Source organism: Pantherophis guttatus, chromosome 8, assembly GCF_059756535.1.
Source record: "Pantherophis guttatus breed Tessera chromosome 8, ASM5975653v1, whole genome shotgun sequence".
Lineage (NCBI taxonomy): Eukaryota > Metazoa > Chordata > Lepidosauria > Squamata > Colubridae > Pantherophis > Pantherophis guttatus.
In genome coordinates, this window is record NC_142070.1 from 61,978,390 (window position 1) to 62,122,568 (window position 144,179).

A 144,179-nucleotide genomic window follows, 5' to 3' on the forward strand; every position below is an offset into this window, starting at 1 on the left:
CTCCACCATTTCTGCTTTTGCAAGTTCTTCTAGCTTTTTTTAACCCTCTCTGCCTCCTTTATGCAAGCTGTATTTTGGTGATGTATTATTACAACTTTTTTCTTGTTTGCTGATTTTGCATTTAAGATCTTCAGTTATAACTGCACTTGTGATATATATCAAATGATTTGTTTTTTGCAATGAGCTAGTGCTTATATTTGATTACAGTATTGGCAACTTTTAATACAGGTAGTCTTTGACTTACAACAGTTCATTTAGTGATCATTCAAAGTTAAAATGGCATTGAAAAAGTGACCTATGTCTGTTTTTCAAACTTACGACCATTGCAGCAACCCTGTGGTCAAGTGATCAAAATTCAGGCACTTGGCAACTGACTTGTATTTATGTCAGTTACAGTGACCTGAGGTCATGTGATCACCTTTTGCGACATATCAAGCGAAGTCAATGGGAAAGCCAGATTCAGTTAACAACTGTCTTACTAACTTAATAACTGCAATGATTCATTTAACTGTGGCAAGAAAGATTGTAAAGTAAGGCAAAATTCACAACTGTCTCATTAACAGAAATTTTGGGCTCAATTACAGTCATAAATTGAGGGTTACCTGCTTTATTGTAACAAGCTTAAATACAGGCAACTTTGTTTGTGCTTTTCTACATACTCAGTTATTCTTTCAATTCATCTTGTTTTTTCAGCTAAAAGGACTTTGTCCTTTCTAGGAGGAAGGTAAAGGACAGGGTGCCTGATTTGGCAATGAGAATGGTTCCATAGAGATGCTTACCCCTGGTTTGTCTCTAATCTCTCAGCTATTTCTTGCAAGACTTTGATTTCTTTGCAGTTTTTCTAATTCTATTTTTGTCAACACTTTTGTTTCATATTAGAAATCAATGTACTTTACTTTATTGATTAGCTCTTGGGCCATATCAAAGTGCAGAGTTCCAGACACAAATTATTACTAAAACCTGATAAAAACAATTTAAAATGGAATTGGATAAAATACAATTTAAAATGAAATTGGAATAAAATACAATTTAAAATGATAGCTTTGATTAGCCTATAGACCATATCAAAGCACAAGGTGCAAACAATATCGCCAATAAAATCTTATACAAACAATTTAAAATAAGAGTAGGGTAAAATACAATAGTTATAGGATAAGATACAATATAATTTAATACATAAATATATAAAACAATAAAATTACATAAAATTACATTTCGGTGTCGCCCTTACAATCTACCCCAATCAGTCCACATATGCAGATCTCAACCGAACCATTTTGTTTAAGTACTATGCTGTGTTAAATGTTATTTTGAGGTTCTGGCTGCATATAAAGTAAGTAGTTTGGATATGGGGATCCCAATGGGTCATTTGTTTGGTATATGGACCAAGGTACCTGTCTCTCACAAGCAACAGTCAAATAGGATGTGAGCCAGGTTGTCTACCTCTGCTGCTCCGCAAATTGTAGGGTATAGAATGGAATTTCCCATATCTGACCATTGTGTCAAGCTACTCAAATCTCGTTGGCGTAATTATCTCCCTAAGATGTTTTGGCCAGAATGGGACTTTTCGCCTCCTACCCTTGGCTGCGCCTGCTTCTCCGCCAGGCTTCTGCCTCAGGGGATGCTCCTCTAGCTTTTCTCCTCAGCTGACACCCCCCACCCATTTGCCACTGTCCCTCCGTCCCACATGCCCATTGGCACGACCCATTCGCTGCCACACTGTTAGTCCCGGGCTTTTCGCCTCTGGGACAGTTAATTGCCAGCCAATCAGCTAGTTGCCAATGCTGGCAGCCAGAAGCCAGCTTCATCCAAAGGAGTTTTTGTTTCGGGTGGGTATCCTAGCCTTAGAAAGAAAGAGGGAAGGAGGAAGAAAAGAGAGAAAAGAGAGACAAGAAGAAAAAGAAAAAAGGAAGGAACAAAGGAAGGGTGGGAAGGGAGGGAGAGAAAAAAGAGAGGAAGAAATGACCTCAAACCCTGGCACTAGACATAGCTTCAGTGGATGCTTTGAAACAGCATAGCAATCCAGGGCCTGAAGGGACCTTGGAGGTCATCCAGTCCAACCCTCTGCTCCAGCAGGAGGCCTTATATCATCTTGATATAATTAGATGTGCGGAGGAGAAATTCCCAGGAAAGGAAACGAGTTTACTAGGCAAGGCTGCCATGCAGAGGAAGGCAGAGATAGTCCTCGACTTTATGACAACAATTAAGCCCAAAATTTTGGTTGCTAAGCAAGAGCATTTTTAAAGTGAGTTTCGACGCATCTTACTCAATCCATCCTTGATTTACAACCGTCATGGCCAGTAGCAAGACAGGTCATAAAGTGGGAGAAAGCTCACTGAACAGCTGTCTCCCTTAGCAACATAGATTAAGGGAAGCCAGATTCACTTAGCAACTGTGTGACTGACTTAGTGACCGTTCAAGTTAAAACGGCACTGGAAAAAGGTGCTTATGACTGTTTTTCACACTTAATGAACATTGCAGCATCCCCATGGCCAGGTAATCCAAATTCAGACGCTCGGCAACTGACACTTATGGCGGTCTCAGTGTCCCAGAGTCACGCAATCCCCTTTTGCGACCTGACCAACGAAGTCCACGGGGAAACGATTCGCTTAGCGATTGTGTGACAAGTTGCAACCTCTCACTTAACAACAGTGGCAAGATGGGCCGTAAAGTGGGAGAAAGCTCACTGAACAGATATCTCCCTTAGCAACAGAGATTTGAAGCTCAATAGTGGCTCAATACAGTAAGTCGAGGGGTACCTTTACCCTTCCCTTACCAGTAATCCGGCAGGCCTTTGCTTTAAAATTCTGAATCTGGCCCACAGTGATTGACATCCACTATGGGAGGATGGATTGAATGAGATGCGTTGAAACTCACTTTAATAATGCTCTTGCTTAGCAACCAAAATTTTGGGCCCAATTGTTGTCGTAAGTCGAGGACTATCTCTGCCTTCCTCTGCATGGCAGCCTTGCCTAGTAAACCCCTTCCCTTTTCTGGGAATTTCTCCTCTGTATTAGAGGCACATCTAATTATATGAAGATGATATAAGGCCGCCTGCTGGAGCAGGGGGTTGGACTGAATGACCTCGGAGGTCCCTTCCAACACTGGAGTGCTGTGCTATTTCAAAGCATCCACTGAAAGCTGCGTCTAATGCCAGGGTTTTCGGTCCTTCCTTCCTCTCCTTTTTCTCCCTCCCTTCCCACCTTCTTCCTTCCTTCCTTTTCTTCCTTTTCTTCTTGTCTCCCTCCTCTCTCCCCCCCCCACTCTCTCTCTCCCCCCCCCCCCGTTCGCTTCCTCCTTCCCTCTCTTTCTAAGGCTAGGATACCCACCCAAAAACAAAAACTCCTTTGGATGAAGCTGGCTTCTGGCTGCCAGCATTGGCAACTAGCTGATTGGCTGATGGCTAACTGTCCCAGGAGGCGAAAAGCCTTGAACTAACAGTGTAGTGGCGAATGGGCCGTGTCGAAGCGTGTGGGACGGAGGAACTGTGGCCAATTGACTGTGGCAAATGGGTGGGGGCATGTCAGCCGAGGAGAAAAGCTAGAGGAGAATCCCCCAAGGCAGAAGCCTAGCGGAGAAGCAGGCGCGGCCAAGGGTAGGAGGCAAAAAGTCCTAAACCCATTTTGGCAATTATAACTTCAAATAGCTGTCTACTTGAAAAGTACGTTTGTATTTGCTCAGCCATTTCAAGTTATCCACCTTACTAAGGATAGCTATATCATTTTGTGCTTCTATATCCTTAATTCTTTGGGCAGCTCTTTTTTTGAATTGTTCTCCTGTTATGCAAGAGCCAGGAAGGCCACAGCTTCTTACAAAATTTGTTAGTTTGGTGATCCTGGGTTAGGAACCCTAGGTAACTATGGTTCTTTAGTTTAAGCAGTAAAGTCAAATGGGTGTTTGCTCTGAGGGTACTCCATTGCTGATGGGAAGCCCAAGATTCAGTCTTGGAAAAGGTTACGCCTAAATATACAAAGATGTTAACCTGTTCAATTGGTTCACCATCTAATTGACACCTATGTCTCTGATGCTGTTTTCCAAATGCCATTATTTTCTATTTAGATTTGCTAATGATTAGGGAGTTATCCTGGCCATAAGAGCTGAATCTTCTTAATAGCCTACGTAATCCTACTAGTGAATATGATAATAAATTCATATCATCAGCATAAAGCAAGCTGTTACAGCAAGTATTTAGGATCATTGGCATGTGTACCATGGGATTATTCATTAACCCTGGCAAGTCAATGATATATAAAATAAATAATAATGGGGCCAGGATACACCCTTGTCTTACCCCTTTATTTGTGTGAATCCTGTTAGTCAGAGCCCCATTAACCCCATACAGCACCCTCAAATAGGTACTTGTCTAGGTTCTATTTTAAGAGATGTTAGTTTACTCCATAGTACTTCTCTGTTTACCATATCAAATGCTGCTGTAAGGTCTATAAAAGCAGCAAACGGGTCTCCTCTTATAGGCATATTTGGCAATTAGATGGTTCAAGACAAAGTAGTTATCAATAATGGATTGGCTTTGTCTAAAACCTGCTTGTTCTTCTGAGGATATTGTTTTCCTCTACCCAGATAGAAATTATTGGAAATCAATGTTTACCTGCTGTTCTATTCTGTTATTTCTAAATCTAAATGTTCTTTTCAGAACAGGAGCATTTTTCAGACATCTTATTGGACTTAATTTATAAAAGGAAATCATTTTTCTATTTTTCAGTCTTTGTATATTTACGAGAATCAAGTTTTCTTCCAGTAGTCCTGCAGCTGCTGGCTCTGGTTGCTTGGTCAACAGTCTTAAGTCTGTAGCCCACAAGTTACCAGATGTCCAGGACCTCCCAATACTAGCATGGCATTATTATGGTTAGTCACAGTCAGTGTGAGGGAACTCACGAAGATCGATGGTTCGTTGAGGGCACTTCCAAGAAAAGTCAGCACGCAAGGATGCAATCAAATTAAGTCTTTATTTAGAAGTAAAAGTAGAGTAAAATGAGTTCCCTGATTGAGCCCATGGTTCAGTCCTGTAGGAAGTTAGAACAAGAGCAGGCAGAGCGGCCCCTGTGCAGGGGTTCTTATAGGGGCCCCTGGCTCCTCCCTTACCAATGTGTGAGGGGGCCGGAGGGCCATTAACTCTCCCCAATGGGGTTGCACGGGCAGGAGCCCCTTGACCCGCCAGTGGGATCAAAGGTGCCTCTTTGCTCCCATCTGGTGGCCTTTGAAGAAACTGCCATGGCTGGCACAAAAAACACCTAACAATTCCCCTTCTTGCCAGCCAATGACAGGTACCAGAGAATATGAGTGAGAGGGCGAGCAGGTGTCTTAGACATACAGATGCATCGTTTACAGGACCAAACACAAACGCTTACACAGAAGGTTGTGTCGGTCAATGGGCACAGGTTTTGTGAACAGGTCAGCTAACTGGTCAGTTGTGTTACAATGTTTGATATGTACAAACCCCATTCTGGCAAGCTGCCTGACATTCTTGTAGTGGATGTCTATGTGACGGGACCTAGAGCCCACCACGTATGCCTCCGAGATTCCAATTGCGGCCGTGTTATCTTCTTGAATTTGGATGGGCAGAGTAGGAGGTGCCCAGATGTTTGTTACCAGAGCATTGAACGAAATCAAGTCATTTGCAGGGTCTGATAGGCTGGCATATTCTGCCTCGGCCGTGGAGCAAGAAACAAATTTCTGCTGCCTAACATGCCAATGGATAGGACAGCCATTTAGCAGTATGAGGAAACCAGAGGTGCTCCATCTACTCTTGGTGTCACCAGCCCAGTCTGCGTCCGAGTAAGCGGAGAGCTGGGCCGGCTTCCCCTTCTCTGGCTCCAACATAAGGAGGGCATCGGCCATGCCCCTGAGGTACCTAAGTACTCTCTTGACAGTGGAATTCCTTTGGGTTTTCCACGTGCCTGGACAATAGATTTACAGCTAAAGATATGTCAGCCCTGCTCCAATTGCTAATGTATAGCAAGGAGCCAATCACAGATCTATATAATTTGTTGTCTGTGAACTCAGGGCTGTCCTTGTGATCATGACCATAGTAATCACTTTGTATGGAGCTACGCGTTGGGTTAGATTCTGCCATTTTGCATTTGGCCAACAACTCCTCAATTTTTTCTTTCTGGGATAATGTAAATCCCTTTTTAGTGGCCAAGATATGCACACCCAGATACCTGTCAACCCGCCCCAAGGACTTCAGGGTAAACTTTTCCCCCAGTGCCTTGGCAAATTCATCACACCTATTCTTGCTAGGCCCTACATATAGGAGGTCGTCCACATAAACTAAAACCCGTTCTGTATCACCTTTGGTGTCACGTGTAAAAACGCACTCATCTGCATGAGATGCCCTGAAGCCAATTCGCTCTAAACCCTTTTTGAGGCAGTCGTATCAGAGTTTCCCCAACTGCTTGAGGCCGTATAATCCTTTTTGGAGCAACCATGTGTTTCCCCGCTCCTGCTGGTAACCAGGAGGGTCCCTCACGTAGATCTGCCAGTCCAAGTTGGCGTGGAGGTAGGCCGTCTGGATGTCGAATTGGTAGACTTCCTTTCCCAAAGCGGCTGCAGTTACGAGGGTGGACTTGACGCTTTCGGCCCGGACAGTTGGAGAGGTCTCTATGTAGTCCTCCATGTAGCGTTGGGCGAACCCCTGTGCTACCAAGCGGGCCTTGCACAGGTAGTGACCATTGGCAAGTGGTTTGGCCTTGAAAACCCACCTTGTGCCAATGACCTCCTTCTCCTTTGGTGGTTGCCCAGGGGTGAAGACCTTGAGCTTTCTCAGGCTCTCCATTTCCTGTTCCATCGCGAGCTGCCACTTTTCCTGTTCTTCAATGGGCAGCTCCTGGATGTCAGAGAAAGTCTTTGGGGTGACCATGATGCTGTTGACGGACGTGACGTGCCCAATGTCAATTCTCTTTGGTGGGACACCCTTGTTGGACCGCTTTGACCTTCTAACCTCCTGCCACTCATCACCCTTTTTCTCTGCGGGTTCCTCGCCGACTGGCTGTTCACGACCGGGATGTGGAGGCCCTCGGTCCCAAGCTTTGGGCATCATGGGCCTCTGAAGCGTCACTGGAGGTGAAGAGTCAGGTGAAGATGGCGTGTCTTCCCCCTCAGGACTGGATGGCTCATCCTCCCCATCTGGATCAGGTAGGCTGACCTCTTCGTCCTGTTCCTTGCTCTCGTTGGTGGCAGGGTCTGTGGTTGTCTCAGGCGGTGTCATGGTTGGTGCAGCTTTGCTGGGCCGGTTAATATATGGGCCCAGATCATTTGAGTGGATCTGGGTCCAATTGGAGTCCTCTTCAAAGGAGGCAGATTGGGAAGTCACAGTCCTGCCCCCTTCTCCCAGGAACTGGTAGGCCTTGGAGCTAGGGGCATAGCCCAAGAACCTCAGTCTCTGGGAGACGGATCTCCCCTTCTTCCGCAGCTGCTTGGGGATGTGCACCCAAGCGTAGGAGCCGAATACACACAAGTGTCCCAAACTTGGCTTCCTACCATGGACCAGAAAATATGGGGTCTGGTTCACAACGCTGCTCCAGGTGCAGTTCAGGGTGTAGTTGGCGTAGTGTACCACCTCCGCCCAGTACGATTCCGCAACCCCAGCATCCGCAATCAGGCTGCGCACCATAGTCTGCAGAATGCTGTTACGTTTTTCTGCCACGCCATTCTGCGCAGGAGTGAAAGGCGCTGTGCGAAAATGGTGTACGCCCTTGTGCCTTATCCAGTCCTGGAATTTTCGGGACATGAACTCAGCCCCACGGTCGCTCTGCAGCTGCGCGATCCTGGCCTTGCGCTGGGTTTCAACATAGTTATACAGTGATTTTATGGCATCAAAGGCCTCAGACTTTTCTGCGAGGGTATACACATGGCCATACCGTGAGAAATCATCAACGGCAGTGAGGAAATACTGCCTCTTTCCTAGGGACGGTGTAAATGGCCCAACCAAATCAATATGTATTAATTGATATGGGTATTGGGTTTTACGCAGTGACACCTTAGGTATTGGGGCGGCCTTCCTCTTTGCCCTCTTACAGATGGCACAGTCCAGAAACACTTCACAATCCTGGAGGTGAATCCCCTCAGCGAATTCCCCCATCTTTTTAACCACTGGGAAGCTCGAATGGCCTAACCTCCGATGTAAGAGGTGGGCACATTTAGTATGGAGCGGCTTTCCCACTGACACCCCCTTGGCTCTGGTTGCCTTGGGCGGTGCTGGCACCTTAGGCCCTTTTTTGGGCTTATCTGCCTTAGGTGCCTGCTGAGGCTCGGGTTTCTTGCCCGCATTGGCCTTGGAAGGCCATGGTGCTGGTTGAGGTGGTGTGGGCGCAACTGCCTCAGTCTTGTGCATCTTTGACAGCCTGGGAGATGGCTGTGGAGTCTTTCTCTCGCTCTGCACGCAGGCCCCTTCTGAGGTGGCACCCTGTAAACTGTCTCCTGTGGCTGGGTACTCGGAAGAGAAATATGGCAAACCATTTTTAATGGTAACACGCCCAATGACCCTTTTGTCTCGAGTGACATGACCTCCCCCTTTGCGAAATAATATCTCCACCCTGCCATCATCACATAGCTTGGTTATGCTTAATAGGTTATTGGCTATAGAGGGAGCATGTAATACACCTTCGACATTGCCCAGCCCTGGTACAGAGACAGTGCCGTCCCCAACAACCAAAGCATTGTTAGCATTTGCAACCTTAACGGAGGAGTTAATTCTCCTTAACCTCTTAAAGCCTTGCCTCAAGTTAGCAATGTGAGATGAAGCCCCAGAGTCCAGTAACCAGAGGCCAGTAGGGCCATCAGCCTTTGTGGCGGGGGTGAGGTAACTAGTATACACAAAATTGCCCTTAGCACCACCTTTGCCTCCGCCAGGCCCCCTTCTCTGCCCCCTGCCCCTTCCTTGATTGGAACCACGCTTAGGTCCTTGCTGGTAATGGGGCTAGTTCTTCTTCAGATGCTCCTCAGAGCCACAGATGAAACACTTGGGTAGAGCATTAACCTGTTCTGAACTCTGGTGCCTTCTGTTGATGCGATGAGTTGTGGCCCTGGTGTACTCTCCCGCATCTCTATGCCTCCTGTCTTCCTCATTGGGCCTCCCTGTGAGGTAGGACAGAGTCATGGCTTCCCTTCTCCCTCTAGTGAGACAATAAAATTGCCCCAACTTTTGTCCAGGGATTCCAGAATGACAGCGATCATGTTGGCCTCAGTCATGGGGTAGTCCCTGAGCACCAGCTCTGCCCTGAGTGCCTTCAACTTTCCCAGGTGCTCAGCCATGCTAGCCCCAAATTTTAGCTTGGTGTTATAGAACTCCGTTGTGAGTCTTGTGGTGGAGCCCAAGCTATCACTATTAAATAAGATATATAACAACCCCCAAATTTCACCAGATGTGAGCCCATCTGGAATGCTAGGGTACAATTTAGCATCCAGTGAGCTCAGTAGAGTGGTATAGGCTCTCCTCTGGTACCACTCTTCTTGAGGTCCCCAAGGGAAAGGTGGAGGGTCTAGAACCATTTCTAGGGTCCCCTCTTTTAAGAGACATACCTGTATCTCTTTACTCCAGATGTTGAAGTTTTCACCCCCCAGATGTAATTTTTCAAAGTTATTCGGGAGTACTGAAGAAAGGGAATAAGCAGGAGCAGAAAATACCTGTCCATTCTGCTGTCCTTGGTACCTTTGGGAGGATTCCATTGAAGTAAATGGGAGAGGGATCCCTCTGCTGGTGAGTGTAGGTATTTTTCTCTGATTATTTTTCTCCTTTTTAGATGGGGCCAACTGAGCATGTTCAGAACTCATTCCAGCCCAGGAGCCGACGGGAGCGGACCTCTCTCTCTGTGCTTCAGGGCCAGGCCTGGGCCCAGGCCTGTGGAGCTCTGAAGAGTTTTCTGGAAGCCCCCCCCCCCCCGCCGGTACTGGAACACTTACCAGGGGGCGAAGGCTGCAGGATGGGGCCGGAAAAGCCCGAAAATGCTGAGGATCGCCTGGAGGGGCCCACCGCTGGTCCTGAAGACTCTGGAGGAGGCAGCCATCTTGGGAAGTGGGAGGCTCGGCTGGAGGCCCCCTGAAGTCATTGAGGTGAGTCCTCCATTGCCTCGGTGGGGGTGTTGGGAAGGCTGGAGCCCCCAGGGGTTCTTCTGGGACTCTCTGGAGGTGTGGGTCCTGGCTGGGGGGCTCCGGACTGGATGCCCCCCCCTGATTGGTCTCGTGGGGGTAGTGAGGGAGACTGGCTGCCCCCGAGGTTGAGGCCGCGGTCATCGTGGCCTCCAGGGCCACAACCAGGACTTGGATTGCGGCCCTGATGCCCACTGCAGCAGGTGCAGCTGGGCAGACTTCGAGGCTTTCCTGTGTGGGGGGGCGAGCAGTTTGCATGCTACTTCGGCTGGCTGCCATCGGTTGCTGGGCCTCGTGGCCTAGCTGGGGCCCACCAAGCCTCACTGGAGTAGGTAGACTGGGGGCTGCCATGTTGCTTCTGGTTGGCCCCGGAAGCTGCAGGTCGTGATTTGGTGGGAATTTTCCCGCCAAAAGCTCCGGGTCCCCGGGGTCCCCCAGGGTGGCCGGCACCATGTTGGGGAGCCTCCTGGGCACTGGGGAAGGACTTACCCGGTGTCCAGAGGCCCCCTGCACTGGTGTCCCACGTGGCTGGGCTCATGGCGTCCCTCGTGTTGCTAGGAGCGTTCATAGCAGCTCTCTGCATTCTTCGCCAGTGAGCTGGTCTACGCTGGGGGTGGCCTGGTCCCTGGCCTCCTCCCTGGTGTCCTGGCAGTCCTGGGTAGACTGCTGGCCTTCCATGCCTTCCTCTGTGGCTTGCAGCTGCAGGGAAGCATGCGAAGGGGTCCCTTGCATTCCACTGGGTCCTCTGGGGGCAAAGAGATCATCTGTACCCTCCTCTGGATCGAAGCTCGCATCAGGGACTGGATGCAGGGTTGCCATCCTTGATTGAAGACTTCTGGTCACAATCGGGGATCTCCTGCCATCCATCTCTTCGGGGTTCTTGCTGGAACCTCCAGGCACCTTGCTTCTGCTGGCTTGGAAGCATTGCCTCAAACCATCCTCGGCTACCACTTTGTGAGGGATCTCACGAAGATCGATGGTTCGTTGAGAGCACTTCCAAGAAAAGTCAGCATGCAAGGATGCAATCAAATTAAGTCTTTATTTAGAAGTAAAAGTAGAGTAAAATGAGTTCCCTGATTGAGCCCATGGTTCAGTCCTGTAGGAAGTTAGAACAAGAGCAGGCAGAGCGGCCCCTGTGCAGGGGTTCTTATAGGGGCCTCTGGCTCCTCCCTTACCAATGTGTGAGGGGGCCAGAGGGCCATTAACTCTCCCCAATGGGGTTGCACGGGCAGGAGCCCCTTGACCCGCCAGTGGGATCAAAGGTGCCTCTTTGCTCCCATCTGGTGGCCTTTGAAGAAACTGCCATGGCTGGCACAAAAAACACCTAACAGTCAGCACAATGTTTAGACTGGATTTGGCATTTTTATCCACATGTTACTTGCAGGACTCCCTCTCTTATTGATATCTGCCTGGTTCACCATGTTGAATAGAGTGGGCTTGCTCCAGGTGAATGCTGCCAACTACTGGGATCTAAGAAGTGGAGGAAAATATTTTCAGAAAAAGAGACATAATTCATCACTGAATTCTTAAAGTTATACATTATATATCCTATGTATAATCAAAAAATTATCATGGGGCAAGTGCTTCTACTGAGTAGGAATGTTATTACAATTTAGATTCAACATGGGCAAATGTGAGTCATTAACCATGCATCGCCTTCAAAAAATCCTTTCTGGCAGGATTTTTTAAAAATTATTAATAAATAATACCCCTTTCAAGACTGCTGAGTTTGCATAGTTGAATATTCCAAATAATATATTGAATCAAATCCTCATATTCAACCAACTCTCCAGGTTTGATGTAACAGCATTGACCCAGGCATGTTTGTCCGGGTACATCGCTCCATGGCGCTCCATGTAGTTCCAGACTTGGGTCAGGAAGTAAGCCAAGTTGTCAGTTCATCCATCAAACCAGACTTCTAGGGGAGGTGGCAGTTGGTCCTCTTGCTCTAGGACGTATCCAGGAGGCAACCCCATTGCAGCCAGGGGTGCCTGAATGGGAATACCGGCTGCTGCTAGGAATGTGTACCAGTGCTTACCCCCCAATGGGGTGGCAGCTGGGTTGGGAGCTGCTGTCCCTGATGGAAGGGCTCCCACGGTCTCAGGTGGGTTGGCACCATTGGCTGCAGGAGGGGAGGACATGGGGTAGGCAACAGTTTCATGGCCCATGTCCCAACTCCATGACCTCTGCCCTTAGGTGGCTCCCCGGACCTCAAGCCCCTTGAACTTCTCCCTCAGCTGCTCGATCGACAGACTGCGAGCTGCAGCTGGGAATTTCCACTCAGTTGGGTCATCCCATTCAGCTGCTCGCCTAGCCTTCCACTGACTCCGGGGGGGATCAGTTTGTTTGTTTATTTATTTATTTATTTATTTATTTATTTATTTATTTATTTATTTATTTATTTTCAATTTATATACCGCCCTTCTCCCTGAGGACTCAGGGCGGTGCACAGCCAGAATTAAAAACATGAAATACAAATATTAAAAACAATTAAAATCTATATAAATTTGGCCCAAAAATTTAAAAAACCACAAACCAATTAAACATTTAAAAAATTTAAAAAATTTCTTCCTAAGCCAGCCCGGCTTGCTGGAAAAAGTGGGTTTTAAGGGCACGGCGGAAGGCACTGAGGTCTTGGATTCTCCTTAAATCTGGGGGCAACTGATTCCAGAGGGTAGGTGCCCCCACAGAGAAGGCTCTCCCCCTGGGGGTCACCAGCCTACATTGTTTGGCTGATGGCACCCTGAGGAGGCCCTCTCTGTGGGAGCGCACGGATCGCTGGGAGGTCGTCGGTAGCAGCAGGCGGTCTCGAAGATAGCTAGGCCCTATGCCATGGAGCACTTTAAAGGTGATAACCAACACCTTGAAGCGCACCCGGAAGACCACCGGGAGCCAGTGCAGCTCGCGCAGGAGCAGTGTTACATGGGAGCGCCATGCTGCTCCCATCACTACCCACGCTGCTGCTGATCAGAGGAACAGTTGATCCTCTGTTTTTTGCTGTCTTCCCCATGTGACTCACCAATTGGCCCTTGGGGCTCAAATAGGGTCCTTCTGTCACCCTTTTAGCATGGGTTGTTGCTCCAGCTTCTTGGCCCTCTGTTTGGGCCATGCGCCAGCTGCTTGTATCCTAACATCGACCTGGGTCATTGCCAGGGTGTCTTGAGAGGAGCCTTCCTCTGGCTTTGCCCTCCTTCTGTTCCTTTGTCGGTTCCTGACATCTCAAAAATGCCAACCTCCTGGTGGGGTCCAGGTAGGCTGCTTCTAGCAGAACTGGTTTAATGTCATCTGTCCAGTTTGATGAATCCAGAAAAAGTAACTCCTGGGACTTTATTTTACCAAAAGTATAAACTTTACTGAATAAATCCACATTAGCACAGGAGAAGCGAAACCAGCTCTGGGCTTCCCGCACAAACGCATATACAGTTCATCCCCCTTTTCCCCACAGGCCATCCACAGTCTTGACAATTATTATCTACAATTGGTCTGATTCCTTATTGTGCACTGAATCATTTTAGTTTGTTCTCATTAAAAGATGGAGATTTTCTGGTAGAGGACTGTTGAGACTCTGGGACCATCAATTGTACATTTCTGATTATATGAATTTCATATATTATGTCTAATGGGAGAAATGTGCAGAAGCCCCAACTGCTGATCTGAAGTCTTTGGGTTGTAGCATTTTCCCCTGTCTTCTATTTATATAATAGTAGATAGACACATATATCAAAATCTGATAGAACCTATACTGAAAGTCTTTTCCAGCTTGTGGGAGTTGTGGGAAATAAATTTTATGTTCCTCGATGTACAATCTAAGGTTCCAGAGAGACAGTCCTCTCAATCAGAAAATCTACATCTTTTAATGTGAGAGCAAACAAAAATTATATCCTCACTGTGAGATATACTTATAATCCATACTCGTTACTTTTAGGTTAAACTAACTTAACCCGTTTGGAAAAAAAAAACCTCTTAACTTTAGTGTGAATGATAAGTCCCTGCAATGTATAATTGCATGCAATTTGTTCTCTTTGAAACTTTTACCTTTATTTGAGTGACATTTCAGTTGCTCTACAAGTGCTCCATTTGATTTCTTCTCTTCAAAGGGTTCAAGAATTAACAGTTGAAGTGGAGCTATGTGAGCTAAACTCTATTTTCATGAGTGGATCAGTTATTGGCTCTTGAACATGATAAAAACAAAAAGTTCACTGTTCAGTAATCAGCAATAAATTTCATTTCTCAGCCTGACATGATCAGGATGTCCTTGAATATTTAACAAGGAAGGAAGCAGAATCCTAAGAATGAAGGCATTCAAGCCAATATCTTTTCTGGCTATAATTAAGTAAGAAATGGAAACTTGACATCAATTTTTGGACAGTTGAGTTGTACATTTGTTTTGAGGCTAATCTTTTTTCCCCTTTTTTGTACTTTTGTATTATGAGAAGACTCTTGACAGGGCTGCATGCTTTGCATACTAATCCTAGATCCTTACAGATAATATGAAAGAAATGTATTATTATTATTTTTACATATATTTTACATACATAAATATTTTACATATTATTATTACAGTATACACAGTAAACAAGATGACCATGCTGGATTTTGTATCCCAAATCACTAGTGGAACACTTCCCAAGCGTTTAGGACTGCATGATGTATCGGCGGATTATGCAAGCAGATCCCAGTAAGGTGGCCTTCTGCAGCTGACCAATGGTGATCTTGTCAGCGCCAATTGTTTTTAAGTGCTTGCCTAGGTCTTTAGGCACAGCACCCAGGGTGCCGAGTACCACTGGGACCACTTGCACTGGTTTATGCCAGAGTCTCTGCAGTTCGATTCTCAAGTCCTGATATCTGGTGACTTTTTCAAGTTGTTTCTCATCGATTCTGCTGTCACCAGGTATGGCAATGTCGACGATCCACACTTTTTTCTTCTCCACAATCGTGATATCCGGGGTATTGTGCTCCAAAACTTTGTCAGTCTGTATTTGGAAGTCCCACAGTAGTTTTGCATGCTCATTTACGACCACTTTTTCAGGCTTATGATCCCAGCAGTTCTTTGCTACAGGCAGATGGTAGTTGTGACACAAGTTCCAGTGGACCATCTGAGCGACTGTGTTATGACGTTGTTTGTAGTCAGTCTGAGCTATTGTCTTGCAACTGCTCAGTATATGATCAATGGTTTCATCCGCTTCTTTGCAAAGTCTGCATTTGGGGTCATCAGCAGATTTTTCTATTCTGGCTTTGATTATATTTGTTCTGATGGCTTGTTCCTGGGCTGCAAGAATCAAGCTTCTGTCTCTTTCTTCAGTGTTCCATTGGTCAGCCATAACTAGGTCTTTTCCTTATCTACTTTTCCTTGGATCTTCTCAAGGAACTGTCCATGCAGTGCTTTGTTACACCAGCTGTCAGCCCGAGTTTGCATCGCTGTTTTCCTATATTGAGTCTTGGTTTGCTGCACTTTGAGCAGCTTCTTCTTGTTGATCTCCAGCAAAGCTGGTTCAACACTGTCTTTCACATAATCTGCCAGAGCATGCTTCTCTTCTTCAACTGTCTGCTTCACTTGCAGAAGTCCTCTGCCGCCAGCTTTTCTGGGCAAATATAGCCTGTCGACGTCATTACGCGGGTGCAGCACATTGTGTATGATCATCAGTTTTCTTGTTTTCCTATCCAAGCTGTCCAGCTCTGCCTGTGTCCAGTTTATGATCCTAGCAGTATATTTGATGACGGATATGGCCCAGGTATTTATAGCCTTGATAGTGTTACTACCATTCAGTTTGCTTTTTAGGAGTTTCCTGACCCTTTGCACGTATTCTTTGCTGACCACATTTTTCACTTGCCCGTGCTTGATATTGGGCAGTATGCCCAGGTATTTGTAGGCTTCGGGTTGGTGGCACTTGACGGTTTGTCCATTGGGCATTTCAATTCCATCACTTTCTATGATCTTCTCTTTCTTCAGTGCCACTGTGGCGCATTTGTCCAGGCTGAACTCCATGCTTATGTCAGTGCTGAAAATTCGAACTGTATCGGTCAGTGACTGGATTTCAATTTCTGATTTTCCGTATAACTTCAGGTCATCCATATACAGCAGGTGAGAGATTTTCTGTGAATTTTTAGCACTTTGATAGCCCAGGTTAGTTTTCTGTAAAATTGTTGACAGAGGGGTCATAGCGATGATGAACAGCAGAGGTGACAAAGAATCACCCTGGAAAATCCCTCTTTTGATGTTGACCAGTCCGTAGCTTTCACTTCCAATAAACAGTTCCGTTTTCCATCACCACCATCATCATCATCATCAGCATTATTATTTTATTCATTAAACATAAAACTTGGTCAACTGAACATTCAAAAATGCATCACAAATACCATTGACTGGTGCTAATGGTTGATACGGGTTGCTGCCAGCATCCTAGATATCAACCAAGTACCTTCTTAAGATGTAGGATGTTCCAAGTAGCGCAGTTTTTTTGCACTTCCACTGGTGTTATTGCAGGAAGCTGCAATTTGTTGATGTGTCTTATAAAATTCTTGGACATAGTACCAAGTGCCCCAATGGGTATCACTTACATGTTTCAACCATAATCGCGTCGTTTCGATGGCCAGGTCACGATATTTCGTGATTTTTTCCAGTTCCTTTTCTTCAACTCTGGCATCTCCTGGTACTGCAACGTCAATAAATTGTACGTTTCGATTTTCGACAACTGTGATATCTGGTATGTTGTGTTCCAAATGACGATCCACCTGTATTCGAAAGTCCCACAAGATCTTCACCTTCTCATTTTCTATTGCTTTTTCCACTTTATGTTCCCATGATTTTTTGGATACAGGTAAGTCGTATTTTTTACATAATGACCAGTGGATTAATTTAGCAACTTGGTCATGTCTAGCTTTGTAATCAGTTTGTGCAATTTTGCTGCATTCACATATTAAATGTAAAACAGTTTCGACTTCGTTGTTGCAAAGTTGGCAGTTTGGATTGTCAGTGGATTTTTGTATCTTCGCTTTCACGGCATTAGTTTGTAGTGCTTGTTCTTGAGCAGTGAGTATTAAACCTTCCCTTTCTTTCTTGATGGTTCCCATCTTAAACCATGCCCCTGTAAAGTTGTCATCACATTTTCCTTCAATGTTTTTCAAGTGCTGTCCATGCAAAGCTTTGGTTTTCCATCTATTTAATCTGTCATCCAGCTGTTTTTCCTTATATTCTGCCTTTGTTTATGTTATTTTTATAATGTTCTCCATTTTCACAGCCTGCAGCAATTTTTCTGTACTTTGATTCACATAATCATTCAAACTTTGTTTTTCTTCTTCTACAGTTTGATGGATTTGCAATATCCCTCTGCCCCCAATTTTTCTTGGCAGATACAACCTATCAATGTCACTTCGTGGATGTATAGCATGGTACATATTCAAAAGTTTACACGTTTTTCAGTCCACGTTTTCCAGTTCAGCCAAAGTCCACCAATATTTTTTTGCCATAGGACAAGTCCAATAAATATGATAATAAGAACCTGGTATCTGCATTTCCAACATTGGAAAAAATCCACGTAGTGCGGGAGGCCGAGTAGGCGTGGGGGGCCATGTGCACATGCATGGGGGGGCACATTGCATTATGGGTGCCTGCATATATGTGTGTTGTTGTGCATATGCACGCTTTTGGCACACAAAGAGAAAAAGGTTAGCCATCACTGCTATAGTATATCCAAAATTTTTAGACCATACTATCATTGTTGTTCTTCTTCCATTTTAAAATTCAATAAATAGCTATATATATATATATTTATTAGTTTCTCATCGGTCCCTAAACTATCTGGTCTAATTCTGAAAGTTCTTTAGAAAATCTGTACATTTCTGCATCTTTCTTGTATCTTGATTGTATTTTCATAAGTGGCCACCAAGCCAAATCAATTCCTTGATATTTCAGTTCTTGTTTTGATTTTAATTGCCCCTTGTTCATTTAGGATATCTTTATATCTTGTAATTTTTTCCAGTTCAAGAACATTTGGATGTATTAGTGCTTTCATCGTGGATAGCCAGACCGATGTTTCTCTTTAATTATTTCCCATACTAAAAGCAGAGCATTTCTAATATAGTGTCTTTGAAAATATCTATGTATTTTATTTTTCTCATATCATATTTTCTCAAGGAGCCTGAGTGGCGTAGGAGGCTAATGCCTCCTACTAAGGCAGCATTTAACATCCAGCTGCCTGCAATTACTGCGAGTTCAATTCTCACCAAGCTCAAGGTCGACTCAGTCTTCCATCCTTTCTAAGGTGGGTAAAATGAGGACCCGGTTTGTGGGGGCAATAAGCTGACTTTGTATAAAATATACAAAAGTATGAAGGCTATTGCTTAACACATTGTAAGCCACCCCGAGTCTCTGGAGAAGGGCGGCATATAAAAATAAATAATAATAAAATAATAAAATAAAATAAATATCACATAAATGCATGCCACCCAGGGATGAAATGCTCCCAGTTAGGACCGGATCGGGTGATCCGTTAGCAATGGCGGTGGGTAGTTCGGAGAACCGGTAGTAAAAATCCCTGACGCCCCTGCCCATGCCTACCCAATCGTCCAGTCCCCATTTGCCTTCTTGGCAGCTTGCTGCTTCTTTTGGGCTCGCTCGCTTTTCCTGCCTTGCTTCGGCTGCTGCAATCCATTGGGAGAGGGGTGGGGCTGCTGCCGGAGCGTGTTTGCAGCAGCTCCTCTTGGTTTTATTTTATTTTATCAATTTTTAGTACACCCATTGGAGCCTTTTTATTTAAATAATATTTTTCAGAGATGATAACAGAGTAGACCACAACACAGATAAAAGTTTTAGCTGATGAGGACTGCAATCCATTGCATCTGCTAGCAACTTAATCTGCCTGCCTGCTTTGTGCCTTCAATTTGGTAAGTAACTGGGAGCTTTAAAAAAAATAGTTAATTGGGGGTATTTTTAGGAGTTTTTTTTTTTTTAGACATAGCAATTTAAAGTTAAGGAAATTTTTATATCTAAAAATATAAATATAAATAAAATAATAAAATAAAATATTGGAGCGGCTTTGTGAGATTTGGTGTCTTTCTGTAGTGTTTCAATCTAACTACACAAACACAAAATCTCACAAAGCTGCGGCATTTTGTGTGAAAAAAGTGTGAAAGTTGGTTTTTGAGCTTTTTGTGGCTGTGTGAGGTTACTGCTTGTTGCAGAGGCCATTTTGGGTGAAGTGCAGCTACTTTTACATTGTGTGTGAGTCAGTTGTGTTGTGTTGTGTTGTGTATATGTGTAAAGTGTGAAAGCTGGTTTTTGAGCTTTTTGTGGCTGTGGGAAGTTCCTGCTTGTTGCAGGGGCCATTTTGGGTGAAGTGCAGCTGCTTTTACATTGTGTGTGAGTCAGTTGTGTTGTGTTATGTTGTGTTGTGTGTGCGTCTGTATAAAGTGAAAGTTGGTTTTTGAGCAGTGGTGAAATCAAAATTTTTTAACTACCAGTTCTATAAGCATGGCTTGGTGGGCATGGCAGGGGAAGGATATTGCAAAATCTCCATTCCCATCCCACTCCAGGGGAAGGATATTGCAAAATCTCCATTCCCACCCCACTCTGGGGCCAGCCAGAGGTGGTATTTGCCGGTTCTCCGAACTACTCAAAATTTCCGTTACCAATCAAAACTGTCCATGGCAGTTGTCAATAAGTGAGTTACAGGGTTGGAGAAAGACCTGACAACCTACTTTGCAAAAAATTCACCAAGAAAATTCTATGGAAAGGGTCTCAAACATGTCAGATAGGGTGCCCAGGGATAGTACAATAGGAATTCCAGCTGCTGAGACAGCCAGTGGCGGAAACATATGTGTGCACTGCACAGAGATACACTGGATAGCCGCATGGAATGTCAGAGGAATGAGTCATGGTAAATTAGATATTGATCATGAGATGATCAGATTGGAAATTGATCTCCTTGGTGTCAGTGAGCTACCCTTGTTGGATAATGGCCTTTTCCAGGCTGACTCACTGTCTATTATTCAGGATATGATACCAGGAAAACATACTGGCAACAATAATGTTACCATTTAATGTTTTCAATCTGGAAGTGCCTTGGTGCCTCTGGCAGGAAAGCAGCAGCAACAAATGGAGTGCTAAGCAAAAAACTTGCTAGAGCAGTGGAAAATTTCTCAACTGTCAGTGACAGAATTATGACCATCAGAATTTGTTCCAAGCCCCTCAACATCACACTTGTTCAAATCTATGTCCCAATGATTGCTGCAACAGAGCTTGAAATATAGGACTTTTATGCCATGGTCCAAGCAATTATGAAACAAATGCCCCAAAAAGACTTCGTTTATATTCTGGGTGGCTTTAATGCAAAATTTGGCAAACAAGCTGTGACTGGCATCAGTAGTCATTAGTGGTCATTTTGGACTAGGTAAGAGGAACGATGCAAGTGATTGTTTGGTACAATTTTGCCAAGAAAACAGATTTAGGATCATGAATACATGGTTCAAACAGCACAAGCACTTCTTCTTGGACCTCACCAAATGAACTTCACTGTAATCAGATTGACTAATCAGATTTGACTATGTTCTATGCAATCACTGATGGATCAGCTCAGACCTTGCTGTTAAGACTTATCTAAGTGCTGATTGTAGTTAAGATCATGAATTGTTGATGGCAGCGTTTAAAGTCAAATTATGCACAAATTATCAAAAAGGCATTGCCTCCAAAGAAGTTTGATGTCACCAAAATCCCTATTACATATACAATAGAGGTAAGAAATAGTTTTGAACTACTGGACACTACTGAGAAGAAGCTTGATGAACTGTGAAAATTCAATCAACCATTATTGGAATTGCAGAAGAATACATACCACACAAGAAGCCAGAGAAAAAGTATAAGTGGGTCTCAGATGAAACCATCAAAATAGTTGAGCAAAGAAAAGCAGCCAAGACAACAGGCAAATGGAAGAAGTAAGAAGGCTGAATACAGTTTTCTAGAGGGCCACAAGGAAGGATAATGAAGTTTACTGGGATGAGTCATGTAAACTGCTGGAAGCAGACTATATGGTCATACCAGGAATGCATTTATGCAAGTTAAAAAGATCAAAGCACCATTTATTGCTCATAAAGGTATCATTAAAAACAAGCAAGGGAAAGAACTGTTTGATCAACAAGACATCAAGAACAGATGGCGAGAATATACAGAAGAGCTGTATACAGTTTAGCAAAGGGGCCCAGCCTCAGGATGATAAGGAAAGAGAAGTAGAAATAGAAATGGCCATCCTTAAGGAAGAGATAATATGGGCGATGAACCAAGTGCAAACAACGAAGTTTAGTTTAGTTTAGTTTAGTTTAGTTTAGTTTAGTTTAGTTTAGTTTAGTTTAGTTTAGTTTAGTTTAGTTTAGTTTGTCAAGTATATATAAGATAACAGGTAAAAGTATAAACATAATTTGAATACATGAAAAGAGTAAGAGTAAAGAGGAATATTAGGACAGGGACGGTAGGCATGCTGGTGCACTTATGCACGCCCCTTACAGACCTCTTAGGAATGGGGTGAGGTCAACAATACACAGTTTAAGGTTAAAGTTTTGGGGGTTTGGGGAAGAAACTACAGAGTCAGATAGTGCATTCCAGGCATTGACCACTCTGTTACTAAAGTCATATTTCCTGCAATCGAGTTTGGAACGGTTTACCTTGAGTTTGTATCTATTATTTGCTCGTGTATTGTTGTGGTTGAAGCTGAAGTAGTCATTGACAGGAAGTACATTGTGACCTGTATGCCGAAATGATCATGAGGGAGCTAGATATTGAAGAATTAAAAATTGGGGTAAAAATTGGTGGAAGAAACATCAACAATCTTTAACATGCTGATGATACAACTCTCCTCTCAAAAACCAAAGAAAGACTGGAATATCTGATAAAAAAAATCAAAGAAGAAAATGAGAATTTTTGTTTCTTTCTGAACATCAAAAAGCTCATAATCAGTGTAAGGAAGGGAAACATCAAAATAGAAATTGATAAACAAATACCATGTTTTCCTGAAAATAAGCCCTTCCCTGAAAATATTGCCTACCCCAAAAATAAGCCCTAGTTAAGGTCGTCATCAGCCGGAGGCAGCAAGGGCTGACAGTGTCTGGCAGCAGCCGCAGTCTGCACGGTGCAGGTGAACTTATTACCTGTCCAAGCAGCAGGCAGAGGCGGAGGGAGGCACGTGATCCAGACGAGCAGGCTGCAGGAAAGCTGAGACGGTGGGCCAGAGCGGGCAGGAGGCTTGTCTTCATGCATCAGCACCGATAGCAGACAGAGGCACAGGATGGGGGGAGGCAGGCGATCCTGACATGCTGCACAGACAACCTGAGAGACGTGAAGATGAGCGTCCTACGGCTGATCGCCCATTCCCACTATCTCTCGACTTGCTTGCAGCTCACGTGGCAAATCCATATTGCATGCCTACTTCTGCACCTCTGCTGCTGTCTGCTGTTTGGACAAGTAATCAACTCACCCGCGCCGCGCAGGCTGTGCAGCCCCAGTGTTTCAGCAACAATATTATCATCAACAATGATTAAGACTTTCATTCTTCGTAATCTTCTACCTTTTTACTGTTAAGAATGACAACTGCTGTGACCTTCTTGATGTTTTCTTTTTAAGAGCTCTTCACCTCTCTTTACTAGATGCACTTATGAAACAGACATAATCACTATTCTGACAAATATTGAGTTCTGCAATCACATACATTCCTCAGTTAGCAAAAAAGTTAATGAGAAAAAGCATGGAGCTATATAATTCAAATCCAATATATTTGCGTCTTTTATTGATTGATTCATTTTCCTTTCAAACATAAATAGTGTAAATACCCATCTGGGTTTGTTTGTTTGTTTGTTTGACTACTGAAACAGCTTACACTGTCTTACTACCAATTTTTGGTATTACAGAATTTTTAAACAGCCAGCAAGGCCAATTATGGAGAATTACTATTTTGTATATTAGTCACAGGAATAGAACTAGAAGTGAATCTAATTCTAATCTAATCTAATCTAATTAAGTGCTGTTAAGTGCTGTTAAGTAACACCAGCTGCCTGCAATTACTGCAAGTTCGAATCTCACCAGGCTCAAGGTTGACTCAGCCTTCCATCCTTTCGAGGTAGGTAAAATGAGAACCTGGATTGTGAGGGCAATAAGCTGACTTTGTATAAAAAAAAGAACACCGCTTAGGGGGGCCAAAAGCCCTACTTAGCAGGTATATACAAAAGTATGAAGGCTATTGCTTAACGCATTGTAAGCCGTCCTGAGTCTCCGGAGAAGGGTGGCATATAAATTGAACCAATAAATAAATAAATAATTCTATTCTTGTTACTAATATACAAAATAATTCTCCATAATTGGCCTTGTTTGCTGTTTAAAAATTTTGGAACTTGTAGCCCAACACAAGACACTGAAAGACACTAGGTTGGGGTAAGTCATCTAACATTTGTCTTTTTTTTTAAATATATGTTTTATTTGTACATTTTTTCTTTAAAAACATAAAAAATTCCATGTCTATCTGAACTGTGTTGTTTGGACATAATTAATTTTGAGTAAAAGTACAACAATAATAATCATATTAGTAATCTTAATAAACATATCAATATTAATCATTAAATAATAAAACAATTAGTTTGTCCATCTTACAATATTTTCAATACAATTTTTTATTATCTCTTTAAATTCTACATCTGTTTTTGTTACTTAACCATTGGTAAAATATATCCCATGTTAAAAAGTATTCTGTTTCTTCCTTTTCTTTTATCTTAATTCTCAATCTATCCATCTCAGTACATTCTAATTTTTTATTATTACACTTTCGTCTGTCAGGACCTCTTCATTTTTGCATTGTTGTGCAAACACTATTCTTGCTGCTGTTACTACATGCAAAATTAAACATGTATTACCTTTATTATATTGTTCTGGTAGTATCCCCAGCAGAAATATTTCTGGTTTCAAATCTATGTGTTGTTTTATCATTTTTTCTAACCAAGTTATGTATTTTAGTCCAATATTTTTTTGCCTTTGGGCATGTCCACCACATATGATAATATGAACCTGGTATCTGATTACACTTCCAACATTTAGCTGATAGGTTTTCAAACATCTTTGCTAGCCTCACTGGTGGTAAATCCCATGTGTAAAACATTTGGTATAGATTTTCCTTATAGGCCATTGACATTGTTAATTTACAGTTTCTATCCCACAATTTCTGCTATTTGTCTAGTTCTATTTGGTAACTAAAGTTTTTAGCCCATCTTATGATTGTTTCTTTCACTTGCTCTCTTTCCATTTTAATACTCAGTAAGTAGCTATAAATTTTTTACATTAATTTTTCATCTGTCCGTAGTAATATCTGGTCTAGTTCTGTTGGTTCTTTATAGAAACCATGCATTCTTGCATCTTTCTCATATTTTGATTGTATTTGCATATATGGCCACCATGCTAGATCGATCCCTTGATTAACCAGTTCTTGTTTGGATTTAAGTTCCCCTTTATCATTCAAAATGCCCTTATACCTTACAATTTTTCCCATATTAATCACATTCAGATGAATCAGTGCCTCCATCATGGAGAGCCAGACTGGTATTTTTATATAGTGTCTTTCTTTAATTTCCCTCCATATTAACAGTAGTGCATTTCTAACAAGGTGCCTTTGAAAATATCCATGTATTTTATTTTTCCCATACCATAAAAAGGCATGCCACCCCAGTTGGAGATCATGTCCCTCTAACATTAATAGTTTTTTATGCCTCAAGTTTACCCATTCTTTCACCCAAACAAGTGCAGAGGCCTGGTAATATAGCTCACAGTCTGGCAAGCAAAGGCCCCCTTTCAGTTTAGTATCTTGTAGCAGTTTCAGTCTTATACTTGCTTTTTTCCTTTGCCAAATATATTTTAGTATCATTTTGTTTAGTTCTTAAAAAAAAAAATAATTCTAATTTTATCGGAATTGTTTGAAATAAGAATAACAGTCTCAGCAAAATGTTCATTTTTATTGTAGCTATTCTTCCTATCAACAATAGCTGCAGGTTTTTCCATTTCTCCAAACCTAATTTAATTTGTTGTAATAGTTTCATATAATTATCTTCTTTTATAGTTGCGCATCTTGCTGTTAGCTGAATTCCTAAGTATTTAATTTGCTTAACTATTTGAATATCTATCTTTTCCACTAATTCTTATTTTTCTTTCTCTGTGTCATTTTTAACTAGTATTTTAGTTTTTTCTTTATTCACTTTTAGTCCTGCAACTTCACTGTACTCTGCTATTAATTTTATTAACTTGGGTCCAGATTCTTGTGGTTCTTCTAAGATAAATACCAGGTCATCTGCAAATGCCTGTAGCTTATATTCTTCTGTTTTTATTTCCATTCCTTTTATTTCTGGGTCTTGTCTAATGTTTCTATTAAGTACTTCAAATGTTAATATAAATAATAGAAGGGACAACGGACATCCTTGTCTCGTGCCTTTTCTTATGTTAAAGTTCTTGATCAAATTCCCATTAACCATTATTTTTGCAGTTTGCTTGGAATATATTGCCTCACTCATGTTAACAAATTTCTCCCCAAAGTCCATATATTTTAATTGTAATAACATAAATTGCCAATTTACATTATTAAATGCTTTCTGTGCATCTAAGAATATCAATGCCATTTGTTTTTCTGGGTGCGTTTCAAAATATTCCAACGTGTTCAAAATGATTCTCATATTATTCCTAATTTACCTTTTAGGTAAAAATCCATTGTGGCCTGAGTGTATAAATTCATTCAGGAATCTTTTAAATCTTTCTGCAATTATTGAGGCATATATTTTGTAGTCTGCATTTAATAGTAGTATTGGCCTGTAGTTTTTTATCTGCATTAAACCTGATTCTTCTTTTGGTATCAGGGTTATATTTGCTTCCGTGTTCGGAATTTTAGCCTTTAACAGTACTTCATAATAAACTTCCAACATTGGCATACCCAAAGTATCTTGTAAACATTTATAAAACTCTGCCGGTAGTCTATCTGGTCCTGGTGTTTTATTATTTTTTTGCCTCTTGATCGCTTCTGTTAGTTCCATCATTGTTATCTTTTCATTTAACATAACCTTCACTGTTTCAGATAATTTGGGTAATTCAGTTTTCTCCAAATATTGTCTTATTTTTTCTTCTGACACATTCTCTTGATTATATAGTTTTTTCTAATAATTCCGGATTATTTTCTTTTTAGTTTCATTTTGACAGTGAGGGATTCTTTTTGAATCTAGCAAGCTGTGTATCAATTTCTTCTCTTTCTCCTTTTTCAAGTTATATGCTAACCATCTTCCTGGTTTGTTGACATTTTCAAAGTAATTTTGTTTTATTCTTTTAATCTTTTGTGCTAGTTCTTCTGTTTCCATTAAATTGAGTGTATGTTTCATCAGTCCCATTTGTTTTTTAAATTTCTTTTCTGCGGTTCTTTCTGTAACTCTGTTTCCATTCTTTTGCGTTCTTCTGCTAATCTCTTTTGCTAGTTCTCTTTATCCTTTGCATTCTCCTTCCTCTCCGCTTCCTTGTTCTTCAGAAAAGAAATGTATGCTTTCCACGTGAGTGCTGATTTTCATCTCCACAGGTTCTGTTACAAATCTAGTGGGAACCCCTTCCACCAAGGAGCCATCTAAATGTGTGAATGCCATCAGCACTTTTGGTGTATGGAGTTGCATTCCAATCCCCTCTGCCATGGCAGGGTTTAAGAGACATCGGGCATATACAGAGTCTGGGTAGAGTCTTGGCACATACCAAGGCCACTAATTCTGCCTTCCACCCAGTGGTGAAATCTGAACCAGTTTTCTACCGGTTCGCTGGCCACGCATGCACCAAATGTGCACTGCGCAAACACACGCATGCACAATGCACACCAACCATGAGCTATGCACAGTGCACATGAAAAGGACACTTGGGAAGGTAAGTAGAACAGCACACGGGGGGATGATCAGCTGTGGTGCGTGTGGGAACCTTTAAAAAAAACTTTTTAAAAACATTTTTTACTACCAGCTTGGGCAAATAGGTAGTAAAAAATGGTTTTAAAAAGTAAAAAAAGGGCTCTGATGATCACAGCTGTGCCGCGCAATCGTCGGAACATTTTTTTTTTTTTTTACTTTTTAAAGTAAAAAGTTTCTCTCTGGCACTCCAGTCATCTTTCTATACTTGTCGTGGCCCTGTCGGAGCCTGAGTCTGAGGAAGAGGATGAGACAGAGCTAGAGCCAATGGAGAAACGACCGGAGGAGCAGGATGAGGCAGTCCCAGGTCCCTTGGGCCTGGGAAGGGTCGCCAGTGAGCGAGAGGGGGCACGGGAGAACCAGAGAAAGGGGGAGGACAGGGCAGGCAGTGGAGCAGAGGAACGATGGAGCTTCAGCGATTAGCAATTACCTGCCCACCCCTGATCCCCAAGCATGAAGAATGTAAAGGAGGTGGGATCAGTGCAGGGCAACCCAATGACTCGGGAGGAGGGTGCTCCTCCCCTCTTTACAAGGCTCACCTGGGGAATGAGATTTAAAGATGCTGTTGGGAAGCGTGTTTGTCGGGAACAAGTGTTGAATCTGTGGAGCCTCATGTGCAGTTGCTGATGTCTGGAGTTTGCTGTGCTTTGTCTTTTTTTTATTATTATTATTATTATTTTTAACATTTTATATTTTAAATTACTAACATTACAAACAACATATACAATATTTCACCCTGTGCTATACATAAGAAAGGAAGATTTGGTTCTTCGGATATATCTTCATGGTCGCCAAAATCCACGTTCTCGGGGTACAGGTACCGAAGCATCCAATTTTCCCAGTGCATAGTCCACAAATGGTTTCCAAATTTTCCAGAAAATATCTTCTTTATAGTCACCATTTCTAATTTTAATATCGCATGTCATTTTATCATTTAAAGCTAATTTCCACATTTCACAATACCATTCTTCTATTCTAAAATTCACATCTAATTTCCAATATCTGGCTATTATAATTCTACCCATTATAATCATAATTCTAATCAATTCTTTCTCATATTTTGTTGGTTCTATTTCCTTAATTATCAACAGTAATATAGTTTCTGGTCTCAATATTATTGCTTTCCCCATCATTTCAAATATCATTTCCTCCAATTGTTGCCAAAACTTTTTAACTTTATCGCATTTGTACCACATATGTTCATAAGTCCCTAATTCCATATCACATCTCCAACATTGTTTACTAATTTTTTTATCCATCAATGACAATCTTAATGGAGTCAAATACCATTTCCAAACAACCTTATAATTATGCTCTTTAATCCTTACAGATAAAGTCTTAGTAATTCTACTCTTCCAATTCACGTTCCAATCTAAATCTGATATTTTAATATTAAGTTCTTTTTCCCAATTCATCTTCATCACCCTTTGTGGTTTTCCATCAAAATTTATAATCTTATATATCTTACTAACGAGTCCCTTTAGCCCAATTTCATCTTTCATAATTTGGAATACTAAATATTCAAATTCAGTTTTACTTCTACTTATCGAACAATTGTCCCTTACCTTCTTAGTCCATTTTTCTATCTGTATTTTTTCAAACCAGCCTAAACCCAATTTTTCAATGATTTCTTTTTTCCTCCTTTCATTTTCTGAAGTTTTTAACCAATCTATTATAGTTTGTATATTTTCATCTTCCATTACCCTATCACGACTTATATTAGTTTTAATCGGCCAATTTTCAATTGTCTTCCCTAAGAAAATTATATCTGGAATTAAAATTTTAACAAATTTGTTCCAAATTTTACTCAGTCCCTTTAACCAATAGCTATTAATTACACATTTTGATTTTGCTTTATCTAAAAACCATGTTGAGCCAAATCTCTTGATGTCCTTTAATTCTAAATCTCTCCAATGACTATCTTCACCTTTAAATATTTTTACCACAGTCCGAATAGCATAAGCCCAATAATAATTGAGTAGTTTGGGGATTCCTAATCCACCTTCCTTTTGATTTTGATACCACATTTTCTTCACTAATCTAGGTCTTTTCCCACCATTACAAAATTTATCCAATTTCTTCTGATATCCTTCAATATCTTTCTCTGTCAAGTTTAACGGTAACATCTCAAATAAAAAATTAAACTTTGGCAACAACATCATCTTACACATTGCAATTCTACCAAACCAAGACAACTTTATCATTTTATATTTATCTATCTTTTTCTCAATTTCATTCATCACCACATCATAATTTAATTTTTTCATTTCTTTAACTTTGAGTGAAAGTGTTATGCCCAAATATTTCAATGTTTTTTTAATCCTTATCCCAAGTTGTTCTTGCATATTCTCCCACTCCTTACCATTATTATTCATTAATAATTCAGATTTTGACCAATTTATTTTCAAACCTGTCATTTCCTCAAATTCTTCCAAATGCTTATGTATCCTTTTCAAATCTTTCTCTAGATCTTTCAAAATAATCAAAGTATCATCCGCATACAGATTTATCTTATATCCCTTATACCCTTCCAATTCTTCATCTTTTTCTATCATTTTAGTCAAAATTTCCATAACTAATAAAAATAATGTTGGAGACAGGGGACATCCTTGTCTTGTACCTGCTTCCAATCTTATCTCTTCTGTCAGCCTTCCATTCACCTTCACTCTTGCACTACTTTTTTGATACAGTTTTGAAATAACATGTATAAACTTATTACCAAAATCTAGTACCTCAACAATTGTTTTAATAGTTTCCCATTGTACAGAGTCAAAAGCTTTAAAAATATCTAATGATATTATACCTATTTTATCAGCATTATATTCAGCAACATCTATAATATTTAATACTCTTCTGACAATATCACTCATGTATCTACCCTTCACAAAACCTACTTGGTTATAACTTATATATCTATCTATAAATCTACTTAATCTATTACTTATAATGGCAGTAAATATCTTTGCATCTTTTTTTTTTATTGAAAAAGTTTTTCAAATACAGATTTTTCCCCCTTTCCCCCCTCCTCCCTAACCCCCCCTCACCCTCCCCTTCCCGTGACTTCTTCATAATAAAACTCAAATTCATAACAGATTATATCATACTTTACCATCCACTTACTCCATCTCCATATGCTGACTCTTTCTTTCTAATAAAATTATCATATCCCCCTTATACTATACTATACTATACTATACATTTCAAAGTGACATTCTATTATAACATTATCTAATAACTCCTAATTTAACATAATAATATTATCTCCCAATTTAGCGATTTCCGCTCATAATCTACCCTTTTACTACCCCCCATACATATATCTCTTAAGTCAAATCTTTTGTATATATTAATATAGTATAACTTTTCAAAACAACCTTCCACTATAAGACTATATAGTAAATCCTAATTTAACATTCATTCAGTTCAGCTACCCATTTCCTTCCCCCCCCATCATTATATCTCTTAGCTCAAATCTTTTACATATATTCACATCTAGACATAATATCCCTTTTCTTTAAATATATATAAAGTATGTATATATATAATATAATAAATATATATAAAATATATATAATATCTTCTGTAGTGTCTTTCAGCTGGATGATAAACTCCATCGCCCATGTTAGGGTAACATCGCATCCTAATTCCAACAGTATTTTCAGTATCTTCAATCTTCAATTACCATCTGCCCCCATCCATATCTTTGCATCTTGATTAATTAAAGAGATGGGCCGATAGGACTCAATCCTTTCTAAGTCTTTATCTGGTTTAGGGATTATAGATATCACCGTTCTGTTCCATGACAACGGAACTTCTCCACCATGTAAAATTCCGTTAAATAGTTTTTGCAATTTTGGTATTATTATTTCCTTAAATTCTTTATAAAACTCAGCAGGTAATCCATCTTCACCTGGAGCTTTCCCTAATTTTATTTTTTGTATTACTCCATTAATCTCGTCTTGTGTTATATCTTCTTCCATTAAATCTTTATATGTTTGGTCAATTTTCACAACATGTTTTTCTAAATAGCTTCTCAGTTTTCCCTGATCAATTAATTTTTTCGAATATAAATTTTTAAAAAAGTTCCTGACCACTTCACATTTTTCTAATTTTTTATAGCGTCTTATACCCTTATCATCTATCAAGGCTCCAATTTCTCTCTTCTCTCTTTTATTTTTTGCCATCCTTGCCAATAACTTAGAGTTTTTATTGCTAAATTCAAAAAAAAATCCTATTTAAATATCTCATATTCTTTTTTACCAATTCTATATCTTCTTCTATCAATTTATTTTTTTAGCAAATTTAATTCCTCCCCAAAAAAATTTTCTTTAGTAAGCAAAAATTGATTTTCCAATTCTTTAATCTGGCTTTTATATTTTTCAATTTTATTTTTATAATTTTTATATTTTCTGCTTGATAACTTGATACTTTCCCCTCTAAACACTGCTTTCATCGCATCCCAAACAATTTCAAATTTAACCTCTCCATTATCATTCAATCTCCAACATTCTTCCCATTTTTTAAATATCCATTTTTTATCCTCCTCATTTTTATACAGTTTTCATCATATCTCCAACAACTTCCTTTTTTCTCAAAATTAAAATCTATTTCCATCGTAACTTCTGCATGATCAGAATCCTTAAAAATTCCCACATCTATCTTATCCACATTATTCAACAAATCTTTAGAAACTAAGATATAGTCAATTCTTGAATATGTATTATGTATCTTAGAGTAAAAAGTGTACACTCTTTCAGTTCCTTTCACTTCTCTCCAGACATCCACCACGCCGTTTTGAAACATCCATTTATTTAAGGTCCCCATTTTATTTGCTCCTCCACAACGAGTGGGGTTAGTACTATCTATTTTATCTCTAATGAAATTAAAATCCCCAGCCACAATTACTTTCCCTACACTTTCGATTTCCAAAATTTTAGTTATTTTTTCAAGAAATTCTTTTTGCTTCTCATTTGGTAAATATAAATTAACCAGTGTCACTTTTTCCTCGTTAATATTTCCCACAATTATTACATATCTTCCTTCTTCATCCACAATTACTTGTTCTTTTTCAAATATACCCTATCTGATATCAATGTAGCAACTCCTCTAGCTTTTAAAGTTCCAAAAGATTTTTCATAAATTTGCATACCCTTTGTATACATTTTATTTGAGTCTTCAGATTTCTGATGGGTTTCTTGCAAAAATAATATATCTGGTAAATCTCTTTTAATTTTAAGTTCCAATCGTCTTCTCTTGATCTGATTCCCTGTACCCTTCACATTCCATGTCATTATTTTTATTAAACCCATTTAAACTGTAACTTTTTTAATCCTTTCCCCTCCTCTTCCTTTCTGTGCCCAGATCCCAGCACCAATCTCCCACATTTCAAACAACATTCAACATAGAAGAAAAAAAAAATAAAAAATAACAAAAAAGGACAAAAAACACATCAAACATTGAATAACAAACAATTTTCGTCCCCCACATCCTCAATTGGTTTCTGCCTCTATAAAGAGAGTGGGGGAGAGGGGACGTGCCAATGGTCGGGTCACTTCTTTCGGGTAGTCTATTTAAATTCATCTCTCAGAGAAAAGGGTGGTAACTTCTCCCCGCACTCAGCTTCCTGCAATTCTTTTTCAAGATCCTTGAATTTCTTATCCGCTCCATCTCCCATTATATCATCACGACTTTTCTTTTCTTCAACCATCGCAGGTGAGATTTCCTTCCGCTTTAGTCCTTTAGGATCTTGTCCTCCAGCAGCCCCTTTTTCTTCTGGTGTTGATGTTTTTGCATATGTTCCACCCATCTTGAGCATTTGATCTTTTATCTCTGTTACGTCCTCATACTTTACAATCAATCCAAGTTCATGTAAGTATAACACTGCATCTGTTTCCAAAGTAATTATTTGCATTCTTCCTTTATAAAAAAAATTTAGTTGCTGTGGCGGTCTCCAGTTATATTTAATTCCATTGTCTCTCAGAACCTTTGTGATTGGTTTCAAAAAAAATCTCCACGCCCTTTCTTCTCTTGATATATCCGGAAAGACTTGAATAATTTTCTCCTCAAATTTCAAAGCTTCACCCATCTCTCTCACTTTCACCATCACTTCCAATTTGTCACTAAGATTTGCAAATCTGACAAGTACATTTCTATTTAAGCCGTTTTGTCTTTTAAACCCAATTCTAAAAACACTTGCCAGATTTGTTGCTGTAAATGTGATTTGTGTATCCAAGTCATTGAGCCATTTTAAAACTCGTTGTTTCAAATTGTCCACTTTTTCTTCTTGAATTCCACGAATAACCAGATTATATTTCCTCGCTTCTTCTTCCAAAAGACAAATTTTTTTATCTTGTTCATTTTTAAAAAAGATTTCTCCAATTTGCCGATCTATCTTTGCATCATGTGTATGAATCTGCTCAATTTCATCTTTAATTATTGTCATTTCTGCTGTTTGCTTTGCAAAATTTTCATTCATTTCTTGCTTCATTCTTTTAATTTCCAATGTCATATTATCCATACTATCTGACAGTCCTGATATCTTTTCACTAATTTTGGTTAAGGCCACAGCAACTTGTTGCATTTCTAAAGATTGTTGGGTCGCCATTTTTTAATAAGTTTTAATTATCCACTTTTGCCAAGAGGGTCTGTAATGAAGATTAAGGGACAGCAATCCAATATTGAAGCTGAGACAGCTTATTATTGCACTCAAAAGGACCAGCAATAAAAGTTTATAGTTCTCAATTCAGCTTACGTAATTTCCCTAAAAAAAAAAAAACTAACATCCGTTGGAAGGCACTGGCCAGAAATGCGTTTTGCCGCTTCAACTCAGGCACTTTCACAAACAAAAGATCAACTTAAAGTTCACATATTCTTCCAAGAGAGAAAAAAAAAACCCTTCCACCAGTCTTTTGATGTTCTGTGCCTTTATCCCACAGCAAAAACAAATACAGATCGCGATAATAATGAGAACAAAGGCAGCTATTTACTCCAAATATGCAATCGCGACTGCCTATCTGGTCACCCCTCGCTCCTTCCACTTTCCCACGCTATGAAAAGCTTCAAAATTTGAGTCGTTCAGGGTGACCTACCGATTCCAAAGTCAGTCTGCTGGGCCAGTAGCTCTTCCGATACAATTTATAAAATTTTGGTCCTTATCGGTGCATTTCAAACACTTTAATCCACATTTATCTTCCGTAAAATGCCCTGCGAAGTGGAGAAAACGTCCTCACACCACCACGGCCATAACCACGCCCTGCTGTGCTTTGTCTTGTGTGCCTTGAACGGTTTGTCTGCCTCACTTGTCTTCCTGCCTTGGTTGCTCCCTTGCTAACTTTGCTTACTGGATTACTCGCAGCCAGAAGCTGTCGGAGGTGCGTGTGAGAGCTTTGCTCCAGGACTTGCAGTAAACGTGGGGATGTTTGGGGAAAAGTTAGAGTTAGAACTATTCTCTGACTGTGTTGCTTCCGTGCCTTGCCCTGGGTCATCACAATACTCTCCCCAATAATGACAAAGTCAATCTCCACCTTGCTGGCCAGGACGTACTATTCCTGCAGGGTTTTGGGTGATCCCCAGGACAGGCATGTAACAGGGTTGAGGCTCTGTTCAAATATTCCGGGACCGTGTCCTGTAGCCAGTCCAGAAGCCTGCTAGCCAACCCCCCAAATTCTTGATTATAGGCTGTTATTGACTGACTGCCTTGCTAGATAGCCTTGATCCTCCTTTTCACCTTCTAATCTTCCAGAGGGTTCTCAAACCTCTGTATCAGGTCAACCATGAAGTAATCAAAATCATGCAACTCTTCAGCATCAGCATCACAGAACAAAACCACCCAAGTGGCTGCTTCCCCTCCAGAGCTATGACAATGCAGCTCATCTTGATTTTGTTATCTGAGAAGTTCAGCCCTGGTGCACCATGAAGTTCCACTCTTGGGTAAGTGAGTTCCTCAACTGCTCTGCCTCTCTGTTGAATTTCACCTTTAGCTCTGGGATCCAATGATCGTCTTGCCCCATGGGCCCTGCAGGGATCAGGGTGCTTGGCTGGTGGGTGGGGCTGCTGGTGCCAGCACTGGTCCAGGTGCAGGAGCAGGTGGCTCCAGGGAAAAATGGGCCAAGTGTTCCTGACACCAAGAGACCAGCAAGGCTGATCCCTCGCCATTGAAGACCCCCTCCATCTCCCAGGGAACAGCAGTGCCAGCCTCCAAGCAATTGCTTTAGGGGAGGCTCTGGGTTCAGCTGCAGTTCTCTGAGTTTCCCCCTGGGTCTATAGGATCTCTGGCTCCTCTTCCAGGGCTTTTGCAACTGGTCTCCAGCCCTTTGTCAAATTCTTCTCTGCTTTCCAGCTCTGTTTAATCTCTATTGGAGGCAGCCATGGTTCTAAATGGTTGCAAAATCCCCATAACAGGTTAATCCTCTGGGTGGATTAAAGAATGCAGTTCTGACTAACTGTTAGGCTGCTCACAAGTTAAAAATTTAAATAGAAATGATCCTTGGGTGCATTGGTTGAGAATGTTATAATTTTATTAGAGATCAAGTGATTTGCAGTAATGCATAGCTGGAACTGAGAATTGCACGCCAAAATCCCTCAGTTCTACTTTTTCCCTTCTTAACTGTCTTTCACTACCTACCCCACTGTAACCAATCATGTCCATGCAAGATGTTTTCAGGTGCAGCTTGGTATGTGGCTCCCTCCTTCCAGCTGAATGACCTTGGGCAGCATCTCAAGGAGGTGCAATCTCTACTTTGATTCCCCAAGCATCCCCCTCTTCATCTCCCCTCCCCGCTGTTCATGGCAGTCGTCACCGCATAACAATGAAGCACATCAAGCATAAGGCGACAGCAGGCAGGTAGATAAAAATGCCAAATCCAGTCTAAACAGCTTGCTGACTGTGCAATTAACACAAAAATGTATTAGATTTCTAATTTTACATTAGTTTCAGAGTGTAGCCATTGTGATTAAATGGTTAAAGTGTTAAGAGAAGAAGCAGGAATACTAGTTGCAATCCATGTTCAGGCACACAACCTCACTGGAGACCAGTCCCTCTCTCTCAGCCCAACCCACCTCATAGAATGTTTGTGGCAGGGTGGATTTGATTTAAATCAAATCTATTTAAATCATGATTTAAATCACTAGTAAAAAGGCTTGATTTAAATCAAGTCTATTTAAATCATAATTTTTAAAGAGTAACCGACATCTCTGTCCCGCAGTGGCTCCTCCTCTGATCCGCTGTTGACTCACCAACAGTCCCATTCACTTTAATGGGACAGCTGGTGATGTTGCAGTGATACAACAAGGTGAGGGACGTGGCAGGCAGCAGGTGAGTGGATGCCCGCTAACAGGGGCTGCCATGATGGATCTGAAATGACAGGTGCTCTTTAATATATTTATAAGCTGCTTAGAAGGTTTCACTTTTATTTTTACTGCTTGCCCTTCCTCCTCACACTTAGAACCTGGTGGTACAGATGTATTTCTCTTCAAACAATCATACAGTTTGTAGTGTACATAGATTTGGGAAAAAATAGAATAAAGGAATATTCCTGAACTTTGTTTTATGATTTATCTCATGGTTACTGTAAAATTGTGTGAATGCATCAATGCAGTGCATGTTATCTCAGTTTGCAGAGCTTGGATTCATTGAATGAGTTTACCAAAAGTGTAAATATTGCAGAATGTACAGCCTCATGCTATGTAACTAAGCTCCATTTCATGCTGAATAAACTAAATTATTAATGTATCCTAAATAGAAAACTATCTTTAGATAGGTTTTTACTCCAAAAGCATTTTATTAAAATAAATTTGATAAAAATAAAAAAGTACAATTTATATTTAAAAAATCCGATTTTGCGTTGGGAAAAATATAGGTCTTGCACTACATTTGAATTTTTTTTAAAAAAAGGTTTATTTTTTTTAAACAAACAAACATACAAACAAACAATACAACCTTAATCATTCAGTGTTTCATCTGAGTACATATTTTGTATCTTCTACTCCCTCCTCCATCATTTTCATATTATATTTCTATCATATCTTTATATTTTCATTTAGACTGTTACATAATTCTTCCCAAATTTCTTTTTTTATTATTAAAGAGTTTTATAAAATTTTTTACAAAGATTTCCCCATCCCCCCCCCATGGCCCCATACTTTAAAGTACTCCGATTCTTCTTTTTCTTTAATTACCAATGTAATTGGTAATTACATTGGTAATTACATGTAATTACCATGATTATATGTAATTACCATGATTACATGTAATTACCATGATATAATGGCCCCATACTTTAAAGTACTCCGATTCTTCTTTTTCTTTAATTATCAATGTTAATCTATTCATTTCTGCACATTCCAATATTTTTTTAATTACTTCTCCCTCTAAAGGGATTTTCTCTGTTTTCCAAGTTTGCACAAATACAATTCTCACTACAGTTACAGTATGTATAATCAAATAAGTATTCTCTTTACTATATTTCTCTGGTAAAATACCCAATAGGAACAGTTCAGGTTTTAAATCAATATGTTGTTGTATCATTTCCTCTAGACATGTTCTAATTTAATCCAATAATTTCTCATGTCCACCACATATGATAATAAGATCCTGGTATCTGATTACTTTTCCAACACTTGGCTGATTTATCTTTGAACATTTTTGCAAATTTTTCAGGTGGCATATGCCATCTATAGAACATTTTGTATTGATTTTCTTATTCCCTTATTTGCTGCCATTTGTCTAACTCAATTGTATATCCAAAATTCTTAGCCCATGCTATAATTGTTTCTTTTACCTGTTCTTCTTCTAACTTAATACTCAATAAGTAATTGTATAGTTTTTTAATAATTTTTTTCATCTGTTACTGTATCTCATCCAGCTCTGTCATTTTCAAGTAGAAACCATATAGTTTAGCATTAGGGTTGCCAGATCTGCTTCCAAAAAATAGCGGACAAGCGGGGGGGGGGGGGGGGTTTAAGTAGTAAAAAAAAAAAAATTACAATTAAATTATATATTTTCTTACAAACATTTTAACACGTATTAAAATAATCACTTCAAAACTTTACTTAAAATTCAAAACTTCAAATATATTATAATAATATGTAAAATATTAAATTACATTTTACTTTGCTGTCGTATGTATTTTTTATTTGACTGCACAGCTTTAATCAATTCTTTGTGTTTAAGGAATAATTCTTTAATTTCAGTACAACGTTGAGAAATATTAAAAAATATACAAAGTTCACTTCGAACTGATGGTACAAGCAGTCGGTTACATTCGTCAGTCCACAAATTTCCCATGACGCTGAAAATTTGTTCAACATTTGCATTTGAGGAGCTGAGGGAGATGAAATGCTGGAAAAGACGCCTGGAGAGCAGTTGGAGGGCCAGCCGTTCTGAATCTGACCGAACACTGGTAAGGTCTCATATTAAGACCTACCTGGTGGCAATAAAAGCGGCAAAGTGTAACTATTTTTCCGCTCTTATTGCGTCATCAGATAATCACCCGGCCGCCCTGTTTAGGGTGACCCGCTCCCTGCTCCACCAGGAAGCGCGGGAGGACCCCTTGGAGGGTAGAGCCGAGGACTTTGTACAATATCTGTATGACAAAATCGCTCAGATTCGGGAAAATTTGGACTCTGACTGGGTAGGTTCGGGAGGGAGGATGGAGGCAAGTCTTGAGAATATTACCTGGGAAGAGTTTGATTCTGTGACTCCGGAAAACGTGGACAAGATACTGGGCAGACTGAGCGCGGCCACATGTTTATTGGACCCGTGTCCCTCCTGGCTGGTGCTGGCCTCTCGGGAGGTTACACGAGGCTGGCTCCAGGGGATTATAAATGCTTCCTTGAGAGAGGGTGTCTTCCCTGCCGCCTTGAAGGAGGCGGTGGTGAGACCTCTCCTCAAGAAGCCTTCCCTGGACCCAGCAGTGTTGGCTAATTACCGTCCAGTCTCCAACCTTCGCTTCGTTGCGAAGGTTGTTGAGAGTGTGGTAGCGCGACAGCTTCCTCAGTACTTGGATGAATCAGCTTATCTAGATCCGTTCCAGTCGGGCTTCAGGCCTGGATACAGCACGGAAACAGCATTGGTCGCATTGGTAGATGATCTCTGCAGGGCCCGGGACAGGGGTTGCTCCTCTATCCTGGTCCTATTAGACCTCTCAGCAGCTTTTGATACCATCGACCATGGTATCATGCTGCACCAGTTGGAAGAGTTAGGGGTAGGGGGCACCGTGTTGCGGTGGTTCTCCTCCTTTCTCTCTGATCGGTCGCAGTCTGTGTTGACAGGGGGGCAGAGGTCGACCCCGAGGCCCCTTGTATGTGGGGTGCCACAGGGGTCGGTTCTCTCACCCCTTCTGTTCAACATTTATGTGAAGCCGCTGGGTGAGATCATCCGTGGTTTTGGGGTGAAGTATCATCAGTATGCTGATGATACTCAGCTATACATCTCCACCTCGGACCACCCCAATGATGCCCTTAAAGTGATGTCCCAGTGCCTGGAGGCTGTACGGATCTGGATGGGGAGGAACAGACTCAGGCTCAACCCATCCAAGACCGAGTGGCTGTGGTTTCCGACGTCCCGATATAGTCAATTGGTGCCATCACTGACTATTGGGGATGAGTCATTGCCCCCCACGGAGAGGGTTCGCAACTTAGGCGTCCTCTTGGACTCACGGCTGTCTTTAGAAGAACACTTGACGGCTGTGGCCAGGAGGTCTTTTTATCAGGTTCGCCTGATTCGCCAGTTGCGTCCCTTTCTGGATCGGGACTCGTTAAATACGGTCACTCATGCCCTCGTCACTTCACGCCTGGACTACTGTAATGCTCTCTACATGGGGCTCCCCTTGAGAAGCACCCGGAGGCTCCAGCTGGTCCAGAATGCGGCCGCGCGGGTAATTATGGGAGCAGCATGGCACTCCCATGTGGCTCCCCTCCTGCGCGAGCTGCACTGGCTCCCTGTGGTCTTCCGGGTGCGCTTCAAGGTCTTAGCTACCACCTTTAGAGCGCTCCATGGCTTAGGACCGGGTACTTACGAGACCGCCTTCTGCCACCAATAGCCTCTCACCGCCCAGTACACTCCCATAGAGAGGGGCTTCTCAGGGTGCCGTCAGCCAAACAATGTCGACTGGCGGCCCCCAGGGGGAGAGCCTTTTCTGTGAGGGCACCCACCATCTGGAACGAGCTCCCCCCAGAGATACAGAAGATTCCGGATCTGCGCACTTTCCGCCGTGCCCTCAAAACATTCCTGTTTCAGCAGGCCGGCCTGGCCTAACTTTCCCTTTATATTGCTTTTTGATTTTATTTTAAACTGGGATGTCTTGAATTATCAGGGACCAGAGTGTTTAGTATATTTTAATTGGTTTTTTATTAACGTTTGTATTAAATGTATTTTTATCGTTTGCTGTTCACCGCCCTGAGTCCCTTAGGAATAGGGCGGTATATAAATTTAATAAATAAATAAATAGATAGATAGATAGATAGATAGATAGATAGATAGATAGATACCGGAATTGATGCGCAATACTGGAACAGTTTCAGTAAACTCGGAGCTGGCTCTTTCTTGAAAAAGTACGTCCACTTATCAAGGGATGAATCGCCCTGCAGATGAACATAAACTTCTTCTAAGGCAGAAATTTCATCGAAGAGAGTGTTGGGTGGAAGTTCTTCTCGCCATAGTGATAATAACCAGATGTTCATCATTTCTTCTAAAGTTGGAGGATTATTGCGATCAATTAGATTGAAACAATTTAGCATCTCATATATAGAATCGGTGAAATTATACCACTTTTCTAGTTACGCATTGGCTCTTTGATACACGTTGATGGGTTCTTTCTTGAACTTTTGCACGGCATTCTCAGGCAAATGTTTTTTACGTAAGGCAAATAAAACTTTCATTCCAAAAAACTGCTCATCGTATTTTTTTTGCAAAGAATCACGCAGCTTACACATGATAATGTGAAGATTACATGCAAGAATTTTCTTGCTTTCCAGCTTCAGTAGGGTGTCTTGCATTATTGACATGAAGAAGTGCATGAAATATAAATACAATTCTGAAATTGTTGGTTCATCGTCCTTTGCGAGTTCATTTTCCTGATCCGAAATAAGGTTCCAGATAACTTTATGGCACTCATCAGATCCAAGAGAAATAAAATATGATTTTAGAGATATCCAGTTTAAAAGAAGTCTTTTGACCGCTTTAAACAAACTTAACCAACATGTTGGAACATGGCGCAAAACTTCATGGAATTCTGACTTGCAAAACTCAAAAAATGATTTCAACTCTTCTCGTTTCTTCGCAGAATTCGAAAATTTGGCAAAAACCTTCAGCACTACATTTTCGATATCAAAAGATAACTGCTTTAATGATTTTTTGCACTGTTGTGTAAAATGTGATTATTGCAATGAACAGCTACAATATTGTCATTTTCCAGCAATAATTTTTGGTAAACAGATTTGTTCACTCCATAATTGACCGATGCATTATCTGCTGAGTAAGCTGAAACATTATTTATTTCCAATTCGTTATCACTAAGAACTCGACACAGCTGATTTTTTATTGATGTAGAATCTTCGAAAGAATCCTCATAAAAGTCTAAAATTTTCACACACAGTCCTTCACAAGTAAAATATTGTGCAACAACAGGATACATTTTGCGATTTCCCTTGTTTGATGCATCAGTGGAGAGAGAAAATGGAATTCCAGTTTTAAGATCATTGAGAACCAACTCAATAGAAAAAGGATACAAAACCTCATTGACAATAGCTGATGATTTGGTTCTTCCACAAGACATCTTTTTTACAATTTCTGAATCATCAAAAATTTGCTTCATTAACTTAATACCACAATCTTGAGCCAAGAAAGAAATATGGTGTTTGATCCCATGGTAAGTTTCAGCCATTTCAGCTACAGTCACTTTCTCACTGAAAGAGGAGTCTTTAACAATGAAAAATGAATTGATTCGCTTGTTGCTGGATTTTCTCCTTATCTAAATGATTTTTTGTGCTTGCATGCTGTGTGACAGTTTTTATACCATTATATTCAATTGTGAACGATTTCTGACACAATTTACAGTAGGCCGTCGTATTTGTTCTGTCTGTTTCGTTGTTGGTAATCCATGCAAAAGTAGCTTCCCAGTCTTTGGTGTATTTGCACACTCCTCTCTTTCGTTTTAAAGAATTCGAAATCTCACCGCTGTCACTCTCATCACTCGACGCCATTTTAGGTCAGTCGACACAAGCTACAATACATTTTAAAAATGTGAACTGTACATAATTTTATAATATATTTTTATTTTAATCTCATCATTAATTTTTTCGGAGAATCGAGTTCAATGGATATTCGATCTTTGTCTCATTCTAAATTATGAAAAAAAAAGACAAAACGTGATTCTCCTATCCTTATTCTCTTAGACTGTACAGCTTTAGATTACGTACCATTTCATCATAAAGCTTTTGAATAAAAAAAAATGTCCACTATTTTGTGAAAAAAAATAGTGAACATAATGTGAAAAAAGCGGACTGTCCGCTCAAATAGTGGACACCTGGCAAGGGTATTTAGCATCTTTTTCATATCTTGTTTGTGTTTGTATTTGTAATTGCATATACCAATCCATTTCAATCCCTTGTTCTTCTATTTCTTGTTTCTTTATCAATTCCCCCTTATCTGTTAGTATATCTTTATATCTAAGAATAGTCCACTACATTTGAAATTAACATACAAACTCTGCCATGTACATCCAGATCTTTATCAACCTTGGCACATACATAAAAGTGATTTTTCTGTTTGGATTTCTCTACTAAGTATGTCTTAGTTTTAAACCCAGTTGGATGGAAGAACAGGTTTCAAAATGTCAGATTTGTCAGAATTTTAAAATTGCAGTTAAAATGATTCCAAAGATCACTACTAGTATTTTCTGTAGATGGACTTTATAATTATGTATTTTTATTCTTTGTTGTGAACATGATTCATGAGATATATAATCAGATGTTGCAACCAGTAGCTCTTAAATTTCATTATTTTAGGCTATCTTGTAGCCAGTGAGCTTGACTTTCTTTATTATGAAGATGGTATGGAAAGACAGTTCTTAAGTTTATCCTACAGGATTACTATATAATGTTAACAAGAGAAATTCATGAGAAGTAACATGGTAGTTAAATCCTGTTAAAATGTTTAGATACAGTCTATAAACACAAATGTATTTTGCAGAGAAGGTGGGGTTTTTTTATAGCCAGGATGCCCCATTACTATTCAAGTCATTACAGTTCAGTTCTATCTCTGTATAAAACTGAGAACAGAAGTGGTATTGGTTTGAAAGAAAAAAAATCATTTCACTTAAGTGTCAGCCCTGTCGCAGCTTGACTTGACTCCATTTGTAGAGAAAAAGTATACTTTTACTAAAACCAAGTGATATTCCTGCGTAAAATAAGTGATTTTCCTTTCTCCCAGGTCCTCCCCTCCCCACCCCCAGTCATTTGGTCACTGTCCAATAGTATTTGAATTAGGGTTTTGGTAACAATCCTAGTTTGGAGCCTCTTTGATGGGTGTTTGCATACCGTTCTCATGCTTCTGTCATTGGATCTGTCAACTGTTGGTACTTTGGGTTCCTGTCATCCCACTTTTAGCATTCCCACCTACTCCCTCCTCCCCCCTTTTATGGCAGGATGCCATCAATGCAAAGCAAACCTGAAGCAGTGTGATGGCAGATTTGACAGTAAGTTTATTTTTGTTGGAAAAAAGGAAGCAAACCTTTTACTTGGAAATTGAATGTAGTTCTCTTCTCTGTTTCTTTCCTACCATAAACTTAATTTGAAGCAACTATAACTAAATCAAAGATTCTGCTAGTCACAGCTACTCTGCAAAGCAGAATTCATCTGAAGTAATCACAGCAAAAATGGAAAAAGCAGACCTGATATTATTAAACAAAAAAAATGGGCTACGGAGGGATTATAAACTATAAATCCAAATGTTAGTTAAAATAGTTGAGCCAAGATACACTTATTTATTTATTTATTTATTTATTTACTTACTTACTTACTTACTTACTTACTTACTTACTTACTTACTTATTTATTTAATATAACTTAAGGGGACAGATAAAGTTAACGGGGGCTTCTGGAGCAGTACTTTTCTGTGGCATTGTCACCATTTGAGTAGGATATATAACCTGAATAGTCTTTGTCCCCCAATGTACGTAGTAATAAAACTATACTGTGATTCTTTTTATTCCAAGTTTTTTTTAATTATTTTTTTACAAACATATCAATGCGTGAACAGTGTGGCACCTGGGTGTCATACATTTTAGTACAAAAAAAATAATATTCATCATATTTACTACATTTGACAAGCTTATATAGTTCTAGTAATAGTACACATTTTTGTGTTGTTATAATCTTTCATTATTTAGTTATTCAATACTTCAATGTTATTTTTATGCCAATCACCATATTCTGAGTGTCATTCCTTTTAATAAAAATAAAATATTAATAATATTTCTTACATTTAGCAAGCTTATATGGTTCTAATAATAATACACATATTTATGTTAAGTTATAATCTTCCATTAGTTATTCAATATTTCAATGTTATTTTTAAGCCAATCACATTATTCAAGCATACTTAATAATACCATCATTCAAGTTCTGATTTCCCCTCTTTTTATTACTTATTATATAAAAATCTGTATTCCATTAATCCCCCTCTCTCTAGTTTCCATCCCTATTCTAACTTTTAATTATGCCACTATTATATTTAAAAATATTCCCTTTCTATCCATCATCTCTTGCCCACTGTAAAGCTTTAATTGTTCATTTCTTGCCTCCCATATTCCTCTCTTGGATCTCTATCTCTATCTGCTTCCACATCTTGACCAATCATTTTAAACATTTCTCCCTTCTCTGCCCTTTTCCACTATCTAATTTTCAAAATATCTACTTTTGCCCCTATCTCTCTTCCAAGAAAGTCTTCCTGCAACTTCAGTTCCTTTTTTAATTCCCTTAAAATACTCTCCCCTCAGCTTATTTCATCAGTCATTATTGTTTTTGTTTTTATCTCCTTCTTGACATTTTGTTTTATTTGTTGGTTTGTCTGTTCTGTTTTTTCATTTACCCTTTCAATTGGCTCCTCCTCTTCTTGGGCATCTTGGTCACTTCTTGTCCTTTGTATCATGTTTTCCAGCTCTCCATCTATGCTCTGCATTTTATTCATAATCTCCTTGTATCTTCTTGTCAAAGTATCCTTAATACTTTGAATTTCCAACACTGTTTCTTCCCAAATTCCGCTCATTTCTTGCTGATGGAGCATATCGTTTAGTTTTATTTTGCCCCTCTTTTATCCAATAATCCAAAAACCATATATTCAAACCTAAAGTCACTTCTCAAAAAGTTCAATATTCATAAATCTTTATATCCAGGGGTGGGATTCAGCTTATTCAGACCAGTTCAGGTGAACCGGTAGCTCCGGCGATCAGCTGAGAGCGAATCGGTTTGCTCTGACGATCAGGTGGGCCCATCTGCCCACCCTGCACTATACTGACCTATATTTTCTTTGTTTGAAGCCCAGAAGATCAGCGCAGCAGAGTGGATTGCCATGCCTCAGCTGTTTTACTCAGTTTAAAGCTGTTTTCAAACGCACTGTGCACGCGAAGCAAACCGGTTGTTACACCAGTTGAATTCCACCACTGTTTATATCTCAAAGCTGACTGACCTGTTCCTCTGGATAGTCCCAAAAATTTTTCCGAACCTTCATAAGTGCCTCTATAAATTCAGTCTTGTCTTATAGCCATCAGGGGTCACTTTAATAATAATTTCTTTCTTATTCTCACATTTAAATCTCCAATAGCCAAGTATTTCCAGGATTTGGGGAATGTGTGTTTTGTCTTCCTTTTGTCAGCAGGTGGCATGCGTAAGTCAAATTTCAATATTAACCAGTTTTATCCATTTTAATGGTAACAATACAAAATATAAAGCTGATGTTAGTTTTTTAAGTAAATAGTTCGAGCATTGTGAAATGCCTATCCAAAACAATTTAGAAATCCAATTTTCTGTATTTTTAAAGGTTTTTGCCTTTCTCCCTTTGATTCTTTTTCCTTCAATTTTGAAGTTCTTCTCAAAATGTTAAATCGCTGCTTTTAAAAATAGCGGTGAGCCTCTCTTTTCCTGGATATTCTTTTGGGGTTGAGTTTTAAATAAAAAGGATTCTTCTCACCCAGTTCCAGACACTGTTCACCAACCCCACTCCAATACAGTTCTTAGGTGTTTCGTGGCTGTCCCAGCTTTGTGGCAGTCATCTTTAGGCTGCCTCTTCTCCTTGCCGTGGCGTAGAGGAAAAAAAGCCAGGGGTTCAGCAGGAGAGTTGCAATTTCTCCCACGACCTCTCAGGGCATCCCTCCTTAGCTTCGCCGCCCCTACAAGGCACCTTTGGCTCCTATTGGAGCCCACAAACAGCCCAGGGAACACAGAAACCCGTTCCTTGCATCTGAGATCGGCGTGACGTCAGCTGGGAGTCCAAAATTATACAGTGATTCTTGTTCAGAAAAACATCCACAATATTTAATAAGAATTCTACATTCATACTTGAGAATATGTATCTCACCTCCCTGACAGTAAATATATGTGTATGCAAAAATATGAACACAGAGTGTGTGTATATTTGTATGTGGTCGTTATATACTGCTCAAAAAAATAAAGGGAACACAAGCAGAAGACATCCGAGATCTGAATGAATGAAATAGCCTTATTAAATACTTTGTTCTTTACATACAGTAGTTTATACACTGCTCAAACAATTAAAGGGAACACAAAACTACTGTATGTAATGAACAAAGTATTTAATAAGGCTATCTCAGATCTCGGATGTCTTCTGCTTGTGTTCCCTTTATTTTTTTGAGCAGTGTATATTACAGAAACTTTTATACAGAACTTTGGGTAGTTATCTTCTAAAATCAAACCCAGATCATGAGAACTCAATTAGCAGATAGATAATTTCTCCTGGAGGGGGGACTAAGGCTCCTTTCGAGGTTTGGATAGACCACAAAAATCTAGAGGACCTAAAAAAAAGTCTGAAACCTGTCTCCCAAACAAGTCTGATAGGCACAATACTTTAATCACTTAAATTTCACTCTGAACTACTTCCCAGGAGAGAAAAACTTTTACACCTCCCCAATCACCCCACATTCCAATCTCTCCGCCTCCCACCATTGCTGATGTCAAGCTGGCAAAAGATGCAATGTGATGCAAGAAGAAGAATGACAGCTATGACAGTTTTTGTTTAACATCTATATCAGTTATCCAGTTATCTGGATTCTTTCCTAGAAAAGAAACCCTAAGAAAAATAATATAATTCAACAGTGCTTTCTTTTTTTAGTTGCATCTTTCAGCAATTCTGATGACAGAGCAGTAAGATTAATATCTTCAAGTAAACCTATGAAACAGAGGTTCATGCCTCTTATCTATATATATATATATATAAGCAAAAACCACTCACGCATTAATCATGAAATCTCCAGAACCGTAAAACCTACAAACTTGAAATTTGCCACATATGTTCCTATTGGCTTCTAGGTACTGACTAAGAAAGGATTTTTCGAAATGACAATCAGAGCATTAGTATTTCCTATATTATTATAACATGCTCTGATGCTAATTAGTTAGACATTCTACTCCCTCTCCCAACTTGAAAATAACTCTGGAGAGAATGGGATAGCATAGGACAGGCTTCTGTGAGGCAAATCACATGGAGAGAAGGGGCTAGAAAGCCTGAGGGAGAGAAGGGGGTAGGAAAGGAGATGTTTCTGTGGGGCCAGCCTGAGGGAGAGAAGGGAAGAGGAGAGGCTTCTGTGGGGCCAGCCTGAGGGAAAGAAGGGGAGAGACTTCTATGGGGAAGCCTGAGGGAGAGAAGGGGAGAGGAAAGGATCTATGGAGCCAGCCTGAGGGAGAGAAGGGGGATAGGAGAGGATCTATGGGGCCAGCCTGAGGGAGAGAAGGGGAGAGGAGAGGATCTATGGGGCCAGCCTGAGGGAGAGAATAGAATAGAAGAGGATCTATGGGGCCAAGCCTGAGGGAGAGAAGGGGAGAGGAGAAGATCTATGGGGCCAGCCTGAGGGAGAGAAGGGGGAGAGGAGAGGATCTATGGGGCCAGCCTGAGGGAGAGAAGGGGAGAGGAGAGGATCTATGGGGCCAGCCTGAGGGACAGAAGGGGGTAGGTAAGAGAGGCTTCTGTGGAGCCAGCCCCAGGGAGAGGAGAGGAGAGGCTTTTTTGTTAGAATGTTGGAAAGAAGTCATGAAAAAAGACTTGAAATTCTGTTTATCCATCCGTCTCTTAACTATTTAAAAAGGATGAAACAAAATCAATTTTGGTGTAATGGAAGATGCAGGCAAAGGAAAGGTATATTTAGTATAGAAAGATTTCAGCCCGGCACTGAAAAGAAACATGTTCCCAAAAAATCCCCCAAATGTATCTTATGGAAAAGACAAGTGGGCACCAGGTTGGAATGCTGCCAACTGCCCCATTCTAAGTCTCCCTTTTTGATGTGATCATGTGATTCAAAGCAGTGTGGTTCAGCTTAAATGTGCTTCCCAGTGCATGGATACGTGTGCACACACACACACAATCATATGCACACAATGTTAAGAGAAAGCAAAAACACACAGAGAGAACATTCATTTTGATTAGTTCCCAAAAGAAATGCACCTATTAATATCTTACTCTTATAAGGAAGATGTATCATTTTTTGAAGGAGTAGTTCAACTGCTACTGGATTGATGACTCTAGTGATCGGAAAAGGTCCAATGAACTTTGGTCCTAGTTTCTTTGATGGTTGTAATGATTTCAGGAATTTTGTAGATAAGTATACACTTAAATATTGTTCTAGCACCGAGTTCAAAATTTCAGAATTTCCATTAGTAGATGGGTGAGCTCAACCCCTGGCCTGTCACTACTCTAAAAGGGGTAAAACCAGTGCTTGAGTGTACAGCATTATTAAACGCAACTTCAGCAAAAGGCAGAAGTTCAGTCCAGTTATCCTGTTGAAAACTAATAAAACATCTTAAATATTGTTCTAGCACCGAGTTCAAAATTTCAGAATTTCCATTAGTAGATGGGTGGTGAGAGGAGCTCAACCCCTGGCCAGTACCAAGTAAGTCCAAAAATACCCTCCAAAATTTGGAGGTAAATTCAACCCCTCTGTCGGAGATGATTCTTTGTGGAGCTCCATGAAGTCGATAAATGTGTATTAGGAATAATTTGGCTAAACTTTTAGCAGTAGTGATCTTTTGGCAAGGTATAAAATGTGCCTGTTTTGAAAACAGGTCTGTCACGACCCAAATAACAGTATTTCCCTCGCTGTTTGGCAATTCTACAATGAAATCCATAGCAATCTCTCTCCATGGCGCTGAAGGCTCAGTTACTTTCTGCAATAGACCTGGGGTTTTCCCTTGACGTCTTTTTGCTGCTGCACAAATGGGGCAGCCAGCTACATAGCTTTTTATGTCCTTTTTTAGTGATGGCCACCAAAATTGTCTTTTAATTAGGTGTAAAGTTTTCACAAACCCAAAATGTCCAGCTAATTTGGAGTCGTGGCACCTTACCATTAAGCATAGTCTTTGGCTGTTTGAAACATACAACTTCCCTCCCACCCCAGCTAAGTCTTCTTTCATCAGACAGCTGGATTTGTTGTTCAAAAACCATTCATCGGTAGCCAATGCTTGTTTGAAAGTTTGGGTGGTGTCATTGTCCATCAATGTTTCTTGTTTTGCCTGGGATCTGGTGATTACTTTAGCGCAGAGGTCCTCAAACTTTTTGAACAGGGGGGCACTTCATGGTCCCTCAGACTGTTGGAGGGCCGGACAGGGTAGATGGATGTGGCTATGTGGTCATGTGACTGGGTGGGCGTGGACAATTTATCTGTCCATTTTGCCAATTTAGCAGTCCATTAAATAATACACACAAATTAAACTTTGTTTTCCTCCTGGGGGTGTTTTATTTGCTTTTGTTTGACTTTTCTTTTTACTAGATCATTTTTTGTTTATGAGTCTAGTGGTCCATTTCAGAAAACTTAGTTTTGCATAATTCTTCTCAGCCCCAAGGAGGTTACAATCAACAAGTCTCTGTCATCTCTCTCTCTCTCAAGAAAAGTGTGCTAGAAGAGCAAAGGGGTTGGGGGAGAGAAACCTTGCTGAATTCCATTCCATCCTATTCCCATTCCCATTCCATCCTATTGCTTTTCTATTCCATCCCATCCCATCCCATCCCATCCCATCCCTATTCCCATTCCATCCCTATTCCCATTCCATTCCATTCTCCTTCTCTCAAGAAAGAAAAGTGTGCTAGAAGAGCAAAGGGGGTGGGGAAGAGAAATCTTGCTAAATTCCATTCCATTCCATCCTATTTCCATTCCCATTCCATCCTATTGCTTTTCCATTCCATTCCATCCCTATTTCCATTCCATTCTCTCCTATTTCCATTCCATTCCATTCTCCCTCTCTCAAGAAAGAAAAGCGTGCTAGAAGAGCAAAGGGGATGGGAAAGAGAAACCTTGCTGAATTCCATTCCATTCCATTCCACCCTATTCCCATTCCCATTCCCATTCCATCCTATTGCTTTTCCATCCCATCCCATCCCATCCCATCCCTATTCTCATTCCATTCTCTCCTATTTCCTTTCCATTCCATTCCATTCCATTCGCATTGTGGCAGTCTCAATCCGCTTTTGGGGATATCACTGGCCGCCCTGGAGCTTCTTCCGCATGTACTAAACACATGCAACAGGTTCAGGCAAGGGCTTCCCACGTCTGGCAGGCAGGTCCGGGCCAGGCAGGCATCACTCGGGGCAGATTTGGCGAGGAAGCCCCAAGGTGAGGGCTCAGCGGCTCTGATCTGCCGGCCAGCCAGCCCTTCCTGCCTCCCTCTCCAGGGGTGGAGACAGTCATCCTCCTTTGGGGGGGAGGCAGCCTCGCCAGCCACAGCCCTGTAACTACCAAGTGCCAAGTGGGGGAAGGGCAGGTAGTCAAGCACCAGTGGCGGCAGGGGAAGGAGGAGGTGGGGGTGGCTGTTGCCGCTCTCTCTCTCAGTTGCATCTCACCAGCCCTGCTTCGCCAACAGGTGCCTGTTGGCTTGCAGGAGCCTCTTTCGGGCCAGCTGCTTGCCCGCTTGGAGCACGCTGGTTGATCTCCGCCCCGAGTCTGGGGATGGAGAAAGCCTGAAGTAAGAAGCAGAGGCAGAGGGACACCACAGCTGCCCAACGCAGGAGTCCCCACAGCTGCCATTGGACCCAGCCAAGGGTGGGGCCGGGAGGCGCCTCTCCTGGAAGACTGAACCGTGCTCGGCTCCCAGTGTTGTATCACTCGCTCAGCCCTCCCACTGTGCGGCTGTCAGAGGGAAGGGAAGGGAAGGAAGGAAGAAAAGAAAGAAGGAGGCTCGTTCAGAGCAACTGACACCATTGTGCCCTGGAGTGAAAGGTGGCTGACTTGTAGGGCAAGAGAGCTACCAGCTGAGGAAAGAGTTCAAAAATTTGCCACCATCGCTCCACCAAGGGGGAAAAAGCTGAAGGGTCCCAATGGAGAGGTTGTACCTGCCGCGTAATTATGTATCTATTCCAAGAATTGAGCTTAGTGCTATGGTGGCGCTCTCCTGAGGGCTGCCTGCTCACCATCCCCTCTGCCTCGGACCCCGCATCCATCCCAGGACTGGGGGATGCGCCACTTCCATGCAAGTGCGGCCGCCAGGGGAGAGCCTCGCTCTTGGGTTCTATGTGCTTTCAGGCCTCCCGCCCCTTTCTGCTTCTACTCTGTTTCACCCAGGATGAATGGAAAGTGCGCAGGTACCTGGCATTAAGCGCAACTCATGGAAGCAATGCATAATTACATGGCAGGCACAGTTTCTTCCATTGGGACCCTTCGGCTCCCCCCCCCCAGCGGAGTGATGGTGGACTGATGTCCCTGGTAAATCTTCGAGCTCTTTCCTTGGCAAATGGTGCGTCTCTTTATTGGTCTCGGAGGACTCCTGGGCCCGTTTTTCCCTCCCCTGTCCCCACAAGCACTCTGCCGGCCATAAACAAGGTGCCTGAAGGCCTCCCAGGAGCCCCATGCGGCCCGTTTTTCCCTCCCTCGTCCCCACAAGCACTCTGCTGGCCATAAACGAGGTGCACGAAGGTCTCCCGGGAGCCCCGTGCAGCCCGTTTTTCTTTTCCTTGTCCCCACAAGCACTCTGCCTGCTAAGGTAAGTCCTGTGCTTGGCTGAAGGGTGAGCAGGGTGAAGTGGGCGGGGATAAATAGTCTTAAGGGGAGGGTAAGCGGTTTAATCGGTTTGCTTACCAGTGGTTCATCATCTGAATCGCTTCCAAATGAGTGTGATTCCTCCTGTTCAGATGCCAAGGTTTCCTCCCCAAAGAGAAGGGGGGATGGAAATTCTACGGTCTTCCTGCTCCTCAGGACAGTCTGCTTCCCACGTCAGCCCGGTTTTGCAGGGTTCTCCCCTGGTGGTTCCGGGTGGGTGTTTACGAACGACACTCTGCAGCTTGATGCCCCTCTTTTCCACACTTGAAACAGGTTGAGGATTTCGGAGAGAATGCAGTTTGTGGTTTGAGGGGCTCTTGCTTCCATTGGGGTGGGGATTTCTTTCATGCTTGCCCTGCTCGATACTGGTTTCTGGCCATATCGATCTCAGCTTCTTCGGCGGTGATGTACCATTCATGTAGGTGATTCGGTGCACCTCGAGCCATGCAGGCATTGTATAGATCATCACTCAGCCCGTCCTTGAAACAACTCACCAAAATGTCTTCCGGCCAGTTCACATGACATGCAAGATCCCGGAATTCTTCAGTATACTTTGCTACTGGCCGTCGCCCCGCCTCACCACTTTAATGCAGTCGCGTGCCTTGCAATCTGCTACTGGGTCCTCAAACCGTCATCGCAGGACCATCATGAAACGGTTGAAATCCCACAGTTCTGGTGCGTTGGCATTATGCAGGGTCACCATCCATCTGGCAGCAGCACCCTCTAGGGCTAGGGTCACAACTCGAACTCGGGATCCTTGGGTTGTAAATCACGCCTGTAGGTGAGCACATGTGCCACAAAGAATCCTAATTTCTACGGACTCCCATCAAGCTTCACCCCAAGGGAAGGAGTTTCTTTTTCCAGTTGTGGGATTCGGGGCTGGTTGGGGATGGGCGCCGGTGCACGTACTGCCTGGGGGGAGGGTTTGCTGGGTCTTCTCCTGCTGCTGCTGAGCCATCTGCTCGATAGGCAGGCTCCAGAAGGGAGGTGCTTCCCATGGCATCGTCCGCGACTCCTGCCCTTTCCGCGCCCTTTGGTTGTTGCCCTGGCTCCCCTCAGATGTTGAGGTTTTCCAAATTTTCCATCACCAATTGGATTATGTGCCTCTTCAGACAATCCTCCCTCAGTGGTGCTTCGATTAGTCCCCCCCTGGTCAGCAAGGGATTCTAGTTCCAGTTTCCACCCCGGTTTTCGGTTGCCATGGCTGAGGGTGACTCCTCTGGTTTTCTTATCCCAGCTATCTTTCTTCCCGATGCCAATTGACCAGCAGGGCTTTTCAGGATTCTCCAGGGTTACCTCATCCTCTCCGATGAGGTGTACGAAACAGGCATCTGACTGGGTGGCGGTTGATGTCTCCCCCCAGCAATCAGCTTCTCCCAGTTCTCTGCTTCGTTCAGACATGGTTTGCAAGGTCCCCTCAGTAGAATAAAGATTACTTCTCTGGGTTGACTGTTTTGCAGATCTTGCTTTCTGTAAGGATTGCCTCTCCTTCCAACTTAAGAACGTAAAAACTCTTGAAACGTAATAGTTCAAAAGGATCCTTTTATTAAGCAGAAGTGATAGCAACCCAGTTTAAAGCAAGATCTGAATACCCCTTAGGCACAACAAGTAGGATTAAAGCAGTAGAGACCCCTCCCTTTAAATCAGAATGCAGATTTTAGCCAATACACAAGTGTGAAGATGTTTTCTTTACTAGTTTCCTTGAGAACCCGAGCAACCATGCATTCACATCGTTATCCTTTAAAGTGAAACAACCCAAATGGCTATCATAAACATTCCTCTACGTTAAAAGGATCTCAGGGCTCTTTGGCACCAGGATATAGGTTGTAAAATATCTGCTGACACAGGCAATGCTATTAAATCGAATCCAAGTCTCCCCCTTCTTCCAATTGAATGGCAGTATCACTTTTAGGGATCTGACACTACTCATATGAATTTGGACTAGCCAGAACTCAACTTGTCGGTTTTAAATACAAGAGCTCAATCTGCCCACTTCATATCAGTCAAACTATTTTTATAATAGGGTTACAGTAACAGAATCTTGCAAATCTGAGTCCTGCTTCCCACATTTATTTACAAAAAATGTAAGAAGGATCAAGTCTGAGGCATTTGTCACATTTCTACTTTGGATTCAGATTTCTCGGTTCTTACCATTGTCTTAGCTTTTTCTTCTGTTCCTCGAGGTTATTCTCACAAGCCATTATGGTACAGTTGCCTATGAGCAACTCAAAGGTATACCACAAAGCAGTTAATTCTGCCTCTGAAGATGCCAGCCACAAATGCTTGTAAAACATGAGGAAAAAAAACCTAGATCAAGGGTGTCAAACTCGTGGTCCATGGTCCAGATGCGTCACACACTGGTCATGCCCACGCCCGGTTTAGCAAAGGGGGGAAAAGTTCTAATATGTCATGTGACGCCGTGAGTTTGACATCCCTGCCCTAGATCATGGTCATTCATACTGAAAGTTAAACACACTACATTGATGCCAGCTGTGGAAGCTATAATACTATATTTCAAATATGTATCAATTTTTTATAATCAAAAATAAAAGTCAATCCTCTTAAATTTCTTTCATCATGATTTGATGGTCACATTCAGAGGCCCTAAATATATTATTTATTATAATTATTCTGAAATAAATTAGAAAATATCTCTTATTTATCTACAACAAACACTAAAAGTGGTGGGAAGGATGTGCAGTCTGGGGCTTCCCTGTCTCCCCACCTGATCGGGCTGTCCGTGGGAAGGGATTGAAGCCCCAGCCCGCTGCTTCTGGTGCTGGCACCCCCTCGCCCCCGGCAACAGCAGTTCTTGTGGTGCCTCTTCCCAAGCAGCACAAGGAATAGGACTTCCTGCAGGTTTTTTCCCCCCTTCGCACCGCAACTCATGGAGAAGGGGGAGTAGGAGAGACCCACTTAGCCCTTTTCTGGAGGAGGTGGAAAGGGAGGGGTGGCAGTGGCATTGTCGCAGGGGTGGGTTCTATTTACCTTTACTACTGGTTCGCAACGGGGCCGCGCATGCTCACTTCGCTCGCGCATGTGCAGAAGCATTTTGGTGATGTTAGGGTCGGTGGGCGGGGCCTCCTACTGATTTTACTACCAGTTCTATAGAACCAGTGCAACCCACCACTGGGTTGTCGTTATTCCGAGGCAGGGCTGTTTGGCCCAGCCCACTGGTGGGTTTCAAATTTTTTAACTATCAGTTCTATGGGCGTGGCATGGCTTGGTGGGCGTGGCAGGGGAAGCATACTGTAAAATCTCCATTCCCACCCCACTCCAGGGGAAGGATACTGCAAAATCCCCATTTCCTCCCGATCAGCTGGGACTTGGAAGGCAGAGAATAGGTGGGGACTGGCTATCAGAATTTTTACTACCGGTTCTCCGAACTACTAAAAATTTCTGCTACTTGTTCTCCAGAACTGTTCAGAACCTGCTGAAACCCACTTCTGGCCTAGCCGATTCTTGCTGTGCCTGTATGCGGTGGGCTTTCTGGTGAGCTGGCGAGACTATGCAGTTACCACAGCGGCTTGTAAAGCTCGGGCTGAGCCTGCGGGCCGCCAGGTCCAGAGCCGGCAGCAGCTTTTTCCTGTCACTCCGTTTTGCCTTGGGGTGACTTTTTCCTCATTCAGCCCTGAAGGATAGCTCAGAGGCAGTTTGCAGTCCTCTGGATCCAAGTCTTGGCATTGAAAGAAAAGCAAATTTTTGAAAGGATCAGATTGATCGGGGGTGAGGGGTCACCAGCGGCAAGGATGGGCAGGCCGGGGCTTCGCTTTCTTCCCACCCGAGCGGGCTTCTGGCATAGCCCCAGGCCTCCAGGGGGAGGGAGGGAAGTCAGCCATGCTGGAAGCTGCCCGGAGCGCAAGGTGGGGAAGCAGCAGCACAAGAACCGCTGTTGCTGGGGGTGGGGGGTGGCAGCGGCAGGAGCAGCAGGGGGCTTCCCTCCCATCCCCCGGAGGCCTGGGGCTACCCCAGAAGCCCGCTTGGGCAGGGAGACAGGGAAGTCCCAGACTGTACCGCCCTTCGCACCAGCAGCAATTCTTGCGCTCCCCTTTCCTGGTGGTGCCAGAAACAGCAGGCTGGGGCTTCAATCCCTTCTCCTGGACAGCCCACTCAGGTGGGGAGACAGGGAAGCCCCACATTGCACATCCTTCCCACTGCCCTTCGCACCCGGTGATGGCGGTTCTTGTGCTGCCCTTTCCCAGAGGTGACAGGAGCAGGTGGCGGAGAGAGGGTGGCGGCAGGCTATAGCACCAGGCTGGTCATGCCGGCTAAGAGGCTCTTCCTCCTGCCACCCTTACACTCCGGGTAGTGTCCAGGCAGCCATACCTGGCCTCCCCCTGCAGCAGCCCACGTGGATTCCAGGCAGTGCAGTTTCAGGGCCTTTCCTTGCAGTGGCCGTGGCAGTGATAAGGCAAGCAGCAGCCAGGCGTAAGGGAATGACTGGTGGCAGTGTTCCTGGCTCGCAAGGGGTAGATATCCCGGGGCTGTATGCGGGCAACGATGGCATGGCTGGTGCACATTTGCTCTAAAGACGAGCTGATTGTCGCGAACACATGCGCACCAGTAACCAGCAGACTAGCTGGCTGGTGCACATGCGTGCCCTGGAAACCCGGAAGAGGAATGGCTGAGGCCGTGCATGCCAGCTGACATGGTTCTGCGTGCCACTTCCGGCACGTGTGCCATAGGTTCACCAACATGGGTATAGACTCTTGAAACGTGGTATTTCAAAAGGAACCTTTTATTGAGAAGAAGTGATAGGACAGGTGAAGGAGACACTTAAATTCCCTACCAAACTATACAGTTAGAAATAGGGCTTTAGAATCCCTCCCTCCAGTCCGAATGTGGATTCAGCCAATCCACAGGTGTGAAGATGTTTATTGTAATGGCTGTCTTGAGAAACAGATAAGGAGCCGTTCCTAAGATCTTCTTCCACTTTCAGCAAACTGAAACAATCCTCATGGTCCTTCCTCCTTATTACATTCCAAAGAAGATGAGAATACTGCAAAGTGCTTAGACGCCAGGAAAAAGGTTATAAAAATACAGCTTATCCCCATGCTCCCCCCTCCCTCCATTTGAATGGCAATATCATTTTAGGGATCTGACAAGAAGCAAGCTTTTAAAACCATTAAAATGTAGAAAATTCATTTCTTGGTCCTCAAATAGCAAAGAAGAAATTTAATTTGCCAATGAAATTCTCAAAAGAATAAAGACTGCAGTGGGCAAAGCCATGTCATATTTGTAGGCATATCTACATTTTTGTTATTTTTTCCTAGATTTATGAGGCTTCTTTGATTTTGATATTTTAGACATACACTAGGGCTATGTGGCACTTTGGAGCCTGCAGCAATGCAAAAATAGCACCTGGCCACTCTTTAAAGCAGATTTTTCCCAGAATCACCATGAAATAAAATCTCAGCATTATGCAGCCTCGATTGCACTACTGTTTTTATAAATTTTCCCTCTGAAAAAGGTAGGAAGCAATCACACCAATTTTGTCAATTGTGGTTGGAAAAAGCCCACCTTAAAAGTGGGTCTCACGTGCCCATCATTAATTTCCATCAAAGTATTCATATGTTGGCTATCTCAAAAATATTTATTTTAATATTCAATTGTTTATGTAGAAATAAATTAATTTTAAATGAGTCCAACCATGTTAGCTAGCCACTTAATAAAGTAGAGAGCATTGTTGGAAGCTGAGAGCCTATTCACACAAATAGTTTTGTCAATTAATCTTATGTGTAGAGAAGCACTCATTTATAATGTGGTGTATGTATACTGACAATCCCAAATCACCATTCACGTAGAAAAAAAATGCAAGAGCCAATTCAATTCATGTTAAAACCAGTTGTTATGCAATAATGATTAAGTGATGGCAAAAAGTTCAACTTCCCTCATGGCATTGGGCATCTCAATAGCTTCTTGAGGACACAGCCTTGCCAGGTGGACTCCATGGAGGTGGAGTTTCATCCTCAAGAATAACCTGAAGTTTTTTTTGTTTTTTGTGCATGCTTTTGTCCATCTCTTTCTTTTCCTGTTGAAAGTGAAGTAATTATGATAATTATTAGCACAATGCATGGATAAATGCTAATTCATTTGACATTTATTTCGTACATTACCTTAGCTTCCTTTACAAAATTACAAAGATATTGTCATGCCTATTTCTGTGCACTTATCTCTTAACTTTATCTGGTGAGAATTCTATTGTGTTTTAGTAAACTGGGACAAAGTGCAGTTGAAATAAATTCAACATTTTCATGTAATTCTAACAATGTCGTAAGGCCCTACTGATTTTGTTATAGCTTCAAATGATCTATGCAGAGACTATTTTTGTTCTTATTCATTAATCTTTTCTAACACTTTCTTCCATCAAAACAAATATCTAGTACAAGAAAAATATCTATTTAGTGCTAATTATAAATATATAGTTTGATTTTTATTATTTTTATTTGCAATTGCTATTAATATTTTTTACAAAGACATATCCTTAGAGAATTAGATTTATCACAAATGTTCCATGAGTAGTTAAAGAAACAATCATGGTAATCTATTATCCTGACTTTAATAGAAGAGCATATATATTAGTCTGACCAGCGACCTAATCATTTAATAGTCTGGCTAGCTCACCCATGACCTTTCAGAGAAGAGGTAGTTTGGAGTTTGACCTCAGAATGTCCAAATAAAGTGAGATAAAAATATCTATGTATATATATATGTATGTATTTGTATGTATATGTATATATGTGCATGTGTACCTATACATATGTATGTATAAATATGTATTCCTTAAAACAATTCCTTGACTGAATACATTGAAAAGCTATATGCTAAGAAGGGATCAGGCATCTTGAGTATTTTCATTCTTTTAATAGAGATAGTCTTTGATTTACAACAGTTCCTTTAGTGACCATTTAAAGTTACAATGGCACTGAAAAAAGTGACTTCGTTCCTCACACTTACGACTTCACAAAATTTGGTCATGTGATGAAAATTTGAGTGCTTGGCAACTGGTATTTACAATGGTTGCAGCATATAATTATAGATAATTATATCTAGCAATATGTCAGATTTTTTAAAAATATAAATTTGCCATCCAGTTAATTCTCCACAGTTACAGAGAAGGAGAAATATATGTGTCAAAGTGTAATCTTCAAAAAAGTATTAGTGCACTCTTTTTAAAAATCAAAAAAAGGATAAGAAAATAAGAAATATTATGATACTTCATCAGTTTAAATTAAACATTTAAATTTAAACTATTTATTAATACAGCACTTCCCCAAATATTCTAAAAGTGTGGTTATTGGGCCTTTAAAACCCTGATGGTACCAAAGAACTGCAAATCAGGCTACATTAACATCTGCACTTATTGCTAGCCAAGAGCATCTCTTCCTTCTATAGCTAATTAGATATAATTCTCCATAACTTATTGAGTCCACTCTACATTTTACTTTTCTGTTGCCCATAAATGCTCTGTTCTATCTTTTCCTTTGTAACTCAGCATAACAGATTTTATATCATATATATATATGTGTGTGTGTGTGTGTGTGTGTGTCTGTGTCTGTGTCTGTGTGTATATATATATGTATTTCTCTTTAGCGAGGTTCTACCTATGTAAACCAAGATATTATGCAGCCCTAGTTCAGTGAAATCACAATTCACTAGTTTCTGGGCTTTTTTCCTCTTCTGGCAGCCAGCAGACCCTTTGCTGCCCATTGCTTGCTGCCAGAAGAGTCTGCCCATTGCTTGCTGCCAGTCTGCTGGCTGCCAGAAGAGAAAAAAAGCCCAGAAACTAGTGAATTGTGATTTCACTGAACTAGGGCTGCATAATATCTTGGTTTACGTAGGTAGAACCTGGCTAAAGAGAAATACACATAAAACCTACGAAAAAGAAAGAAAAACAAATATATATATATATTCTCATCTTACACCAAAAGAAATCAAAAGAGACACCAAAAAAAATTTGTCCAATGCATAATAAGAAATTTTCAAATGGCTTGTGACCAGACCGAAACATGTTTGTGTATATAGGTAGATATTTTTCAAGGTAATGGGGGACAACAAGAAAAATGCATGGACATTGTTGGTACTGCATAGGAGTGGCAGCTAGGAGGAAGTTAGGTAAAGGAAGGTGTTGGGAAGATCATTCAAGGGATAGCATGCCATTTGGATATACAGTGCTTGGAACCAAGGACATCAAGATGAGGGCTTATGAACAAGCCACACAGAAGAGAGGAAAGATGGGCAAAGTGCACCTGCCTTTCCTACTTATTTGTAAAATCCCTCTGGATTTTGCTGGAATAGTTAACACATTCTGGATCCAATTCTCCTGAACTTTCCTGGTAGCAATCTGTAAATTTTATGAAATGTAAATCAGCATTTCTGTTGACAGACAAAATGATTGAAGTCTGTAAAATAGCCCCCTTTTCCCAGTCAACAGGAATGCTGATTTACAACCAGCTTGTCAGCTACTTAGGAGCCAAGGACTTGGCAGCACAAGGAAACAACAGCCAACAACTTAGTAGCCAGCCATTAACACCCCAATAGCCGGCCATCAATACCCTTATTAACAACTAAATAGCCACACACAACCAGGCACCACATAAATACTAGAATAGCCCAAAGCACACATTCTGGTACAGAGAAGTGATTGGCCCAGATTGGATCCTGCAAACTGAAGCTTATTTTTTGTATGCCAACATTGTAGATTTTGTCATTATCAACTGTAAAACTAAGAAAGTAAAGCAACTTCAAGTAGGCAATCAGACTCTTGTAGCTTCCACACGCTAGTATCCAAATATCAACCTACCTCTACTTGAGATTTTCAATTAAAAAACCACCCTGTATTTTATAAAACTGTTTCTTTATATTTACTATATTCACTCACTTGTGCAGCTGCTGCTATGCTATGTTGGTTCTGGGCAGTTGTGACATGGTGTTGTAGGAGTGGTTGTTCCTAATAATGAACAGAAGAGAAAACTCTACTGACTCTATTAGCAGGACAGGAAACCACTAATATGGCAAATTGTTATCGTTATGTAAACGATATTTAATTTTGATAGGCAGAAATCCATCACTGAAATGTCAGGCATCTAGATGTTTTCTAGATGCATTGTAAAAACTTAGCAAAAAAAGATTATACTACCACCATCTGGTCTTTTCAGAATGAAAGTTTAAGCACATTTCAATGTGTGTGCATACCTGAAATTATATCTCATATTATCACAAATACAGAGACTTACTAGCCATTTTGTATATTCATCCAGAGCTCTTTTATCTTGTTCTTCTTTCTCAACCTGTTGTTCTACTTCTTTTTTCCTTTCTTGAATTTTTTCTTTTTCCTTTTGCATCATGAATTCTTCTTTTTTCTCATTCCTAAAAGTTAAAAGGAAAATTTTATAATGTAAGAAGCCCCCCTCATATTAAAATATTCTTTATTCTTAATATTAAAAGGCAGGATAGGAGAAATGGAGAAACATGTTCTTAAAGGCAGAAAGCAGCCCCTGTCTTCCTGCCATAGTAAAAGAGCCTCAAGCAGAAGAGACTGGTCTTTTGGAATGGAGATTTTATATTCATTCAGGAAGACTGGACCAATCTATTCATAAACAAAAGGCAAAGAAGGTTGGAGCTGATGGGATTAAAATCCATATTCCCCCACCCAAATTCTAAGGACAGGACATGACCTTTAGGACATAATAGGAACATAATTCTACTCTTCCAATTCACGTTCCAATCTAAATCTGATATTTTAATATTAAGTTCTTTTTCCCAATTCATCTTCATCACCCTTTGTGGTTTTCCATCAAAATTTATAATCTTATATATCTTACTAACGAGTCCCTTTAGCCCAATTTCATCTTTCATAATTTGGAATACTAAATATTCAAATTCAGTTTTACTTCTACTTATCGAACAATTGTCCCTTACCTTCTTAGTCCATTTTTCTATCTGTATTTTTTCAAACCAGCCTAAACCCAATTTTTCAATGATTTCTTTTTTCCTCCTTTCATTTTCTGAAGTTTTTAACCAATCTATTATAGTTTGTATATTTTCATCTTCCATTACCCTATCACGACTTATATTAGTTTTAATCGGCCAATTTTCAATTGTCTTCCCTAAGAAAATTATATCTGGAATTAAAATTTTAACAAATTTGTTCCAAATTTTACTCAGTCCCTTTAACCAATAGCTATTAATTACACATTTTGATTTTGCTTTATCTAAAAACCATGTTGAGCCAAATCTCTTGATGTCCTTTAATTCTAAATCTCTCCAATGACTATCTTCACCTTTAAATATTTTTACCACAGTCCGAATAGCATAAGCCCAATAATAATTGAGTAGTTTGGGGATTCCTAATCCACCTTCCTTTTGATTTTGATACCACATTTTCTTCACTAATCTAGGTCTTTTCCCACCATTACAAAATTTATCCAATTTCTTCTGATATCCTTCAATATCTTTCTCTGTCAAGTTTAACGGTAACATCTCAAATAAAAAATTAAACTTTGGCAACAACATCATCTTACACATTGCAATTCTACCAAACCAAGACAACTTTATCATTTTATATTTATCTATCTTTTTCTCAATTTCATTCATCACCACATCATAATTTAATTTTTTCATTTCTTTAACTTTGAGTGAAAGTGTTATGCCCAAATATTTCAATGTTTTTTTAATCCTTATCCCAAGTTGTTCTTGCATATTCTCCCACTCCTTACCATTATTATTCATTAATAATTCAGATTTTGACCAATTTATTTTCAAACCTGTCATTTCCTCAAATTCTTCCAAATGCTTATGTATCTTTTTCAAATCTTTCTCTAGATCTTTCAAAATAATCAAAGTATCATCCGCATACAGATTTATCTTATATCCCTTATACCCTTCCAATTCTTCATCTTTTTCTATCATTTTAGTCAAAATTTCCATAACTAATAAAAATAATGTTGGAGACAGGGGACATCCTTGTCTTGTACCCGCTTCCAATCTTATCTCTTCTGTCAGCCTTCCATTCACCTTCACTCTTGCACTACTTTTTTGATACAGTTTTGAAATAACATGTATAAACTTATTACCAAAACCGAGTACCTCAACAATTGTTTTAATAGTTTCCCATTGTACAGAGTCAAAAGCTTTGAAAATATCTAATGATATTATACCTATTTTATCAGCATTATATTCAGCAACATCTATAATATTTAATACTCTTCTGACAATATCACTCATGTATCTACCCTTCACAAAACCTACTTGGTTATAACTTATATATCTATCTATAAATCTACTTAATCTATTATTTATAATGGCAGTAAATATCTTTGCATCTTGATTAATTAAAGAGATGGGCCGATAGGACTCAATCCTTTCTAAGTCTTTATCTGGTTTAGGGATTATAGATATCACTGTTCTGTTCCATGACAATGGAACTTCTCCACCATGTAAAATTCCGTTAAATAGTTTTTGCAATTTTGGTATTATTATTTCCTTAAATTCTTTATAAAACTCAGCAGGTAATCCATCTTTATCTGTAAGGATTATCTGTAAGGATTAAAGAGCATAATTATAAGGTTGTTTGGAAATGGTATTTGACTCCATTAAGATTGTCATTGATGGATAAAAAAATTAGTAAACAATGTTGGAGATGTGATATGGAATTAGGGACTTATGAACATATGTGGTACAAATGTGATAAAGTTAAAAAGTTTTGGCAACAATTGGAGGAAATGATATTTGAAATGATGGGGAAAGCAATAATATTGAGACCAGAAACTATATTACTGTTGATAATTAAGGAAATAGAACCAACAAAATATGAGAAGGAATTGATTAGAATTATGATTATAATGGGTAGAATTATAATAGCCAGATATTGGAAATTAGATGTGAATTTTAGAATAGAAGAATGGTATTGTGAAATGTGGAAATTAGCTTTAAATGATAAAATGACATGTGATATTAAAATTAGAAATGGTGACTATAAAGAAGATATTTTCTGGAAAATTTGGAAACCATTTGTGGACTATGTGCTGGGAAAATTGGATGCTTCGGTACCTGTACCCCGAGAACGTGGATTTTGGCGATCATGAGGATATATCCGAAGAACCAAATCTTCCTTTCTTATGTATAGCACAGGGTGAAATATTGTATATGTTGTTTGTAATGTTAGTAATTTAAAATATAAAATGTTAAAAATAATAATAATAAAAAAAAGGACATAATAGGAACAATCCACCACCATTGAAATAGTAAAAGTCACAAGACTCACTATATTGCACAACCCCCTGGAGCATCTCAATCACAAAACCCCAGAACCCTATAAAGATCCATCCATTCACCCAGCCAAGGAGTCAGCCACCCCAGAAACATTGCTGCTGTCACTGAAGTTTCTGGAAACCAAATAAATCTTTCTTTGCAGTCAGCCTCCATTTTATTTCCAGTGCCTTTATCCTGGCTTGGCACCGGACCAGGTTTTTCTTCCCACATTTTGGCATGCCAGATGAGACTCCAAGCTAACCTGAACAATGGACCTGGCCCGGGTAAACCTCCACCTTGACAGCAACAGACCCCATGCATTTGTGGGTGAGTTCCCTGGACCTTGACCATTTGGAGCAAGGGTAGTAAATGGAGTTTTGAGTCTTGAGCTCAACAGGCTGCTTGGAAAAAATGTGAGTACCTTCTAAATAAAGAGGGAGTAGGATCCAGCTGTGATTGGGAGAATGGTCCTCTCACTCACACACACACAGGCATACACATATTTCCCTCATTCACCTGATAAGGGAAATATGTGTATGCCTGTGTGTGTGAGTGAGAGGACCATTCTCCCAATCACAGCTGGATCCTACTCCCTCTGTGTCTTTCCTAGCTGCTCAGAACTGTTCAACTGACTGACCCTGAAAGGCAAGGGGATTTGGCCGGAGCGCAGGATCTTTTGTAGAGAGAAGGGTAAAAGTGGAATGGAAAAGTGAGTGAGAGAGTTGAACATGGGCAACCAGCTAGGAAGTCACTGAGTGAAGTCCATTCAGTAGGTGCCCATATCACTGCTAAGGACAGCAGGGGTCCTTCCAGATTATCCCAGTCCTAAAAACTGAGGCAAGGAAGTCTGTGGAAGGAGGTGCCCGTATTCCCTGCCAAAGGGAGTATAGGTCCTCCTGGACCCCATTTTGGTCTGAAAACTGTTAGGTGGGGTGGAAACTCATTAGGAGTCTTAGTCACCATAGGGACCCAGCGGGGTCAATTGAATTTCTACATTGGAAATAGAGAGACATGGGAAGCTCTAGTTCGAGGGTCATGCCAGGATCCCTTCTAGGAGACTTGCTTGATGCCTGGACAAGAGGCTGCTGCCCGTCCTGGCTGGTATGAGGAAGATACGAGCAAGGAAATTGTGCAAGAGATGGACTTTGCTCAGGGACGATGGAAATTTGAAAATGAAATGAAAGTACTTAAAAGAAAAATATAGTAACACTGATTTTTTCCCCTTCTCTATGCAATTAATGTGTTTGCTAAGATTTTTTTTCCTTTCTAATTTAAGTTAACAGTGATTTACAGTGAGAATGAACAGGGAGTGTAAACCTGAGAGTTTTGTTTTCCCTTTCTTTCCTCTTTTTCTTGTCTTTATGTGTGTATGTGTGTAATAATAAATTTATTTACGGTCACAGACCAAAATGCAAGCTACAGAAAAACATAGAAAAAAGAATATCACGAACAGCCGGCCACCGGAAGCCCCGGCTGAGGGACCACAGCGCTCTCCTCTAATGGTTACAGCTCTTAGAAAAAATTTTGAGACCTGAGAGGTAGTGTATGAGGAGCCATCCCCTAAACAATACAAGGCCAAATCACTATCATTGGGCCCACAGAAATCTGTCTCTAAGAGAGACATCAAATTAGTCCTGGCTACGTTGTAAATGGGGCAGTGTAAAAGGACATGCTCCACAGTCTCAACCTCCGCTCTACCACAGGGACATAGCCGCTCGCCCCTCGGAAGCCTCTTGAATCGACCGTCCAGCAATGCTGAAGGCAAGATGTTAAAATGAGCAAGGGAGAAGACTCTTCTATACTTAGGGATGATTAGAGTATAGAAATATGAGGCCATCCTCAGTCCAAAATTATTAAGTTGGCTGAAGACCAGAGGGGAGCAGGTTTTATTGGCTCTAGCTCTCAGATATTGTAAGTCTATGTCCACAAGCCGTTGGACTACCCTACATTGGACGTCTTTAAGGCCATAGTCTCCCATGGCATCCCCCGAAAAACCTAACAGGTGGAGTTTCTTCATCAGATCCCTCTCCCATCGAGACGTATAGGGGTCAGCTAACACCAGGGAGAGGTAGCTGCCAGGGGCTGCCAAAAAGAGTGCCCGAAACCACCATTTAAAGGTGTTGATCCACGCCATGCATTCGACTGATCAAATGCCCAGTTCCAGATACATCGGAGCAAAGCCAACACAGGGAGGGAGACCCAAAAGTTTCCTTAAAAAAGCAGCCTGGGTTCTTTCAATACACTCCTTGAAGCCCTGTATCCATATAGGAATTCCATAAAGAGTTTGGGCCAAGGTTTTGGCTTTGTAAATACGCAGAGCAGAAGGAATAAATTGGCCACCTTGGGTATAGAAAAATCTTAAAATCTGCTGATGGCTACAAAAAGCTGAATTCAGCACCTGGGTTCGGTGTCTAGTCCAAGCACCGTTCTGAAAATGTATACCTAAATACTTAAAATGGGAAACCTGCTTAACAGCATTACCCTTAATAGCCCAGTTGTGTAACTTCCGGGCACTAGAGAACACCAAGACTTTTGATTTATCGTAGTTAATGGACAAGTGATTCTCAGAACAGTAGGACCCAAATGCAGAGAGAAGCCTTTTCAGGCCAAGCCTCGTCAGTGATAGGAGGACCGCGTCATCAGCATAAAGGAGAAGCGGGATCTTCGTTGTTGACAGCTTTGGGGCGTGAGACTCAATACATCCAATATAAGAGGCCAAATCAGATAAAAATAGGTTAAACAAAAGAGGAGCCAGGAGACAGCCCTGCCTTACTCCACTCTTTATCGGGATAGGGTTAGAGAGTTCTCCCTGCAAACTACACCTGACCTGACTAGAAGTCTGATTATATAGGGATCTAATTAGGAACAACAGACGTCTGTCGATGGAGCTTTTGAGCAATTTTGTCCACAACAATTCCCTTGGGATTGAATCAAATGCTGCCTTTAAATCGATAAAAGCAGTAAAAAGTTTACCACCTGGTATGGTGGCATATTTGTCAACCAGGTGCGCTAGGACAAAGCAGTGGTCCAATGTGGCACAGCCTGCTTTAAACCCAATCTGTTCAGCACCAATAATGTTGGACTCCTCGACCCAGCTGAGGAGTCTGCGTTGGAGATATTTAGCGTACAATTTCCCAATGATGGAGAGCAGACTTATAGGACGATAATCGGCTGGGTTGTTCCTATTTCCTCGTTTAAAAATAGGGACAATAATTGCTTGGTTCCAGGAGGTAGGAATCCTGCCAGAGGTATTGATATGGGTAAAGAGTGTTGCTAAAAGAGGAGACCACCACTTGGGATTAGATTTTAACAGATCAGGGGGTATAGCATCAGGGCCAGGAGCTTTGCCTGACTTAAGTTCAGAGATAAGCTCGTTGATCTCAGCATGAGTCACAGGGTGCCAGTCCGGAATTGCAGGGGGCAGTTGTTGTCCGAGTCCGGTCGTGACTATTGAAGCCTGGAAGATTGATCCAAAATGGCTTTCCCAATCTCTGTTGGAAATACAACACAGAGGGAGTTCTTGATGACCAGGCAGCGAACAGGCGACCATTTGCCAAAATAGTCGGGTGTTCTTCTGCTGAATAGAGAGGAGAAGTAGGTCCCACTTCTCTTTTTCTTTAGCCCTCTTTTTCTTAACAATTAGTCCTTTATACTTCCGCTTCAGGCGGTAATAGTCCTCGGGTAGGCGTTTATCCCCTCGATTACGATAGAGCAGGTAAACCTGTCTGATCTTGTTCCTGAGCAGCACACATTCTTCATCGAACCAGGGATTGCTTCTTGGACGATATGGGCCACTTGGCCTACGATCAGCTCCTAGTTCCCTTTGAATACTGTTAATTAATGATTCGAAGGTCGAGATTGCCACTGAGTCACTGCATGTTAAGGCCTGATTGTATAGGCTAAGACACTCCGGCGATGATAAAAGAGAGTGGAACTTTCTTTCAGTCTTGGGAGACCATTTGATCCTCCTTGCATAAGAGGTCACATAAGGATCCAGTATTTGGGGGCCCTTAGGCAGATGTATATTTGTAAAGAGCCCAATAATTGTGACCAGGGGGTAGTGGTCGCTCTCCGTGAGGCAGTCCACAAAAAAAACCTGGACTGCCTGTCTTAGTGGCTGGGAAACCATCACAAAATCAATAACACTACTCCCCCGTGAAGAGCTGAAAGTAAATTCACCCGCTAGATCGCCTGGGGTACTCCCGTTAAGGATTGTCATATTGTGTTGGGATGCTAAGAGGGCTAATTGAATGCCGGCAAAATTTGTTAGCTCATCCTTAGAATGCCTGGCTGAGATCTGGTGTCCTATGGCCTGGCAGATTTCTTGGGAGTAGAGTGCCTCAATTGGTGGGGGAATTTGGCCTCCCAATCGGGCATTAAAGTCGCCCCCTATAAAGATATACGGCGCTGGAAATTTAGTTTCTGTATGGGTAATATAGCTCTCCAGTTCGCCCCATTGAGCCTTAGTGTCGGCTTGCCTCACCGTCGGGGGAAGGTAAACGTTGAACACTAGCATTTTACTGTGTCCTCTCTTAATTAGGAGTGCCATAGCTAAGGACCCACTGGGGGGCAGCTCCACTGTCTCCACTTTCAGGGAGGTAGAGACCAAACAAGCTAAACCACCCTTAGGTCTTCCCGACTTGAATTGTTTGGTAGCAGCCAAAGAAATGGCCGTAAACCCTGTAAGGGATATCTTATCGCATGCCCAGGTCTCCTGAAGCAGGACCACATCAAATGACTGAATATAGTTAATAAAATCGGTGGTGCCGCACCTTCTCCCCCAACCTGCTATATTCCATGAAAGGCATCTAAGTGTGCAAGGGGGGGATGCTGGGTTTGCTAGTCATTCTGTATAATTAATTTTTTCCAGAGAGCCCTTCAAATCCGAAAAAATACAGCCGTTATTCGATGGAAGTGTCACCCTTTTGGGAGATAAAGGCAAAGAAAAGTGGAAGGGAGGTGAGCCTTGTTCATGAGGCTGTAGGGCTCTACACGCAGTCCAGTTTATGCTTCTATCGTTCGTTGGTTGCTTACCTGGCAAGCATTCGGTGACATCAACAGACGGGGTTTGGAGTAGCCCTGGATCTTCAAGTTTACAAGTTGGACATTCTGCAGGGATGGCCGAGGGAACTGCCTCTGATAAATTGATGTGGACTCCCTGGGGTCCAGGGGGATCCTTATCAGGTAGTGAAAGACTCCAAAGCTTGGATTTAACTGCAGACAGGCGCTTTATAATTTGGGCCCTTTCTGGTTGTGGAAGTGCGCGAAAGGAGTCGAAAAGCTGTATCTCTTCCAGATTCCAAAAATTGTCTTGAGATGGGTTGGTTTCATAGATGGGTGGAATCCCAGAGGCACTAGCCTGAGGCTTATTCACTAAGGAACTTTGGAGGCCCTGGGCTGGTGTCGCTTCCTTTGGGGCCATTTCTTCCCAGCAGATCAGATCGTGACAAACTTCCTGATGAGATGGGCCTCGCTGAGGGGAGAAGATTTGACCAGTTGTAGGAGGAACAGACAAGGTACTGTCTGAGAAGATGTCATCGGGAAGTCTTGCAGGAATGTATCTGTGTTTGATAGATGGTCTAATATCAGGGATGGCATTCAAAATTGGCACATTAGTATGTGCTGCTAAGGGTCTTTTTGGGGCTGTAAGTCTCCTGCTGGTCACAGATTGTCGGTTTCTTAAGAGTGGCTTAATCGACATATCTTTGAAGACTCTGCTTGGCACTGTTGGAAGAAACATCCTTCTAGGTTCTGCTCCAAGTGGGGAAAACAGACACTGGAAACATGGAGACTGCTTGGAAAGATGGTTTAATGGTGGACAGGATCACATGGCTTGAGTTCCTGAACAGAAAAAGGGGCAGATACAGTAAATCCTCGGGTTTTTATGCTCTCTCTGGCTCTGCATTTCTTGGGGCCCCGAAAGAGTATCCTGATTGGTTGTCAGACTCCCAGGGGGTGGGGGTCTTGCTGGCTGATGCAATCTTCCCAGGTGCCATGTGGTGAGCCTCGTCTAGATGGGTCCCATTGTGTTAGTTTCTGTTGCTATTGTGTTGCAAATGTCCTTTGACAAAGGATTGGGTTTCTGCCTCTGTCCCATTAACAAAGGGTGGGGGGCAGGAAGGTGGGAGCTGCTTCAAAACATGCTTATCCCAGGGAAATATAATATTCTGCCTTTTTCATATTTCCTAAAATATTTCACTCTTCCAGGAGAGGGGTGGGTGCTAACTTCCTACAATCCCTACTCTTTTTTTTTTCAAAACGTGAGTTTTGAAACAAGTTCTTGGCAAAAGATTAAAATTGATCAGATCAGGGAGGCTTAATGGGTGCTTTTAATTTTCTAATGCAAAGGGGAGGCATTGATAGAGGCAACAGAAAAGGAGTCCTTCAGTGGCTTCCAAAAGCTTTCAACCATGAAGGTCTAGCAGCCAGGAAAAAAATTCTGGTAAGAATTTTACAGTATCCAATTTTCCATGCCAATTAATTTCAGACTTCAGATATTACTTTCTGTGAGCTTCCAGTCAGGTTTCAAGCAAACACATGTCCCAAAATTTTTCACAGCCATGATTTTCCTTTAAATTGCAGGCTGCCCATTTCCAAGGGTTGGTTACTGAACCTGCCCTAGCTCTTTATTGCATCCAGGATTTGCGAGTCCAAATTGAGGTTAGCCAGTGTACAATATCCATTCTTTTTTTTTTTTGGGTGTTACACATAATGAGCCCTGGGATTTCTACTCATGAGACCACCAGTGCAATATATCTTCCTTTACTGGGCAACTGGGCAGCATCATTTGTAAGTCACAGTCAGGGCTTGGGTTTTGGAGATCACTTTTCTGCTATCTCTTCAAGTGAGGGAATTGCCTGAGGGGGGATTGCCCCCTCCCCCATCGAATTAGCAGGGAGATATGACTCCTTGGGCTTTTAGTGCCACAGAGCAAAAATCAACCTAGGAGAAGCTTTGTGTGGAGGTAAGTGAAGGAAATAGTTTCAGTCTAATTCTGAATAGTGTGTGTCTCTCTGTGTGTGCATGTGTATGCAGCTACTTTTACAATACAGACAATACAAACATTTTGGACATATTTCTCCTCTCCACCAGACAGAAATCTAGAGTGTACATAACTTGCTGTGGCAATCACTCTCAAATACAATTCTTACAATAAACTGATTGCAATATAAATGAGACAAGAAAGAAAACCTTACAATGAATTTCCACCTTCCCCCCATAGTCTTTCCAGCTGTCTTCTGGGAATTGAAAAGAGTCTTTTGGTCTTTACTTGTACATCTCAGGGTCTTTTCTTTCATGTCTGCTGGGTAGCATGCTTGGTGGTAAGGCTGGTCAGTCAGGCTTGGGAAGGTCTGCTCCACTCTGGTTGCTGTGCTGACTTTCAGTGGAGACTGGATTCAAACCCAATTTCTGGTTCAAACTGATGGAAGGTCTCCTCTGGAGGCAGCATCTGGATCCATGTGCTCTGCTTCCACAGGTTGCAGAGTCCTTTGTGCAGGGCTGAAAGACATTAGAACAGGGTCCCCTCCCCCTTTTTGTGGGTAATCTTCCCAGGAAAGGCATTGTAACAGGATTAGAGATATGGGGGGGGGGGTGTAGATAGCTTGCAGGCAGAGTTTGAAAAGAAAGAACACAACAGTATTGCAGTTACTAAACAGATGATACAGTTCCAACAAAATGGAGACACAACAGATAAGAAAAAAACTGGATTCACATGCTTCAGGAAAGATGAACAGGTAAACCCATTTAAACACATACAGTAAATGCAAGACTGATTTTTTTTCTTGTAAATGAACTTAAAACGTTTCCTCATAAACTTGAGTTGTTACTTTAAGATACAGAGAGAGAAGGAGAAAAAAAAACCAGAAATAAAATGTCTCCTTACTCTGTCTTTGTTGGCCAGACAAACACAGGGCAAAGGCTCTTTCTTTCTTTTTTCTCTCTCTCCCATTTTTCATTGTTTCAACCTTTTTTTTTTTCTAAAAATTTAAAATTCTTGTCTCTAGAGATCAGATACATTTTACAGTTACAATTACCTCGAGGGTGCACAAAGACTTAGACACACACACATAAAACAAGGAAGACAAAGAGAAGACAACAGAACTCTGAGATTTCACACACACTGATCATTCCCACATAAATCTCAGTTAAATTAGGGAAGGCACAAATCTTAAACATACCACGTGGTTGCATAGAAGACAGAGACAAACAAACAAACAAAACAAACAAACAAACAAAAACCCAACATTCCTATTTATATATTTCCCTTTTCTTTTAAGTACCTTTATTTAGCCAAATTTGTCTCCCGGTGTTATCTCTTAGCAAAGCCCATTTTTGACACAATTTTCCTAATTTCCTTTTATCCATGCCCCTCAATATGGGCACCCGCCTGGCGTCCCAGGTCGCGAGCACTTCATCTACTGGGGTCCCCGCCACCCGTGAACTATCGCTACCCATGACCCTTTCCTTTTCTCCAGAAGGATCACTTCGACTTAGCCGGGTGGCACGCTCTCAGTTTTCAGAGGAAAAAGCTCTGGGAAGGACTTCGATTCCCTTGCGAAGTATGGGCCCCTTCCTCTAGGGAATCACCACAACTTTTCGGATCCAAAAAGGGGATCCGCGAGGACCTGCTGACCCCTGCAGCCAGGTGTGGGCACCTCCTCTTACACACACACACGCTCGCCCCGTGTCTGGGCTGGACAAAACCGGGTTTCCCTTTCACAATTTTATTACCCCCCCACTTCACACGCTTGGCTTTCACTCGGCTTCCATTCCTTTTAAACACAAAGTTCCACATTTGGTGACCCCCCCTTGCTTTCTCTATCCTACTGGTCATGGCTCGGTGGAGCTAGCAGTAGGCAGAGGTGCGGCTAGAGGTCACTCAAAGAGGTGAAATCAGACTGTTTTCCAGGTGGAATCCCACACACACACTTCCTCCTTCCCTAACAGAAGGTCCTGTGCTCTGGCAAAACCCCCATGCTCTCCAGACTGTTAGTCTTTCTGCGGCTAGGAAATGCACAGAGGAAGCAAGATCCAGCTGTACTTGGGAGAAGAGCCTTCACTCACACACATGCAGGCATACACAAATTTCCCATGCTTTTCCATACTTTAAAATTAAAATTTAGAGGTACTCACCTTCTTTCCAAGCAGCCTTTGAGCTCAAACTCAAAACCCCTTTAAAACCTAGTTCCAAATGGCCAAGGTCCAGGAAAACATACCCACAGACTCAATGGGTCTGCTGCTAGCAAGGGAGGCTTACCTGGGCCTGGTCCATTGGTTAGGTTAGCTTGGAGTCCCACTGGCTCGCCAATTGTTGGAAGAAACATCCTTCTGGGTTCTGCTCCAAGTGGGGAAAACAGACACTGGAAACATGGAGACTGCTTGGAAAGATGGTTTAATGGTGGACAGGATCACATGGCTTGAGTTCCTGAACAGAAAAAGGGGCAGATACAGTAAATCCTCGGGTTTTTATGCTCTCTCTGGCTCTGCATTTCTTGGGGCCCCGAAAGAGTATCCTGATTGGTTGTCAGACTCCCAGGGGGTGGGGGTCTTGCTGGCTGATGCAATCTTCCCAGGTGCCATGTGGTGAGCCTCGTCTAGATGGGTCCCATTGTGTTAGTTTCTGTTGCTATTGTGTTGCAAATGTCCTTTGACAAAGGATTGGGTTTCTGCCTCTGTCCCATTAACAAAGGGTGGGGGGCAGGAAGGTGGGAGCTGCTTCAAAACATGCTTATCCCAGGGAAATATAATATTCTGCCTTTTTCATATTTCCTAAAATATTTCACTCTTCCAGGAGAGGGGTGGGTGCTAACTTCCTACAGCACGATGCCGAAAGATCTTAGCAGAGAACTTCTCCTGAAGAATAATTTCGGGGTGCTGGGGTTATCAAAATTAAGTAACACTCTGGAGCAGTATGCAGGGGAGGGTAAAAGTTCAATTTTCTTCAGATCATCAGCAGTCAACCCCAGTAGCTGTAGTATATGACCCCTTGCCAGCTGAATTGAGCCCCAGTAAGGCAAATTGCCGTTAATGGGATTAATATTAAGGGCCACCTGTCTTGGCTGTAAAACCAGGTGGCTTCTCGCACCCGGAGGTGTAGAGTTCAACCCACTGGCAGGGTCACCCCAACTGGTACTTTTGCTGGGGCCCGACAGGGAGGGCCCTGTCACTGCACCAGGCTGCCGAGCAGTCCGTCCAGGGCAGCCGGCGGTAATCGAGGAAACTAGACAATCTAAAGTACTTATTATTTTATCAAGCTGTGACTGTATACTCGCAGTTGTTTCTGCAACCAGAAAACATTGCTGGGCCAAGAGTTCTATAAGAGTAGGTTCAATTGAAGGTTGAGTGGGGGCCATAGTTTTTGAAGAGCCTTTGTTCTCAACTCGGGGGACGACATCCTCGACCAACGGAAGATCACAACGACCAGCAGCAGTCAGATGAAAAGGAGCTAGAGTTTCCAGGCAGGGAGGTCGAATTAAAGCAAAGTCCTCAATCTTAGATTGCTTCAAAGAAGGTTGGGGAGCCAAGTCAGTAAGGGATCTGGTCCTTTTCCTTGACTTCATTATATAATATGGCAAAAAATCTAGTTTCTGGGACGAGTCCAGGTCCAGAGGCAGAGGGATCAAGAGGAAACAAGCCCTGATGCAAATAACAACAAAACTCCTCACGAGTAAGGCAAGGATCCTACCCTCCCGGCAGAGCAAGGAGCAGGGAGTAGATAAAAATAATAAGATAAATGGAGTAACAAAATGATAGTTAAAAATAATTGTCAGATAGAAAAAGAAGTCAGACCAAAGCTTGGCAGTACTCGGCTTCCAAGCTAAAGCAATAAATCGTAGATAGCAGCAACAAAAGCGGCAGCAAAAACACTCCCAAAACTGAGGCCAGCTCAGGTAGTTAAAAGTTGTTAAAAATACAGCTACTATAGCCGGGGTATAGCTAAAGGTAAATTAAGAAATATAAAAATATAAAATATAGAAATATTTAAAATTTAAAACTTAAAAAATTTAAAAATTAAAACAGAAACCTTAAAAACAGTTAGAAGATAAAATAAGTCAGTTTAAGCTTGGATAGGAGCCATTGTAGTTGCCTGCAGCTCTGCTGAGAGACATAGCAAAGAAGTAAATTCATGGGGAAAGATTTTTTTTTTTGCAAAATTAAATTTCTACATTGGAAATAGAGAGACATGGGAAGCTCTAGTTCGAGGGTCATGCCAGGATCCCTTCTAGGAGACTTGCTTGATGCCTGGACAAGAGGCTGCTGCCCGTCCTGGCTGGTATGAGGAAGATACGAGCAAGGAAATTGTGCAAGAGATGGACTTTGCTCAGGGACGATGGAAATTTGAAAATGAAATGAAAGTACTTAAAAGAAAAATATAGTAACACTGATTTTTTCCCCTTCTCTATGCAATTAATGTGTTTGCTAAGATTTTTTTTCCTTTCTAATTTAAGTTAACAGTGATTTACAGTGAGAACGAACAGGGAGTGTAAACCTGAGAGTTTTGTTTTCCCTTTCTTTCCTCTTTTTCTTGTCTTTATGTGTGTATGTGTGTAAATGTAACTGTTTGTAGGTAAATGTAACTAGAGTAGAATAACAGAGTTGGAAGGGACCTTGGAGGTCTTCTAGTCCAACCCCCTGCCCAGGCAGGAAATCCTACACCACTTCAGACAAATGGTTATTCAACATCTTCTTAAAAATTTCCAGTGTTGGAGCATTCACAACTTCTGCAGGTAAGTTGTTCCACTTATTAATTGTTCTGTCAGCTTGCTTTTATAGGGAAATCACCTTTTTCTTAACTTACTTTTCTTATCCTATCAGTAGTCAGTAAAACTCTATGGAGCTAATCCTTGAACATATAGGCATTTTTCAAAAATAACGTGGTATTTTCATCTAAACTGTGTATTGATAACTGGGTCAAATGCTATCAGGATGTTTAGATATTGTAAAACAAATATTAAAGATAGTCTCTCCATGCCCCTCACAAATTGTACACACTAAAATTTACTAGGGGTATAAAATTATTTGGAACTTTCAGCATTCTCAAGCTGGCCAGCATTCTCAAGCTGCCAGTCCTAAAGTCCTCTTTAATATGTGCTTTTATGCAAATTTATGTTGCATTTGTTCATTTTCAGAACAAATCATTTTCATTTTCACTTTGTCTTTTCTTGCTCTCTTTCATCACCAGACACCTTTTGCCTTATTACCAGAATCCAGCTTTTCTTCTTTCTCATTTCTAGTGTCCCCATTTTGTTGTGACTGGTTTATCTGTTTCTTTGACAACTGCAGAATTAATGTCTTTTCAAACCCTCCCTGCAGGCTATCCACCCCACTCCACCTCTCCATCTCTTATCCTCTGTTCTCCATTCCTCATGTCAGACCAACAATGCCTCTTCTGGGAGGGTCACCCACAAAGGGGAAAGTGGTCTTGTTCTCATATCTTTCTGCCCTGCACAAACAATTCCGCAACCTGTGAAAACAAAGCACACTGACTCAGACGCTGCCTCCAGAGGAGACCCTATTCTTTTGGGAGCCACTGCAGGGATCCTTTTCTGCTGCTTCTGTCAATGCCTTCCCCTTTGCATCAACAATTGAGAACTTGCTTCCCTGCATCCTGACCCCCCACCCCCCACCCCCCAAAAAGCATTCATCAAGTCTCCGTGATAAGATCAATTCTTAATCTTGTGCCAATAAAAGTGTGTCATGCACACTTATATGGCACAAAGGGGAAATTGTAGGAAACCCCCCACACCCCAATTAAAATATTCTTTATTCTTAATATTAAAAGAGGCAGGATAGAATATTTCCCAAAGGAGAAATGGAGAAACATGTTCTTAAAGGCAGAAAGCAGCCCCAGTCTTCCTGCCATAGTAAAAGAGCCTCAAGCAGAAGAGACTGGTCTTTTGGAATGGAGATTTTGTATCCATTCAGGAAGACTGGGCCAATCTATTCATAAACAAAATACACAGAAGGTTGGAGCTGATAGGATTAAAATCTACATTCCCCCACCCAAATTCTAAGGACAGGACATGACCTTTAGTTTAGAACATAATAGGAACAATCCACCACCATTGAAATAGTAAAAATCACAAGACTCACTACATTGCACAACCCCCTTGAGCATCTCAATCATAAAACCCCAGAACCCTATAAAGATCCATCTATTCACCCAGCCAAGGGGTCAGCCAACATTGCTGCTGTCACTGAAGTTTCTGGAAACCAAATAAACCTTTCTTTGCAGTTAGCCTCCATTTTATTTCCAGCGCCTTTATCCTGGCTTGGAACCAGACTGGATTTTTCTTCCCACAATAACATAGACGAAATATGCATTTTCATAAAATATAGTAAGATGTGTAACAAAGTTCTACCTATGCAGAACAAACTTAATTAGAAGTAGCTGACATAATCAAATTTATATGATTCAAAATTAACTATACCATTTTTCAACTGCAGATCTGCTGTCTTTTCTCTTCTCTGCAACAAGCTCCTGTTCCTCCTTCTTTTTTAATCTTTCAACTCTTTTCTCTTTATGCATTTGCTGTTTTAAATATGCAGCTTTCTTTTTTTTCCATTTCTCAAAAGCCTAAAAAATGAATAACAAATCTATTAGATTTGATCCAGAAATTCTTATCTTTTTCCACTTTAATTAGTAAAGAAAAAGGAAGTTTACAATTGCCATGAAATCTAAAATTAATTAAAGATATTTCTCAAATTAACACCATAATGGTGCCTGCCATAAGTTATGGTGATCATTAAACCCATTATGTGGGTGTCTTACCCACATGGTTGCCTTGCTTAACGATCCCCATCCCTGCCCTCCCTAATGCAGTTGTTAAGTAGGTCATTAAGTAGAACATGGGGTGCTTCAGGGAAGGGGGGAGGCTCTGGGACATCTAGCATAAACCCAGGCCACCTGCCAAGGCCTCCCCCACCCCAAGGCACCTCATGGTCCATTCCCTGCCCCTGGTCTTTCCTGCCATGCTGGCCTTGGGCCTGCTTCTTACCCCACTGGGTCCAACTCCCATCACTAATTCCTCATTTATTTTCTGTAGATCTTTGAAGCTGTGTTAGGAAGGAAATCAGGCTACTTCACCCCTCAGCATCCCTGCAGGCCACATGGCATAGTGACAGAAGCAAGTACCATTTTCATTGCAACTGCTCTGAAAATGGTGCTTGGTTCCTGGACAGATCCATGCAGCCTAGGAATGCCAAGGAATGGAGTGGTCTCTCCTTCTCTAACACTAGCTTCAGAGAGCTACAGAAAGTAAACGAGTAATTAGTGACAGGTGGAACCCAGTGAGGTAAGAAGCAGGGCCAAGGTCAGCATGGTGGGAAAGCAAGGCCTAAGGCCTGTGGGAACCTGGCAGAGCAGGTTAGAGAAGAGATGAGAAGCCTGCCGCAGTGTCCCTGCAATTAGCTGTAAAGGTGAATTTGCCTGAATTTTGCTCACATGACCAAGGGGCAGCAGCAGTAACTTTGAAACCAGGTGGCTTTTCAGGCATCCATAATAACTTTAAATAGTTCCAAAGAGGGTGGTGATAAATCGAGGACTACTTGGAGAGCACTGACAATACAGTTCAATGTATTATGATTTTTCACCAAATTTAACATTTGTAAGATAAAAACTACTGCCTTTTGTGACTCTTCCTTTTTCTTCTCATTTAGTTCAGCTTCTTTCTTTTTCTTTGCTGCTTCCAATTTTTTTTTCTCAGCCAATTTTTTTGCTTGTTTTTCTTTCATAGCCTTCCAAGCTTCAAAGGATGCAAATGCTTCTTCTCTTTTAGCAACTTCTTTCTATATGGAAAGTAGCATTGTAAATGTTGCATTATTTTTTTTATGGTCATATAAAGTAATAATCTTGCAGGCATGTTAAATTGCTGGTTTCATAAGATTATTTTTTACTTCAAAACACATAACATTCAACTCTCTCTACATTCAGCACAGTAGAGCACAGATGCTGCTAATTTTGACCTATTTATCTGAACTGGTAGATATTAGTATAAAAGTATCTAATAAGACAGACAATTGTTACTTTCTTCTTTCTTTCTTGAAGAATTCCTGCTATTTTGGAAAACTGGTCTTAGTCACCACACTCACTTCTAAGCTATTTTGTTCATCTCATATTTTATGCAGGGATACAAGAACATAAAGCCATACAAGCATAAATATAAATTTGTACATTAGAAAAGTAAGGAGTCCTTGGTGCTCTTTTTGAGCTTGATTGTTTTCTTGCAGACATTTCATTACTCAGACTAGGTAACATCAGATGTACCTCATTTTGGCTCTGAACTACAAATATTGTCCTTAATTAGAAAAGCTTCAGGATCCAGGGAAAATATTCTATTAAATCCTTTCTTTTTTTCCCATCACCTTTAGTAAACCTACCTTTAAAAATGCAATAGTGATTTTTCTGTTCAGAACACACTTGTTCTAGCCAGCATTGCCTATATTGAAGGCTGATTGGGAGACCATCCATGTTTCAGCCCAATACATTAGGAGGGCAGGGAAGGTTGCTGTAGAGCTTGTCTAGAGCAATCAACTGAATGGATAGAGATTTAGGTTTTGATTTAGGAAATAAGACTTCAATTACTTCTTTAACATGAACACATTGGATGGATGCAACATTATTTCATGTGGATGAATGCAACGTTATTTCATGACGCAAAATGTGCTTTAAGACCAATGGAGGTACAAATTAGCACTTATCTGCAACTCCTTAACCAAATACCTATTTTGCCAGGATTGTGTATTAGTCACTAAAGGTGTCAATGTGATTCCAGGATAAGGTACAGCTGCTTTAAGGAAAGCAGATAGGCACCACATGAGCACTCTTGCATATGCTGAATCGCTTTTTTGTTTCTGAATCCAAAATATTGCACAATTGTGCTAGTTACTTCAGATTCCATTTATAATAATTAACTATTTCACATGTCTACCAAACCACCATCTCCTGTCAGTTATTCTAATGCACTTCACAAATTAAAAGTACTTTATTATATATTAAGATTATGAGAACAAAATAATGTAGAACTCTCAACCTGTGACATTAAAGATCATGTGTAAAAATAGTTATGGCAATTTATAAAGCATATGAGCATTATGAAGTCCTGTAGACATTAATCATGTGTGAGATCAGCTGAAAACACTTAATTATCATATGGAATCTAATGGGCACATAGTTGCATTTACAATTTCTGTCAAAGCCCAGCTAACATTGCTAAAATACTTTTTTAAAAAAATTGCCAGCTTCCCTGTTGACCATTTTTTAAAATATTTTTCTCATTACTGAGAGATAGCAATTGTGCCATCACATATTGTGTAAGTATATTACAGTGTTAATCCATCTAGTTTAAATCCTGAGCTAGTTAAAAGATTGGTGATTAGTTCCTGTATGTGATGATAGTAATTGTTGTTAAGAAAGCATTTTTGCAGTACTTGTTCAATCTTACTAGCATCATCACATAAAGCATTCAACAAGTTTTACAAACCATGCTCTGATTATTCCTTGAAAGTATATACTCTAAGCTACTCTTGAAGCAGCATTTTACTCTTTGATAGTAAGTAGCTAGAGGACACTGAATACTGTGTCCTATACTGCCTTTTATTGTGCGATTAAGAGAAAAACATAGGGCAGATTACTAAGGTCTTTATGGAACCTAAAGCTGAATGTGAAAATGTTTGACTGGCATATCCCTTCTCTTATACTGATCATCAAGTGGTCATTTTTATATTTTGGGTTTTTTTTTTAAAGGAAGAGCGGATGGGGGGGAAAAGAGAAGGAGAAGTAAGAAGATCTATATGGTTTCCCATTTCCTCTAAGCAAATATAGGCAGTTACAACAGATTTTTAAAAATCCAATAAAAAAGTTAAAAACCAATATATAAACATATAAAATCAATAATTATTTTAAAACAAAAAACATGATCAACATCCTGTGTGTTTATATGTTTAGAGCTGACACTCATGTTTGTTATTCTGTGTATAATAATATAAACTTATATACAATCCTCTGTGTTTGCTTCTTGATTTATCATAATTATATTTAACATTGAATTTTTACTATTACAGTTATGCTGAATACATGCCAGTCTATAAGGCCAACATCATTTGCAAGAAGTCAGAAGAAACAGGACATAACTGGACCACATATGTAACGTCTTAATAAAACTTATGGTTAAGGTTTTAAAACCAACCTTCTCATTTTTCTCTCGCAAGTTCTCAGCTTTGTTTCTTTTTATTCTTTGTAATTCCAAAAGGAAGATTCTCTTCTTTTCCAACCAGTCCTATAAAGAGAGAGAAATAGATAGCAGTAACATAGGAATTATAATAAATCAATGAACAGTCTTGTGTCACCTTTCTGCACATGAAGTGGCATCAGCAGATAAATGTAGAGAAGTCTCCCTGGAGGATCAAAATAGGTGATTCATTCTCTGTATACCTATAGTTAAAATGGGAATGTGTAATGGGAGCTGAGATTAGGCTTGGTGATTCTGTACTAAATCCATGTCCTCCTCAGGAGCCTTGGTAGTACAGTGGTTTAAAGCACCGTTATTAACACAGCTGCCTGCAATTACTGCAGGTTCGAATCTTACCAGGCTCAAGGTTGACTCAGCCTTCCATCCTTTCTAAGGTAGGTTATGAGGACCCAGTTTGTGGGGGCAATAAGCTGACTTTGTATAAATATCTAAAAGTATGAAGGCTATTGCTTAACGCATTGTAAGCCGCCCTGAGTCTCTGGAGAAGGGCGGCATATAAATCAAATTTTTTTAAAAAAGGGGGGGGGGAATAACTGAAATGTGGAGTCGTCATTAGGTTCAGTGTGTATAGGATTTTCTTCAGTCTAACCTAACAAAGCTCCTGAATTGTATTTGGGATTTTATGTGGTTTAATAGGATCAGAAAAATCCAATGACTTAACATTAAATGAAGAAATTTAAGACACTTTGCTACTTTTTTGTTAAAAAAATGAAATATAAGGAAGGCCAAATACCAGTTTTCTTCATCCATCCATCCATTCATTCATTCATCCATTCTATACAGTCACCAATCTGAAAATCATCTCGCAGATATGAGAAACCCAGAAACTGGTATCCTAACTAAATCTAGAAACTGCTAATGTGACAGATTTTCTCATAATTATCTTCGCAGATTATCTTCTGCGCATGCCCAAGATGGCGCTCCGACGCTGAGTCTCGGCTTCTTGGGGGCGATGCCTCGGCTTGGGGGGGCTCAGGGGGGTCATTTCGAACATCTATGACCCCCCGCCCAGGCGAAGCAACATCTGAGGAGCCCGTTGGGAGTTTTGTCAGCTCCCCGGACCATCCCAGCGCTGAGGGGGATGACGTCAGGACGGCGGTGGGTGATGGCGGTCTGCGGCCTGCAGGGGAGCGGCACCGGCGGCGGCGGTCGCGGGCGGTCATGGCGGCGGCGGCGGCAGCTCCTGGACAACATCGGCGTTGTGAGGCCCCTACGGAGGTTCCCCATGCCCCTGGATGCCTCAAGGTGGATCTTTGGAGGCAGGGGGCGGCTGGGGACGTCCGTGGGGGGGGCCGATGGCAACGATGGCGGTGGGGACTGCGGAGGCCGCGGCGATGGTCGTGACGGGGGCGCCTAAGGTTGGGGCGGCTCCCAAGGGCCTACAGACTTTCAAACAGACGGCCCAGGACTTTTCAGCAGTGGTTTTAGATCTGATTTTGGGGTGACTGGAGAGTATACGACCCTTGAGGGAAGGGTTACCTCCAGGGAGACCCAGAGACACCCCCCCCAGGGTGAGCTGGATGGGGGGGGACAAAATAGGGGAGCTTCACCCACCAGAATGGAAGGCTGAGGGTTATTGGGGCCGGAAAATGACTACAAACTTATGCGGTTTGAATCCCCCCCTCCTCCTTCCTTCGGACTGAGTTTTGGCCTATTGGCCTATTACGATCATAGCTTCCCATCCATCTTGGCCTGCTGAACTACTCCTAATTTTTCCCCACTTCCATCTGGCCTGTTTGGATTCCCTATCATGTAGAACTTCTTTGATGAACATTTACGAACTTAAACCTCCTTTGAGCTGGATATTGGATTTCCTGATGCTGCTAATCCCAGGAGGGATACTGGTTCTATGGACATGAGGCCTGAGGAGGCGGAATATGGCTATCCTCACCCTTGAGCTTTCTATCAAAGTCTCCATGGATTGGCCTGGTGAGAGACGGCCGCCCTGGAAACTTTCGGGGTCGAATGATATGCACCTCCTTAGCCACTGTCGTGAGAGGACAGTGGAGCTTGGCAGCCTGACCATGGACTGGAATTTTCCCTACGCTTATAACATCAGCGGTCCCCCACCCTTGGACTGTTTGCCCTGATGGCTATATGTATTCAGTGTCGGAACTCCTTGTCCTGCGAGATTCTCCCCTCTCGCAGGTTTGGCCCCCCACATTATCGAGGGCCTATCTCGATGACGGACTTTGGAGTCCGGAGAGATGGCATGGAGCAAGGAAGAATTTATGGGGCTTTTTAGGGAAATTTTTAAAGATTTTAAGGGGTTCTGGGGGAGGATTGTAATTATTCTTTTAAAGATACTGGGAAGACGACTATGGTGGATGGGGGGGAAATCCACCAGGGTCAGAGCCGTGCCCGGCACAGGGTAACGATCTGGGGGGCACTGGACGAGGGACTGGGAAAGGGATGGGGGACGATATCTATGAGGGCTGTACCATCGGCACGGTGAATGGGAGGGGCAGATATGGCGGGAGCAGGGGACCACAACAGGTGCTGGGGGCTCGCACTTGCTGTCTGAGAGCAATTGCTTGCCCCGGTCCCCAAGGCTCTGCTCGGATACTAGGTGGCTTAGATACTCAGGAGCTGGGCCTTCGGCTGATGCTGTGCAATGCCAGGTCCGTGGTCAATAAGGCCCCCCTCATTCACGATCTTATACAAGAGGGAGGAGCGGACCTGGCGGGTATTACGGAGACCTGGTTGGGCCCGGAGGGTGGCGTCCCTCTGGTTGAAATGTGCCCACCAGGCTTCAGAGCATTCCATCAGCCGATGGCCCAGGGGAGGGGAGGGGGGTGGCGGTTATTATTAACGAGGATCTGGGTCCGAGGGAGACCACTGTGCCTCAGATAGCTGGATGTGAGTCCCTCCTTGTGAGGTGGGGCCGTGGGGTTCAGATGGGCTTGTTGCTTACGTACCTGGCTCCCTGCCGCGTGGCAACAGCCCTACCTGAGCTACTCGACGTGATAGCCACGGTGGCAGTGGATACACCCAGGCTTTTAGTCATGGGTGATTTCAACTTGCCATCCGTTGGTGAAACGTCCGAGGTGGCTCGGGAGTTCATGGCTTCCATGACGGCCATGGACCTGACCCAGTTAGTTCATGGCCCTACTCACAGGGGAGCTCACACTCTGGATTTGATTTTTGTCTCTGGCCAGTGGTTGAGTGATCTTGTTATAGGGGATATAGACATGGAACCCTTGTCATGGACTGACCACTCACTCCTTCACCTAGATCTTCAAACCGCGACCCCTCGCCGCAGGGAGGCGGACCCAATTAGATGGATCCGCCCCAGGCGCCTGATGGATCCTGATAGGTTCCAGACGGAGCTTGGGCCATTTCCTGAGGATCTAGCACATGACTCGGCCGAGGACCTGGTAGCCGCCTGGGATCGGGCGGCTGGTGGGGCCTTGGACCGAGTTGTGCCTTTGCGGCCTCTGACCCGATGCTGATCCCGTGTGGCTCCTTGGTTCACTGAGGAGCTGAGGGAATGAAGCGCCAGAAAAGACGCCTGGAGAGCGGTTGGAGGGCCAGTCTCGCTGAATCTGATCGAACACTGGTAAGGTCGCATATTACGGCCTACCTAGTGGCGATAAAGACGGCAAAGTCTAACTACTTTTCCGCCTCTATTGCATCATCAGGGAATCGTCCGGCCGCCCTGTTTAGGGTAACCCGCGCCCTGCTCCATCTGGGAGTGCGGGAGGATCCCTTAGAAGGCAGGGCGGAGGATTTCGGACAATATCTGTATGAGAAAATCGCTCAGATCCGGGGGGATCTGGACTCTGACTGGGTAGATCAGGGCCGGGTGACGAGGAACAGTCTTGAGAATGTTATCTGGGAAGAGTTTGATGCTGTGACTCCCGATGATGTGGACAGGATTTTGGGGAGACTTAGTGCGGCCACATGTTTATTTTTTATTTTTTTTTTATAAATTTTTATTAATAATAAAAAGAAAAAACAAAACCAACATAAATACATAAAATGACATACAAAACTAACAAACATCGATTCAGTCCAATGATTGACTCTTAGAAGTTACTATAACGGTGGGGTATTTTCCATTTTTCTATTTATGTCAATGTCTATAATCATCTGTTTACATGGTTATATATATATATATATAATTGATTCCTTATTTACTACTATACATTTCTATTGATTAGTCATAAATTATCTTTGTATTCCTATTTTTGCCTCCATCTTTGCCATACTAAATAGTAATCAGTATCATCTTTCTCTTGTATTTCTTTTGTAAGCTTATCCAATTCTGCGCATTCTGTAATTTTAGCTATTATTTTGTCTTCTGTAGGTAACTGTTCAGATTTCCAATGTTGGGCAAAGAGTATACGTGCTGCTGTGAGGATATGAATGATTAGATATTTTATTTCTTTGGTATAATTTGCTGTGATGATTCCCAATAAAAAGGTTTCCGGTCTCATTTCAAGTTTTTGTTTCGTAATTTCTTCAATCATTGTTTTGATTTGTTGCCAGTATTGTTTTGCCCTTCGGCATAGCCACCAGAGATGGTAATATGTCCCTTTCTGTGATTTACATTTCCAGCACATCGGAGATGTATTTGGGAACAACTTGGCTAGACGCGCCGGTGGGAGGTGCCATCGGTAGAACATTTTGTAAAGGTTTTCTTTGTAGGGTATGGACAATGTCATCTTATAATTTATCTTCCACAAATTCTCCCATTTATCCAATTCAATAGTATATCCTATGTTTTTGGCCCATGTTATCATGCTTTCTTTGACAACCTCCTCTTCCAATTTGTATTGTAATAGGTACTTATACATTTTGGTAATCATTTTCTCATCTGCACTTTGTAATATTTTATCCAATTCATTTGGTTCATTTTGGAATCCGAATTGTGCCCGATCAGTTTTGTATCTTGATTCTATTTGCATGTATGGCCACCAATCAATGTCTATACCCTGATTTTGTAATTCTTGTCTTGTTTGTAATTCTCCTTCACTGTTCAGTAGTTCTTTATAAGTCCTCATTTTCGCTATGTCCATAGCATTGGGATATATTTGTGCTTCCACTGTCGATAGCCATCGTGGGATCTTGGTGTAATGTTTCCTAACCTCTTGCCATGATTTGTACAATGCTTCTCTAATGATATGTTGCTGAAAATACCCATGGTGCTTATCCTTTCCCTCCCAGAGAAAGGCATGCCATCCGCGATGTAGATCAAAGCCTTCTAGTGATAACATTCTTTTATTCCTAAGATCTATCCAGTCCCTTATCCAGTTTAGCGACGCTGCTTTATAATATAGCTCCCAATCCGGTAGGCCTAGGCCTCCTTTTTCCCAGGTATCTTGCATACATTTTATTTTAATTCTGGCCCTTTTCCCATTCCAAATAAATTTTGTTGTTATTTTAGTAAGGTCCTTAAAGAAATTCTTTCCTGGCCAGATTGGGGCTACTTGAAAAAGGTAAAGTAATCTAGGGAGTATATTCATTTTTATGGATGCAATTTTCCCTAGGAATGACAGTTGTAATTTATTCCACGTTTCCAGGTCTTTTCTAATTTGTTTCATTAATTTATTGTAATTGTCTTCTCTGATTGTTATTGCTTTGGCAGTAAGCCAGATTCCTAAATACTTTATTCTCTTTACAATTTGTATTCCTAATTTGTCTTCTAGTTGTATCTCTTGTACTTTTGTCAAGTTCTTTATTAACACTTTAGTTTTTTGTTTGTTAATTTTTAGCCCTGCGACTCTTCCATATTCCTCTATCCTCGCTAAAAGTTTGGCTCCTGTTGTTTCCGGTTGCTCCATTATAAACACCACGTCATCAGCAAAGGCTTGCAATTTGTACTCCTCTTTCCGTGTTCTCAAACCTTTTATTTCGGGGTCTTTCCTGACTTCATTTAATAATATTTCCAAAGAGATTATGAACAATAGTGGGGATAAGGGGCAGCCTTGTCTCACTCCTTTTTGTATATGTAAGTTTTCAGTCATATCTCCATTGATCATAATTTTGGCCGTTTGGAGGGAATATACTCTTCTAATCATTTGTAAAAATTTAGCACCAAAGTCCATAATTTCTAATTGCGATATGAGGAAGTTCCAGTTTAAATTATCAAAGGCCTTTTGTGCGTCTAAGAAGAGTAAGGCTGCTTGTTTATCGTTTCTTTTCTCGTAATATTCCAGGACATTAATAATTGTTCTTATGTTATTTTTGATCTGTCTTCTTGGAACAAAACCGTTCTGATCCGTATGTATGTATTTATGAATAATTGTTTTCAGTCTTTGCGTTATGACCAACATGAAGAGTTTATAATCTACATTAAGCAGTGAAATCGGCCTATAATTTTTAATTTGTGTGGGGTCTGTGTCTTCTTTAGGGATAAGTGTAATGATGGTTTCAGTCCAGGATTTGGGAATTTCTGCCTCTAATAATGCATCGTTGAGAACCAGGAGTAACAGTTCATCCATTGCATTTTGACAGTTCTTATAAAACTCCATTGGTATACCGTCCGGGCCTGGAACTTTGTTGTTTTTTTGCTTTTTCCTTGCTTCCACCAGCTCGGACATCGTAATTGGTCTATTTAATGCTTCTCTGTGGGACTTCTCTAATTTTGTGATGTTTGTTTTACATAGGTATTCCTTAATGTCTTCCTCCCGAATCTCTTCTCCCTTGTAGAGACTTTGAAAGAAATCTTTAACTATACGTTCTTTGTCTAGGTTGGTATGATATATTTGTCCTGTTTCGTCTTGCAATTGAAATATTGTTCTCCTTTCTTTTTCTTTTTTCAATTTATACGCTAACCAGCGCCCCGTTTTGTTTGCATGCTCAAAGTGTTTCTGCTTTGCTAATTTAATTTTCTGTGCGATTTCTGTCTGGGTAGTCAGATTGATTCTGTGTTTAGTAAGGTTTAATTTTGCTTTTATTGTTTTGTTTTGGGGGTCCTTCTGCAATTCTAATTCATATGTTCTGAGTTCTTCTAACAACTTATTCCTTGACTGTTGTTTCTCTTTATTTTTTTTTTGCCATATACGCGATTGTAAGACCTCTTATATATGCTTTAATTGTGTCCCAAAGATTTTGAAGTGATGTCTGTTCTTTAGTGTTTATTTGTAGGAACATTTTAACCTCTTTCTCGATCATCTGTATATATTCCTTATCCTTTATTATTCCCGTGTCCATCATCCACCTCCTTTGCTTTCGATGTCCCTTCCATATTATTCTAATGGGGTTATGATCTGCCCAGGTGTTCACTGCTATTTCGATATCTTTTACCTCCTCTCTGAGGTCTGAAGTCATCCAGGCCATGTCGATCCTGGACCATGACTGATGTGGGTTTGAATAATATGTATATTGTTTCGTTTGCATGTTTGCCTCTCTCCATACGTCATGTAGGTGTAGTTCATTGATCATATCCTTGAAGGGTTCCGGTAGAGTTTTCTTTCTGGTTTTACTTTGTTTGGTACTCCGGTAATCTTTTTCTATGTCCGTGATTGCGTTGAAGTCTCCTACCATACAGATAGCTTCGTACTCCAGGTGTTTAATTATATTGTGTAGCTTTTTGAAAAAATCATTTTGATTTGCGTTGGGTGCATATATAGATATTAATAGTATTGTTTTGGATTCTGTTTGTATTTCTATTATTAAGAAACGTCCTTCTGTGTCTGCATATATTTGTTTTGTTTTTAGGTATTTCTTCACATATATTACGACTCCTCTCTTTTTTTGGTCTCCAAGCGCTGCATATAGTCTTCCTAATCTTTGATTATCCAATAATTTTAATACTGTCTTTTAATATGTACCTCTTGGAGTGTTATAATATCCATTTCTAGTTTTTGAAGTTTTGTAAATGTGTGTTTTCTTTTTGCTGGTGAATTAAGTCCGTTTATGTTGATTGAAATGAGTTTTAGCTCTTTTTCCATCTCTCTTTATTTATTTATCCGTTGATTGCAGTCTTTTGTTGTTTCTGAGTATCATTTGCGTCTTTTCCCTCGCTCCCTCTCTCTCCATTCTTTCTCTTTCCAATCTTCTCCCCTCTTCTTGGTCTCTTCCTTCTTTCTCTATCCGCCGTTCCTCTTGCCTCTTAGGACCCTCTTCTTTTCTACTCTCTTGCTCCTCCTCCAGCCCGAAGTGTTGATCAAAGAAGTCCTGTGCTTTTCCTACGTTATCAATTCTGTATTTTTTGTCTTCCCAGGAAATTAGTAGACCCTCCGGTATTAGCCAGCGGAACTTTATTTTAAATTCATTTAATTGTGCCGTTAAGAAGTTGTAGTTCCTTCTTTGGTCCCTCGTCCTTTTTGGTATCTGTTTGAGGGTTAAAATTTCTCTTCCCTTATACATAGCTGTATCCTCTCTCATCTTCCTATAGATCTCTTCTTTTAAGGATTTTTTTGTAAATCTGATATGTATTTCCTTTGACATTTCCTTTGTATTTCCTTTATTTCTCCGGGCGTAGTTCGTGTGGACTCTATAGATTTCGTCTATTCCACTTCGAATCTCTTCCTTGTTCCTCTGGGTCACTTCCTTGTTCCTCTGGGTCACTTCAGAGAGTATCTCAGTCATGATTTCTCCTAAGTCCTCCTCCTTTTGCTCTTCTACATTCTGGAACCTTAAGTAGAAGGATGCCTTCTCCATCTCAAGATATGATACTGTGTCCTCTAGATCCTTATTTGTAGCTGCTTGGTCATATTCCATCCTCTCCATTTTCTTATTTGTATATTCTATTCTCTCCTCCATCTTACAAATCCTCTGTTCATTTTCCTCCATTTTATGTTGTATCTTTCCTATCTTCTCGTCCATGTTCTTAATATTATCCTTTATCTCTCCCACATCCATCCTTAGTTCCTCGTGGTTTTTCCTTGTCTCCTCATGGTTGTAGGCCATGGTCTCTTGCATTTTATTCATTCCTTCCTGGATCGTCGTTAATATGGAATGAATGTTTTGCATACTAAGGGTGGGAACTGCTTTATCCTTTTCCGTGGTTTCAGCTGTTTTTTGTTGTACTGGGGAGGCCGTGAGTATCATCTGGCTTGATGGTATTTTCTTACTTAACTTAGAGATTGTTGTTGAGCTTGTAGTTGCCATTTGTATTTCTTTTAATATCTTCTCCCAGAATCTCATATACTGATTTCTATTTAGGTTATTCTATTTCTTTTGGGATTTTTGTATGGTTAGTGGCTTTCAATAGTCCCGGTAATCCCAAGAAAATAAGCAACTAGGATAAGTTCCCTTGTCACACTATCACTATCTATATGTAAATTTATCTATAAGTTCTATTTTCCCTTTTTCGATATTTTACAGAGATCTTCAATTCATAATAACTATCTGGTCTGTATTACTCTCTAAACATAGGGGTAGAATACAAGGGGGGGGGAAGCGAGGGAAAAGTCTAAAACTTCAGCAATTCATCAGTTAACTATCCTTATATTTAGTTATTTACTATCTTATTTAAATTAATTATTAAGTACTATTAATTAGTATTTGTCAAATCAATTACCTTAATTTCAATCCTAAAAACAATTAATCTGTCTAATATAGTTTTCAAAGCTAGACATGCAAGAAGATATAATATTTAACTACCAAGATAAAATATAGCACTAAGATAAATATAGTTATATATTAAGAGTAAATATGAAATTAAATTAACAGTTATATATATAGTATGTAGTATATAGTATATAGGATTATATAGATTTCACAAACAATACATTTAATATTAATGCCTTCTATAGTTCTTAATCACTAATTTGTTATCAGCTTTTAATATAATTAATTATACTTTACAGTTGATTCTTCTTCTTCTTCTTCTTCTGGATCACTCTCTTCTCTCTCTCTCTTTTTTTTTTCTTTTCCTTCTCTTCTTCCCAAATTTGTATCTTTCTTATTTATTGTTCAAAGTCCAAAGTTCTAAGTCCAATGTCCAATGTCCAAATATTTTTAGATTAAGTGTCCAATGTCCACCAAAGCTTCAAAACTCCCAAGTGTCCACCTTTCAACAGAGAGAGAAAAGGAGTAGGGGGTAGAATAATCCAAATCCCGAAGTTTAGGTCCAAACCTCCAAATCTCCAAAGTCCAAAAGTCCAAGAGTCCCAAGAAAAATATTCCGCTTAAGTTAATTTAATTTAGCTCCAAAAGTCACTGGTCTCCACTTTAAACGAAGTTTTCCTGGCGCTCTCTCTTCCGGTATCGAATGTTTGTTAAATGTCTCGTTATCGCCTCCACAAAGTCTGTCAAGTTAACCCCCTTTCTCTCCTTAAATTCCGTCTCTCCTCTGTGGCTGTATATTCAAAAACCAAGCTTGTCTGGGCTCGCTTTCTCCTCCTGGGTTTCCTCTGCTTTCGCCGGCTGCTAAATTGTGCGCTGTCACTGTCAAAATGGAAGCTGTCTCCGCTTATTTCTCAGTCGCCACTATCTAGCTTCTTAGTTGGAGTTTTAACTTCTTCCGCCTTCGATTTTCACGTTATGGGTTGTAAATATACCTTTTGAGCTTTTTTCTTTCCCGATCTTTCCACCGAAGTCTTCTTTATTTGATTTTCGCTTCCCTCTTAGTCAGCTGTCAACGTTTCTGGCCAGCCGGGTGGCTGGTTTTTCCCCGATCAGGATTAAGGGGGGTTTCCTGAACCTTCAGGGGGATTGCTGTCCTCCCCGAGGTCCTCGGAGTTTCCCCTTTTTTCTATTGACCTATCCGAGGTCAGTAGTGCCTAAATCGGCTCCTAAATCGGCGATATTAGGGACTTGGAGAACGGAGAACCGTTCCTTTCGTCCCTAACACGATGATGTCACCGCCGGAAGTCCCCAGTGCGGCCACATGTTTACTGGACCCCTGTCCCTCCTGGTTGGTACTGGCTTCCCGGGAGGTTACACGAGGCTGGCTCCAGGGCGTCATTAATGCTTTGTTGAGTGAGGGTCACTTCCCCGCTGCCCTGAAAGAGGCGGTGGTGAGGCCTCTCCTCAAGAAGCCGTCCCTGGATCCAGCAATATTGGCCAACTATCGTCCTGTTTCCAACCTTCGCTTCATTGCGAAGGTTGTTGAGAGTGTGGTCGCGCAACAGTTTCCGCAATTCCTGGAGGAAACATCCTATCTAGATCCGTTCCAGTCGGGTTTCAGGTCTGGGCACAGCACGGAAACGGCATTGGTCGCGTTGGTGGATGATCTCTGGAGGGCTTGGGACAGGGGTTATTCCTCTGTTCTGGTCCTATTAGATCTCTCAGCGGCTTTTGATACCATCGACCATGGTATCATGCTGCACCGGCTGGAAGAGTTGGGGGTGGGAGGCACTGTGTTGCGGTGGTTCTCCTCCTTTCTCTCCGACCGGTCGCAGTTTGTGTTGGCAGGGGGGCAGAGGTCGACCTCGAGGCCTCTCATCTGTGGAGTGCCGCAGGGATCGGTCCCCTCGCCCCTTCTGTTCAACATTTATGTGAAGCCGCTGGGCGAGATCATCCGTGGCTTTGGGGTGAGATACCACCAGTACGCTGATACATCTCCACCCCAGGCCACCCCAACGATGCCCTTGAAGTGATGTCCCAGTGCCTGGAGGCTGTGCGGATCTGGATGGGGAGGAACAGGCTCAGGCTCAACCCTTCCAAGACTGAGTGGAAGTTATCTTGGCTGTACACCGCCCTGAGTCCTCAGGGAGAAGGGTGGTATATAAATTGGAAATTAAATTAAATTAAAATTAAATAATATTAAATATGCTAAACACATACCTGGTAAACAGCTGCTCGTAAACTATCTGCTTTATCTAGCTCAGCACTGTATTTTTGTAGATGTTTGTTGTCCAATAATTTCAATGTCCCTAAATATTGAGCAGATGTACTTCTTGGGACAGGAGAGTATTTCCCTGTTTTCTTCAAATATGTAGTGCTCAAAGACCTGTAAATAAAAGTATCATACTAAATTATGAATCAATTACATAAATACAGAGTGATATTCTAAGAAAATACATGCATTCTGAGGTTTATTACAGTCTTAAAAACACAACTGCAATACTGAAAGCACAATTCAAGAAACAAAAATATTACATCCAGCCTAATATATTCTATGTAGTCAATGGACTCCAGAAGGCAAGCTTCTTGCCCTTTGATTGAAGCTGCTAGACGTTGCAAAAGCTCTGTTCACTCTGCAATCCAATTAATTATTGAAAGGAAAAGCTGAGAAGAACATTATGACAGAAACGTCCTTCTATGGAAGAAGAAATATAGAATTCAACGTTTCCATATTGTCTAAAGAACTATTATATGTCTGTGAACTAGAAACTGTCATTAGAACATTTAGTCTAGGCAAGTGAAAACAACTGTCTTTTTTAATATAATAATTTTTATCTGGGATTAATTATATTATTATTATATACATATACATATAGTTTATTTATGGCTAAGAAACTGAGCTTGTCGATCAAAAGGTTGGCAGTTCAGCGGTTCGAATCCCTAGCACCGCATAATGGGGTGAGCTCCCGTTACTTGTCCCAGCTTCTGCCAACCTAGCAGTTCGAAAGCACATAAAAAATGCAAGTAGAAAAATAGGGAGCACCTTTGGTGGGAAGGTAAGAGTGTTCCATGTGCCTTTGGCGTTTAGTCATGCCAGCCACATGACCACGGAGACGTCTTCGGACAGCGCTGGCTCCTCGACTTTGAAACGGAGATGAGCACTGCCCCCTAGAGTCAGGAACGACTAGCACATATGTGCGAGGGGAACCTTTACCTTTACCTATGATCAGGGGCAAGCAACTAAAAAAATTAAAAGGACTAAAATATAGTAAGAGTAGCAATATAGAAAGGAAGGAAGGAAGGAAACGAGAAGGTAAAAGAAAACTGGTAACAGCAGCTTCATGGCAAAACTAGTATTTTCCTCCTGTGTAGGTGTCATGTATTTTTAAAAACTCCTTCCTTTTACTCTGCCTGGATTGTCCTTTCCATCAAACAGTTTGACCTGATTCTAAAATAATAAAGATTAAATAGGTTCTGTTCAACAAAAACAATGATTTTGGGAAATACAATAATATCAATCATGAATTAAAACGTATTTCAGAACATTGCTTTGGAAAATGAGTACTGCCTCTTCAGTCATCTAACTCAAGTCTAATTACATATATTAAATTATATTGTCTGTAATTTAACCAATTTCATTGTATACATGATGTACAATGACAATAAAGGCTATACTATACTAATGCTATGCTATGCTATGTATCATAATATAAATTGTGAAAATTTTAATATCATGCCACTTCATACAGCATATACCGGTATGTCAAATTATTGTTAACTATGTAGAATATAAATAATATATAAATAATGAAGTTTCCTAACCCAAAAAGATACAGTTATTCATATTTCCAATTAGTTCTTTGCGAAAAAAATAAATTTCCTACCTGATTTTTGCTTTTTGTGGAACTGCCTCTACCTCTTCACACTCTTCCTAATATAAGAAAAAAAATTGGTTGTATGACCCAGTAAAGACCCAAATTACCCATTTAGTACCTATGCTGGTATATAAAATTAAAGGTCTGAAAAAAGATGGAACAGTTGTGATATACAATTTCCTTTACAGCACATACACGAAGTCTAACAAAGCCCAAGAAGCCTTGCTTGATGTCATTTTCTTTCCCTTTTTCAAATAGCCCTATAAAATTGGGCTACATTCCAGAGTAGCAATAAAGAGGGATTATAGGCATTATGTTATAAATGAGAGGAAATCAACTTTTTCTCAGAAAAGAAGTAATATGTTCATTAAATACAATTATATTTTTAAATATAACCTATAACTGTTATGCTACTATTCAACACTTAAAACTCTTAATTGGTTTTTTTAAGTACTTACTTTGCATAGAGAAAGAAAAGATAATTCCATTAGAAACAAATACAAATACTGACCTTTGTCACTTAACATTACAACATAGATCCAAGTTTAAGCTTGTAATAGTTATGTATAAACATATTGTGTATATCATGTATGAACATTTTAACATTATGCTGCATTGTGCAGCAATCATGTCAAGTTTTATCAGCAGTCATATTAATTTGATTCCTGCCACAAATACATGATAACGATCAATAAATATTACCTTTACAAAATCCTTTGAATTATCCATTATAGATTTTGAAGTTGTTAATGCTACTTTCTGTTTTGATTTATCATCTTTTGGTGTCTCAATAGAATTATCTTCAATGACATTGGGTTTTAACATCTGCACTTTTTGTTCTAGAAAGTGTTCAGTTGACTTATATTGCTTCTTAGTATTCTCATAAACTGTGGTCATCATTAATTCAATCACTGAAGGAGATTTTCTGTCATTCTCCGGCAATCTGAGATCCTGGCAACAGTCAATTTCTTTATGTTCATTATCTATTTTTAAAAGGAAAAGTTAAAATTATCAATTTTATTACCGTATTTTCCGGCGTATAAGACGACTGGGCATATAAGACGACCCCCAACTTTTCCTGTTAAAATATAGGGTTTGGGCTATACTTGCCATATAAGACTGCCCCTCTTCCAATGCACACCAAATAAAAATTAAAAAACATCAACTGGCTCACCTACAATGTAAAAGCAGCTGTGCTAGACCCAAAATGGCCCCTGTAACAAGCAGGAACCTCACACAGCCACAAAAAGCCCCCCCAAAAAACTTTCACACTCTAAACACACACAACACAACACAACTGGCTCACCCACAATGTAAAAGCAGCTGTGCTAGACCCAAAATGGCCCCTGCAACAAGCAGGAACCTCACACAGCCACAAAAAGTCCAAAAAACCAACTTTCACACTTTACACACACAAAATTCCACATACAGCTTTGTGAGATTTTGTGTGTTTGTGTAATTGGAGTCAAACACTACAGAAACACACTAAATCTCAGAAAGCTGCACAAATATTATTTTATTTTATTTTATTTTTATTTTTATATGAAAGCTAAATTTAAAACTTCCTAAACGGCTTCCTAAATGGCTAGGTCTAAAAAAGAACAACTAAAAAACCCCCAATTGACTATTTTTTTTAAAGCTCCCAAAGGGGAAAAATCTTACCCAATAGAACAGGGGTCTCCAACCTTGGCAACTTTAAGACTTGTAGACTTCAACTCCCAGAATTCCTCAGCCAGCTTTGCTTTGCTGGCTGAGGAATTCTGGGAGTTGAAGTCCACAACTAACTCCTTGCTTGATTGCAGGCAGGGAGTTGCTTGCTTGCCTGAATAGATTCAAGCAAGCAAAGCAAGGCAAGCGTTGCGATTAGCAGCTGAGGTAAGCAAGCTGGAGGGGGAAAACTTTTTCCCTTTTACATGGCTCTTGCCATCCCAGCTGAGTTGCAGGGAACTCAGCTGGGATCGTCAGAGCTGGGATCCTCAGAGTAAAAGGGAAAAAACTTTTTCCCTTTTACGTGGTTTCTGGCGATCCCAGCTGAGTTGCAGGGAACTCAGCTGGGATCGTCAGAGCTGGGATCCTCAGAGTAAAAGGGAAAAAACTTTTTCCCTTTTACGTGGTTTCTGGCGATCCCAGCTGAGTTGCAGGGAACTCAGCTGGGATTGTCAGAGCTGGGATCGCCAGAACTGGGATCGCCAGAGCCATTTAAGGCTCGTCAGAGCCTTTCGGGCTGGTCTGCCTGGTTACAGGAGAACTACACCCGGCGTATAAGACGACCCCCGACTTTTGAGAAGATTTTCATGTGTTAAAAAGTCGTCTTATACGCCGGAAAATACGGTAATTTTAAAGAAAATTAACAAAGATGATAACAAAAGAATTCAGACAAACGTATGTGAAGGTGTATACATGTACCTCAGAATTGCATATGCAGCAAATATAAATCACACTAATTCTTCAATACATATACAGTAGTGGCCAAAATTGTGGAAACCTTTTGGGAAAAGTGTATTTTTGAGAATTGATGGCTATAGTACCATTTTTTTTAGTAGTACCATAAAATTATGTATCAATGGAAAGATAATGCGACAAAGTTTGTTCAATTATCTGCATTCTATGAAAAGTTATAGCCAAATAACCAGAAAAAGGAACTTTTTTCTTGCTTAGTACTCAAGTACAACTTGATATCAGGTAGCTTTCCTTCATCTGATTGTAGCCAATGAGCATGAGTGTTTAGAGAGCCAATCAGGTGACATCTTGTTTGGGCAATGAGCCAATCAGATCACAGTAGGATTCAGTTATTGATGTCATGTATTGAAGCTGAGAGGAGGACATTTTTCAGTGTGTTATGTGATCACTATCAAGTTGATTGGGGTTTTTGTGTTCTTTCATTTAGTGAGCTTGTAAAACGTAATAAACTTAAAGTAATGGTACAAAGAATTGACTGGTCGCCCAGAAAGCGATGTAAAATAGTATTCTTAAGTGAACAAGGTTACAGTTATAAAGAAATGAGAGGAAACTTAACCAAAGATGGCATTTCTAAGTTTTTGAAGAGGTATAAGGAGACTCAGTCACTACAAAACCACACTGGTAAAGGCAGGAAAAGGTGCACAACAGCAAGTGATGATAGAAGAATTAAGAGACTGTACCTACATGACAGAAGAAAATCATCTGGTGTATACAAGATGAAATGGCGCAATGCAATGTGAAGTTGAGTGCAAGGATTGTTTGGCACAGACTGCAGGAATTTGGCCTAAAATCTAGAATTCCACGAAAAAAGCCACTTTTATCTCTCAAACAAAGGTTGAAAAGCATTACATTCTTGATTAAATTATCTTTCCATTGATACATAATTTTATGGTACTACTCCAAACAAAAATGTGGTGTCATTTAGTTTAGTTTACTTTATTGTCATTGCACATTGTACAATGAAATTAAATGCCGTTTTCAGTGTACATTATAACTATAAAAATAAAAACACAAACATACATCCTTTACATTCTATATAATTAAAATTGAAAACCCGATATTGCACTATACCGTAGAATTCAATATGGTTATTGCCCTGGGATAGAAGCTGTTTTTCAGCCTATTTGTCCTTGTTTTTATTATCCTGTACCGTCTGCCAGATGGTAATAGTTCAAAAAAAGGGTGCCCAGGATGAAATGGATCTTTAAGAATGTTTTGAACTTTCTTAAGGCAGCGGGAGCTTTAAAGCTCTTCCAAAAAGGGGAGAGGGCAACCAGTGATCCTCTGGGTAATGACGTTGACCCTCTGGAGTGCTGTCCTATCTGCCACTGTGCAATTTGCAAACCATACACAGATGCAGTAAGTTAAAATACTCTCTATGGTGCAGCAGTAAAAAGCCACCAGAGTTTTTCATTCAGTTGTTGTTACCTGAGAAGTCTCAGGTAGTATAATCTCTGCTGGGCCCTTTTGAGCAGTGCTGCAATGTGAGTGCTCCAGGTTAGGTCCTCTTTTATGATAACACCTAGAAACTTAAAACTGGTCACTTGCTCCACTCAGTGTCCATTGATAAGCAAGGGCTGGATGTCTGATCTATTCCTTCTGTAGTCCACTATAAGCTCTTTTAGCCATCAAACCTCAAAAATGCACTTTTCCCAAAAGGTTTCCACAATTTTGGCCACTACATATATCCATGTACACCAGGAAATGCAAGAACATATTTGATTGAGTGAAGAGACAAGGTGAATGGGATTAAGGGAGGCAGATACCTGTGTATTTCCTCTACACTATAAGGATAGTTTCCTTTGTGTGTATAGTGTAAAAGATGCTTTCCTTTGGGTATATGCTACAGATAAACTGTCTATATGTGTGGGTAAATTCTGTTGGGTTCTGTGAAAACCCTTCTCTGTCAGATGCTTAGTGGTGTGCATATGGTATGATTATGCAGAAACCATGCTGAAATTAGCAGCTGATTTCAAGGATTATTTGCCTTAAGAAAATATCTTAATAGCTATAATTTTGCCACTAATAAACACATAAAGCAATTCCACTGGGGGAGATAAATATAACACAACAGTCTAATTGCACACAACCAATAGAATTGCTATTGATAGGAAGTAGCTTTTTTATTTTATTTATCTATTAAATAAATAGGCGACTTGATGCACCTTTCAGACATTCAATTAAAATATATTATAAAACATTAAAACAATAAACAAGGCTCATAAATTTAAAATTCAATTAAAGTAAAAATAACCAGGATGAAGAGTGAGGAGAAGAGGTGCTAATTAATCCATCAGCCATTTCCAAAGTGCCACACCCCGACTGGGGTCCAGATTAATTGGCACAGCCATGTCTCAAGCCCTTTTGGAAGGCCAAAAAGTTGAGTGCAGATCTCATTGTGTGGGGCATGATGTTCCAGAGGGCAGGAGCCACAGCAGAAAAGGCTCTTCTTTTGGACCTTGGGGTGCCCAGCATGCCCCTTCTACCAGCATGGGTAGGGCATGTTAATCCCATCAAGATGAGCTGGTTTCTCAGACAGCCTGGACCCATGCCATGAAGGGCTTTAAAGGTGATAACCAACACCTTCAATTGGACCCAGAAGAAAACTGGCAATCAGTGCTGCTCACAGAACAGCAGTATAACGGTCCATGCAGCTGATGTTTTTGGATACTCTTCAAGGGTAGCCCCAGTTTACCTTCTGTTAAGGATGATATATATATACTATGATTGATAATGTAATCATGATCTCCATGTTGGAGAGATCAAGGTCAAATACAGAAAAAGGGAAAAAGCAACTATCATTCAGGGGTTGTATTTCTCTAATAAATCTGGAAATCTACGTCTTAAATACCTTTTCTAAAGTATTATAATAGGGAAAGCATTTAATAATTGTAATCCTGGAATTGTCACTTAGATAATCTGAGACAAGTATATTTATAATTTAGTGTTTGTGGATTTTACTTCATTAAATCTAGATACTTAAAATGTATTTAAACCCAACAAGAAAAAATATTAATTCCATGGAAGAAAGAATATAATATAGCGCAGATGAAAAATTTTCAAGAAATTTTATTTTTTGGCACTGGACATGATTGCCATGGATGGGAGGAAGGGAGGGAGGGAGGGAGGAAGGAAGGGGGTTAGGAAAGAGGACTTCCACAATGGATTATACTGGATTGACAATATGTTGCTGTACAGCTGGATTGAAAGTGATATTAAACATTAACCTATTTGAAAATCATTTACGATTTTATTGAAAAATGTTATTTCTAGCTCTTGAATTCATCAAAATATGAGAATATAATGGCAGATAATTGTGAGAGAATTATAAAATAATTGGAACACTTAGAAATACAGTCAGCAGCATTTTGCCTATTCAACCATCCCAATTCTTATAGCAAACTACCTCACTTTGCTCTAAAATCAGTGGTGGGTTTCAAAACTTTTTACTACCGGTTCTGTGGGTGTGGCTTGGTGGGTGTGGCATGCTTGGTGGGCATGGCATGGTGGGCATGGCAGGGGAAGGATACTGTAAAATCTCCATTCCCACCCCAATCCAGGGGAAGGTTACTGCAAAATCCCCATTTCCTCCCAATCAGCTGGGACTTGGGTGGCAGAGAATAGATAGGGGTGGGGTCAGTCAGAATTTTTACTACCGGTTCTCCAATACTCAAAATTTCCCCTATCGGTTCTCCAGAACTGGTCAGAACCTGCTGAAACCCACCTCTGTCTAAAATCACAGATCTATTTCTAACCAGCAAGTGAATAACAACTTCTGTATAGCAGTTAGACCCTGGGCTTCATCAATGCAAAACACAAAGAGACAAATTGTAAGACAGGTAGCCACTAAACCATGACTTATATTTAAACTATGAAAACTGGCTTAATGATGTACATCAGCAGCAACATAGGGTTTTTATAACAGAAATTTAATTTTAGAACAAAAGAAAATAGGATATAAATTACACACCCAAAGTATAGGAGCTTAATTCTCTAGTCTCCTTCTGAAAAATGTAGGCTAATGGCCAGAAATTACTTCAAGGAAAATTGCACTAGATTCCTAATAGTGATTTAGACATAAGTAGTATTGGAAGTTGACAGTCTATAGACAGTTTATTGGATCAACTCATGAGGATGAGTGAGATGCTGGGTTTTAATTTTGTTTTCTGGTTTTTATTGTGTTTGTGGTTTTATTGTAGTTGCAAATCACCTAAAATTATGCTGTATGATGGGCAGCCACATAAATCTTTTAAATAAATAAATAACTAAAACATCCTATACATTATAAATAATATTTTAAAGTATTATATCTTCATATATTTACCTTTAGAGGAGATTTCATTTCCAGATATTGCCAAATTAGAATCTCCAGTTTTCTCATTTACCAATGAAAAATGGATAGATAATGAGGATGAGGAGTTTGCAATCAAGGGGCCCTAGAATGTAAATAAAGAGTCTTGGGTATCTTAAAATATATATATACAAATGCAACATACATAGACACACTCAATGGCACCACTAAATGGCAAAAGAAAAAAGAGGAATTAAATGCACAGAACAGAGTCAATAATAATTATATGAAGTATACTGTATTTATCATTAAGTTGGTCAATTAACTTAAAATCTTAATCAAGTCAGCTTAAAATGTGGAAAGATGAGATTCTTATAGTAAATTTTCTTTGGGTATTTTGTACCATATGTAAGAGTTACAATACTCTGCTAACCTCAGCACCAGGACTTTCAGAAAGTGCTCTTCTTTCAGATTTCATCATTTGGTCATTTAATCTTGTTTCAGAAGATGGTGCAGATAATGAAAACAGCCGATGGTGATTAGGTACTCTTCCCTCTGCCTTGGTTCCTTCGTAGTCTTCTACATGGTTACTTTTCCTCAAAATACTTCTATGTTGAGGAGATGGCTTTGAAAAATCATATAATGCAGGAATGCTTATATTTTCAGCTGAGAAAAATATAAAGAATATAATTATTACCTACTTCTAAAAATGTTCATTTAAACTAAATTTAAATTCCATAAATGCTGTCTTCAGTCAGTTATAGTCAGAGTTTCAAACATCTGCTAATATGTGTCCAAAGGTTTGTTATATTCTGGGACTTTCTGATAGATATGAGCTTGTATTTATTTCTAAAATTCATTTCTTTTTATCAGCAGGCAGGGCTCTTTTGAAAGTAATTAATTTCTGTAGTAGCACTCTAATCTGCAATTCAGATAAACCATCTGTTCCCCATTGCTCCTGATATATTGGGTGAAACGTCAGCAACCATATAAAAGAAAAAAAAACTTCTACAATTCTACATGACATGGTTGCCTTGTAAGCTTGCTCCCTTCTTCATAACCATAAATAATTCCTTAAATTCTACCCCCACCCCACCCAATTTAGGTACTAGAACTATAATCTGATAACTTCTCTGGCTAATAATGCTAATACAGCATGGTGGAACCATTGAAGTTAAGGTTAATATCTTTGGTGATCTAACTGAACCCATCTTTGCTAGCAAAGGTATTAAAGTCAGGCTGAATCTTCCCTTGATTATTATACACCGTTTTCATTAACAATGTTGCTGCTAAACCATAATTCTAACCTCCTTCCCTTGTCTATCACTTCATCTTTATGTTGATAATGCAGATATACTGTCCGTAACCCAACTGGGCCTCAAAGCTTGATCATTCTGCTGCTCTAGCAAACACTTCAAAATAAACTAATTCCAATACAAGGACTCTAGAAAATGCTTTAAGGCCCCAATTAGATGGATGATCAATGGCAAACTCATTGAGCCAATAAAATCCTTTCATTTTCTAGGTTGTCTATTTTCAATCTTCTTCCTGCTGGGTTAATAAAACAAGATGATTTCTAGTAAAAGCCCCAAAAGCTTCTCTTATTGCCAGATATGTAGGTTAATTTGGTAATAATTATTTTTCAACAGCTATTAAACTATTTAAAGTCAATGTTCTCCCAGCACTTTGCTCTATGCTTGTCACTAAGTATTTTGATACTATATGAAGTTCAGCTAGTTATAGTTTAAAATGTACTTCCCTAGTTTAGAAGGAACCTAATCAAAATACTATTAGTTTTTCAATTTATTCCTTTCATTAACATGTTAAACACACACACACACACACAAATTGTAACAAAACAATGCAGACACTGAGTGCTAGTCCCACCTTCAGCATGAAAATTAGCAGGGTGATTATGGGCCAATCATTCTCTCTCAGACTAACCCATTTCAAAAGGTTGTTGTTGTGGGGAAAATAGGAAGAGGAAGGAGTATTATATAGTATATTCACTGCCTTGAGTTATTTATAAAAATAATAAAGGTGGAATATAAATAAATAGACAGCTAATAAATAAATGCACTTTAATATAAAGTTTGAATCCTTTACCATACCTGTCACAGCAGTTCTTTTTTCAATGTTATACTGTACTCAACATTTTATCCTTGTATTATTGACATCCTAAATCCATGATGGCGAACCTATGGCACACATGCCCAAAGTGGCACACGAAGCCATGTTGCCCGGCACGTGCGGCCTTGCCTGTTTGCCTTCTGGGTTTCTGGCCCGCATGCGTGCTCAATGATCAGCTGTCATTCATGTGCACGGCAGTGCCGAAAACTGGCCTGCGCATGCGTGCCGGCCAGCTAATTGTCAGGCGTGCCTGCACGCTAGAACCTGGAAGTTCAGCTTTTCCAGAGCGTGATCCCTTCACGCGTGGCAGTGCCGAAAACCGGCCTGTGCATGTACACCAGCCAGATGATTGTCGGGCACGCATGCACGCTAGAACCCAGAAGTTCAGTTTTCCCAAGTGCGGTCCTGATGAGTGCGTGCGTGCGCGTAACATTTTCAAGTGACTTTTTCAGCACTCGGTACCAAAAAGGTTTGCCATTACTGTCCTAAATTGTAATTAGTGTGGATAATATTTTTTTCTTCTCTATTTTTAATAATCTAAGCTATATAAATAATTGAAAGTTAATTCAATTTTATTTGTATGTTTGTGGGTCTGTGTGTATCGATAGATATCTATATATAGGTATCTATAGATATTTATATATCTATATCATATATCTATATCACATATATCTATATCTCTATATCTATCTATCTATCTATCTATCTATCTATCTATCTATCTATAACACATATACAGACATATACAAAACTGTTGAAATAATACAATGTATCAAAATATAAGTCAAGATTTGATTCAGTTTTGACTGGAAATGAGTTTCTTTGCTTTGTATAATAACCGTTATTCTTTGTAGCATTTTCACTAGGATTCAGTTACATTTATTCACAATGGTGCAATGTTGAATTTAAAAAGCAATGCCTGGCATCTAAATACAGGTAATCTTCGACATGCCCACAATTGAGCCCGAAAATTCCATTTCTTTCTTTTTTTTTTTTGACAAGTTTTATTAAATTTTTCTTTTACATACATATTTTATGAACAGAGTATTGACCGGGTCACAACTTTTACAACTTATAACATAATTATATATTGATTTTTATAATCTATTCCAATCTTTTTTGTTTTTTCCAGATACAATTTACATATTTCGTTTTCTGCCATAATATTCTTTTTTCTCTATTTTTTTAATCTTATCTTAATCTCTTAATACTTAATATATAAACAGTATCATCATCCGCCGTTCAAATACTAATTTCTTAGCATTACTTCAATTAATTATCTTATTTCTCCATTTATAAAATATATTTCTTATAATCCCCATCACATTTTTTGCTTATAAACAATAAATTTCATCTTATTCAATTCTTACATTGAAATCCTTTAACTTAATTTATTTATTTATTTATTTATTACATGTATTTATATGCCGCCATTCTCCCGAAGGACTCAGGGCGGCGAACACAAGTTAAGAAACAAGTACAATAAAATCATAATTTAATCCAAATAATTAATTAGTAGTAAATAATAAAGCCTGGAATCAGTCTCAGCCTATTTGTTTGAAAAGCCAAGTCTTCAAGTCCCGACGGAAGGAGCGGAGATCAGGAGCTGTCCGGAGCTCAGTAGGCAATTCATTCCAGAGGGTGGGAGCACCCACAGAGAACGCCCTACCCCTGGGCACAGCAAGGTGACATTGGCTCGCCGTCGGAACCCTGAGGAGAGCGGCCCTATGTGAACGACAGGATGGTGAGAGGCAGGCAGGAGAAGGCAAATATCCCGGACCTAAGTCATGAAGGGCCTTATAGGTGAGGACTAGCAACTTGAAGCGGACCTGGAGAACCACTGGTAACCAGTGCAGCTCACGCAGGAGGGGTGTTATATGGGAGTAACGAAGGGCTCCCATAACAACCCGTGCAGCTGCATTCTGGATCAGCTGGAGTCTTCGGGTGCATCTCAGGGGCAGGCCCATGTAGAGGGAATTGCAGTAATCCAAGCGGGAAGCAACCAGGGCATGAGTGACTGTGCGAAGGTCATCTCAGTCCAGGAAAGGTAGCAACTGGCGCACCAGGCGAACCTGTGTGAAGGCCCCCCTGGTCACGGCCGTTAGATGGTCTTCTAGGGATAGCCGGGCATCCAGGAGGACACACAAGTTGCGAGCCCTATCAACGGGTGCAAGTTTTTCCCCATCTATCAAAAGTGATGGAGCCTCTGAAACCCGAGATGCCGGCATCCACAGCCACTCAGTCTTAGAGGGATTGAGTTTGAGTCTGTTTCTGCCCATCCAGGCCCGTACCTCCTCCAGGCAATGGAACATCACGGAAAGGGCATCTCTGGGGTGGTCTGGGGTGGAGATGTATAATTGGGTATCATCAGCATATTGATGATATCTCACCCCAAAGCCACGAATGATCTCACCCAGTGGCTTCATATAGATGTTAAAGAGCAGGGGGGAGAAAACCGACCCCTGAGGCACCCCACAATTAAGGGGCCTCGGGGTGGATCTCTGCCCTCCCGCCCATACAAACTGAAAGCGACCTGAGAGGTAAGAGGAAAACCACCGTAAGACAGTGCCTCCCACCCCTAACCCCACAAGTCGCTGCAGTAGGATACCATGGTCGATGGTATCAAAAGCTGCTGAGAGGTCAAGTAGGACCAGGATGGAGGAACAACCCCCATTCCGAGCCCGCCAGAGATCATTCACCAGAGAGACTAATGCCGTTTCTGTGCTGTGACCGTGTCGGAAGCCTGATTGGTACGGGTCAAGGTAGTCTGTTTCCTCCAGGAATTGTGGGAGCTGTTGAGCCACTACAGTCTCAACAACCTTCGCGATGAAGTGAAGGTTGGAGACGGGACGATAGTTATTAAGTGAGTCTGGATCCAGGGAAGGCTTCTTGAGGAGAGGTCGAACCACTGCCTCCTTAAGAGAGGCGGAGAAGTTCCCCTCTCTCAACGAAGCGTTGACAATTGCCTGGATCCAGTCTCTAGTCACCTCTCTGGCAGCCGAAACCAACCAGGAGGGACAAGGGTCCAATAAGCAAGTGGAGGAACTAAGTTTGCCCACAATCCTGTCCACTTCCTTGACAGAAATAGGGTCAAACTCAATCCAGATATTATTCTCAAGACCCACCCTAGTCTCCCGATTGGATTCTGCCCAGTTAGAGTCCAATCTGATCCGGATCTGAGCGATTTTATCATGCAGAAACTGTACAAAATTCTCAGCTCTGCCCTTCAAAGGGTCTTCCCTCGCTCCCTGATTGAGGAGGGAGCGGGTCACACGAAACAGGGCTGCTGGGCGGTTTTCTGCAGATGCAATGAGGGGGGCGAAAGAGTGACGTTTCGCCGCTTCCATCGCCACTAGATAAGACCTAATATGGGTTCTTAACTGTGTTCGGTCAGATTCAGATCGGGAGGACCTCCAACTCTCCTCTAAGTGTCTTTTCTGACGTTTCATTTCCCGGAGCTTCATGGAAAACCAAGGAGCAATCCGGGATCTGCGTCGGGTTAGAGGCCGCAAAGGTGTGATTCTGTCCAAGGCATTGGTAGCCACCTGTTCCCAGGATGCCACCAGAGCCTCAGCTGAATCGCAGGATTGAGAGGTGGGGAATGTCCCAAGCTCCTTCAAGAACCTTTTTTAATTGGTCTTCCACATCTTATCTCTTCTTAATACATAAGCAATATCACTCTCCGCCCTTAATTCCTGACTTCTATTATAGCATCAATTAATTATTTTATTTCCTCATTTACAACATATTTCAAAATCCCCATCACACTTTTTTTTACATTTCAATTTTGTATCTTAATTTCAATTATTTTCATAATTTAACCTAATTAACACTTCATATTTCATCTGCTGTTCCATTTTACAATACACAATAAACATCATATTTACTTTTTACATTCACAATTACTATTATTAATACAGTTCCCTTAGATCACTGGTTCTCAACCTTCCTAATGCCGCGACCTTTTAATAGAGTTCCTCATGTTGTGGTGACCCCCAACCAGGGGTGGGTTCTAAATTTTTTTACTACCGGTTCTGTGGGTGTGGCTTATTTTGTGGGTGTGGCTTGGAGGTCATGTGACTGGCTGGGCGTGGCTAGCTGGTCATGTGACCGGGTGGCCATGGCTATGTGTATAGGGACTACTCAGAGGGCTGAAAAAAGTCATTTTTGACAGGTCCTCGCACTTTTGACTGGTCCTCACACTTATGACCATCCTCACATTTATGCCTGTGCAGCATTCTTAACAACCATGTCACTCATTTCACAACTGCTTCTCTTCAACATGGTATAAGATAGGGCAAAAAACGTAAAATGTGAGGACAGTCGTAAATTCGAGGACTGGTCAAAAGTGTGAGGACCAGTCAAAAATAACTTTTTCAGCCCTCTGAGTAGTCCATATGCATAAAAGGATACAGCAATAGAGAGGGATGAAGGAAGGGAAGGGAAATTAGAGTAGGAGTGAAGGTAAGAGAGGGAGGAAGAGAGGAGGAGAAGGAGAAAGAAAGAGGAAGTAGGGAGAAGAAGAAGAGGGGGGGGAAGAGAAAGTAAGTAAGAAAGAAAAGACAGAGGTGGTAGGTTTGAGGAGAAAGATTGCTGTACAATAAAAAAGATGAAAGGGAAGAAAGCCAACCCCAAACAAATATTAAGATATTAAGATAAAGAATGAATTGTTAAACTTTAAAGAATAAAAGAGAACAAATAGGAATAAATAGCAATAATTAGAAACACACATACAAACATACAACGTATTTTCTTTGAACAGAGTATTTGGCCGGTTCACAAATTTAAACAGTTATAGGAGGTTAGCACCCACCCCTTTCCTAGAAGAATGAAATATTTTGGGAAATATTAAAAAGGCAGAATATTATATTTCCCTGGATGAGAAATGGAGAAGCATATTTTACAAACAAAGCAGCTCCCACCTTCCTGCCCCCCACCCTTTGTTAATGGGCCAGAGGCAGAAAGTCAATCCTTTGTCGAAGGACATTTGCAGCACAATAGCAACAGAAACTAACACAATGGGCCCCATCAAGCCATGTGATCCTGTCCACCATTAAACCATCTTTCCAAGCAGTCTCCATGTTTCCAGTGTCTTTTTCCCCACTTGGAGCAGAACCCAGAAGGATATTTCTTCCAACACAGTATTTAGTCATTTCAATTAAATTTACAATTTCTATATTTCCTTTTTGCCATATTTATTCCTCATCTGTTTTTTAAAAAACCCAATATTACCCTTCATCCTCATCTCTAATCTTAATCAAATTCAATTTTTCCCTTCTATTCTATATTATACCCCTTCTGTGTTTATATCCATCTTCACATTGGTTAATTATGTAATTATGTAATACAGTTGTTTAATAAAAATTCAACATTTTAATATAAATCAATTAGTTATATAACTATCTTTTTGTATATTAATCAATATGAACATGAATATTCCAATTATTTCCATGCAATCCAATTTCTTACAAATCAATTAATTATATTTACCAATAATAATAAACCAAATAATTTCCCCCATATATTCCTCCAAACCACAACTTAAGCATTTCTGCTTTCAACACAATATGCAATTAATAGTATCTCAATTATTACAATTCCCTAGTTAAATAGAGCTTTTTTTCTTTTGTGTTTTAAAATCTTGAACCTCCTCTTGTCCTAAATTTCCCATTGTTTGCAGTTTTGCACCTACCTTTTTTGGTGAGGAAAAAGAAAAAGAAATCTCTCTGCCTCATTTTGTCACGTTGCAGCAAAGACCCTTCTTTACTTTCAATTTCGCTTTTCAGCATAGCTAGGGGGAAAAAAATTGCTCCAGGAATTTATCTCTTTGCAGCTAGCTCTTTGAAGCCCTGCAGCAAGAATTTAAAAATTTTTTTCCCTCTAGCCATCAGCTGGGACTCCGGAGACAGCAATAGATTGGGAGTGGGCGGGGTAAGCGAACAGTGACCCGGCGATCCAACAGAGGCAGAGGGTGAGGGTGAGTGAAGGCGTGGGGGGGGCGAGAGAGGGCTTTGGCGACCCCTGTGAAATGGCTGTTCGACCCCCAAAGGGGTCGCGACCCCCAGGTTGAGAACTGCTGTCTTAGATCTACTAATATATATCTTAATTCCCTTCCTCCTTTCCACTATTCTTCCCCTTTTAGCCATTTTCTCCTGGTCTCACCAAAATTCCATTTCTTAATGATTTTCTCCTTTCATCCCCTTTTCTTTTCTTCTTCTTTTTTTTATTTTTATATTTATTATGTCTTTTCTCCTGAATCCTTTCTCTAACTTTTGAGTCTATCACTCGCATAATTTGCCCCCTGCTGTTACCTAATCTTTTCCCATTTCCTTCTCTTCCCTTAGATTGCTTTTTTTTGGAAAATATTCCCACTGTAAATCCCAGTGTAATCATCTAACATTTTGCCTTCAATTCTTTTTCCTTCAATATCATTTTCTTGTTTCTCATTTATATTTTCTTTTTCCTGTTTTGTGTGCTCTAACAAAGTTTCTGACTTTTTATTGCCCTTTATTGATTCACGCATGTTTTTCAATTAATCTCAATTAATTCCTCACACATCCAAGACTCCATATTATTAGTTTAAAAGATTATTAGTATTTCCACTTATATTTTATTAAAATTTTAGTCCATATAGTCTCTTTTTTATTTCTAGATAATATTTCTAGATAATATCCAATACAAATGTTTGTCCAATCCACTCCAATTTAAAGCTTTATACCTCCTTTAGAAGTCGAGACCAAGCAGCTTAAAACAAAACAAAAACTCCTTAAAATTTCTCACAGCTCCTGTAGTGTTCAAGGTCACTGTTGTAATTTCCTTGAATTTTCAGGTCAGTTGTTCTAATGCTTTCTTTCGTAAAAATTCCGTTTCTATGTGAAACATTTGTTAAGTGAATTTGCCTCATTTTATGACCCTGCTTGCCACAGTTAAGTTAATCACTACAATTGTTAAAGTAGTAACTGTCAGCTTCCAAGATGCCATAAGGAAGGAGAGGAAAGGCTTAAACTTTCACCTACTTAATTCCCCTGAAGAACTGTCTCCACGGAGATGGGATGGGGACATTCCTGTGAACTGACAGAGATGGGATGAGTAGAGTGGCTTGGAAGATGGCCAATGAGATGCAGAGAATTGGGAACCAGAAAGAGAGGTTTGGGGGGGGGGCAAAGTTCAGCGCTAACTGCGCATTGAGTCAGGGTCAGTTCGTTATGCTCAATAAAGAGAAACATTTCCTCAAAGATCGGGCGTTTGGAAATTCATTTATTTGGAGATAACAACGAAGCTTGACAGTAACACAGTTGTCAAGTGAATCTGACTTCCCCATTAACTTTGCTTTTCAGAAGGCTGCAAAAGGTGATTACATGACCCCACACATTGCAACCATCATAAATATGAGTCAGTTGCCAAGTGTCTGAATTTTGATAATCGGACCATGGGGATGCTGCAATGGTCTTAAGTGTGAAAAATGGTCATAAATCACTTTTTTCAGTGCTGTTGTAACTTGGAATGATCACTAAATGAACTGTTGTAAGTCGAGGACTACCTGTATACTGCTGCCTTATAAGCAATCTTACATTATATCACGTGGCAAAATGGCAATGCTTTAATTTGTAAATAAATTAAACAAAACTTACTTTGTCAAACAGAAAGACAATGATTTTCTCCCTGTCAAATACACATATTCAAAGAATTAAAACTTTCTTTAAATAAAAAAAACAGTTTCTATTTTAAAACTATTTTGTTTTAAAATAATTTTAGCAATCTGGAAATTACACAATTTAAGCAATAACATTTAAATACATTTCCTTTACCTGATGCTGATGCAGCTTTAGTCTTGAACTCTCTTTGCTCTGGCATTGGCTTGCTTTCCATTTTACACTGGATCATATCCTTTTTCTCTAATGACAATTCACATCTAATTGTTTCCTCTATATGACTGTAGTCTTTTTCACGATTAGATCTTTCTTCAATAATTGTGTCATCTTCGGTGTCTTTGATCAGTTGTTTATTTTCTGATGTGGTTGCTTCTTGAGGCATTTCTTCATATTTTGCTAAAGTCAAGTTACCAACAGTTTGTTTTCCAAAAGAATAGTGATTTGACAAAGATATTTCAAATGGAATAGATTGTTTTGCTGTACTTCTTTTACATGATCCAGGATGTTCAGTTAGTGAAAAAGGAATAGTTGCCCTCTCTTTGCTCAAAATTTTTCTCTCCAGAATGGACACATATTGAGATCCCTCATATTCCTCTGTTGAAGACAAGTCATCAGCACTTTCACTTTTTAAAGTGTCTCTGTTACAAAGATTAAACTTAGATGATGATACTGTAAAGACTGCTGATTTAGGACAGATGTTTTCCTCAGATTCAGGAAATTCTTCTTCTGAGTCTGGAAAAAGGTTGACATTTCACATATAAAAGAAAGAGCAACAGATGCAAAGTCAAAGAATGGTTTTGACAGCAATGCGTACTTAACACTTTTCTCACACTTTCTGCTGCCAAGCATAAATCAGCTCTATGCCCCCCAAAGTGATAAATTATGTGAAACAATTGTCAAAATATGGTATGTTGCAATTCAAAGCATAATGTTATGCTTTGTGAATCAATTAACATAAATTGTACATCTTCCTATAGTTCAGAATAAAAAGAGAGTATTAATCATATCATATTCAGTCATTCATTCAATTTATATAGACACTCATCTCACATTCATGATTCTGTGTGGCTTACAATTAAAACATAAATAATATATTAAAATATTTTAAGCAGCAACCATACAAATTCCTAAATGCAGCTGACCTTAAAACCCAAAGTCACTTTGTCTTGGCAGGGTTGAGCTGAAGCCTGTTGTACCCCATTTAGATCTGTTCAACCTCCAGACACTAAAACAGGATATTGGAAGCATTGCTTACTTCACTATATAGCTGGCTATCATCAGCATACTGATATACCTCATTCTACAGCTATGAATGACCTCACTGAGCAGCTTAAGATAGATATTAAACAGGAGCAGAAAGAGTACCAAATCATGCAACACCTCTGGACAGGATCTCTGCCCCTCAATGAACACCAGCTATATTTATTTAAAAATATATTAAAAATGATTAAAAATGAAATCCACAGAGTACAACAGTTATGTCTTCCTCAACGTACATTCATCACTTTCAAAGTCTTCTGAATATTCTTCAGTCTGCTGATTTATTGCACGAGCAAGAAGTGCTTCTTGTAGCTCTTCCTATAATATATTCATACATAAAGAATATTATTATGTATATAAAAACATTATCCAAATATTTTTCAGAATGAATTCAAAAATAGAAGTGTTGTGTCAGATCCGTGTATCTGCCATTCTTTGTGGAAGAAGGGGAGGGGATTTGGAGTTGTCACGTTTAGTTCTTTTCCTATGTGTCCTATGTATCCTAGTTCCTGCCTGGTCCTCTTTGTATAAACTTTACCCTGATTTATAACCGTTGCCTGGCGCCAGGAATTCCTGGAGAATTCTCACACCTCGAGAAAGGAAAGGGAAGGTGGAGGTGGGGGGAAGAGTGGACAAGATGACCCTGAGAAGCTCTTCATATCTATTTCTCAGAGAGGCTGGTGCAATTCGTATTCACACTGGCAGATTGGTCAGAATCCACATTGGAAGGTGGGGAGGGGGTTCCTAATTTCCTTTACCCTGAACTGCATGCCCTGAGGGACCCAGAGCCTGCTTTGAGTTTTGACTTGCTTTCATCCCTTTCAATAAAAGACTGCTTTTGAAATACAAAGTTTTCAAGAATTTGTACTTTCTTGGAAGGGGGGAGGGAGAAACTGGTCCTCACATGTTGCAAACTTTAGAGGCAATTCAAATACTTTTTCAAAAATAACTAACCCAGCTAATTATTATATCTTTCAATGTCCTTAATTTTAGTACTTATATATCCACACACGCATATATACACATGAGATATACGTATAAAATATATAGAAATAATATTGTCTATTATATTGTTAAAAGGAGGTGGAAGAGTCCAATTATAACATCAAAGATATTGCCAGTTCTGACTGTGGAACATATTATCAATTCTCATGTGCAAAGTCCCAAGCTAAAGAAGAAGATCAATCAGTTTCCACAATACAAATCGTAAGGATACCAGCAGCAAGGTTACAGTCATACAGTCATAAGTGGAAGGAGATGGGTGATATGAACGATGAGAAGATTAATAGTAACACAGACTTAATAACTAGTTTGACAGTGTTGAGGGAATTATTTGTTTAGCAGAGTGATGGCGTTCGGGAAAAAAACTGTTCTTGTGTCTAGTTGTTCTGGTGTGCAATGCTTTTTTTGAGGGTAGGAGTTGAAACAGTTTATGTCCAGGATGGGAAGGGTTTGTAAATATTTTCACAGCCCTCTTTTTGACTCGTGCAGTATACAGGTCCTTAATGGAAGGCAGGTTGGTAGTAATTGTTTTTTCTGCAATTCTAATTATCCTTTGTGTCTGTCTTGTTGGATTGCAGAATCAAACCAGGCAGTTATAGAGGTGCAGATAACAGACTCATCTTGGAACACTGCTATCATGTCTCCCCTGGTCCTTCTACCCTGGTCCTTCTCTAGCCATGCCAAGTTCCTGTAACCGTTCTTCACATGTTTTAGTCTCCAGTCCTCTAATAATCCTGGTTGCTCTTCTCTTCACTTTTTCTAGAGTTTCAACATCTTTTTTTATAGTGTGGTGATCAAACCTGGATTAAGTATTCTAGGTGTGGTCTTACTAAAGCTTTATAGAGTGTTATTAGTACCTCACTTGATCTTGATTGTATCCCTCTGTTAATGCAATTTAGGATTGCATTGGCTTTTCGGCTGCCACTGCACACTGCTAGCTCATATTTAACTGGTTGTCCACTAAGACTCCAAGATCCCTCTCACACTGCTATTAAGCCTAGTTTCACCTAGTCTATATGTGTACTTTTGGTTTTTCTTGCCTAAGTGTAAGACTTTACTTTTCTTTACAATGAATTTCATTTTGTTAGACAGTGTTCAAGTCTATCAAGATCCATCTAGATCTTAAGCCTATCAAGAGCTGTGGTTGCGCAGTGGTTAGAGTGCAGTACTGCAGGGCTAACTCACTGCTCACTCCAGGAGTTCAATTCTGAGCGGCTCAAGATTGACTCAGTCTTCTGTCCTTCAGAAGTCAGTAAAATGAGGACACAGACTGTTGGGGGCAATATGCTGATTCTACAGTGCTTAGAGAGTGCTGTAAAGCACTGTGAAGCGGTATATAAGTCTAAGTGCTATTGTTATAATCTAGAGTGTTAGCTATTCCTGACAGTTTAGTATCATCTGCAAATTCGGCAAGTTCCCCTTCTGTTCCCTCAGCTAAGTTGTTTATGAAGATATTGAAGAGTACTGGGCCTAAGACGGAGCCTTGTGGTACCCCACTACTTACTTCTCTACATGTGGATGTAGTACCATTAAGAACTACTTGTTGAGTATGGTTTGTTAGCCAGCTCCAAATCCATTTGGTAGTGATGTTGTCTATTCCACAGCTTTTTTCTTTTCTTTTTTGTGCCAAACTTCCTTATTTTGACTTGCCTTAACAGCCTTCTTCCTTACTATTTAACACTGAAGAAATCCCCAAAATGGTCCAGGTCTTCAAAAAGGAATAGGAGGCTGTGACTAAAGAGAGTCTCTTTTAACCTAGTGAAGATTAATTGTCCTTAAAGGTGATTAAAAAAAATGAAAGGCATAACTTACTGTCCATTTCAGTGAAATGGTGAATTTCAAAATGTGAAAATGAATTTCAAAATGGGGGCTTCCTCAAGTCCAGCCACCCCCCCACACACAGTTGCTTTGAAGCACAGCTCCTGAAGTTACTTGCAGACCAGAAGTGTATGAGAGGATCTTGAGGGGTAATTTTAAGACTTTCTACCCCAGGTGAGTCATATAAACTGAAGAAATGCCAGTTCCTTCTATTAGTAGTTGAACAGCTACATCCCAGGGAGCCAGCTTTGAGGTTGGCACCTCTTGGGTGTAATTTTACATTCTGTTCTCAGGCTTGTCCGTCTTTGGCCAGCCAGTTTATTCCGGACTGACACCTCTTGTTCTTATCAGCTGTCACATACACCCTTTACTGTCCATTCCCATGCCCATGCCTTACTTCCCCAATTGCCTTCCCCCTCCCTTGCCTTTTAAGAAAGGATGCCAGTGCATACTTCACATGCTGAAGATGGCAGGCCTGACATCAATCTACATTCCAATACCAGAAAAAAGTGTCACTGCGTTTTTGTATTTACCAGATGAGCTCATATTTTTGGACTCTAAGACTTTCCGTAGCTTGCCAAATTTCTTATCAGTAAGCTAACTATGCATGTCCGCATTCTTTCACTCCTTCTTCTAACTTTCTTTGTTCTCCTGCCAGGAGAGGTCTGGCCGCAGAGAGGTGGCCGGGATCTTTGCCAAAATGTAACTATTTAGATAGTGAGATGTTTTATTTTCTTTCTAACAAATAAATGAGTTTTTCTTAGAAAAAAATATCTTCGGGGTTTATTTTCTTGCAAAAGTATGCTTCAAGGGAAAAGTCTCGATCCACGTCTCTAAATCAAGGTGCGATTACCCAAAAGCAGAATGGGATTAATTAGCACCCTGACAAAAAGAGATTTAACAAAATCATGCAAATTATCATACAATATCCTGAATCTCATATGATAACAAAATCATGCTCAGAAGTGTTCAACACCACTTATGAAAATAGGGTCAATAAATGTCAGATGTTCAAGCTGACTTTAGAAAAGCCTGAGGAACACAAAACATTATTTTGATCCAGATAGATAATTGAGAAAGCTGAAATATACTAAAAAGTCAGTAAATGCTCCATTAATTATAGAAAGGTTGTTAATTGTGTTGATCATGTCAAGCTGTAGAATGCATTTAGAAAAATGAGAATTCCAGAACAGCCAATTGTCCTCATGAGAAACTTCTATACTGGTCACAAAAGTACAGCATGAGCAGAATTGTGCTCCGGATTGATAAAGGAGTGTGACAAAGCTGTATATTCTCCCATTATTTATTCAATCTAATACTGAATATTGTTAAAGAAAACTATATTGGAAGAAGAGAAATATGGGAAATTGGAGGAAGAAACATCAATAACCTGGGCTATATTGATGAAAACACAAAGGAGGTACAAGTTCTAGTAATAAAAGTCAAGGAGCACAGGAAAAAATGGGGTTAAATTATATATATACATATATATACATATACATATATATATATACACATATATATATATACATATACATATACATATATATATATACATACATACATACATACATACATACATATATATATATATATATATATATATATAACATGCAACCACCAGCCTTAGAATTAATAATAAAAATATCAAAATGGAAAAGAGCCTTATATGATCAACCATCAGCAGTAAAGAGATAAACAGTCAAAAATATGCTGCAGACCAGGAAGCAGTCATGAAGGCCTTAGAAAAGATGAGAATTGTGCAAACCATGGTATTCCCAGTGACACAATATGGAAGTGAAAGTTGGACTTTGAGGAAACAGGATAGGAAGAACATGATGCTTTTGAGAATACTGTGGATAACCAAGAAAATCACTGAACAAGTCAAGAGTTCTCACTTTGGGCACAAATAACCAACTCAAATTATCCTACTTTGAACACATTATGCAAAGACCTAGCTCTCTGAAGAAGACTCCAATGCCGGGAAAGGTGGAAGGAATGAAAAAAAGGAAGGAGGGCAGCAAAGTGAATAGACTCAATTATCCTGGTGATGAGTGAACTTCTGGACATGAGTGTACTATTTCACTGAAAGATTAAAAGATTAAGCTAGAGACATTGTCATGGAGAAAATCTATATGGTTGCTGAGAGTCAACAATGTCTTGATGACCATAATTAAATTATCAATCCAAATATACTTCAGAGAAGTTTGGCACTTACATATTTCAGACATGATGAAACTCTAAATAACTCTTAGTATTTTTAAAAATACAAGGTGCATGCCATTGGCTAAGGAAAACCTGAATAGTTTTTTTCAGCAGTTGGCCCAGTTTTTGCAATTGTTTTCTTTTTGAGAATTACAATGGTTTTATTGTCAGATCCTTAATTGGTTCTTTCTCAAATACTTCAAAATCAGTAAGATGCCTTGATCAAAAATAATAAAACAAGACATAATATATGTATGTAAAGTGTAAATATAAAACAGTTTTCCTCATCAGAAGGACCATCATTGACAATTATATGAGCCTTCAAGAGAATGTCAAGTTAGAATTGATAAAGAGTACTTTTGTCAAACTAACAAGTTTTATGAAAGCACCTCTTTCAAATGCTTTGAAGAACTCAAATTTCCAATAACAGGATACGGAACAGTAAAATAATTTTACCTGAAAAGTGATTCTTTTGGAGAACTTTGGGCTCTTGTTATAGGCTAAAGTAGTGATAATATCTTCATCAGACATGTTGCTTGATCTGAGGAAATTAACCTTACATATTCAACTTGTAGTCTTGAAAAGATGTATTTTCTTTTTGAATTTAATAAAAGAGAGAAAAAAAATTTAAATGATAATATTATTCATATTAATATTCATATTATCTAAAGGAGTATAAACACTGTTTCTTTAAAAACACCATATACTGTAATCTAATTTCTCAGATTAAATTTGCTGTGACAAATTTGTGAAGAGTAAAATTGGTAGTAATTTTCACACTGCACTGCTTTTGACATGGCACTTTATGGCATCTACCATCTATCATCTTGCCCAATTATACAGAAATGCCTTCAGTTTTGGAAAACTTGTTTTCAACATACCTATAATTGTCCAGCCTATAAAATGTTCTTTAGACCATTTTAGACTAGACATAGACTATCTTAGTTTAGATAAGATAGCTGGAGGAAATGATTGGGTGAATCCAGCAAGTGGCAAATGTTTCTTTGTATGATGGAGTGGGGCTACCAGCCTTAAAAGAAGCAATGCATAGATTTAGCATTCATGAAAAATACTGCTCAAATAAGTCTCGAGTGTGTATCAGTATACAGATAGTCTTCAACTTACAACTGCAATTGAGCCCAAAATTTATTCTGTTAAATGAGAAATTTGTTAAGTGAGTTAGAGATTAGATGCACTATTTTCTTATTTCTTATTTGCATTGAGGACAGCTAAAGATCGCTGCTCTGTTCCAATCTGCTAACGAAGTACCCCTGGTCTATCCCTGCCAAACAATCACCCTTCCGTTTTTCCACAGAAAGAATCATGCCAAGGCTCCGACAGGTAGCGGTCTCCAGCGAACCTGTCCGCTAAATTGCCCTCCCTGCCAAAGGTCTGCCCTTCCAGCGCCTGAGTCGCCGAGGACAGTGCCGCGTCGCCGGACTATCTTCTTCCACGCCCTTACCTCGCGTCGCAGGAAGGTTATTTCGTGTCTCAGTTAAGATGGCTGAGCAGCACCCACTCCGATCTTTCTCCTGCCCTGGCTGCAGGTGTATGAAAAGGTAAAGGCGGCCTCAGCTCGTGTAGGCCTCCCCGCCATAGAGGTAACCTAGCAACCTCCAGCACGCGGCTGCTGACAGCACAGACCAGCAGGGTTGTTGTTGTGGCAACTAAACCACGCCTCCGTTTCCGGATGGGGGTTTTAACCTACAGTTTGGGGGCGTTTCTCAGGGGGAGGATGGTTGCTCTGTATCTTTTTGTCTTTCGGAAACTTGTTTAAAAGCCAGTGATATTTACATGTCCCTGTCTGGTCAGGGACAAAACAGTAAGTACTTTTTAAAAAGACCGGACTTTTTGCTGAAAGTGGAAAAACTGATGTGATGATTGGAAAAGGATTAAATAAGGGTTGAAGGGAATCTTTGTAATGCCAAGAGGGAGGTAGAATAAGGGGTTTGTCAGTAACTGTTGAAAAAAGGGTTGGAAGGCTTATTTTTTCTTGCTTAACTTTTTTCTGTTTTTCTGTTCTTTTTTCTTCATGCACTATTTTCATTATTCCATATTTGTCCTTTATTATATAAAAACTCTAAATAAAAAGAATTTATCTTTTACTTATGTAAAATCTGCTTTTCACATTTTTCTTTAAAGTCTGGTTTGCATATCTTTCTTTTCCTACATTTTATTTTTTGGATATTGTTCATTTTTACATTGAGTTTTAATGCTAGGCCTTGAGGAAGAAAACTTAGTTTTAGCCAAAGATTTAAGGAAGCTATACAGATTCTTCCTTTAGCTTTTATCAATCCTGTCTCCAGGCATAGAAGTGTGTTTGAAACACAAGGCATCTGAAGAATTTCAGGATCCAAAAAAGGTCCTCTAAAGAAGCTGAGCAATATTAATCTACATTTATAGGAATGACATTGACTGCTTTGTACATCCAAATGTTATTTAATGAATAGATTAAATCTTTTAATCTACTCATTTAATCTAGATCTATTAAATCTAATAGATCTTTAGCTTTTGATGTCACTTGAGCAAGATAAAATGCTTCTGATGGATACCTACTCTAAGCAAGGAACAGAGTTCTTTCATGCTATTAGTCCTTTCTAGATCAGTGTTTTTCAAACTTGGCAAATTTAAGATGTGTGGACTTCCTCCCAGAATTCTGTTTAGAGTAAATTCTCCTACCAGTTCCTATCTCCACATCTAGAGCTGTATGAATCACATATTTATTTTTTCCAGAAAACTTTTCTTGGAATATAAAACATGCTCTATATTTAGAACAAGCATTTTTTTTCACATAGAAAAACCAATGCCAGAGTGTTTGATTCACAATGATTTAAATCTTGTCTAGTCATGACCTTGTTGTCATTGTTTATAGGTGTTAACTGTCTTAAAATATTAGTACTGACAGTATATATTTCTGAAGAATACACAGCTGGATATTAAACCATGGATTTTAATGTTTCAAAATGCTCTCTTTGCAGCTGTGATCATGCATCCCCACCCTCTTCCCTAGAAAAGCCAGCCATAAGAAGTTCCTCAGAAAATATAAAAGTCAAGCCTCTAATAAAAAACTGTCCAAGGCGCATTCCACAATCAGCCAGATGCTTGAGAAAGATACATTGTACTAACCACAAGCAGATGTAGATACTTAAAGAGATACATTATAACAAGACACCTGTTGCAAGCAGATGCTGCCTATCTAGATCGCTCGTTCATAAGGAAAAAAGTGCTGTCAACTATAACTGATTCATAATCAAACCAACTGAACCAACCAACCAACTGAACAGACTAAGAATAGGAATTAATGGGATTCAAAATCTTCCTGCCCCACTCAATTCCAAAGATAGGGCAAGACTTTTTAGGACATAATAGGATTTACCCACCCCCATTACAATAGCAAAAGACACAGGGATCACCATGTTGCACAACTCCTTGAAGCATTTTAATAGCAATAGCATTTAGACTTATATACCGCTTTACAGTGCCTTACAGCCCTCTCTAAGCAGTTTACAGAGTCAGCATATTGCCCCCAACAATCTGGGTCCTCATTTTACCGACCTTGGAAGGATGGAAGGCTGAGTCAACCTTGAGCTTGGTGAGATTTGAACTGCCAAATTGCAGGCAGTCAGCAAAAGTAGCCTACAGTACTGCACTCTAACCAATGTGCCACCATGGCTCTTGCTCACGAAACCCCAGAACCCTATAAAAATCCATCCACTCACCCAATCAACTGGCCAGCTGCCCCACAACTGAATTGCTGAATGTCACTTTGCTTCTGAAATAAACCACCTTCCAAGCAGCTCATTTTGACTTTTTAGTTTTAAATGGTGTCATTTTGTTTTCTTCTGTGGGTTTTCCCGGAGGGAAAAATGAGCCCCGAATTTTCTTCCAACACTTTTTAGGAGTTATGAAAAGATATTATAGTGTGCTAAATATAGTTTGGCTAATATATTTGATAGTACATAATTTATGTGGTCTATAATGGAACAGTTGAATATATATATATTTTTTTGCAATAAAGACTTTTTTTAGGATTAAAAGGATTTCTTTTAAATCAAATTGTTCAGTTACAAAATGTTTTAAAGTTGACTTCCAGTTGATGTCACGGTGAGAATGGCTGGAAAATAGTGGGCTCCACCGAGCCTTGCGAAATCCAGCTGGTAACCATTGTCTGGATACCCAACGGGGTCATAGCTGCCTTGTAGGGGTGGTGAAGGAAAGAGAGGTGCTTCACTGACCACAAGGAACTCACAATTTCCTCATTAGGTCCGAAGCAAACTCTCCTGAACGACAGCAGGGACAACTGCCATTTTTGGCAGTCACAAGCTGGGACAATTGGGACCACAAGATTTGTGCTGGAGAGATTCTTGGACAGAGCATTGGGTGAGATAATTACCAACTTTTACTCTAAAGACCTGATTTAAGTACAAGAATTTTAAAAGATAAGTTCCAAGCCTAAGAAAGTGGTAATTAAATACACGGGGAGGGGAAAAAAACTGAAAATCAAGAGGCAAAAGAAGCCCAAGGGAAGCTTTAAAACACAGAAAGCTTGAAAAATTTTTAACAATTTGAAAGGTGATTTTCGGGAAAAACTCTCTTGTTTATTTGTATTTCCAAACCCCCTGGATTTATCAGATAATCAGCTGTTTTGACAGTTTGGGAACAAGAGAGCCATCTACTGGAACAAAAGAAGTACTACAGCACTATAACCGCAGTATACTCAGTGAAAATAAACTCAATACACACAAAGTCTAATACACAGAATAGAAGTAATAACATCTGGAAGTCAACCTGACCTTAACTTTATATTAGAAGACTTGAATAATTTGATAATATTTAATGAGGTTTTTTTTTCCCTTTCTGAAGATTTCTAAAAGGAACTAACTTGCAAATAACTAAACTTTATTAAAATTGGCTATTGGATTATGGATCTTAAAGATTGGAGGAATCTAGTGGATTAACTTGGATTTGGACTAATAATGTTATTCAACAGAACATTCTACGAGACCAAAGAAGAAAGGTGATAGAAGAAAAGAGAAAAGAAGGAAAGTTAAATAAGACTTTAAAATTTGGACAATTGGGAAGATATATAATTGGAAAACTATAAGGCTGTAAATTACTAAAGAATTTTAAAGATCATATATTTAGGGGTTTTGGAGGTATAATTATGGGATACATGAGATTTAATTAAGCAGGAGTTTTTAAATATTGAGATATTGGAACTATAGAAATATATTGAGTAATTTTTATTAAATTCTTATAAAATGGATTTACAAGGGATAATAGAGGCATATGAAGAAATATTCTTGATGCTAAAAAAGTGTGCATGAAACTATAAAGAACAATGAAGGAGACAAGGGGATGGTTTAAAAACACAGAAATGAATGTAAAAGTCACTCAACAATTGGGGGGGAAAAGGAACACGATATTCAAGAAATAGATGAGAAATTAGAAGAACAGTGCAAGGGAAAAATCAAAATGAGACGCAAGAAGCTAAAAATAAAGAAGAGTAAGGATTAATAAGTAGGAATCAATTAGATAACTCCTTAAAAGCTTGTAATAGAACAGAGAGAAAAGAGAAAAATCTCTTTAAAAAAAGAGAAAGATTTAGAGAGAAAAAAAGAAATATATATATTTTTTAAAAAGGAAGTCTTGTTGATGGGTTGTCGAGCGTCCAGCAACCCTCGACACCTTGCGGACTGACAACAATAACGGACTACCTGGATGAAGGGAGGGGGGAAGAGTGAACACGGGCACAGGTGACGGTGATGGGTTAGGGACCACGAATAGGACTATCCATCACTGGTGCTGGGTGTAGAGGGATCGCGTAGGGATTAAGACCAGTGAACTGAGGTGAGGAGCAGCCAACGAACGGAGGCGTGGAGAAATGGTGACATCACAATCCGGCGACCTGGCTGCTCCTGGCGGCGGCAGATACAAACTGCTTTCCAGCTGGAAATGATTCTGGAGACACAGAAGACTGATAAAAAGGCGCTGAGTAGCAGACACTCTCAGTGCTGACTTTAGCTGCATTAGCAATCCGGCGTCAAGTAGGAGCTGTCGTGTACCAGCAAATAAACCAGGATTGATTCACTGAACTCTGTGTGTATTCCCTGCATGTTTTCACCGGCAGCCTAGCGTCGTCGAGATGGGTGATAATACAGCAGAAAGAGACAAAGGGTATCCAGAAGGGAATGTTCAGAAGGCACAAAAATATCAAAAAGAGCTACAAGATTCCAAGAGAGAGAGATAAAAGACTGACTAAAAAGTCAATAAATGATAGAATTTGGAAACGGTTAAAAGATGATGGATAATTAGAAAATATATTAATAAAATGGGAAATACAAATAGGGAAAATAATAATATATATTAATAGATAATAAAACTTATAACTAAAATAAACTTAGTAGATGGAAATTTAGGATTAGGTAATTTAATTGTATTATTAACATTAATAGTTTGTTAAAGTATATTATGAATTTAAAATATTAAGGATTAGAAATTGTGGGGATTTTGATATACACTCCCAGGATTGATTAAATATTATTTAATTATTAGTCCTACACAATCCTACACATTTGGAATATTGAAGTTATGGTGGAATAATGAGTAATTCTTAAAATATTAAATATTAGTAATTTAGTAGGGGATAACAAATACATGGCGGAAAGAAATGTTATCTATGTTTAAATGAATTGGAAAAATGATAAATAATTTTGAAGAGAGAATAGCATTGTTGAAGTTGGAAGATTAGGATCACATATACTTATTTGTATTATTATTGTTATCATTGCCTGTGCCACTCAAGAGCCTGAGTGGCGCAGCAGACTAATGCTACTGTTAAAGGTAGTATTAAGCTTCCAGCTGCCTGCAATTACTGCGAGTTCAATTCTCACCAGGCTCAAGGTTGATTCAGCCTTCCATCCTTTCTAAGGTCGGTAAAATGAGGATCCGGTTTGTGGGGGCAATAAGCTGACTTTGTATAAAATATACAAAAGTATGAAGGCTATTGCTTAACGCCTTGTAAGCCGCCCTGAGTCTCCGGATAAGGGCGGCATATGAATCAAAAAAAAAAAAATGTTTAAAAAAGATTTGACTCAGTCAATACACTGTCCACAAAATATGTAATTATTATACAAATATTATATTTAACATTATATATATAATGTTAAATTGACTATGTCAACTGCATATAAAGAAAATTTGTATAAAATATTTTATAGATGGCATTTTGCATCGTCAAGACTGGCAAAAATGTATAAAGATAGATCCACTAAATGTTGGAAGTGCAATCAAACACCTGGTTCATGTATGTGGTGGACATGCCCAAAAGCTAAAAAATATTGGATGAAAATACATACTTGGTTGGAAAAAATAATTCGTAACTGGCTGACCAACTGCACTCAACGTGTAGTCCTCAATGGAACTGCATCTACATGGAGGGAAGTATGCAGTGGAGTACCCCAAGACTCTGTTTTAGGCCCAGTACTCTTCAACATCTTCATCAATGATTTGGATGAGGGGATAGATGGAGAACTCGTCAAATTTGCTGATGACATCAAGTTGGCAGGAATAGCCAACACTTCAGAAGATAGGCTTAAGATACAGAAGGATCTTGACAGACTTGAACATTGGGCGCTATCTAACAAAATGAAATTCAATGGTGCAAAAATTAAGATTCTACATTTAGGCAAGAAAAACAAAACGCACAGGTACAGTATATGTGATACTTTGCTCAATAGTAACTGTGAGAGGGATCTTGGAGTCCTATTTAAACCATTTAAATATGCAGCAGCTGCCAAAAAAGCCAACATAGTTCTAGGCTGCATAAACAGGGATAGAATCAAAATCACATGAAGTGTTAATACCTCTTTATAATGCCTTGGTAAGGCCACACTTGGAATACTGCATTCAGTTTTGGTCGCCACGATGTAAAAAAGATGTGGAGACTCTAGAAAGAGTGCAGAGAAGAGCAACAAAGATGATTAGGGGACTGGAGGCTAAGACATATGAAGAACGGTTGCAGGAATTGGGTATGTCTTGTTTAATGAAAAGAAGGACTAGGGGAGACATGTTAGCAGTGTTCCTATATCCCAGGGACTGCCACAAAGAAGAGGGAGTCAAGCTAGTCTCCAAAGCACCTGGCAATAGGACAAGAAGCAATGGGTGGAAACTAATCAAGGAGAGAAGGCCACCTAAGACAGACAGGTCATAGCAGAGAGCTCTGACTAAATGTGGTCCACTGGAGAAGGAAATGGCAACCCACTCCAGTATCTTTGCCATGAAAACCCCATGGACAGTACCAAAAGGCAAAAAGATATGATGCTGGAAGATGAGCCCCTCAGGTCGGAAGGTGTCCAATATGCTACTGGGGAGGAATACTGGCACTACTGACCAATACTGGTCAGTACTAGTAGTGCCAGAAAGAGTGAAGCGCCAGAAAGAGTGAAGGACGCTCAGCTGTGGATGCATCTGGTGGTGAAAGGGAAGTCCGATGCTGTAAAGATTTTTTCTCCATAGGAACCTGGAATGTAAGTTCCATGAATCAAGGCAAGCTGGATGTGGTCAAACAAGAAATGACAAGACTGAACATAAGTCATAAGTTATTTGTCAAGCATATATAAGATAACAGGTAAAAGTATAAACATAATTTGAATACATGAAAGGAGTAAGTAAAAAGGAATATTAGGACAGGGATGGTAGGCACGCTGGTGCACTTATGCATGCCCCTTACAGACCTCTTAGGAATGGGCTGAGGTCAACAGTAGACAGTTTAAGGTTAAAGTTTTGGGGGTTTGGGGAAGAAACTACAGAGTCAGGTAGTGCATTCCAGGCATTGACCACTGAAGTCATATTTTCTGCAATCGAGTTTGGAACTGTTTACCTTGAGTTTGTATCTATTATTTGCTCATGTATTGTGTTGAAGATGAAGTAGTCATTGACAGGAAGTACATTGTGGCAGATAATTTTATGTACTATGCTTTGGTCAGACTGAAGTTGGCGTAGTTCTAAGTTGTCTAAGCCCAAAATTTGAAGTCTGGTGGCATAAGGTATTTTATTGCAGTTAGAGGAATGCTAAATGGACAGGAATGGGTGAATTTAATTCAGATGAACATCAGGCATACTACTGCGGGCAAGAATCCCTCAGAAGAAATGGAGTAGCCTTCATAGTCAATAAAAGAATAGGAAAAGCAGTACTGGGATACAAAATGACAGAATGATCTCAGTTCGAATCCAAGGCAAACCATTCAACATCACAGAGTCCAAGTCTATGACCCAACCACTGGTGCTGAAGAGGCTGAAGTTGACCAGTTCTATGAAGACCTACAAACCTTCTAGAATTAACATGAAAAAATTATGTTCTTATCATCATGGGGGATTGGAATGCTAAAGCAGGAAGTCAAAAAATAATGGGAATAACAGGCAAGTTTGTTATTGGAGTACAAAATGAGGCAGGGCACAGGCTGGTAGAATTTTGTCAAGAGAATACGATGGTCATAGCAAGCACTCTTTTCCAACAACCCAAGATATGTCTCTACACATGGACATCACATTGACTATGTGCTCTGTAGCCAAAGATGGAGAAGTTTTTACAGTCAGTAAAAACAAGACCAGGAGCTGACTGTGGCTCAGATCATGAGCTTTTTGTGGCAAAATCTAGGCTTAAATTAAAGAAAGTAGAGAAAAGTACTAGGCCATTCAGGTATAAACTAAATCATATCCCTGACGAATATACAATAGAGGTGACAAATAGATTTAAGGAATTCAATTTCATAGGCAGAGTGCCTGAAGAACTATGGACGGAGGTTCACAACATTGTACAAGAAGTAGCAACTAAAACCATCCCAAAGAAAAATAAATGCAAGAGAGCAAAATGGCTATCTGAGGAAGCTTTGCAAATAGTTCCCCATGTGAGTTATACTTAATCCCCAGGTATACCCTTTACCAGTATCCCATACAATTTGCAGGGAAGTCTCTTCTTTCCTGTTCTCCTACAGCCAAGAAATTATAAGATGCTCCTGGGGTGGAAAGCTATGGCAAATCTAGACAGCATACTAAAAAGCAGAGACATCACCCTGCCAACAAAAGTGCGTATAGTAGAGGCTATGGTTTTCCCAGTTGCAATGTATGGTTGTGAAAGTTGAACCATAAGAAAGGCTGAGCATCAAAGAATTGAGTCCTTTGAACTATGGTGCTGGAGAAGACTCCTGCGAGTTCCTTGGACTGCAAGGCAATCAAACCGGTCAGTCCTAGAGGAGATCAACCCTGACTGCTCTTTAGAAGGCCAGATCCTGAAGATGAAACTGAAATACTTTGGCCATTTAATGAGAAGGAAGGACTCAGTGGAGAAGAGACTAATGCTGGGAATGATTGAGGGCAAAAGAAGAATGGGATAGCAGAGAATGAGGTGGCTGGATGGAGTCACTGAAGCAGTCAGCATGAGCTTAAATGGACTCTGGGGGATGGTAGAGGACAGGAAGTCCTGGAGGAAAGTTGTCCATGGGGTCGTGATAGGTCAGACATGACTTTGCAACTAACAACAAAAGAACGGGCCTGCAACCTTAAACACTCAAAGAGCCATTTTGACCCATTTCTCACACAAAACAAAACACAGGGAACCACAAAACATGGCTGGGTGTGGCCAATTTGACATGACTCACTCCCACCCAATCAGGTGACCACCCCCAGCCACACTTACCCAGGTTTTGTGGCTCCCCGTGTTTTCTTTTCTATGGGAAATAGGTCTCTCTCTCTCTTTCTCTCTTTCCCTCCCTCTCCCTCCCTCTCTCCCTCTCTCCCCTCTCTCCCTCTCTCCCCTCTCTTTCTTTCTCCCCTCTCTCTTCCTCTCTCTCTCTCTCTCCCTCTCCCTCCCTCTCTTTCTCTCATCTCTCTTCTCATCTCTCTTTCTATCTCCCTCTATCTCCCTCTCTCCCTCTCATCTCTCTCTCTCTCTCTCTCTTTCTCTTTCTTCTTCTTTTTCTTTCTTTCTCTCCCTCCCTCCCTTCCTTTCCCCCACTTCCCAACCCACACACCCAAGGAATAACTGTAAGGAAATTCGGCCACGTTCTCTCTGTCTCTGAAAAGATACAAAAATAAACCTTGTGTTGCAAAAGGAGTGACTGTCAGGCTGTTACATCACAGCACCACGAGGTTGCGACTTTAGATCTCTGCATGCACTTCAGAGAAGCATCATCCCAAGCAGCAGCACACTCACACAGGCACACATATGCATTCTGCAACTCAGTCCAAAGTGGCCAGAAAATATAGTCCCTGGGTGCCCCCGAAGATGCTTGGCAGGCAAAGTAAGACCCCCCACCCATCACCAAGGCAGTGTACGCTGAATCCTTGCAAAACTGGAGAAAGGCAGAGAGAGGGGAGCAGATTGAGCCAAATCTGTCTGTTTCTCTTTGGCTGCCCGATTGCAGCAGGAAATGGCAGGTGGGTATTTCCGGCCTTGGTTCTGGATGCGCAACCTGTTCTCCAACCTGAGAGAGGCAGTTGCCAGGGGCGTCTGGGGGAGGGGTGAGTGGGGAAGAGAATGAGCTCCAGGAGGAGGAGAGGACCCAGTCTCCCCCATTGTGAAGTGCGCTTTCATTGTGCTGGAAAGGTGTGTTGGGGTGATGTCAAAGCATGCCTTCTGACCCTCCAGTGCTCAGCCTGCAACTCTCCACACTCCTCCAGGCCCAGCTTGCTGAGGAGTGGGGGGAGCAGCCCAGATGCCTCCACTCCCCCACATGGCCCTTGTCATTGCTGCCCAGCTTCGTCAAAGGCAGCAGCTCGCATTGGAAGTACCAAACAATGTCTCGCTGCGAGAACTGGACCAGGCCACTCCATCATCTGACTCACTAATGGGGGCACTTCTGCTGGGCCAGCTGCCCCCCCACACTGGGCTTTTGTGCTCGGCACTCGGCTGGAGGAGAGGAGCGCTTCCCCACGCCACCCCCTTCTTTCTCTTGGCCCCACAAGGGAGGAGGAAGGCCAGGTTTAGGGGATGGCCCCCACCCTGTAAGATCCACCCCTGCCATTCTTTCCCAGTCCTGCTAGCAGCAACAGCAAATTACCATGATGAAGGCGGAATCCTGTTGCCATGCAAAGGCAAGTACAGGGACTCTTCGCTCCTGCACTAAGGCTCTGCCCATCGCCATCGCCATTGCCACAACACAGCAACAGCTCTTTCATCCCTCTGCCACAACAGGGCAACAGGGAGCTGCAGCAGAGGGGTGAAAGAGGTGCATGCAGCTCTAGAACCATGGGTTGCCGACACCCGACACAGGAAGATGTTAAGGAAAACAGTCCTGGACTGTGCAGTGGACATTAAGAAAGACAGAAGCCTTAACACTGAAGTTTACAGAAAACTCACACTCACAGATCAATATTTACATTTTGATTCTCAGTACCCATGGAGTACAAAATGGAAGTGATTGGAACCCCATACCATTGGGCTGAAGGTTTGCCAACCAGCAAAGAGAGAAAAAAAAACAAAACTAAAACGTATCAAGGAAGCCTTCAGAAATTGTGGCTATCCCAACTGGGCCTTCATCAAATCTAGAAAAAAGCTCAGGAGCTCCTCCATAACAGACAAAGAAGAGAACAATAAATGAGGCAATGTTGTCATTCCATATGTTGCATCAATAACTGAAAAGCTCAGGTGGGTTTTCAACCAACGCAACATATATGCACACTTTAAACCCAAGAATACACCAAGACAGAAGCTTGTCCATCCCAGGAATAAAATACCCAGACACAAACTGATCAATGTGATTTGTGCTGTACAATGCAGTAAAACATGCAGATCTGTACATTGGAGAAACAAAACAACCATTTCACAAACTCATGGCACAACATAGGAGAACAAACACATCAGAACCAGATTCAGCAGTCCTTCTGCATTTGAAATACAAAAGTCATTCTTTTGAAGACAGCAAAGTCCATATTCTGGACAGAGACGGCCACTGATTTGAAAGAGGTGTAAAACAGGTTACCTGTATGTTAAATTTGAGCAACCCTCTCTCAATAGAGTGTGGGGGGGGAGAATACAACAACACCTATCTCCTGTTTACAATCCAGTCTTTTCAGCAGTTCCAAGAAGATTCCACACCTATTTGCATTCTGATTCAGGTGACCCTGAGGGCACAGATAAACTTCCAAAGGGCCTCAACAACACTCAGAAAGCTAATGACCTACCTTCAAAGTGCTAACAACCAGGTGACTTCAAGGAATACAAATCCTTCCATTTCCCAGCATTCAGTCAGAACTGAGGATGCTTCTTGGATGAGAAGTGAAAGGTCTTCAAGAGAAAAACAAAGTCCAGTTTTGTTGCATTCGTTTCCCGGAGGCTGAAGACGTGTGAGATGTGTGAAAGGAAAACATCCACGGATAGCAGAGTTGAGAGTAGAATCAACAGCAACTTTATTGAGCATCAGACATAGTTTATATAGTTTCTAAGTTTCTCAGTTCTCACCTACTATGCGTGTTACTTTATTATTGGTTAACAAATCTCCAAGGCACAATAATTGGTTAGTAATTACATCATTGGTTTTCATGAGAAAATGCATGTATTCACACACAATGATAGCTACACAAGATACACTGAAAGCGGCAAATGTTACAGGTTATACATTGTTTCACCCTGTGTCCTTGTACATGCTAGAAACACTGCTCAAAGATGAGAATTGCTGATGTTTGCAATTTTGTGTAACTGCAGTTCCAAAAACCATACAGATGAACATTGTAATAACCCTACATTTCCTCGCTTTTTATTTTAATGAAGGAAAACGAAATTTATCAAGAGCACGCAATTGAATCACATTTAAAGTAGGTTGAGGTGACTTGCGAAACATTGCAAAAAATGTAGGAATACATTGCAGACAACAACAAAAAAGTATAAGTAATGCAAGTACAATTACACCATAGAAAAACAATTGTTTCAACCAAGCAAGATCAGGTAACCAATCAGTTAGCCAAGCAAAAGGAGAAAAGTCCACATGTACATTATTTTTTATATCAGCTTGTAAATTAGCTAATTCATCTTCAATAGTCTTATTAAGTGAATGAAAATGCACAGCACAAGCACGTTGACCAATCAAGGTACAAAATCCACCTTGACGAGCTAACAAATAGTCTATGGCAAAACGTTGTTGAATCAAATCTTGATTTAGTTCTTCGATTTCATTTTGCAAATCTCGAACAATGGCAGCAGTAGCGTTAATAGATTTCTCCAATCGACATGTTAGTTCCAGAATAGAATGTCTATTTTCTTGAGCTATTATTCCTGGATATGATCCCAAAGTAATAGTTCCAGTTATGGCTCCAGCTAAAGCATGTCCAAAAGTAGGCAATGAAGAAAGTTGAGTATCAATAATAACTTCATCAGAACATGTTGATCCCATGACTGCACGTCTCCTTCGAGTTAACAATCTATCAGAAACACCTATTTGTACAGGTAAAGACAAATATCCAATTGCAGCACATTGATAGTTTTGAGGGTGTACATTTGTTGCATATTTATCAAAGAAAAACCACATAGCAGGATCTTTTAATTGCCATCCAGCACATATTGATCCACTTGATCCCATATCAGAGACATCAGTGACTTGAAAAATAGGAAAATCATCAGGATACATATCAGGTATAATATTATGTCCTTGTGATGTTTCATTAATATTTCCCCATAACCAATATTTCTGAGTACAATAACTATAATTCCCTACTTTATCTAAAATACGTTTAGCTTTTGAATAATCAGACCATTTATTAAGCCAATTATAATGAGCATAACAACAGAAACATAAACCTCTAGTAAATTGATTAATACGAAGATACTTCCATTTAACTAAATTCAATTCATATGGAGGAGTAGAAAATAACCAAGAAGAAGAAATATGTTGAAGTTGCGAAACAATAAAAGCAGAAGACTTAACTAAATTAGGAATAAATGCAACTTGACCAAAAGCCATAGGAGGTTCATAATATAAAGTTACATTATTACCATGAATTAAAAACATATATTGAGCATGATGAATCCAAAGATTAGGACTAAGAGGAAAATCAATAATTGCTTCAGAATTAGCAGAAAATAGAGAAAGAAAACAAAAGAAAAAACAGCACATAAGAAAGGACTTGTTGAATCGTTGTTGAACTTCAAATTGGTCCCAAGTCAAGAGTGGAAGATGTTGTAACTTGAGAGTTTTCATTTGTTTTTCCATGATAAGGACGAACACATCATCCTGGAAATTTTTCATTGGCAGATCTTCAATTGCAGCGTAACCACGACCCCAGGTTATAAGTTTTGTAGGTCCATGCCAGGCCGGATCAGGAAGTTGATGATAGAGTACCAAAGGTCGTGAAACAGGATCCTGAATATGAAAATGTAAATTGACTGGAATTTCTGAAAAGGAATCTAAAAATGTTAAGTAATTCCATGCATACAAAGCAATAGAGATCAAATTTTGAATCTTTCGCAAATGGAATGGACCAGATTCAGTTTTTATTAACTTAGTCAATGTAGCTTTGAAAGTACGATGAGCTCGCTCAATGATAGCTTGCCCTTGGGAATTGTAAGGAATTCCATGTATCAATTGAATGTTCCATTGTTGACAGAAAGAAGTAAATTCTTTACTAGTATATGCTGGACCATTGTCAGTTTTCAATTGACTTGGTCTTCCCATGACAGAAAAAGCAGAAAGACAATGAGACACTGCATCAGAAGTGCGTTCATGTCTAGAAGCAGTAACCCATAAAAAATGAGAATATGTGTCAATTGTTGCATGTAAATATGTGTATGGCTTAAAAGTAGCAAATTGTGTGACATCCATTTGCCAAATTTGGTTGGCTTTTGTTCCTCGAGGATTTACTCCCATAGGAAAAGGAACTGCAAATTGTTGACAAGAAGTACATCCCTGAACAATATCACGAGCCTGGGAGATAGGAACAGAAAATTGTTTAGCCAAAGATTTAGCATTTTGATGAAAATATGAATGACTAGCAACAGGATCAGAAAAAAGAATTGTGACATCTTTTAGAGTTTCATCAGCTTGTCTGTTTCCTTCAGTCAAAGAATTTTGAAAAGGAGTATGGCTCCTAATGTGCTCAACATATAAAGGAAAGACACGTTCTTCCAAAATATGTTTTAAAGATAAAAATAAAGACAAAAGATTAACATCAAGAGAAACAGAACAATGTGCATAAGGAAGAGATTGCATTGCAAGAAAGACATATTTTGTATCAACAATTAAGTTAATAGGCTGATCAGAAAACAATCTCAAAGCCAAAATAACAGCTGCCAACTCAGAACGTTGGGCAGATGTCTGAGTAGAAGTAAATTTAGAAAACCATTGTTGACCATCCGTCCAAACCACAACACCACGAGTAGGTGATCCATCTGCGAACACTGTTAAAGCTTCAGGAAGTGGAGAACGAGTAAAAATAGAAGAAAATGAAAAATTTAATGTATTTGTAATAACTATTCTAGGATCTTTAGGTAAAGATTATTGAATATCACCAAGATATTGAGAAAAAGCAATTTGATATGAATCAGAAACAGTCATTAAATGTTCATGTTCAAGTTTAGTACGAGTGAAAGCAATACCATCCAAATCATGACCTATTAATTGCAAAGATCTTCGTCGTGCTTTCATGATCAATTCTTCTAAGGCTTGTTGATAAGGAAAAATATTTCTAGGAGGAGAAGCAGACAAATTCAACCATTCATGAATATGAATTGTTTTTTCAGTAAAAGGAGAATAAAGACAACCAGTAGGTAAAGGTGAAGTAGGAAGAATTGCTAACCATAATTTAGTAGCTATAGAGACAATTCTATCAACATATCTCAGTTTAAGTTTATTTAGAATGTTTTGAAGACATTTCTTTTGCAAAGCAGTAAGAGAAACCAGATCGTTAGGATGCTTAGAACCTTTTAACAAGGAAAAGAGAGGTAACATTTCTCCTGTAGAAATTTGAAAATATGGACGAGCCCAATTAATTGTACCTAAAAGTTTTTGCCATTGGACCAAAGTATATGAAGATTGCACTTTAAGTTCAAGTAAGATAGGAATGGAAGAAGATTGTAAAACTTTAAATCCCAAATATGAATAAGGTTCAGTACGTTGTATTTTTTCAGGAGCGATGTAGAGCCCTCTGCTTGCTACAATGGTAGTCAATGCTTGTAGCACTTGTTCTTCATCAAAATCAGGACCTGCTATTAAAATATCATCCATGTAGTGGTAAACTAAAAAAGAAGGAAATTGAGCACGAAAAGGTTGCAAAGCTTGATCCACAAAATATTGACAAATGGTAGGAGAATTGAGCATACCTTGTGGTAGAACAGACCAATGATATCGTTGTGTAGGTTGGCTATTATTTAAAACAGGCACAGTGAAAGCAAATTTTTCTTTATCCTCTGACTGTAAAGGAATGGTGAAAAAACAATCTTTCAAATCTACTACTAACAATTTATAAGATTGTGGGATTAAATTAGGATTAGGTAGGCCACATTGTAAAGGCCCCATTGGTTGAATGCAGTCGTTTATTTTTCTCAAATCATGTAAAAAGCGCCATTTACCACTTTTCTTTTTTATAACGAACCCAGGAGTATTCCAGGGACTAGTGGAAGGTTCAATGTGACTAGCAGTCAATTGTTCCTGTACCAAGGAATGAAGAGCAATCAATTTTTCAGAAGATAAAGGCCATTGCTCAATCCAAACAGGTGTAGAACAAAGCCATTTAAGAGGAAGTGCCATCATCTAGAATCAAATGAGCATTAAGAAGAGAAAGAAGATCCCTGCCCCAGATGTTAGTATGAATATCTAAAATGTAAGGATGTAAAGAGACAGACTTACCAGCAGAAGTTGTGATGACTATAGGATGAATGCTTTGCCAAGCAGTTGTAGACCCACCAATGCCCCACAAGGAATGAACATCACGTTTAGGCCATTGCACAGCCCACTGTAAAAGGGAGATGACAGTAACATCGGCACCTGTGTCTAGTAGACCTTGAAAAGGTTGTTTATTAAGATATAAAGTAAGAAGTGGTCTAAAAGAATTAATAGACTGAAGAAGTCCTATAGAATTAAGAGTTGAACCAAATCCAGAATTACCACGTTGTCCAGTACCTGGATTAGGTACCTTGTAAGGAAGAAAAAGAAGTTGTGCAACAGAAGATCCTTTAGGAAGAAATTGTGGAATATTAACCCAAATTTGCATAAGAATAACTCCAGTGTAATCAGAATCAATAACTCCTGGGACTACAAAACATCCTAACTTATGAGCAGAAGAGCGAGGTAAAATAATATCAACTAATCCAGAAGGGAGAGGACCAGTGTATTGAGAAGAAACAAGTTTAACTTCTAAAGGAAATTTAAAATCCAAGTCTTCTTGAGTAATTAGATTGATCCCAGCGCTACCTGTTGTGGCTGAGGAGGCACAAGAGAGGGAGGAGGAAGAAGGAGAAGATTTACGTAATTCCATAAGCAGAAATAGCCTTCTTCAATTCTCGCAAAATTTGAAATGGCAAACCTTCCCATTCTGCAATCTGTTGTCCATCTTGTGGTCCTGGTTGATATTGCACTGGACATACTGACAACAATTCAGCTAACTCTTCCCCAGAAATAGCAACATCTGCCTTACAACTTTCAACCATCTTTTGAAAAGGAGACTTTAGAACATTTCAATTCAATGTTAGAAAGTTTCTGTTCAATGTCAGAAGAAATAGAAAGAGATTTTAAATTCTTTTGTTCAATAGCAGAAGGAACAGAAGAATCAGAAGGAGGTTTTAGAATCTCAGAAGGAGGTCTCAAAATCTCAGAAAGAGGTTTTAAAATCTCAGAAAGGGGCTTCAAAATCTTTTCAAGATCAGTAATAGCAGAAGGTATTTTAGTGTCAGTAGGAGCAGAAGATATTTCAGTGTCAGAAGGAGCAGAAGATATTACTATATTAGAAGAAACAGAAGAAAATATTTCAGATTTAGAAACTTCAGCTTTAGAATCAGAAGTTAAAACAGTTGCAGAAGATTGAAGAATGTCAGATTTAGAAACTTCAGCTTTATCAGAAGAAACAGAAGGAAATACTTCAGATTTAGAAACTTCAGCTTTAGAATCAGAAGACAAAGCTTCTTTAGAGTCAGAAGTCAAAGCTTCCTTTTCAGGCAGAGTGTCAGAAGGAGGTATTTTAGAATCAGAAATCAAAACTTCAGAAGGAGGTGTTAAAGGAGAAGAAAACTCCTCTTCCTTCCTACCAAACATTACTATAGCATGTCTACATAGATGCCAAGCATGCAAAATATCTACCTTTAAGCTTGTATTACAATGCAAAACCTTGCCAACCTTATCCCAATCTGACAATTTCAAAGAACCCCTATCAGGATAGAAAGAACAAGTTAAGGCAATTTCTCGTACCAGCCGATAAAGAGCCTTCTGTGAAACAGAAAGTTCAGACTTTTTAAGAAGATAAAGTAAATCATCTACATGCTTCCTTTGTTCTTGAGAAAGCGAAGAGCCCATACTTACAAAAATCTTATAAGAGATAAGATCGAGACGGCGCGCCTGTCCTTGCCGGACAAAATATGGGTCCCTGTTCCGGGCGTCAAATGTTGCATTTGTTTCCCGGAGGCTGAAGACGTGTGAGATGTGTGAAAGGAAAACATCCACGGATAGCAGAGTTGAGAGTAGAATCAACAGCAACTTTATTGAGCATCAGACATAGTTTATATAGTTTCTAAGTTTCTCAGTTCTCACCTACTATGCGTGTTACTTTATTATTGGTTAACAAATCTCCAAGGCACAATAATTGGTTAGTAATTACATCATTGGTTTTCATGAGAAAATGCATGTATTCACACACAATGATAGCTACACAAGATACACTGAAAGCGGCAAATGTTACAGGTTATACATTGTTTCACCCTGTGTCCTTGTACATGCTAGAAACACTGCTCAAAGATGAGAATTGCTGATGTTTGCAATTTCGTGTAACTGCAGTTCCAAAAACCATACAGATGAACATTGTAATAACCCTACACAGTTTCCTTTTGAAAAACCACCTTTGGGACCAGTCAATCAGAATAATGGTGGGAGGGACATTGGAGGTATTCTAGTCCAACTCCCTGCTCAAGCAGGAGACCCTAAATCACAGGTGTCAAACTCACCATGTCATGTTGATATCACGTGACATATCACAGTATTTTTTGCCTTTGTAGAGATGGGATGGACGTGGTCTGCGCATGATGCATCTGGGCCACCAGTTTGACACACCTGCCCTAAACCATTTCAGATAAAGTCTCTTTTTAAAGGCCTCCAGTAACGAAGCACACACAACTTCAGAAGGCAAGCTGTTCCACTGGTTAATGGTTCTCACTGTTAGGAAGTTTCTCCTTAATTCTAGGTTGTTGCTCTCCTTGATTAGTTTCCATCCATTGTTTTTTGTCTTGCCTTCTGGTGCTTTAGAAAACAAGTTAACCCCCTTTTCTTAGTGGCAGCTCCTCAAATACTGGAATATTGATATCATGTCAACCCTAGTCCTTCTTTTCTCTAGACTAAACATACCTAATTCCTGCAACTGTTCTTCATATGTTTTTGTCTCCAGGCTCTTAATCATCTTAGTTGTTTTTCTCTCCACTTTTCCCCAAAGTCTCAACAAAACTGGATGCAGTATTTCAGGTGTAGTCTTACTAAGATTTTATAAACTGGTGCTAATATTTCATGTGATTTTGATTCTGTGCCTCTGTTTATGCAATCAAGGATTGTATTAGTGACTTCCGGTGGCTCCGCACTCCCCGAATGGACACTCCGTTAGGAGCTCCAGCCCCGTGATTCCGTTTGCCGCTAGAACAGCGAAAATCAGCTGTTCTAGCGGCTTGAAACTCTCCCACAGGGAAAAAGGGGGAGAGAAGAGCAGAAGGGTCTGGGTAGAGCTCCCTTAGACCCCCAGGCTTTTTTTTTTTAAGCCTGGGGTTTGCAAGGTGAGAGTCCCCTGAAAGCCCTTCAGTGCTCCGGATCCGGGACAATTCTGCTTTAAGCAGAACAAGGGGTCGCGACCACACCAGCAGTGCAATTTTAAGGACTATGAGAAAATTTGAACCTGGACGCTGGCAGAGCAAAATCAGGAGAACAGAAAATGCAAGTATTAAACTTTAACTCCGTTTAAAAGAAAAAGAAAAAAAAAGATGGCGCTTAAGGGCGTTTAAAACGAAACTTACAAGTTAAAGTGATCGTTAAAGCTGCAACATTGTAAAAGCTACTGGATTACGCGGCAAGAAAAAGATTTAAAGTGCTAATGAAATGAAAAAGACTATAGTACTGACCCCAACTACTTTATACTTCTAAATTGTGTGGAAAATTATTGGATTTATTGACCTGATAGCTGAATAAATTTAAAGTGGAAATTGAAATATGGCTGACATCAAGGATGAAGGATCATTACTATATGAGCCAGCAAATTCACAAGTTGTGACTGTAAAGGTTTTACAAGAACTTTTAAATTTTTATACTTCTGCTATATTGGAATCAATTGAAAGGACTATTCAAAATTATAATCTGGAGAACAACAATGATTTGCTGGCTGGAAAAGAGGAAGAAAATCAAGCTAATTGGTTTTTGGAGCAGGGAAAAGAGGCTGTCAGGATCACGATGGAAGATAGCACACTGAAAACAGAGGTTTTGGCAGAGGTTTTTATGCAGCTAACTGAAAAGCAGCAAATAGACTCTTTCCTGCAGACTGATAAACTTTATCGTGACAATTCTTGGACTTATAGACAGAATCAATTTTTAAGGAAGGAAGTGACTGATTATATAAGCAGGAAGAGTCAAAGTGGAGGTTTCAAATTGAAGGAGATAACTTTTAGAAGAGAGCGATCTTCAAAGATGCATCAGTCTCAAATCTATATTCAAAATTTTTTGAAAATAAAAGCAGGATTAAAGAAGAAGGATTGGAAAAAATATAGAAAGAAAGGAAGAATTGAAGATTAATTTCTTTTGGGGAGGATCTTAATAATAAATATGAAAAGTCTATTGAAATTAGCATTTTTTTTAAAGTTTAAGTAAAAATGTTTAACTAAAAATGGATAGCTTTTTAAAAAATTACTGAGGTATTAAAATTGTTAACTTTAAAGTTAATGGATAGTTTTCTGAAAGTTTTGAAATTGATATTTTGAAGAATGAACTCAAGAGTAAGAAATAATTTAACTCAATGGATTAATAGTATCTTTAAGCTTATATTTTGAAGAATATTTTATTGAAGTGTTTTTTTTAAAAAAACTTATTGAAGTACTAAATGGTTAATTTAAAATTGAATGGATATAAAATAATAACTTTTTTTCTTAAAAAGATATGCTTTGAAGAAAGTTTTAAAATGTTTAAATTAGAATTCTAAAAGTGGAGGCTGATGAACAATTTTTAAAAGAGGAGTTAAAGAGGGTGAGGGAGTTTTGAATCTTGTAGCAAGTTAGTATATTTTAGCTTATGTTTAGTTTAATGCTATACCCTGTTTTTGCTCTGGGAAGTCGGGTGGGGGTGGGGAGGGAGGGCTGAAGGTTGTGTGGGGATAAAACGGTTGTCTAATTTTTAATAAAATTAAAAGAGAGTTTAAGGTATTAATAGAGAAGTAAGAGAAGTGGGGGAAATGTTATAATAAAGGAAATGACAATATTAAGATATGATAAATATTGGAGGAGCAAAAACAAGATTTAAAAGATGTATTCAGAAGATATTTTGAATGATTGATTATGTATTGTTTGTTTGTTTATAAAATAAAAAAAACTTTTTAAATAAAAAAAAAGATTGTATTAGCATTTTTGGCTGCTGCTGCACACTGGTGGATTATATTTAAGTGATCATCCACTAGGATTCAGGGGTCCCTCTCAGTAACTGTTTCTGAGCCAGGTTTACCTAATCTGTACTTGTATCTTTCGTTTTTCCTGCCTAAGTGTAAAATCTTGCTTTTCTCCACATTAAAGTTCATTTTGTTGATTGGGCCCATTGTTCAAGTGTGTCAAGATCCATTTGGATCCTGACCTTGTCTTCTAGGGTTCAGGCTATTCTTGCCAGCTTAGTGTCATCTGCACATTTGATGAGTTCCCCTTCTATTCCGTCATCTAAGTCATTTATGAAGATATTGAAGAGTACAATTGTGACCTGGATGACTGAGAATTTCCATAAACATTTTCACATTCCTTTTTATTCTAACTTTAAAATTTTCATGTTATCTTTAAAATTTTTCAATTTCTCTAGTCACCTTTAAGACCAAGCATTCAATAAGAGCCTTTATAGTACAGTGGTTTAGTGCACCCTGTTATTAACACAGCTGCCTGCAATTTCTGCTGGTTCGAATCTCTCCAAGGCTCAAGGTTGATTCAGCCTTCCATCCTTTCTAAGGTAGGTGAAATGAGGACCCAGTTTGTGGGGGCAATAAGCTGACTTTGTATAAAATATACAAAAGAATGAAGGCTATTGCTTAACGCATTGTAAGCCGCCCTAAGTCTCCGGAGAAGGGCGGCATATAAATCAAATTTTATATATATATAAATATAATATAAATATAAATATAAATATAAATATATATATATAAACAAATTTGCTCCTGGAAGCACGAAGCCGAGAACACCAGCCTGAAGATGACGAATGAGACTTCGTCGAAACGTCGCCAAGACACTTCCAATTTTACGTGGGAGAAGACCCGAATAACCAAAGACCTACATACAAACACCCGCGAAAACCTGAGAAAACACACACACATATATATATATTTATTTATTTATTTATTAATTTAATTTGTATACCGCCCTTCTCCCAGAAGGGACTCAGGGCGGTGAACAGCCAAAATTAAAAAACATACAAATGCAAAAGTTAAGATAATTAAAAGAATTAAATCATTGGCTACCCAAATTTAAAACCCTAAATCCATAAAATTTAAAATCCCAATTAAAAACCATTTAGGCTAGGCCGGCTTGATGAAATAAAAACGTCTTCAGGGCTTTACGGAAGGTCCGGAGGTCCGGGATCAATCGTATTCCAGGAGGCAGCTCATTCCACAGGGCGGGTGCCCCCACAGAGAAGGCTCGTCCCCTGGGGGCCGCCAGCCGACATTGCCTGACCGACGGCACCCCGAGGAGGCCCTCTCTGTGAGAGCGTATTGGCCGGTGGGAGGTTATCGGTAGCAGCAGGCGGTCTCGCAAATACCCTGGCCCTAAGCCATGGAGCGCTTTAAAGATGAGAACCAACACCTTAAAGCGCACCCGGAAGACCACCGGGAGCCAATGCAGCTCGCGCAGGAGAGGTGTTACGTGGGAGCGCCACGTCGCTCCCATAATCACCCGCGCAGCCGCATTCTGCACCAGCTGGAGCCTCCGGGTGCTCCTCAGGGGGAGCCCCATGTAGAGAGCGTTACAGTAGTCCAGGCGTGACGTAACCAAGGCATGAGTGACTGTGCACAAGGAGTCCCGATCCAGAAAGGGGCGCAACTGGCGTATCAGGCGAACCTGATAAAAAGCCCCCCTGGCCACGGCCGTCATATGCTCTTCTAAAGACAGCCGTGTGTCCAGGAGGACGCCCAAGTTGCGAGCCCCCTCTGTGGGGGTCAGTGACTCGCCCCCAATAGCCAGCGATGGCACCAGCTGGCTATACCGGGACGCCGGCATCCACAGCCACTCGGTCTTGGAAGGGTTGAGCCGAAGCCTGTTCCTCCCCATCCAGACCCGCACGGCCTCCAGACACTGGGACATCACTTCGAGGGCATCATTGGGGTGGTCTGGGGTGGAAATGTACAGCTGAGTGTCATCAGCGTACAGATGGCATCGCACCCCAAAACCACGGATGATCTCACCCAGCGGCTTCACATAAATGTTGAACAGGAGCGGCGAGAGGACCGACCCTTGCGGCACCCCGCAAGCCAGGCGCCTCGAAGTCGACCTCTGCCCCCCTTCCAACACAGACTGCGACCGGTCAGAGAGATAGGAGGAGAACCACCGCAACACGGTGCCTCCCACCCCCAGTCCCTCCAGCCGGCGCAGCATGATACCATGGTCGATGGTATCAAAAGCCGCTGAGAGGTCTAACAGGACCAGAACAGAGGAACAACCCCTGTCCCGAGCCCTCCAGAGATCATCCACCAATGCGACCAATGCCGTCTCCGTGCTGTACCCAGGCCTGAAGCCGGACTGGCACGGATCTAGATAGACGGTTTCATCCAGGAACTGTGGGAGCTGGCGCGCAACCACACTCTCCACAACCTTCGCAACAAAGCGAAGGTTGGAGACCGGACGATAGTTTGCCAAAACGGCCGGGTCCAGAGAAGGCTTCTTGAGGAGGGGCCTCACCACCGCCTCTTTCAAGGCGGGAGGCAAGAAACCCTCTCTCAGAGAAGCATTTATGATCCTCTGGAGCCAGCCTCGTGTTACCTCCCGGGTGGCCAGTACCAGCCAGGAGGGGCACGGGTCCAATAAACATGTGGTTGCGTTTAATCTCCCCAGGATCCTGTCCACGTCCTCAGGAGTCACAGGGTCGAACTCATCCCAGGTAACATTCTCTCTTTTTTTTTTTTTATTGAAAAGGTTTTCAAATACAAATTTTTCCCCCTTTTTCCCCCCCTCCCCCCCTCCCTAACCCCCCCTCCCCACCCTTCCCCCCCTGTGACTTCTTCGTAACAAAAAAAACCCTAATTCATAACAGATTACTTACTCCCTCCTCAAAATACTGACCTTTACTTACTAAAAGTATTATAAATCCCCCTTTATCCATACATTTCAGAAAAGAAGAAGAGAAAAAAACAAAAAAAAACAAACACATTATACTATAACTATTATAAAATAACTTCAAATTTAGCATAATAGTGTTTTATATCTATACATTATTGCAACAATTCAAAACCACCTTCCACTTTAAAACTATACGATAAGTCCTACTTTAATAACATTTCAAAGCGGGCTCCCCATAAAATCTAATTTAACATTTATTCCACTCTATCCATTTCCTCCACTCCCCTAAATGTATCACTTAAAAATCCCTTTTCTTAAACTAATCAGTCTGTAGCTAGCTTATTCACCCACTGTCTTACAAATTTACCATACACAACAATTCTTGATATCTTTAATTCACTGCCCACACTACTTAAAAATATATATATATATATATTCCATTATATCTAAATAAAAAAAGAAAAGACAATAACTTTAAATTTATAGTCCATATAATATCTTCTTGAAGTCTTTCCACTGGATTGTTAAAACCAACATCCATAATAGGGTA

General features: G+C 40.4%; 3 protein-coding genes and 1 long non-coding RNA gene across 5 annotated transcripts; 1 reads left to right on the forward strand and 3 right to left on the reverse strand.

The window, feature by feature from the left end:
- Nucleotides 1-31,998: 31,998 nt before the first annotated feature.
- Nucleotides 31,999-35,346, reverse strand: LOC148112678 (uncharacterized). Its single transcript, XM_087874871.1, has one exon. It carries the CDS (start codon nt 33,644-33,646, stop codon nt 32,609-32,611), a length of 1,038 nt encoding a protein of 345 aa, XP_087730997.1. The 5' UTR covers nt 33,647-35,346; the 3' UTR covers nt 31,999-32,608.
- A 22,775-nt stretch (nt 35,347-58,121) lies between these two features.
- Nucleotides 58,122-119,630, reverse strand: MAP9 (microtubule associated protein 9). Of its 2 annotated transcripts, XM_060690872.2 has the most exons (15): nt 119,414-119,630; nt 118,408-118,545; nt 113,163-113,244; nt 111,823-112,398; nt 102,318-102,550; nt 101,918-102,029; nt 95,836-96,116; nt 95,143-95,189; nt 93,479-93,644; nt 81,734-81,823; nt 79,173-79,334; nt 77,978-78,123; nt 61,529-61,661; nt 61,174-61,242; nt 58,122-58,323 (listed from the first exon to the last, which is right to left on the reverse strand). In XM_060690872.2, exons 2-15 carry the CDS (start codon nt 118,480-118,482, stop codon nt 58,201-58,203), a joined length of 2,295 nt encoding a protein of 764 aa, XP_060546855.2. In that variant the 5' UTR covers nt 118,483-118,545; nt 119,414-119,630; the 3' UTR covers nt 58,122-58,200. The 2 variants fall into 2 exon arrangements, with proteins under 2 accessions (XP_060546855.2, XP_060546857.2); XM_060690874.2 differs by lacking the exon at nt 61,174-61,242.
- Nucleotides 119,631-119,685: 55 nt separating this feature from the next.
- On the forward strand, nt 119,686-121,038 carry LOC117674692 (uncharacterized). The gene is made up of 2 exons (XR_004593950.3): nt 119,686-119,773; nt 120,930-121,038. It is a non-coding gene; the product is annotated as an uncharacterized LOC117674692 (long non-coding RNA).
- Nucleotides 121,039-131,334: 10,296 nt separating this feature from the next.
- Nucleotides 131,335-134,150, reverse strand: LOC148112679 (uncharacterized). The gene has a single exon (XM_087875278.1). The coding sequence runs from the start codon at nt 134,148-134,150 to the stop codon at nt 131,706-131,708; it is 2,445 nt and encodes an 814-aa protein (XP_087731404.1). The 3' UTR covers nt 131,335-131,705.
- Between the last annotated feature and the right edge of the window lie 10,029 nt (nt 134,151-144,179).

Bases quoted from the DNA above. Each gene is read 5' to 3' on its own strand.
- MAP9 (XM_060690872.2), bottom strand. From the start codon at position 118,482: ATGTCTGATGAAGATATTATCACTACTTTAGCCTATAACAAGAGCCCA. The intron at 95,190-95,835 runs GTAATATTTATT...TTCTTATATTAG, and splicing joins ATTCAAAGGATTTTGTAAAG to GAAGAGTGTGAAGAGGTAGA. The intron at 93,645-95,142 runs GTAGGAAATTTA...TTTTATTTACAG, and splicing joins CCACAAAAAGCAAAAATCAG to GTCTTTGAGCACTACATATT.
- LOC148112679 (XM_087875278.1), bottom strand. From the start codon at position 134,150: ATGCAATCTCTTCCTTATGCACATTGTTCTGTTTCTCTTGATGTTAAT.
- LOC148112678 (XM_087874871.1), bottom strand. From the start codon at position 33,646: ATGGCGACCCAACAATCTTTAGAAATGCAACAAGTTGCTGTGGCCTTA.